Here is a 143,569-nt window from a genome sequence, read left to right on the forward strand (position 1 = left end):
GCACCTTCTGTACATTTTCTCATTTAGTCCTCCCAACAACCCACGAGATAGGTACTAGTAGAAGGCTTGTTTTACCGATAAAAGAACCGAGGCTCACAAGGGGTAACTGACTTGCCCAAGGTCACACAGACAATAAATATGATAGCCACAATTGAACTTCTGGGGCCTCAAAGCCTGTATGCCTCCCCAAAGAGAAAGCATTTGCTTGGGCTATCAATGGTTGGAATGTCAGTTTGTACCTGGGACTTTCACAGACACAGCGGGGGTAGTCATCTCAGGGCAAGAGAAATGAAATTCTCTGGAATAAGATATAGGGAGATGCCATCACCAGGCTAGAGGAGCTCTCCTGGCCTTGTGTGGGGAACAGATGCCCCTGAGCAGAGAGGGACAGATACACAGCCCTGCCTCAGAAGAAAGCTCAGAGCTGGGGAGAGGAAGATAGCAGGAAGAGTAGAGGTGGGGGGGGGGGTGAATGAAGCAGAGCAAGGAGATGGGAAATGCCATGGTTAAGTATTCAACTTAATACTGGTTCAAGTATTAGACCCAGGTTCAAGTCCTGCTGTCCCACATCTCAGCCGTAAGACCCTGGGCATGTCCCTTCCCTTCCCCCAGGGAGCCACCCAAACCTGTGCCTGGCCCACAGCAGGTGGACGATGCACGGTGACTGTTAGGGTCATTACCCTGGGCTTTCAAGGACAGCTTGAAGTCACCAGGTCTGCGTATGAATCCCCGGCCACCCTTTCCAACTGTGTCCTTGAGCTGAGTCGCCCACACCTCTCTGAGCCTCAGGGTCCTCCCTTATAAAACAGGAGGTCATAGCACCCACCCTCCTCTGCTGCTGTGCAGCCCAGCAGACCCCTGGGCCACAAATGGACTCTCCTCCAGTCAACAAAGATGAGCCCACTCTGGCCCTCTAGTCTTGTGGCTGGGGCGTCACGTAGCGTATGAGTTATGCGATTAGTGTGAATTGCCTGGCCCATAAGAGTATGTGGACAGCAGTGGCTGTCATTATTAGACACTCCTCCAGCTCACTCACCCAAACTGACTTCCTGGGTCAGTCTGGGGGAGTCTGTTACCCTCTCTGGGCCTCTACTTTCCCATCTGTAAAGTGGGAGGAGACAGAACAAAGTCTAATGTTTGGGCATGCGGGCCCCTGGGCACCTTCCGGCACAGAGGGAGAGAATGTAGAAAGAAAGGAGGTGGGATTTCTCACTCAGAGGAAACAGAGACATGCCATCGCAGGCAGCGAGGTGTTCCAAAGTGTGCACCCACAAAATTCTCACGTAAGACCGTGCACACGGGTGTTCCCGGCACAGCTGCCGGGGGCAGAGGGCTAGCGCTGGTGAAATGCAAAGGGAATAATACCACGCCACAGGTGGAGGCGACGGGGTGGTAGGTCCGGCCGGGCTCGGCTCACTCTCCCTCGGCATCGCGGGGTCTCCGCACGGCAGTGGGTTTCCACCTGTACTGCATTTCATTGCCCGTACAGTGTCGGTCCCGTTGCAGCCTATTTGGTCACCCGCACGTTGCCGCCACCCACTGCTGGGGGCAGCCCTCAACCCATGGCCGGCGAGAATTGGTTGTGTAAAAACCACGCCTCCCTCAGCCCCCGGGAAGGGTAACTCTGGGGTGCCGGTTGCCATCTCCCGGAGTCACACTGGGGCCAGCCGGCTTCATAACACACTCTTAACTGGCTGTGTTCTCTTCTCATCCCACTTCTTCCTCCACGGGGCCGGCTCCAAAGTACACTACTTGCACCCAAACCCTTGTTTCAGGATCTGCCCCTGGGAAACTCACACCGAGTTAAATGGAATAGGGATACACAGTTACACGGATCAACCCTAAAAACGTTATGCTTAGTGCCCAAAGTAGGAAACAAAATGCAACATACAAAATAATGTCATTTACATAAGCGAAAAATACACACATGCTGAGCGATACCAATTTTGCAAACATACCTCCAAACAAAAAGACGCATTAAGTAATTACAACGGTCCGGGATTAGAAGGCATGAGCTAATGGGCAGGGTAGTTGCTGGAAACATAGTGTCTGTGTGTGATTTAGAAAAAGGTACCCACTCTGGGGAAAAAGAGGCCCCTTGGGACAGTACAAGACTTGATGGGTGGAGAGAATGAATGAATGACCAAATGAATGAACGAGAGAAACACAGGAGGGGCCTTGCCTGGACCAGTGATGATGACGTCCCATGCAGAATGTGTGTGTTCAAAGTTCTGTTTAAGCGCTATTATTTATTCTAAGATTTGGGGCTATTCTACCTCCAGAACCTGTTAGCGCGAAGCCCCGTCCCCGCTCCCCAGATATTAACACCTCCCATTGCATCACGAGGCCAAAGGGAGGCTGATGACCTGCCTGGGGTCTGAACACAGGACCAGGTCCCTGACTTGGGGGGCGGGAGACCCTCCCCAGCCCATTTCTCTCCTTCCTGGCAGTCTCCATCACTAACCTTGCCTGTTGCCTGCTAGGTCCTCGCCACCCCCTGATGGCGGGCAGTGTGTGGGCATCCCTGGGACTCTCCCTTGCCTGCATCTCAGCCCTCAGCCTCTGCTCTCCCGTCTGGTTCCAGACCCCCACCTTCTCCTTTGGCGTCCTCACCTACTGCTCCTGGCCTCAGGGTAACGGCTGGAACCAGAGCTGTGGAGCCTTCAGGTCCCTGGATGACATTCCTGACTTTGCCTGGAAGGTGAGACCTGGGCTCACCAATTCACCATCCAATCCACCAGAGCAACAACAACAAAAGCCAAGTTCTGGTTCCCACCGCCTACCCTACCCCACACTGAGCCTCTGACTCTGTAGGTGTGGGGTAGAGTCTGGCTATCTGCATTTTAGCAAACATCCAGGATGATTCTGAAAGCAGCCCCATGTCCATTTAGTACCTTAGCACAAATTAGGAAAAGGTTCCCCTTCTTTGGGACACTATACTGCCATCTGCTGGAAAACAACTGTAATCAATATGCAAATGTATGATGATCCCACTGCGTCTCCAGGAGTTGTGCAGTGTACAACCTGCGCACACCTACGTGGCTACCCTCCAAGTGCTAAATTTAAAAACCGCAGCTAAGGTGTTGAAAGTCTCAGTTATGATGCATGTTACCAAATGGGTCAGGACTCCCAGTCCGGCACCTCTAAGGAACTTTTAATTACACTGGTGCCTCTCCTGGTGATCCTGTCATATAGCAGGTACTCAGTAAAGTGGGGCATGGTGGTTGTAAGTCTGGATTTTAATTCTGGCTCTACCACTTAATTCGCTATGTGCCCCGAGGCAAATGACTCCACCTCCTTGGACCTCGGTTTGTTTATATGTAAAATGGGGGGTGATAATAGCACAGACCTCTTGGGGTTTTGAGGATTCAGTAGCTGCCCAATAAGCAGAGACACCTGCACCTGCCCCTACCTGTCCCAGTCAACACTCTCCTTGCTCTTTCTTCCTGACAGGTCTCAGCTGCAATTCTCCTTGGAGGATGGCTCTTGTCGGCCTTCAATGCAGTTCTCCTCCTGTCCTGGGCCCTGGCCCCCAAAGGGCTGTGTCTCAGAAGGGGCAGTGGCCCAATGCCAGGGGTGCAGGCAGCTGCAGGTAAATCCACTGGCACATCATAAGCATTCCAGACATGTTTGTGGAATGAATGAATCAGTGAATGAATGAACGAACCTGTGAGCAGAGTCTGGCCTCCTGTGTTGATTCTCAGAGATAAATCCTAAGATTATAGACTTCCTGGTCTGTTGGCAAGCCAGAAACGGTGGGGAGGGAACGGCATACTTAACATCACCCTCTCCTGCCTTTAGCTAAACCCAGTCCTAATAGTCTGCCCCGCCCTTTGTTTCTCTCACATCCATCCACTTTGTATCATCTTTACCAGGACCACCATACACAGTTGAGCAGGTTGTGCACTGCACAGCGGTGCCCAGCTGAGGGCTGAGAGATGCAGAAATCTAGCCTATGTGCCACTTGCTACGCTGTGGAATTGCAGGGCTGCAGCTCCCCAGAAGGGTTGCTTTTCTCTAATTCATACATAGGCTTTGGATGGTCTAGCCCAGGCCTTCACTGCAACCCTCATTCAATTAATTCTCCACCATCTCTCACCTGGATTAGAGAGATAACCACCTCACATGTCTGTCTGCTGCCACCTTTGACCCCTAGAATCTGTCTGCTATGCTGGCCAAACAGGTCCTATTAAGACTGAAATCAGATCGGGCCCCTCAGACTGGCTTGTCTACCCTCCAGTGACTTCCTGTTACACTCAGAGTAAAATCCACACTCCTCGTCATGGCCGGAGAGGCTCCGCCTGATTAAACCCTCATTCCCTTGCCAATCTCACCTCTTGCCCCTTCTGCCAGGCTCAACATGATCCAACCACATGGCTTGCTTTCTGTTGCTCAGATACACCATGCTTGTTCCCTCTGTCTGGAATTCTCGTTTCTCAGATCTTACAGGTCTTGCTCCTAGTCTGCTCAAATATCACGGCCTCAGTGAGGTCTTCTGTGACCCTAGGTACAGGAGCTCCCCTCTCCTGAGATTCTCCTACCTCATTCTTTGTTCTCTATGCTTCACAGCACTTACCGTATCTGCCTGCTTGATTATTGTTCATCTCCGTCCATTAGAACGTCAGCTACTTGAGGGCGAGGACATGTCTGCTTTGACATCGCCAGCACCTGGGACAGTGCTTTGCACACAATAGACGTCCGCTAAATATTTGTTGAATCAATGGACGGAGCTATAGTCCTTGTCCTAGGCTTGCACAGGGTCTAGTGCGTGTGGGGCACACCAAGTGGTTACAACTCAAGGGGTGTTTGACATAATAGGGATGAGCGCAAGACACAAGGAAAAACTCCAGGAGGGTGGGGGGGGGGGTGTACAGAAGTCTTCCCAGAAGAGGAATCAGTTGAGCTGAGTCTGGAAGTACGAATGGGAGTTGGTCACATATAGAAGGGGATTCCAGGTAATGGGAACATCAGAGGCAAAAGCATGGAGACAAGCAAGGCACGTTCACAGAACTGTAAGTAGACCAATGTGGCTGAAGAACAGCAAAGGAAGCTGGGGTCATGTGATTCTCCTGCTTTGGAAGGGCCTTGAAAGTGAGGAGGTGTCCAGCTCGTTTCCTTAGTATCATTAGTGCCCACTATAGCACCTGCAACAGTTTCGATGCATGAATGCATGCATGGATAGGTGGGTTGGTGAATTAACAAATGAGTGAGTGGGTAGGTGAAATTATGGGTGTATCCATGGATATATCAGTGGATGGATGGATGGATGGATGGATGGATGATTGGGTGGGTGGATGGATGGATGGATGGATAAATGGATGGATGGTTGGGTAGATGAATGGATGGATGGTTGGGTGGATAGATGGACAGATGATTAGGTGGGTGGATGGATGGGTGGGGTGCAGGTGGCTAAGTGGGCAGATGGGTAGATGGATGGATGAGCGAATGGATAGAGGGATGGAGAGATGAGTGGACGGGTGAGTAGTAGATGGACAGTTGGGTGGAAGGCTAGTTGAGTAATGGGTGGATAAAAGGAAAGGTGATGAATCAATATATAAGTGAATAGACTGATGGATGAGTGGGTGGATCAGTGAGTCAAGGGATGGAGATTGGCCCAGAACCCCTTGACTGACACCCTGGTGTTCTTTCCTGCCATTTTAGCCACTGCCACCATTGCGGGCCTGCTGGTTTTCCCCATCAGCCTGGACTCCCCATTTGCCAAGGAAGCCTGTGGAACCTCCTCCGTGTACTGCAGTGGCCAGTGCCAGCTGGGCTGGGGCTATGTGACTGCCATCTTCAGCGCAGTCCTGGCTAGCTTTCTGCCTATGATTGGGTGGCCCCGCATGACTCAGGTCCAGGGGAGGACCATCCTCTTCTCCAGTGACACTGAGAAAAGCATCCTCATGCCAGAAATGAACAAATAAAAATTTCCCGAGAGGAGAAAAAGAAAAGAGGACCCAGGACAATTCTGAGTCCAAGCTGTCCCTCAAATACCACATCTTTCAGGGGCACCTGGCTGGCTCAGTCGGTGGAGCATGCGACTCTCGATCTGGGGGTTGTGAGTTTGAGCCCTACGTTGCGTGTAGAGATTACTTAAAATTAAAAAAAAACAAAAACCCAACTTTAAAAAATGCTGCATCTTTCAATAGACAGGCCTATTCTCCTTCTCTACCCTCCATCTTTATAACTCCCTTTTTCTTGGAGAATTTGAGAATTATTTCTTTTCTAATCAAATATTTAGTAAGTGCCCATATGTATAAGAGTTTGTGCAAAAGTGTGTCCAGTGTTGGGGTGGGGATGAGGGGACGTGTCTCATCCCTCCCTGCAGACAGTCCCGCTGATAGCGAGACTTTGCTCTTACTCGGGGCACATGAAGTCCTTCAGATCCTACTCCAACCTCTCTGTTGTCAAACACCCGACACCCCCGGGCCTCTCCCTCCACCATACTGAATTCTGGGCCCGTGGAAGGCCATTCAGTCTTCCATCCTTTGCACACGCTCTGTCAGGGATGCTGGAGTCGGCCTGTTGCTTCTGCCTACCATGACCCACTGCCCTTCTTTGGGAGTGGCACCCTAATCTTTCCTTGAGAGTTGACCCCCAGCAGCTCTCTGACTAGCCCATGTTTTTTGTTTGTTTGTTTTGAAGTTTATTTTTATTTATTTTGGGAGAGTGTGTAAGCAGGGGAGGGGCAGAGAGAGAGAGGGAGAGAGAGAATCCCAAACAGGCTCCACACTCAGCACAGAGCCCAACTCAGGGCCCCATCCCACGACCGTGAGATCATGACCTGAGCCCATATCAAGACCCAGATGCTCAATCGACTGAGCCATCCAGGCACCCAGCTCATGTTTTAAGGCGGATAAATGAGCCCTTCTAGCCAATAAAGCCTGGCTGGAGAAACTGGTTCACAGATGGGCATGGAACCCGTGCCAGCCTGGAGGAGAGTGGAACCATGACATGGACAAAGGTGGAGCTCTAAGGACTTCATCTGAACACCTAGATCCAGCCATGCCTGCTCCCCTACCTGCAGGAGACATGGCCACTGGAAGCTCCAGGCTGGCATCTTCCTAGCTTGGCTGCCACAGAAGGGAAGCATGAACTTCTCTCTTCTCAGGGAAGGAATCTGATTGGCCAGAAGAGGGTCATGTACCCCCTGGGGGGAGAGGCACATCAGCAGTCTCACTAGAAGGCCATGGTTGTAATCTAAGAGATACAGCTCCCCAGAGGATGGGACAAGGTGCTTGTACTGGGACAGGGGACAGGGAGGCTAGGCGGCCAAAAACATTCAGCACCCAACTCCCTTTTTTTTCTAAATTTTCTTTTTTTTTAGTGTTTATTTATTTTTGAGAGACAGAGAGAGACAGCATAAGCTGGAGAGGGTAGAGAGAGAGAGAGGGAGACCCAGAATATGAAGCAGGCTCCAGGCTCTGAGCTGTCAGCCCAGAGCCCGACGCGGGGCTCAAACTCACAGACCGCGAGATCACGACCTGAGCCGAAGTCGGATGCTCAACTGACTGAGCCACCCCGGCGCCCCGCCCAACTCCCTTTTGAAGGGTATCTTTATTATCCCCAGTTCACAGAAGTGAAAACTAAGGCTCAGAGAGGTACAGTCACATGTCTAAGTCTGCACAGATGTCTGGGATTTGAACCTAGGAGGCAAAAGAACACCTGGATTTGCTCCCTTTGCCCAACCCAGCACATCTTTTTCCTTTTTTAATGTTTATTTACTTTTGAGAGACAGAGCACAAGCGGGGAAGGGCCAGAGAGAGAAAGGGAGACACAGAATCCGAAACGGGCTCCGCGCTCTGAGCTGTCAGCACAGAGCCCGACATGGGGCTCGAACTCACGACCCGAGAGATCATGACCTGAGCCGAAGTCGGACACAACCGACTGAGCCCCCCAGAGGCCACATTTTGATATTAGCAGAAACACTTCCATGCAAGTGGCTCTTGCGTGGGAAGATGCCTTCAGACCCAAGCAGCATCCCGGTGCAAAAAGCAGCAAGAAGATGCCATCAAGTAGAATCTCAAACTCAGTCCCCGTCCCTGTCACCCACATCCCCTCTGTAACAACCTCACAATGGCCCCAAGTTCCTTAACGTTCCCTTTGAACTGTTTCAGCAAGGCCAAAGGGAGCAATTCTCCAGCCCCTCACGCAGAACCATTTACAGAGATTCCGTCTTTACTCGAGGCACAGGGATCTTATTTTCTCTTGATCACAGCAAGGGACAGCCGCTATTTCAAGGAGCCCTGCATCTACAAAGGCTTGAAATCACTGTGCCCACAAGTCTGAATAAAGAAAGCCAGGAAGATACTGGAGAATTCCAGCACAATACCCTGGTGTAATGGAAAATCCCCAGGGAACTAACTGCATGGTCCCGTGGGTCATTCGAATTCCGCTAGGCAGTTTGATTCAGCAACAGGTCGGCAAGCTGGCACTTCCGAAAGATCAAATTGTGCTCCTCTGGAGTCTATACCTGTCCTGGGCTCACGCTCTCAATGTGCCAGGCAGGGGACTTGAAAGCCAGAAAAGAGAGACCTGTGAACCTTTTCCTGATGCAGCAAAGTCAGATGCTAACTGCAGAGTCAGCTCCTGTTTTGTTCCTGCTGAGAACTGATGGCCCCACCACACCTAAGTGCTGTGTTCCTGTCACAGCCCGAGGGTGCTGGGAGCTCACCCTGTCCCGTGCTGTCTTCCAGGAGCCATATTCTCTTAGGCTTCAAAGATTCACCTGAGAACCTGAGCTAGGTAGATGCTGGGAACCCAGGGCCGCTGAGGTCTCAACCAGGAAATCATCCTCAGACATGCTAAGGAACAGAGGGCCCCAGTGAAAGAATGGGGCTGGGGCTGGATCCGCAATAATGGGAGACTATTGCCCCCAGTTGGCAGAAATGGAAACTAAAGCTCAGAGAGGTCCAGTCACTTGCCCAAGGCCACACAGCCAGGAAATGGCACAGCAGGGATCCGAAATCCTCACTTCCCCAAACACACGACAGAGATGTGGGACATGATTATAGTCGGCACAATGAGAGAGTCGTTCCCACTTCTATCGTTCTCTATGTCCCTTCGAGAAGAGAGGCCCCTCAAGTGAGTTGGTTTAAAAAGAACCAGTAAAGGGGCACCTGGGTGGCTCAGTCGGTTAAGCGCCCAACTTCAGCTCAGATCATGATCTCACAGTTCGTGAGTTCGAGCCCCATGTCAGGCTCTGTGCTGACAGCTCGGAGCAGGGAACCTGCTTCGGATTCTGCGTCTCCCCCTCTCTCCGCTCCTCCCCTGCTCATGCTCTGTCTCTCTCTTTTAATAACAAATAAATGTTTTTAAAAATTAAAAAAAAAAACAGAGAACCAGTAAAGGTACAAGTGTGCAGGTGGGGCACAGACATGGTCAGAATCATGAAGGTGGGCTGCAGGTGACCTGAGTTGGAAATGCTATTAGGAAACGTGGGAGAAGATTCATTGGTCGATGGGTCTGATGTCTCTCAGACTTCAGAGCATCTGCTGGGAAGGAAGGTAATCGGAAGGGCTTCTTCCCACTGTCTTGACTGCACCCCCTCCTCTCCGGGACTCCAGGGACCTGGGGCCTGGGAGGGGCATGGGGAGGGCAAGAAGGAAGGAGAAACCAGATGCAGGAATGCCTGCCAGGCACTCCAAAATGGGATGGTTAGGACCTTCCAAACCCTGTGCATGAGAAGTGCCCACGGCCTCTCCCACAAGCCGAAGGGAGAAAGCTCTAGGTAAACAGCAAATGAAGCACGGCTTTAAAAGAACGTAACAGCCAGAAGGGCCTTCACGCTGCGGGTTTGTCAGGCTTATTCTGAGGAACGGCATCATCCGGGTAGAAACTGGACGAGACACCATCCAAATGTTCTTGGCTACAAGGAAAGGAGGCAGAGGGAGGAGAGGGGGGAAAGAGAAGAGAAGGAAGGGAGGATGGCGGGAGGAGGAGGAAAAGGATGACCGGAGTCCAGCCACCCCATGTTCCATAAACACAGAAACCAAGGCCACTTCCCCATCCCGCCACGGAGTCGTTAAAATATGCCTGGTGATCCACGACTCCTCTTTTCCCATCCATGCAACGCTCAAACGCACACACTTAGGAAGGCCTCTGCAACGACAAAAAAATATTCTCGTGAGATTTCTTTTCCCGTAACATACATCGTCAGTGACCGTAAGTCGACGGTGCCCGTAACCAGACATTCGTGCGCACAGAACTGGGGCGCTGTGCTGCCTGACTCCGGTGCGGCCAGGCAGTAGCTGTGAGCCCTGGTGGGGCCCTATGGGAGGACAGCCACATGTACCAAACTATGGCTGGAATTGGAGAAATGATACTGGGGAAGCTCTGCAGCACTGTCGGGACATCGGAACCGGTCTTTGCCCTCAAAAGCTTCTCCCACCCGGGGTCGCCTGGGTGGCTCAGTCGGCTGAGTGTCTGACTTTGGCTCAGGTCATGGTCTGGCAGTCCGGGGGTTTGAGCCCCGCATCGGGCTCTGGGCTGACAGCTGGGAGCCTGGAGCCTGCTTCGGATTCTGTGTCTTCCTCTCTCTCTGCCCCACCCCCTCAAAAATAAATAAACATTAAAAAAAAAAAAAAAAAAAAAAAAAGAAGCTTCCCCCAGGAAGGAGCAGACCTTCCTGCTAAGAAAGCCCCCATCCGAGCTGGCAAAGGACAAATCCCCACCCGCCCACTGCTGTGTGCCTTCAGACTTACCTCTGCTGGCAATCTTCTGAGAATGTGAAGACCAGACTCACCCAGGCTGCCAATGCCACCTGCCAACTCTGTCTCTATTTTGCGGGCTTCTTTGGAAATCTAACTTTTTCTACATAAAACCTGGAATTCTCACAGGTGCTCATTAGGTTAAATCGAGTTTTGCTTCTGCAGCCGAAAGCTAGTTGTTTCCCTCTGACCCATGTTTAGAGGCTGCTGGGGGTGGACATCCATGAGAGGTCGCCATTGCCTGATGACTAAGGTTCTGAATGGTAGCCACTAGTTGGGACCGTGGAGGTCACGGGAGAGTAGTTGGGCATCTGTGGACACATTGGGGGTGAGAGCTGAGCAAGCTCAGTGGGTGTCAACTTACAGGTATGACCTCGAGTCAAATGGCTGACCATCTGGGGACCTTTCTTGTGTTGTGCCCTGGATCTGGGGGGATCAGGCAGGCCATTTGCAAAAGTGGCCTCAATTATTTCTGTGACGGTATCCATTCTCCTTTTCCATGTCCCTCTGCAAAGCCACCCACCAAATGGTGGAGTCTATTTTCCCTTCCTTTGAATCTGAGCTCAGCCATGTGACTTACCCTGAGCAACAGAACAGAGCAGAAATGACTTTATGCCAATTGCAAGCCTAGGTCTCAAAAGGCCTTGCATACTTCTGCTTGCTCTCTTGAAAAACTGCCACCATGGCCACATAAACAAGCCTGAGCTGGCCTGCCAGGGGATGAGAGACACATGGCCCGGTTTCCCCTACTCTCCTGGCCAACAGTCAGCCAACTGTCGGAAGCAGAATTGCCTCACTGGCCTTTGGCTGACCACAAACACATGAAGAAGTCCATCTCAGACCAGAAGAACCTCCCAGATGAATACGGCCCATAATGTCAACCCACAGAATTGCGAGCTAATAAATAAATGGCAGTGTGAGGCCACTAAGTGTTGGGGTGGTTTGTTACGTGGCATTATTCATGGTGACAGCTAACTGATACAAGGGGGTGAGAAGTGCTTCACCTGCCTTGCACCTCCTGGGGCAAGACCAGGCAGCTATCATGAGGCTCTGTCCCCATCTGGGTATGGGCCACTGGGGTGCGGTTGGGAGGACACAGTCTCCTAAAGGAAACCACTCTTCCCTACGCATTAAAAAATTCCCGAAACACAGAAATGAAAAAATAACCCATAGTCACACATTTCTCTGTTTATATATATTTTCTCTCTCTATAGACACAACTCTTCAGTAAACAGTTACAAGATATGTTGGCAACACTGAGAGAAGGAGGAGGGCACTCCACGGACAGAATGACTCCCACGCACTCGATTCCCGGACACAAGGACGCACGATGTACAGAGACCAAAATAAACACTGTAAGCTGAACAAATAGGAGTTGTTCCAAATCACAACCACGGACACTTCTCTGGAACACCACGAGAGAAGGCGGAGAAGAGATTGTGTGCTATACTTTGGGACTAGTCTGTCGAGAAAAATAAATCAGAATCGGAAGGTCTGGGACCCGGGTCTTGCTAAAATAATGTCCTCTGTAACGAAGAGCTGAGTGGCTAGGAAAACTTTGATCTGGATGTGTTTTCCTCATCTTGGGAAGGTGAGGGACCAGAGCCAGGAGGTGCAATTTTCACGGAGCACATTCTTCAGAGGCAAGGGACACTTAGGTCTCGTCTGTCCTGCTCAGGAGGCCCCATGTGGGGGGCTGGGGGGTTGGGATGCAGTTGAAGGCACTGGGGCCCAAGGGCGAGCCTTCACAAGCACGCAGGGTAGGGGTTCCTCCCCCTCCTGGTTTGCTCAGGACAGAGGACTAATGTACCCTCTCTGTGAATGCTTCCTTGTGCTTATGAGTCTCCTCCCCTCTCCAAAATCCTACCTTCCATTCTGGGGAGAAGCCTTCCAACCTGACTCTGTTTCTCCCATGTGTGTTCTCAGAAAAGAGCTGGCAGGACTGCTCTATCAAAGGACAGGTAGGCAGGGTGAACCAGCTGACTCGGGGTCTGTTTGTGACTGGCGACCCTTTGTGTGAAGACCCGGAGGGGACCGCTTCCAGACTTAGCCATCCATGTTCCGGGGGCCAGTTCAGCAGCATATTTTCCAAGGAAAACACCCATCACAGTCTACTCTGGTGGACCTCTGCCTTCCTGTTCTTCCTTTGTCCTGAGTGATCAAAGGCACCTAGGGAAAAGCCAGCTTCCCCCACCTCCCTTGAAGTGGCGGCCACTCACACACACCTTCCAAACTTCTGGAGCATCAGACCCAAAGTGCAGAAGGAGAGGCGAGATCTTCCCTAGGAGGTGAAGAAAGGGATGTGGACTCCACCCTGTCTGGAGGGCTTTGGGCGGGACCTCGGGCTAACTCACACCTACCACACTTCTCACTGTTCCGCCCTTCCGCCCTTCCCTCCCTCTCCGGGGAGCCTCTCAGGGAGAGGTTTTCTTGAAAAGAAGGAAAGAAGTCTCTCCTGGGGTCAGGTGGAGGAGAAAAAAAATGAGAGACCACAACAAACAGAATCCAAGTCCCGAGAGAGATGTGGACTCCTGTGTGCCTTTTCTAAGTGGGAGAAAGCCTCAGGAGCAGGTGGTTAAACAAAAGGGGGGGAAAGAGATACACTTGCAGCCCCTCCTCTATGCCACTGGTTCTCAAGTGGGGACATGTGGCAAGATCTGCAAACCCTTCGGGTTGTCACAGCTGGGTTGGGGAGGGGGCGCTACTGGCATCTTGCAGGCAGAGGCCAGCGATGCTGCTTACCTTTCAACAATGCACAGGACGACCCCTCTCAGAAGACGGTTCACCCAGCACCACGTCAACAGCGCCGAGGGAGGTGCAGAAACTCTGCTCCAAGCCTGCCTGCCGGCCATGTTCTGGAACATCTCCAGAGGCCCCTTTCAGAGTATAGAGGTAGCCCCACAGACCTCTCCTACACTAGTTCCCCAAGAAAAACTCCTTCCCCAAGTCTCCCCTGACTGAACAGTTTGGAGGGGTTGGGACAGAATAAGAGAGAGGCAACCATTCTGGAGACCACAAACGAAACTGTTCCCTCCATCCACTGACGTACCCCAACTCCCACAAGGGAGAAATCCCAGACTTGGACAATCTTTGGTCAAACAGGAAAACGTAAGGCTGAACTCAAGGGGCAAACCCTCGACCCCACCTGCCTGGCGGCCAAAGTTGGGGCAGTTTCTCTCTGCACAGAAGTCCATGCTCATGAACAGACACCAGGACCTCGCTCCCGGGGCAGCCGGGAGGAAAAGCGGGCTGGACAGGTGGGTGGCGGCACGGCTGACAGGGCCGGGGTGAGGTGGCCCTCACTTGTTCTCAATCAGAGTCTGCACCTTGTACACGAGGTCCCGGGCCAGCTTCAGGACGTGTTTGGTGTTGTGCCGCTCAGCCATTTCTGTAAGAGCAGAAGGCAAAAATCTCATCAGCCTCCTTCTGTGTCCATCCTTAGGTCACTTGCAGCTTCTAGAAGGGAGGAGGGGGGGTTGTCCCTGGGGCATCCTCCTCCTCCTCATCTGGCATCATCTCCAGAGGAGTTCCAGAAGCAGACACTTTGGAGAAGGCCTGCACCTCTGGGCCTTCGTTTCCTCATCTGTAAAATGGGGATTGCAATAGCATCTACTTCACAAGGCTGCCGTGAGATCAAACGACATGATGTTGGCTCACAGTGCTTGAAAAGAGTTACATCTTCCCACTCGCCTTGCCTCGTATAAACACGATGACTGGGAACCTTTTGAGAAAACCATGCTGGGCACATTGCAGGTGTTAAAAGATACAAAAGAAGGAAGCAACAGGAGAGGGGGGAGCAAAAAAAAATTTTTTTATTAAGTGCCACATAAATACCTAGGAATAAACCTAACCAAAGATGTCAAAGATCTGTATGCTGAAAACTATAGAAAGGAAACTGAAGAAGATACAAAGAAATGGAAAAACATTCCATGCTCATGGGTTGGAAGAATAAGTTATTGTTAAAATGTCAATACTACCCAAAGCAATCTACACATTGAATGCAATCCCAATCAAAATTGCACCAGCATTCTTCTCGAAGCTAGAACAAGCAATCCTAAAATTTGTATGGAACCACGAAAGACCCCAAATAGCCAAAGTAATATTTAAAAAAAAAAATTTTTTTTTAGTCTTTATTATTCATTTTTGAGAGAGAGAGACAGTATGAGCAGGGGAGGGGCAGAGAGAGAGGGAGACACAGAATCCGAAGCAGGATCCAGGCTCCAAGCTGGTAGCACAGAGCCCAACGCGGGGCTCGAACCCATGAACCGTGACATCATGACCTGAGCCGAAGTCGGACGCTTAACCGACTGAACCACCCAGACACCCCTAAAGTAATATTGAAGAAGAAGACCAAAGCGGGAGGCATCACAATCCCAGACTTTAGCCTCTACTACAAAGCTGTAATCATCAAGACAGTATGGTATTGGCACGAAAACAGACACATAGACCAATGGAATAGAACAGAGACTCCAGAATTGGACCCACAAATGTATGGCCAACTCATCTTTGACAAAGCAGGAAAGAATATCCAATGGAAAAAAGACAGTCTCTTTAACAAATGGTGCTGGGAGAACTGGACAGCAACATGCAGAAGGTTGAAACTAGACCACTTTCTCACACCATTCACAAAAATAAACTCAACATGGATGAAGGACCTGACTGTGAGACAGGAAACCATCAAAACCCTAGAGGAGAAAGCAGGAAAAGACCTCTTTGACCTCAGCCGCAGCAATTTCGTACTTGACACATCTCCAAAGGCAAGGGAATTAAAAGCAAAAATGAACTACTGGGACCTCATCAAGATAAAAAGCTTCTGCACTGTAAAGGAAACAATCAACAAAACTAAAAGGCAACCGATGGAATGGGAAAAGATATTTGCAAGTGACATATCAGATAAAGGGCTAGTATCCAAAATCTATAAAGAACTCACCAAACTCCACACCTGAAAAACAAATAATCCCATGAAGAAAATGGGCAGAAGTCATGAATAGACACTTTTCTAAAGAAGACATCCAGATGGCTAACAGGCACATGAAAAGATGCTCAACGCCACTCCTCATCAGGGAAATACAAATCAAACCACACTGAGATACCACTTCACACCAATCAGAGTGGCTAAAATAAACAAATCAGGAGACTATAGATGCTGGAGAGGATGTGGGGAAATGGGAATCCTCTTGCACTGTTGGTGGGAATGCAAACTGGTGCAGCCGCTCTGGAAAACAGTGTGGAGGTTCCTCAAAAAATTAAAAATAGAATTACCCTATGACCCAGCAGTAGCACTGCTAGGAATTTCCCCAAGGGATACAGGAGTGCTGATGCATAGGGGCACTTGCACCCCAATGTTTATAGCAGCACTCTCAACAATAGCCAAATTATGGAAAGAGCCTAAATGTCCATCAACTGACGACTGGATTTATATATACAACGGAATACTACTTGGCAATGAGAAAGAATGAAATCTGGCCATTTGTAGCAACATGGATGGAACTGGAGAGGGTTATTCTAAGTGAAATAAGTCATACAGAGAAAGACAGATACCATATGTTTTCACTCATATGCGGATCCTGAGAAACTTAATAGAAGACCAGGGGGAAGGAGAAGGGGGAAAAAAAGTTACAAAGAGAGAGGGAGGCAAACCATAAGAAACTTAAATACTGAGAACAAACTGAGGGTTGATGGGGGGTGTGGGAGAGGGGAGGGTGGGTGATGGGCATTGAAGAGGGCACCTGTTGTGATGAGCACTGGGTGTTTTATGGAAACCAGTTTGACAATAAATTATATATATATATATATATATATATATATATACACACACATATTTATAAAAGTGGAAATGCCTAGTGACTTTGACAATACTATACTTATACTATATTAAATATTATATATTGTATGCTAAATGCTAAATAAAAATGTAGCCAATACTAAATAAATAAATAAATAAATAAATAAATAAATAGCGAGCCACATAAAATGATTGGATCTTGAAAGCGGAATAATCCTAAACCTAGACGTTTATCATAAAGAAATCATTTATTGGATTGGGGCGCCTGGGTGGCTCAGTCAGTTGAGCGTCCAACTCTCGGTTTTGGTTCAGATCATGATCTCACAGTTCATGAGTTCAAGCTCTGCATCAGGCTCTGTGCTCACAGTGCGGACCCTGCTTGGGCTTCTCTCTCTCTTCCTCTCTCTACCCCTCCCTGTGTGCACACACACACACACACACACACTCTCTCTCTCTCTCTTTCTCTCTCAAAATAAGCAAATAAAACTTAAAAAAAAAAATCATTTACTGGATGAAAAAAAAAAGGGCCTTAAGACCATGGTTCCCAAACTGGCTACCAAGGTACCCCAGGGTGCCACTTCTATAAGTTGTGAGGGAAACATAATGATATTCCGTATCTGCTCAACACCACATAAACTGGTAGCATCAGGGAGGTCACACATTGCCCTACATGCCTATCAATGACTTCATATCTTTGTAACGCTAGGTTTTCTGCAAGCAGTTAAGCAAGTTTGAGAAAAAGCAAAAACCATGAGAAAATCACTGTGAAACAGGAAATACATGAAGGTGAGGGTGTCTAATCTGGTTTCAATGTTTGAGAAGCTGTGCAATGCCAAACAGGTGCACATATCCCATTAACTGTTGTGCTTATTTAAGAATGACATAAAGAGGCGCCTGGGTGGCTCAGTCGGTTGAGCATCTGACTCTTGGGTTTCTTTCGGCTCAGGTCATGATACCAGTTTCGTGAGTTTGAGCCCTGCGTCTGGCTCTGCACTGACAGCACGGAGCCTGCTTTGGAATCTCCCTCTCTCCCTGCCCCTCTCACACTCGTGGTGTCTCTGTCTCCCTCAAAAATAAATAAATAAACTTACAAAAAAAGAGAATGACATAAAGATATTATTTTCTTTGGACCAACAGGTATCATTTTTGCAAACAGCTGCTAAGTTGTTGGGATATAAATAGTTATCAAGTGGTTTGGATCTAACTACTTACTAAATGGAACTTTTGGCCTGGGGTGCTGTGAAAATTTTACACAGGCAAAAAGGGCACTTTGTTTTCTCAATCACACCCTCAAATTGAAAACAATCTAGCTACCCAGCAATAGGGACGGTTCCTTATGTTGCAGACAGTCGCTATAGGTACACTCTACAGCCTTAAAAAAATGATTAAATGAAAGACACTTGTTAAAGTATTAAACGAGGGGCCCCTGGGTGGCTCAGTTGGTTAAGTGCCCGACTTCTGCTCAGGTCATGATCTTGTGGTTCGTGAATTCGAGCCCCGCGTCGGGCTCTGTGCTGACAGCTTGGAGCCTGGAACCTGCTTCTGATTCTGTCTCCCTCTCTCTCTGGCCCTTCCCCTCTTGAGCTCTGTCTCTCTCTCTCTCTCAAAAATAAGTAAACATTAAAAAAACTTAGAAATTTAAAGTATTAAGTGGAAAAAATGGGATACAATTGGATTCTGTGATGGTAACAAATACATGACTGGAAAAGATGAGAGGGGAAAAAAAGGTTTTCTATTGAATCCACTAAATGCCATGTGGTTTCTTGGGTTGGAAAATGTTGCAGCAGAAAAAGGGCATTAGGTGAAATCAAAGTCTGTAGTTTCGTTAATAGTAATGTACCGATGTTAATTTCTTAGTTGTGAGAAAAGTTCTAGGGCCAGGCAACGCAGAGACCCGAGGGGTGGCTGAGTGAAGGAGGGCAGGAATTCTTTGTACTATATCTGCAACTTCTCTGTAAATCTACAGTTATTCCAAAATAAAAAGCTTATTAAAGAAAAATCATGTTTCTGGGGTAAGGTCAAAGGTGGCTTTTTTTTCCTTCCTTCTTTTGCTTTAGGTTTTAAAAAATTAAAAATTTTTTTAATCTTTAAGAAGCCTCCACGTCCAATGTGGAGCTGGGACTCATGACCCTGAGATCAAGAGTCTCATGCTCTACCGACTGAGCCAGCCAGGCGCCCTCCCTCTTTAAAAAATTTTTTTTTGTCTTAAAACATTAAAAAAATATTTTTTAATGTTTGGTTTTGAGAGAGAGAGAGAGAGAGAGAGAGAGAGAGAGAGAGAGAGAGAGAGATCGACCAAGCGGGGAAAGGGCAGAGAGAGAGAGAGACTCAGAATCTGAAGCAGGCTCCAAGCTGTCAGCACAGAGCCTGATGTGGGGCTCGAACTCACAGACCCCAAGATCATGACCTGAGCTGAAGTCAAATACTTAACTGACTAAGCCACCCAGGCACCCCTTATTCTTAAAAAAAAATTTTAAATAGTGATAACAGTAGCAATAGCTTCCAGCTATGGGGCCCCTCATATGAGCTGGGTATCACGTGATAGGCTTTATCCATGTTGTCATTTAATTGTCCAAACATCTCTGTGAGGGAGGTGTTAGTAGCATTCTACCTCAAGGAATCTGAAGCCCAGAGACATATAAAGTCAGTGGCCCAAAGTCACACAGCACCCGAGTGGCTGGGATCAGAATCCATTATCTGTCTGATTTCAATGACTGTGCCCTTCTCATGCCACTTCAAATGCCTTCCCATGCCTGCTTTTGTGCATCAACCCTCCGAAGAAGACGCTCTTATTCCATTTTACAGATGAAGAAGCAGATGGGAAACGGCTTATCTGTGGGCATAGCTGGCTGGTGGGAGAGCCAGGGTTTGCCCCTGAGCGTTATTTCAACTTCATGCTCCTTCTGCTAGATTCTTGAGAAAAATGCATTCTCAGTGTTACAAGATGTCAACCCTCCATTTGGAAATAGACATAAGAAGTGGGCGGAACCCCCCTATATCCCCTCCGAGGCCCCACGAAGGGGCCTGTCAGAAGCCCGCACCCCTCAGATGACACCGTAGTCATGTGGGTACCGTTAAAGAATTTGATGATGTCTGTGAAATCCATATTGTTCTCCAAGATGATGTCACGGTAGACCTCCACCAGAGCCAGCGCGATGAACAGGACGTAGTGGGCGGACGAGACGTGCTTGGCTGCCCAGATGGTCTCCCAGACAGAGAAGACGTCATCGTAGACAAGTTCTGCGTGAGACACCAGTACGCACATGCGTGGGGAGAGGGTCAGCCACAGAGCTCACGGTGCTGCCCTCCCTCTGGGAAAATCCCAGGCCAGCTGTGTCCTTCCTTCACTTCTGTCCTAGCACCGCAGAGAGCAGGCAGAACTCAGGTCAGGAGGTAGGAGACCCAGACTCTGTCATTTGACTGTCGGAAGCCTCCGTTTTCCCCATCTGTAGAGGAGGTTGTGCAGACTAGGGGGGATGTAAGTTTCCAGCTTCTGGAAGGGGAGGAACCCGGCATAATCAGGTCTGATTTACACCGACCTGTCCCTGCCCTTTGACTAGCATCCCCTTTTTCTCCCTGCACCTTGTATCTCCTTAGCACCCAGGAGGGTATTCTCTTGCCCCTGTACAAATGCGGAGCTGGCTGTTGTCTCTGGGGCTAGTCAAGAAACTGGAGAGAGCAATGGTTGAGAGCAAGGCTTCCTATGTCCACTAAACTCAGTCTGAATCCAGCCCCACCACTTGCTGGCAAGGTGACCTTGGGCTACCCCAAGGCTCTACCAAGAGCCTCTCTCTCTCCTCCTCTGTACGTGGGGGGAGGCTTGCAAAGATAATACACACAAATGGCTCAGCACACACTGCCTGGCGCGTTAAAAACGCCTTCCCGCAGGGTAGATACTCTTATGAGCATCACTCTGACTCTGCACAATAGCAGTGTGCTGTGCTCCACGTCATTTCCAAGTCACATGTGCACCATGCTGCGTGAGCTTCGGGGCACCTTGTCTCTGAAAGGCGGCAGAATAGAATGGAAGGGAACTAACTGGGCTTGGGGGCTAGACAGAGGCGGCCTAAGATCCTGGCTCTGCCGGTCCTACCTCTGAATTCGATTTTCAGCCTTGGCTTCCCCATTTGTAAAATGGGGACTGTCATGTGGCGGGGTCCCCTCCCTAAGGAAGGACAAAAAAACCTCAAGGTAATCTGGCTAATGTGTGTACATGACAACATCACTCACGACCTTGTGACATGAGACCCCTTAATCGGACCGCATGTTTGTGTGTTCCCACGTATGGGAGACACAGAGGTGAAACATATATAAAAAAAACTACGCCACGTGGCGTTCGAGGCTCGGTTCTTCGGGTACGAACCCAACTGAGCGGTGCCGGCGGGAATAAAGCTGCTTCCTGGAAAGAAAAGCCTGGGTGTCATGACTCTCTGTGCGAGAATTCTGCTCCAGTAACAACACCTACTGTGCGGTGTCACTGCGAAAGAAGGCAGGCGAGCCAACAGTCACAGCGCGGTAAGTGGGTGTTACTCTCTTCCTCTGGCTCTGCTGCAACACCCCTGCCCTCGCCTCCTCGGTACCTGTTCCCTGAGGGTCTGCTGCCGAGACTCTGGGAACAAGACCCCAGTTTGAAGTCCGTACCTCGCTTGAAATCCAGCAGGAACCAGCGGTAGCAGAAGTAGAAGTGAGTGTAGTCCCCGTTCTGATGCATCAACTCAAAGAGCTCGGAGTCCAGAATCTGCCAGCGGGAGAAAAGGTTGGCATCAGCCTCCCGGCAAGAGGCTGGGCCAGAGGGGACAGAATGAGGGCACAACCTCATACCGGACCCCACTACAGCCCCTACAACCAGGTGGAGCTAAAAAACAGGCAGAAGATTTGAAGTGAAAATCAACCCAGCTCAAGTCAACCCCAGTGACTTCTCTAAAGACCTGCAAGTAAAGATCCACAAAGCACATGACAGATGCTCAGTGGGATGAGTCAGGAAAATGCGAATCTAAACCGTAATGAGACAGCACTGCACACGTGCTAGGATGGCAAGAACCAAAATGATGGACAACCAAGTGTCAGTGAGGAAGGAGAGAAGCTGGGACTCCGGCACGTGGCCGGTGGGAACGTAACACGGCACAGGTGTCACCTCACTCCTGAGTGTATTACCAAGAGAAATGAAAACATCTGTCCACATAAAAACCTGTAAGCGAATCTTCCCAGCAGCACAATCCACGAGAGCCAAAAAGTGGAAACCACCCAAATGTCCACGAATGAACGACGGGATGAACAAAATGGAATGAACTGGCTTGTGCTGCATTACACGAAGTGTGGCTCTGAAGTTGATTTGGGGTCCATCAGGCTGAGCTGGAATAAGTTATACTGTTGAACGGGACTGGGTCAAACCTGGATCAGCGACCTCATGTTGGCAAAGTGCGTGTCCATGGCGCCCCCATGGGGAAAGTTCTGGTTCATCCTCTTCATGAGCTCCGTGAAGCAGCTGAAGGCCAGGGCCTCTGGGGAAAGAGCACAGCAGAAACGGCCAATGCTGCCACTGCCCAAGGAACCCCAAGCTCCCAAGGTGATCCCAAGGTCGAAGGCTCCAAGCTGGTTCTTGAAACCCACAGCTGAAGGAGAAACACAGAGACGATGGAGTGTTGGCGTACTGCACTTCAGGGGATGTTCTGCAATCTAAATACATACTTCCCTCCGTGGAGGGGTTGAAATGCCTTTCTTTTAGGAAATAGTGGTGATACCAGTTGCCAACTGGTACCATCTGCGATCTCTTTCCTTCAACTCTGCATCCTATTCCTTCTTCTAGAACTTTATGAAGGGAATAATCAAGTATGTATTTTTTATCTGTAGTGTCTTCCACTCAGTATATATACTTAAAAATTTTTTTTTAATGTTTATTTATTTTTAACAGAGAGAGAGAGCATGAGCAGAGGAGGGGCAGAGAGGGAGGGAGAAACAGAATCGGAAGCAGGCTCCAGGCTCTGAGCTGTCAGCACAGAGCCCGACGCGGGGCTCGAACTCACAGACCGCGAGATCACGACCTGAGCCGAAGTCGGACGCTCAACTGACTGAGCCACCCAGGCGCCCCAGTATATATACTTTTAGATGCTTTAGTGTATTAGTTCATGCATGTGTATTGCTGACTGGTATTCCATTGTATGACTAGAGCACAATTTATCTATTCTTTTCTTGTTGGACATTTACATTATTTAGTTTGGGGGTTTTATGGATGTTAAGCTCAATGAACATTTAATGTATAAAAAAATAAAAGAAAATAATTAAAGATCCCTAATTTGCTCTAATAAAAAGTTGATGATGTTTTCTTGGTCCCCAAACTTTTTTTTTTCTTTTTCAAAATTCTACCAGTTCATGAAATTCTCAAGTCTGGGAATCACTGGATTAAGACAGCAATTGTCAATACTGGAAAGGCGCTGACAGGCATTATGCAGAGAAAGAGTCCAATAACTCTGGGAAATGCTAGAGAGTGACTACATATATTGAAAAGTAAAGGCTCTGAGAAGTCCTGCAATAAAGAAACCTGTTTCTTATCGTTTATGAGCCAGCGTTTAGAAAACTTTATTTGAAAATGATACCTTTTTTTTTATTTTAATACCTGGTAACTCTGGAGAAAGTTACACTAGACTGGAAGGTTTCCCAAGGCACAGTAAGACCTCATTCATTTTTAAAAACACTCTATTTTTCACGGGTGCCTGGGTGGCTCAATTGGTTAGGTGTCCGAATTCGGCTCAGGTCATGATCTCATGGTTCATGGGTTTGAGCCCTGTGTCGGGCTCTATGCTGACAGCTCAGAGCCTGGAGCCTGCTTTGGATTCTGTGTCTCCCTCTCTCTCTTCCCCTCCCCTGCTCGTGCTCTCTCTCTTAAAAATAAATAAACATTAAAAAAAAATTTTTTTAATAAAAAGACTTGATTTTTTTAGAACAGTTTTAGACTTCTAGAAAAGTTGAGAAAGGAGTAGGGAAAATTTTTGTATACTACATTTGTTACAATTAACAACCCGCTGATGATACGTTATTAACTAAACTCCATAATTTTATTTGTTTATTTTCTGTTCCAAGAACCCAACCAGGATAACACATTACACACAGGTGTTATCTCTCCTGGGGCTCCTTTCGGGTATAGAAGTTTCTCAGGCTTTCCTTGTTTGTGATGACCTTGGCAGTTGTGAGAGTGGTTGTCACATATTCTAAGGGATGCTTCTCTACTGGAATTTGTTGGATGTTGTTCTCACGATGATACTGGCTTTTGGGGTTATTGAGCGAAAGACCACGTGGGTAACGTGCCATTTTAAACACATCATGTCAAGGGCACCTGCTATCCACATGATTTATGACTGTTAATGGTGATTTCGGTCACCTGGCTGATGCAGTGTTAGGTCTCTCCACCACAGTTTCCCTCCTGCCCGCACTCCCTTCTATGCTGAACTTTTTGGAAGGAAGTCACTGTGCACAACCCACATCTAAGGACTAGGGAGTTATGCTGCCCATTTATTTAACAGTCTTATTGAGATGTACATCGCATAAAATCCACCATTTCAAATGTACAGCTCAGGTTTTTAGCATGTTCACAGAATTGTGCAACCATCATCTGTAAGGTGGGAACGCTTCCATCACCCCCAAAAGACACCTGCACACATCAGCAGTCATGGCCCATCTCCCCCCCCCCCCCCCCGCCCCGCCCGCTCCCTGCCCCTGTCAACCATTAGTCTATTTTGCCTCTACAGATTTGCCTCTTCTGGACATTTCAAATAAATGGAACCATATGCTATGTGGCCTTTTGTGTCTGGCTTTTTTCACTTAGCAGAGCCTCTTTGAGGTTTCGCACTATAGCAAGTGTCAAATCGTTCTTTTTTTTGCCAAATCGTTCTTTTTTTTTTTTTTTTTATCATTGCAGGGCTATACCATATTTTGGTTACGCATGCATCCACTGATGAACACTTGGGTTGTTTCCACTTTGGGGCGATTGTGAGTAACGCTGAAACACTGCATTTTCATTTCTCTTGGGGATACACTTAGGAACCAAACTGTTGGGTCATCCAGTAACTCCACCTTTAACATTATGCAGAACTGCCAGTCTGCTTTGAAAATCTCAGAGACAATGTCTTCATATTGTTACTAACACTTGGTATTTTCCATTGTTTTCATTCGAGCCATTTAGTGGGCGTGAAGTGGAATCTCATTGTGGTTCTAATCTGCATTTCCCTACCGAGTAAAGATGTTGAGCATCTTTTAATATGCTTACTGGCTACATGTATGTCTTTCATTCTGTTGAGAAATATCTAGTCAAACCTTTTGCTCATTTTTAATTGGGTTATTTATCTTTTCATTATTGAATTGTAAAAGCGCTTTACATATTTTTATTAACTGATTGATTGATTGATTGACTGATTTATATAGCATGAGTGGGGGAGGGAGAGGGAGGCTCCACACCCAGCCCGGAGCCCAACACAGGGCTCCATTTCACGACCATGAGAGCATGACTTGAGCCAAAATCGAGACTCAGGCTTAACCGACTGAGCCACCCGGGTGCCCCCCTTTACATATTTTGGATATAAGTCCCCTGTATGATGTATGTGATTTGCAAGTATTTTCTTCCATTCTTTGGGCTCTCTTCATTTTCCTGACGGTGCCCTTTGAAGCACAACAGTTTTAAATTCTGTTCAAGTCCAATTCCGTTTTAATTTTGTCACTTTATTCTTTTGGTGTCATATCTAAGAAACCATTGCTTAAAACCCAAGGACACAAACCCAAGGTCACAAAGATGTACGCCTATGTTTTCTTATAATTTTGTAGTTTTCATTCTTATATTTAGGTCTATGATCTATTTTTTAATGTTTATTTATTTTTATGAGAGAGAGGGACGGAGTGTGAGTTGGGGAAGGGCAGAGAGAGAGGGAGACACAGAATCGGAAGCAGGCTCCAGGCTCCGAGCTGTCAGCACAGAGCCCGACGAGGGGCTTGAACTCACGAGCCATGAGATCACGACCTAAGCCAAAGTCGGTGCTCAACCGACTGAGCCACCCAGGCACTCCAGAAATGCTTATTTCTGGACTGCCAATTCTATTCTACTGGTCCACATGTCTATCCCTGTGGGACTACCACACTCTCTTTATTACTGTAACTTTGTAATAGGGTTTGAAATTGGGAACTGTGTGTCCCCTAATACCTTCTCCTTTTTCAAAATTGGTTTTGCTACTCCTGGTCCCTTGCATTTTCAAATGAGTTTTAGGGTCAGCTTGCCCATTTGTGCAAAAACTGCAACTGGGATGCTGATAGGGATCACACCGAATCCAGATCAATTTGGAAAGCACTCTGCCACCTTAATAGTACTAAGTCTCCCGACTCACCAACATGAGGTGTGTTTCCATTTATTTAGATCTTCAATTTTTTTTTAAACAATGTTCTACAGTTTTGGTATACAGGCATACCTCATTTTATTGCACTTTCCAGATACTGCATTTTTTACAAATTGACGGTTTGTGGCAACCCTGCATTGAGAAAGTCCATCGGCGTCATTTTCCAAACAGTATTTGCTCACTTTGGGTCTCTGTTTCACATTTTGATAATTCTTGCAACGTTTCAAGCTTTTTCATTATTGTATTTGTTATGATGATCTGTAACCAGTGATTATGACTTGCTGAAAGCTCAGATGACGGCTACCATTTTTGAGCAATAAAGGATTTTTAAATTAAGGCATGAACATTATTTTTCTAGGCATAATGCTATTGCATACTTAACGGACTACAGGGTAGTGTAGTCGTGACTTGTACATGCACTCAGAAACCAAAAACTTCATTTGACTTGCTTTATTGCAATATTCGGTGTATTACACCAGTCTGGAATTGAACCTGCAAAGCTTCCACTTCTTCTGTTCAATTTATTCGTAAGGGTCTTCCTTTAGATAGTATTACAAATGTAAATGCCTTCCTAATTTTGTTTTTGCATTGTTCAATGCAAATGTATAGACATACAAATGACTTTTGTATACATATCTTGTATCTTGCAACCTTGCTGAACTTGTTTATTAGCTCTAAGATTATTTTTTATACCTTAGGATTATCTGTATATAAAAATCAGATCTTCTGCAAGTAGAGATAGTTTTACTTCCTTTCCAGTATGGCTACCTTTTATTTCTTTTGCTTCCCTAATTGTCCTCTCTACAACCTTTTGTGGCAAAAGTGGACATCTGTGTCTTATCTGTGACCTTGGGGGAAAGCATTCAGTTTCTCACCATTGAGTATGAACAAGCTGTAGGATTTCCTTGGGTGCCTTTTATCGTGCTCAGGAAATTTCCTTCGATTCCTAGTTTGTGGAGAGTTTTTAACGTGAAAGGGTGTCGGATTTGGTCAAATGCCATTTCTTTGTCAACTAAGATGATTGTGTCATTTTCGTCCTTTATTAATTTGGTGAATTATACTGATTGATTTTCATTCATTGAACCAGTCTTGTTTTCCTGGGATAAATCCCATTTGGTTATGGTATATAGTCTTTTCTAGATCTTGCTGGATTCAGTTTGCTAGTGTTTCGTTGAGGGTTTTTGTCTTTATATTCATCAAGGACATCACTCAGTAATTTTCTTTTCTTGTGATATCTTTGTCTGATATTAGTATCAAGGTACCAATGGGTCTTCATGTAAGGACTGGCCTTATAGAATGAGTTCCCTCCTATTCTGTTTTTTTGGAAGAGCTTGTGGAGAACTGGTATTAATTCTTCTTTAAGTGTCTGGTAGAATTCACCAGTGAAGACATCTGGGCGTGGGTTTTTCTTTGCTCCCCTTCATGTCTGTGCAATCAGTGGCTAGCAAAGGCCTGGCTGGCTGTCGGGCACCTGGTGATAAGTGTGGACTAACATGGAACAACAAGCCTTTCTATTTCCCTAGGACCTTGATGCATTCACCAGAGTCACAAAGTAAGGTTAAACCCCTCCTCCGCAGTGGGAAGGAAAGTGCACCCCTGGCCTTGGGGTGGCGGGGGGGGGGGGAGGGGGACATACTCACCGTCATCCAGGATGACCAGCAGTGGAGCCAGGAGGTCACACATGCCCTGGACATAGCCGATCTCAATGTGCTGCCAGATGTAGCTACAAGAGAGAGACGATGGGCCTGAGGATGGCACTTACGACCTCTCTCTCTCCAACCCCCCTGTCCTCTTCCTCCTTCCTGCCACAGCCCCCCATTACTACCTGGACCGCTCACTCCCCCGGCTCCTGCCTCCACCCCTTCCCCAGTCCCACTCTCTTCAAACATCCTATTCTCAGCCACCAGGATGGCCTTCCTAAAGCCCAGCTCCAAGAGGCCACCACATCCTCACAGGCTGCCCACTGCGAGACAACGTGCAAACGCCTTCCCTGGGCATGTAAGGCACTCACTGTCTTCACCGCATCTTCACAGCCCCACCATCGCCTCCCAGTACTTCTTCCTTTCTGGCACACACTCACACCCCGGTGCCTGGCCCTAGCACTTCTGTGCCTGGAGTTCCCAACTGCCCTCGAATAACAGTAACTACTGTTTACTGGGCATGTACTGTATGCTCAGCCACTAAACATATACTGCGCCATGAAATTCTCAAAATAATCACACGCAGAAGGTCCTGGCATATCCCATTTCACAGATGAGGAGACTGAGGTACAGAGAGAGAAGCGACATGCGTAGTGTCACACACCCAAGAATACATGGCAAGGGCAGGATCTGAGCCCAGGTGGCCTTACCACAGGGTACGTGTATGCCGGGTGGTTTGTTCAGTCTCTCCTAATTTTGCCAAGGGCCATCTTGCATGTCCCCGCCTCCGTGTGGGCTTCCACACTTTCTCCCAAGGCCATAACCCAGCAAAAGTCGGTCTATCCTTCCTTCTCCCCCAGCACCTTCTCATTTTAATGTAACATATATTAGAGTTAATTATATTTGTGTCTTGTGCTCGCTTCGGCAGCACATACACTGAAACTATATTTGTGTCTCCTCAACTCAATCTTGAGAGGCAGTGATTGCTTGGGAGACTGTAAGACAGAATAGTTATGAGGTAGTACTTATTAATAAAAATGAGTTAGAGCAGGGGTTGGCAAACCTTTCCTGGGAGGTCCAGATGATAATTAGTTTCATCTTTGCAGGCCTAGGTTCTGTCTCAACTACTCAACTCTGCAGAAGCAATCATAGATACTATGCAAACAAACAGGCATGGCTGAGTTCTAAGAAAACTGTATTTGCAAAAACAGGTGGTGGGGCTGGATTTGGCCTGTGGGCTGTGCTAGCAGGTCTTTTTTTTTTAATGTTTATTTATTTTTGATAGAGAGAGAGAGAGAGAGAGAGAGAGAAGAGCGAGTGAGAGCCAGAGAGGCAGAGGGGAGGGGCAGAGAGAGAGGGGAACAGAGGATCTGAAGTAGGCTCTGTGCTGACAGCACAGAGCCTGACATGGGGCTCAAACCCACAAAATGTGAGATCATGACCTGAGCCAAAGTTGGACACTTAACCGACTGAGCCCCCGAGGTGCCCCCGTCCTAGTAGTTTCTGAACCCCTGAGTTAGAGTAGTATGGAAAGACACCCAGGATGCATTTTTTTTTCATTTTACTTGAGAGAGAGAGAGAGAGAGAGAGAGAGAGAGAGAGAGAGAGAATCTTAAGCAGGCTCCATGCTTAGTGCAGAGCTTGATGTGGGGCTCGATCCTGCAACCCTGGGATCATGACCTGAGCTGAAAGCACAGTTGGATGCTCAACCGACTGAGCCCCCCAGGATGTATTAAGTGTAAGAAGCAAGTGGTAGAAAAATATAATATTAATCCTACATAGGTAAAATTAAGAAGACATTAAAACACGTATGCACTCATGTTATATAATACACTACCTATGATGTTATTTTACATCTATATGCGGCTCGGGAAGACACTCACTAAATCCTTAGCGGTAGTTTCTTTTAGGCGAGGGACATTGATAACTGGACAGGGAAAGCAGTCTCTCTTTATACCTTATGAACTTCTGGTTTCCTTGGTTGATCTAGGTATTTTAGAGTTACTTTCATATTTTAAGAAATAAAATATTTAGTATGTAATGAGAATAAGAAGCTCCAGATCTTGGCTGAAAGAAAAAGAAAAAAAAGCACAGATGTTTTTAGAGCCCGAGAGATGTGGGCAAGGGTTCCCGTCCAGCCACTGCCCAGCTGGGCGACTCCGAGCAGTATGGTACCCCTCGGCCTCCACTTCCTCACCTGTTAAATGGGATAATATTTACCCCATAGGCTTGTTGTGAGGACTAAGTGAAATGACGTTAGTAAAGGGCTCGGGGTGGCGCCTGGTATACAGTAAGTGCTTAACGGATGCTCTCTATTATTATCATTACTGTGATGGTCACCTCATCGTCAGGTGGGCAAGGTGCCAATGGCAGAGGCTGCGGTCTGGCTGGGCTCTCTGCAGCCCCCGCCTCTGCCACCCCCTCCTGCTCCCCTGCAGCCCACCCCCCACCTCACCGCCCCTCCCTGCCCCCCAGCCACCTGCACATGACGTTCCGCAGCTTTTCCAGGTTGGGGGGCGTGAAGTACCAGTAGCTGCGGTCACAGCGCTGCACGTCCTTCTCGATGCGGTGCAGGTTGACGGTGTACAGGTCCAGGAGCTCCGGCTGCAGGCCCCCAGGAGGGGACGGAGAGAACAATTACACGCCAGCTCCTCACAGAGAGGTCGTGCTCCAGACGGTCTCCCGCCTCCTACCCCCCTCCTGCTGCCACTGAAAAGAACATCCTCTCCCCGGACCAGGTGGGCGTTTGATTTCATTTTTGTGGTTTTCCGAGAAAGCCTCTTTTCACTTTGTACGATGACAGTCCCTTTTTCTTTCTTTCCCTTTTATGAAACAAAACAATGCTCTAAGCTGCAAAGACGAATTCTCCTCACTGTGCACGAGGGTTGGAACTAGCTGGAGATGCACCCACCGCCCCCGCGGGACACTGGACAGGAAGACAGAGAAAGCGGACAGGAGTCCAGTTCTGGCACATGCCGGGCTTGCTGCCTTGATCCCCATCTGAGGAAAAGGTTCAGTGATATGGCAAGAAAAATGAGGAACGATTAAAGGCCACAAATTCACCACAAAGGCAAGAAATACCAAATCTGGCTTTTGCCTTGAGGAAAGCTTCCAGACTGGGAAAACTGAAGCTTGGATTTAATGGTTTGGGGATCCTTCTCCCTGAAGGTAAGGAATCTAATAAGAGATTTTCACGCATTAAGGCAGGACCCCCAAGAGCCCCATCCCCAGTAAGGGAATGGTAGAAAAAGCTACTTACATCTAGGGCCTTAAAGACAACTACCTGTCTTGAACATAGGTGTCAAATGAAGTATAAAATATACCTCCCTGGATAATTAACAGCCTCACACCAGGTTTATATCTTATGCAGGTGGATAGCCTAAGAGCAGAAGTAACTTCTAGATGAAGGTGGAGAAAAAAAAAAAATCTAAGACGACAGCTATTTACCAGGAGCAGAAGACTGGGGAAGGTCTGAGGCTCTCAGAGAGCATTCTTGAGGCATACAAAATGAACAGAAAACCTTGAGGTTTCTGAATGTTCTAGAAGAGATTTAGAAAACTGGCAGAGTTTGGGGGGCTGGGGGGAGCGAATTAATGATTCATATGTAGCAAACGCAGGACAAGAAAACAGAGATGAGGAAATGAAAACACATCCAGGGAAAACAAAATTTTCTGGCAGGAAAGAAAAAATAAATAGTTTACTGCATGGTGTATATACATTGTTTCGTTACACTAGCGTGAACAACAGATAGTCATTGAACTAAAATTATTGTAACCCTAGCGGATGGATGGGGCTGGGAAGGGGTCCCTTGTGTTGGGGAGGCTGTGGGGGTGAAACGTTCATGTCTGGAACTAAAGAAAAAGGAAGAAGATCAGGAAGTAGCAATACAAGTATGTTATTTAGAGACACGGGGATAAACACCAGGTAATTTGGGCAGAACAAGTAACTGCTATTGCCTCTGGGGAGGGCTACATGGGGGCAGATGGGGGGCACTTCTGGGTTTTGTATTCAGCCTGGTCTGTTTCACTCTTTACACTATGGGCATGTATATCTTACACAGAAATAACATGCTCTTCAAAGGAAAATGGATATACACAGTGCCTGGCTCAAAAAGCCTCCCATTCAGTTGACATCCTTTGGCTTGGACTTTTTGGCAACAAAGTAAACTGGAGTACTTAAAAGATGTTGGACCTGAGTGTACCCCAAGATGCTCATCATCGAGGCTGCTATTGATGGAAAGCTCACCGCACATCAGGCACAGAGGACTGGACTCCCTACTTCTGAGAACAGCTCAGGCAGGAAGGTACTCGACTGATAGAAGACTGAGACTCAGAAAGAAAAAGTGAGGTGCCTCAGCTGGGACTGAACCCGGGACGATTTGACTGCAAAGCCTGTGTTCTTTAACTACTATACTGTCTGCCCAGAAGGGCTTCTCCAGTGCAGCCTCTGTGATGGGGAAAATGTAACAGATCAGAGGTCATTCTGGGAAACTGAGGCTCGTGGGACACACCCACCGTCCCACGGCTGTTAGGTACGAAAATTAAGTGCAGGAGAATCCTGGTGACTTACAGAGTAAGTGACGCCACTGGAAGACACGGGGGACGCCTCGTTGTTGGCAGAAGTGGCCACGGCCAGAGAGGCCAGGGCGGGGAAGAGACTTTCCATCTCGGGCTCCTCTGAGAGGTTGTCCTCACTGTCCACACGGCCGTGCTTCCCCACCTCACTGTCTCCCCAGCCCTCCATCGCGGCCCCCTCCTTTCCGGGCAGGGCCACATCCATGCTGCCAGTGAGGGACATGAACTCGTCCATGCTCTCGTTGGCGAGGAGGTCGCTCTCCAGGCTGTCCTGCACGGCCAGGTCCTCGCGGGGGGCCTCATCCCGGGAGGTGGTGGCCTCACTGCTCTGCCCGTCATCCACGCTGCTGTCCCCAGGTCGAAGCACCAGAGGGGCATTCCGCTGGGCGTCCATGACACTGTCCTCCGTGCTCAGGCTGGGTTCCGAGGGCTCCGAGAGGCCCGAGGAGAAGTTGTGGGATGACGGATGGCCGGAGTCCGGGGAACAGGTGCCATTCACCAGGTTCCCGTTGGGGATCTTGGGCTGTCTCTCCTCCAACCTGCCTTCTGCCTCCACCTGCTCCACTTCGTCCACAGACTCAAACACCTGAAGATGAGGTATGCACACACGGAGAGATTAGGATGCCCACTGCTTCCAGCACCAATCTAAACATCCATCAGCAGGGGGCCGGTTCAAATATGGAACATGCACGTGGAATACTATACAGTCGGGGAAAGGAGTGGGACGGACCAGGTGTAACGTACGCTCCCGCCGTGGGAAATAAAAGAGTGACCCGCTGCACGGAAATGCCTAGAATAATCCAGAAAGAAGAAAGCACTGAAATTGGGGAGTATTAGGGAACCGAAGTAGCAGGAAGTGTACCTTTCATCACAAAAAATTTTTTGCATATAACTTTTTAAAGTAAGAAATGAATTTACAACATAGGAAACAGGCTAAAAACAGCATATTATATCCATGTGGTTGATTATTACAGATCAATTTTCCAAAGTAGTTAGATGTAGATGAGACACTATGGAAAAGTCTCTGGGACAAGGGCAAGGGTTTGTTTGTGGTTCTTTACGTCCTCAGGCCATATCCCATCAAGGATAGATAGTATAAGACCATGTTCCAAGGTCACATGAAACATTTCTTCTCTGTGTTTATGTCACCAATATGATCTGTTAATTTCATGTGTTTCTGGTTTAAAAATTTTCTTGGTTCAATTGTTTTAAATTATGTCAATACAAAATTTGCCTAACTCCAAAGTCGGAACTAGGAAACAAGGGATATTCAGGGAAATGTGGCTTCTTTCCCTGTGTCCTCCCCTGCCTCCTGTAGGTAATAATTCTGTTTCATTTCTGGCTTTTTTATCCGTTGTTTTTGAAAACAGATATATTAACATTTCCTGTTTTAATGCCAAAGGTGTCGCAGTGTGCATGTTTTTTTGTGCTTTGCTTTTTATTTAATGTTGAGTGGGATGAGTTAACATTTCATGGAATAAAATGGAAAGCTGTGCAACAACATGTATAATAGAATTTATGTAGGAATTTCCAAAAATTACCAAACAGTGCAATGTATTGTCTTCATACTGTGTACATACTTGTGTGTATGTAAAGGCAAACAGACGGTCTGGAAGGATACACAGCAAAATGATGACATTTCTAGGGAGGGCAAGTGGGGGTTAGGAAGGGTCAAAGCCAAATTTAGCTCTCTCTGCAATATTTTAATTTTTTACAGGAGGAAGAGATTCACATATTACCTGTGTAACTAAAAACTCCTTTTTTTTAATTTAAAAATTTTTATTTTTTTAATGTTTGTTTATTTTTGAGAGAGAGAGAGAGAGAGAGAGAGAGAGAGAGTGCGAGGAGGGGAGGGACAGACAGAGGGAGACGCAGAATCTGAAGCAGGCTCCAGGCTCTGAGCTGTCAGCACAGAGCGTGACGCGAGGCTCAAACTCACAGACCGCGAGATCGTGACCTGAGGCCGAAGTCGGACGATCAACCGACTGAGCCCCCAAAACTCCATTTTTAATGCTAGCATAAAACAAGTGACCTGTAGATGATGGACATCCGATCCCTTTACTCCAAGTTGAAGGGGGGGGAAGGGGGGGGCACCTCCCCGAGGGTCACCTGTGTGCTGCTGCTGGAGTCGCTCTGCAGGCGGACGTGCTGGCGGCCTGAACTGCAGCTCTGGGAGGACTGACAGAAAAAGGGGCCAAGAGAGACAGAGACAGAGAGATTGAAAGTGTGCGTGAGGCTGCATCCCGGCTCTGGGGCCCTACACTCAGCTCAGGCAGGGATTCTGTAAGTGTGGCCTCATCTCTGTTCCTGACTTGGGCAAGTCCCCTGTCAGGGCCTCAGCTTCCTATCTGTACCACAAGAATAGGGAGGGGGGCGCCCTCTGCTCCCTGGCATCTCCTCAGGGGCCACAGCAGCCACTGGACCCCCCTCCCCCCTACTCTTGCAATCAGAAAAACCCACCTTTAACTGCCCTGTCCTCTAGACCTCTGGACAAATATTTAAGATCAACTCAGAGCTCGTGGTACTAATGGCCTGATTTTTTTGGTTTTTTTGTTTGTTTTTTTATTCCCCTCTCTGTATACATGCTTTTGTCCTATAGCTTCTAGTTCCCATCTACTCGGATGCTAGGCTTGGCCATGGGCCCTGCTTCGGCCACTGGGATGTTAGTTAGCAACCTCACCAGAGCAGAGGTTTAACAAGTACTGTGTATTTCCGCTTCATCTCTTTATGATCTACGTTCACTATGTGAACGTGCCCAGGTCAGCCTCCTGGAGGATGGGACGTGTGGAGCAGAGCCCGGTCGCCTCAGACACGTGAGAGAACCCAGCAAAGATGAACGAGGCTTTTAGCAGACCAGGCACGGACAGCAGGCTGAAGAGTGAGCCCAGCCAGCCCCGCTCAGGGCAGAACTGCTCAGCTGAGCCAGACTCAGGAGTACACACGAAGGGCGTTAATGTTAGGAGTCACTGACTTTTGGTGGTTGCTTGCTATCCTAGGCAGTATTATTGTTGGCAATGGATGAGTATACAAGCACTGGGGAAGAGAATTAATTTTCTTCTCGGCTGCTCCTTTGGGCTGCTAAACTGGAGGTTCTGAGAGGGCAGGTATGTCTGACCTGGTCGCTGGAGTGCTCCTGGCATTCCAGGACATTCCTGACTGTTGTTGGCACGTAGTAGGTACTCAGTGAGCACTGGCTGAAAAAACGGGAGCCTAGCACTGTGCTAGGCGCTTCATATGCACTACCTCATTTGAGCTGCACACAAACCTCCCCTATCCAAATGGTCGCGCCCTTTTTATAGATGAAGAAACTGAGGCCCAGAAATAAGGGTGCTTACCTGAGGCCCCAGAGCTAGGAAATGGTGAGGCTAGATTCAAATGCAGGTCTCTCAAACTCCACAGTAACCTTCCACCCAAGCGCTAGGGGTGAGACTCAGTCCAAAGCTCCAGATACCCAGCCTTCACCATTCCTACAACAGCTAAATGGAGCAGATCCTGGCCTTTATTGCCCCCCCCCCCCCCCGTGCTCCCAGATAGGTCCCGCCTGTCACCTCATTGCTGATGGTGGAGTCCCGGTGCATCATCCGGTGCAGGTGGCTGTCCAGGCTGGCCCCTGATGAGCATTTAGCCAAGGCAGCCGCGTGGGATTCCCGCTCCCTCTGCCGCACGATGGCCTCGCAGCCCAGCCATTCAGCCATGGTCTGTGCGTAGCACGCGTGAATCTGCTCATCCACCTGCCAGGGCAGATGCAAGGTCACCCCTGGGGAGAGCCGGCCCAACCCAGAAGAGACTGCCAGCTCTGACCTGGGACCTTGAGCACTGGAGACACCCATTCATCATTCACGGACGTCCAACAGACATTGACCGGACACCTACTATGTGCAGGGCCCTGGCTAGGCCCTGGGGATACACAAACGTGCAAAGCTACTTCTTTCAATGTTCTCTTCCTCTTCTCCCTCCATCCCTCCTTCTTTCTTACCTTCCTCCCCTCCCTTCCTTCCTTCCCTCTTCCTCCCTCCCCCTTCCTTCCTTCTTATCTTCCTCCCTCCCTCCCTCCCTTCTCTCCTTCCTTCCCTTCCTCCTGCCTGCCTACCTTCCTTCCTTCTTTCCTCCCTCCCTTCCTATACACATTCAAATACTTGCTGAGCTTCTCCTCTGCCAAGCAGTGTACTAAACCCTGGAGACAGCTGAAGTGAGAAGACGGTTTCTTTCTTATTACCTTCCTTCCCTTCTTCATTCACTCATTCCCTTATCCTTTCAATTTGGGAAGCACCTACTCTGTGCTGGGTACCAAGCCAGGTATATGGGATACAAGAAGAGCAAGACGCTTCATGCCATCCATCTATCCACACACCCGACACATTTACTGAGTGCCTGCCATGTGCCCAACACAGGGCCAGGTGCAGAGGATACAAAGACGAAGAGAACTGACCTCTCCCTTGACTCTAGCAATGGCCTTAGAAAAGGGCTACAGGTTTCAAGCATTTTCCTTGTGGAATTTCAGCAGACAGAAGGGCAACTTGCGTTGTTTCTGTTACACAGTCCGGGTAACTGAGGTTCTGAAAGCACCAGAACTCTGGGCACAAATGGGCGTGGACAAGATGATCTGAGTAAGGGTGTGGAGAGGCAGGAAGGGGAAGAGAGAGGGCAGGGAGCCTGCCTCCTGGCTAGGGGGGACAGGGAATCCTTAAGCTTTCCAGGGCTTCCGGAGAGAGGCTCAGGGTCCACCCTGCCCAAATTCCTGCCCTTCCTCCCACTGACCTACCTCCAGAAGACTCATCCAAGCATAACTTCCTATTTCCACTGCCTTCCTAGGCGAGGTTCCCATGACCCTGAACCAGGAGGACCCCAGTGGGCTCCTTCCAGGTGCCTGTTTGTCCCAGCCTGGCCCCTCCTTTGCATTTACCCCTCAGCAGACTCCTCTTTGTTTCCTCCCTGGCCCCAACTCTCACTGTTGCCCCCACCTCACTATCCTGTTCCAGCCACCACGTCCACCATGTACTTGCCACCCTTCTCCCCACAAACACTCACAGACCCCCCCCCACACACACACACACTGCATCATACACATGTGTCCTCTACCTCTAGGGCTTTGCTTTTGCTGGCCCCTCTTCTGAGAGGCCCTTCCTCACCGCCCTTGCCTGGAAAGCAAGCAGGTAGCCTTCTGCATGGCATAGGTGGCCCTGGTATGCTCTTACAACCCTGGGGTTTGCCTACATCTGACTCTGCACAAACCCCCACTACACTGGCAAGGAACTCATCTAATGCACCTCTGGGTCCCCGGTCCCAAGCACAGGACCTGGCACCCGGAACTCTGTTCCTGTTTGCCAGGAGCCCATGAGACAGGGGTTGAAGCATGGGAGGGCCTCGTGCTGGTCCTGAGATGATTTTAGACAGTTCACTGGCACAGGGTCTTATCATCTGGAATCACAGTGTGATTTCCATTTTCAGTTCCCCTTCTACTTTTCGGATTACGAGGAAGGCCAGTCTGGTGCTACCGTGCCTTGAACACCTCCAATAACACTTCATAATCCCCTCTTTTAACAAAGAGAGCAGGCCTCAGGCAGGCTACAGTATCTACATGGAACTGAGTTATATCATTTGGTCGTATTCTATTTATTTTTATAGCTTTCCTTCTGTTATGCCAAGTCATGTCAGTCTTCCATTAATGGCAGGGATATGAAATACCTTTTTAAATAAGTTACATACATTTTGCAGTGAGTCAATTTACTGACAAATATTTAGTAAATAATAGCACAGGTGGGAAATGGATAAGGAACGTAAAATGCCACTAGGTATTGAAAACGGAGTATGAATAAAAGAAGTAGAATGTCGCAATACTTTTTATATTGATTACACAATGAAATGGTAACGTACTGGATATGTTGGGTTAAATAAAATATATCATTGAAATTAATTTCATCTTAAGGAAGTGATGTAGACCCACACGCACACACACCCACATCCACACACACCCACACCCCCCCCACCCCCCCCCACACACACACGTGTATGCATGTGCGCGAGCCAATGCAGAAGTGACGAAAATCCTAAAGAGGTCTGTGGTGTAGCTAGTGATATTGTGCCGATGCTAACGTCCTGGTTTCGATAATGTGCTACTGCTCTAGGAGGTGTTTCCATTGCAGAAAACTGAGCAATGGGTACAACAGGACCTCTTTATTACAGTTTTTGCAACTTCTTGTGAACTGGGAATGATGTTTAAAAACAATTCAAGGCATCTGTTTCCTTCTACTTTTTAAAATGGGACTATTAAAACACTAACTAAACATTTGTTTATATTTACTTGTTTAATGTGTATTTATTTTTGAGAGAGAGAGCACAAGTAGGGGAGGGTCAGAGAGAGGGAGACAGAATCGGAAGCAGGCTCTAGGCTCTGAGCTGTCAGCAAAGAGCCCAACGCGGGGCTCAAAGCGGGGCTCAAACCCACGAACTGCGAGATCATGACCCCGGCCAAAGTCAGACCCTCAACCGACTGAGCCACCCAGGTGTCCCATAACATTAACTAAACGCTTAAAATTAACACACGGGCTCCAGTCATCAAGACAGTGTGGTATCAGCTAAAGATTTCTCATTACAGGGTGGTATTAGATGAACGGAATGGAATGGAGAATCCACGCTAATATGCCCACCTGAGTGCTGACAAGGGCGCAAAAGCCAGTCAAGAGAGGAAGGCCAGCCTTTCCACCAAACCGTGCTGGAGCAACCAGACATCATAGGCCAAAAAATGAATCTTGACCTAAACCACTCACTGGATACAAAGATGAGCTCAACACGGATCACAGACCTAAATTTAAAATGTACAACTACAGAACTTGATAAAACTTTGAGAAAAGAAACATAGGAGAAAATCTCTGGGATCTAGGGCTAAACATAAAGTTCTTCAACCTGACACCAAAAGCACAATGTATATGAGGAAAAACTGATAAACTGAACCTCATCAAAAATTTCAACATTTGTTCTGTACAAGATCCCATTAGGAGGATGAAAGACAAGGGGCACCTGGGTGGCTCAGTCAGTTAAGCGTATGACTTCGGCTCAGGGCATGATCTCACGTTTCGTGGGTTCGAGCCCCATGCTGGGCTCTGTGCTGATGGCGTGAGGCCTGCTTGGGATTCTCTCTCTCCCTCTCTCTGCCCCTTGCTCGCTTGCTCTCTCTTTCTCTCTCCCAAAAATAAATAAATAAACTTAAAAAAATTACTAAAATCAAAAGAGGGTGAAAAGACAAGACAGACTGGGGAGAAAATATTTGCAAACCATTCACCCAGCAAGGAATAAGTATCAAGAACATATGAAGAGCTCCCAAGTGCAACAGTAAAAACCCAAACGATTCACTTAGAAAAAAGACACGAATGGACATTTCATCAAAGATACACAGATGGCGATAAGCATACAATGCAAAGACGTGCAGTATCACCAGTCATTTGGGAGATGCAAACTAAAATCACAAGGACGCATCATTTACCCCTTGCCTGAGTGGCCGACATAAAAAATAGTGACAGGACCAAACCTCGGTGAGGATGCAGGTGTGGGTCGCTCATATACTGCTGGTGGGAATATAAAATGGTGCAGCCACTGCAGAAGCTTGGCAGTCTCTTACAAAACTGAACAAGCACGCCATGTGCCCCAGCAACTGTCATCTTGAACGTTTAATGACACCTTATGCTCAAGGGAAAACACAAACGCTCACAGCAGCTTTATTTGTAAAGCTCAAACCAGGAAACGACCCACCTATCCATCAACAGGTGGATCGTCAAACATCCATACCATGGAACACCATAGAACACTTGGCCATGAAAAGGATAGATTGCCAGAGGATTGTGCTGAGTGAAAAAGTTCATCCCAAAACGTTATACACCATATACTATAGGATTCCATGTATACATGTTCTGGATATGACAAAACTACAGGAATGAAGAACGTTCTGGTAATGTTGTCAGGTGTTATTAGGCGGGCAGTGAGAGCGGAGAGGCTGTGGCCACAAAAGGGCAACAGGAGGACCCTGGTAGCATCAGAAATGTTCAGTTTGTTGACCATGAGAGTGATACACAAACTTACTCATGTGATAAAATGTGGAGAGCTACACACACACACACACACACACACACACACACACACAGACAAATGTCAATGCCCCGGTTGTGATATTATAGTTCTGTAAGATGCTACCGTTGGGAGAAATCAGATAAATCCTTCTGTATTATTTCTTATAGCCGTACGTGAATCTATAATTCTCTCAAAATCAAGTTTATTTTACACAATGGCATCTGTGGCTTGTGTTGTATTTCTACCAGGCAGCATTGCCCTGGAGCTTCCTGGCTCCCTCATGTTCCCCTGTGCCATCTTGGTCCAACGTGGAACCAGAGCACCTCCATCCCCACAGTACCCAGCTCCTTTTGTTGCCAAAGACCCCACTGCCCATCAGGCGTAACCAACCTCCTTCCTTTCTGTTTCTGTCATCCCGAACTGGTAGTGGCCCAGGAGGAAGGGCCACACGGCCTTGCGGATCTCCGGCTGGATGCCTCCATAGTAGATGAGGCGTAGAAGCTCCTGTTCCTCGTAACTCTGTGGTAGGTGGGAGGAAGGAAAGGGTTTGGTCAACAGGAAAGATGGGCTCTGTGACCTGACAGTCCCACTTCTCAGACCTGGTCCTTAGAGATCATGGTGTGAATAAACAAAGCTGTATGTTCTGGGATATCCATCATGGCATCATATGAGAAAGCAAAACCCTGGAAACCCCCCAATTGCCTGCCGACGGGGGGGTGGTGGGGAACGGGGCATCCCTACACAGGAATACCAACAGAGAGTAAAAAGGGCGGAAGATGCATCCATGAGAACTTCAACAAAAAGATGTTCGATGTATATTGTTAAGTGGAAAAAAACAAGGTGGAGAATATAATATGTCTAGTGTGAGCCCATTTTTACAAAAAAAAAAAAAAAGGCCAGTATACAATGAATTAACATTTGTACTTAGCTTTTAGTCAATTTCGTGCATTGTGTTTATTTGGCCATACCATCTCAAAGTTATTAACCTTGACTCAGCTCAGAGAAAACTGTTTAAAAGCAAATCAATCCAAAATGAACATTTCCAGCTGGTTCTTCATGCACTAGTAACTTCTGTGCACACGAGGATAACTTTAACAACTGTTTGCTGTGTTGTCAAATAGGTTTGCCCTCTTTTTAAAAGTCATATTCAGGCAAAGGCTTTGCAGTTATAATTAGTCACACTGAGGGGACCAGCAGGTCCCATCTGTGTGTGTGTGTGTGTGTGTGTGTGTGTGTGTGTGTAAAACGCCAATGACTGCTTTTTGAAAAGCCACTCTGAAGGGCAGTAAGGTCCAGTTTCCTCCCATCTCTTTACTGTACATTCTAAAATTACAAGCATATTTCACATTTTTAAGTAGGCTCTACACCCAGCATGGGGCTTAAGCTCACGACCTTGAGATCAAGAGCCCCATGCTCTACCAACCGAGCCAGACAAGTGCCCCACAGATTTCCCATCTTAATGCTAGTCTTAGATGTACCTCACCACAATGGCAAAACCAGCCACTCTTTTGTCTCTGTTGGAAATTTTAATTCACGTTCTGCCGACAGCCTTGTCAAAGCAGTTTAAAGATCAGACAACTATTTGTGGCTGAGGCTGTAAATGCTTCATTGAAAATCCACCTGCTCGGGTCCTGGGGCCCACAGCTGGACTCCATTTCCCAGCCTCCTATGCAGTTGGATGTGGCCATGTGACTAGGTTCTGGCCAATGGGATGTGATAGGATGTGATACAAGCCATTCCCAGGCCAGAGCTTTGAAGAAGCAGGTGTATTCCCTTCAGACTATGTATTTCTGCTCCGCTGCCTGGAGGCGATGACTATGAGGCCCCTGGGAGGATGGTGGGGCCACAAGAATGAAAGACTCTTGAGCCCCTGGAGGGAGGACAGATGCCCACCCACCAGGAATGCCCACTGAGGACTGAAGAGTGAGCAAGAAATACACCGCATGATGTCAAGCAACTGAAGTAGTTACTGTATTGGTTACTGCACCTCAGTCCACCCTAATGCAATAATGCAACCAAGAAGGGTAAAAACATGGCCAGTTTGCGAAACTGTTCCAAAAGTGTTAGACAAAAAATACTCACTTTTGACTAATCTATCTTTTCAACCAACTTGTCCTTAGACTAGCACCTCCCAAACTGGGGGGATCACTAGAAGCATTTGGGGAACTTTCAAAAACCGAAATTCTTGGGCTCCACTCCCAGGGATGCTAAATCAGTAAAGCTGGAGTGGAGCCCAGAAGTCTACAAATCTTTTGAATTCCTCAGGAAATGTGCACTCTCCCAGGCCAGCTGGGATTATGAGCACTAGGACTTTTTGGGAAAGTACACTGGCACATCTATTTAAATTTTAAATGCATATCAATCAATTTTATTTCTAGGAATCTACTCTCGAAATAAAAGCACTAGTCAGAATTATATGTGCTTATAAAGATGTCGACTGAAGCCCTATTTGAAATAATTTTTAAGAAGAGAAAGAGCCCAGGGGCGCCTGAGTGGCTCAGTCAGTTAAACGTCCGACTTTAGCTCAGGTCATGATCTCGCGGTTTGTGGGTTTGAGCCCCGCATCGGGCTCTGTGCTGACAGCTCAGAGCGTGCTTCAGATTCTGTGTTTCCCTCTCTCTCTCTGCCCTTCCCCTGCTCACACTCTGTCTCTCAAGAATGAATAAACGTTTAAAAAAAAATTTTTAAAAATTAAAAGAGAAAGAGCCCAGCTGTCTATCATTAGGGGAAGATCTGAATAAAGTATGGTCTACTCATCAACGAAGTGCGAAGGTTCTAACGTTCAACATTTCGCCTAGAGATCTGAAAGACATCTTTGCTATAAAATGAAGCTGTTGCTTAAAATACAAACTCAATGTCACCTCATTTTTTTTGTTACCTCATTTTTAAAAAAAATAAGAATTACAGGGGCACCAGGGTGGCTCAGTCAGTGAAGTGTCTGACTCTTGGTTTTGGCTCAGGTCATGATCTCACAGTTCATTTAGGAACATTTAGAAACTGTTCCATATGCTCTCCCCCCTCCCCCTCCCCCCCACCCAGTTTCTTGAGAGCCATAAGCCTATTAGCCTAGCCAAGGTTCTGGGAAGTTCTGCAGGATACAGAAAAGCTGACCCCTCTCGCTTCCCAAGCTATTTGACTGTGAAACTTTTTTCACACATAAACATCTTCCTTGCAGGGATGTTTGCCTTCTAGTAAGAAAACCTTAGAGATGCGTTTCCAGGTGAAATATCTGACGGGAGGATTCTCAGGTCGTGAGGCCAAGTGGAAGGGTTCTGCACGTTGGGGGGCGGTTTTCTGAGCCCAGCTGCCTCCTCTGACTTAGCTACCATCCTCCTAAGTAGCTAAGTAGTTTCAACCTTCCTGAGGAAGAGACTTACTGCACCTTGTGCAGCACTGTGCATACGCGTGATGCTTAATAAATCCTTGGTGACAGATTCTTTACTCCTTCCAGGAGAGGACGCGCACGCTCCAGCCTCCTGGATCCTCACACCCATGGGCAGAAGGGGGCCGTGGGTTTTAGAACTCTCAAGAAGGGCGGGGCCTTCAGGTGGGGTATGAAGACCACCCCTAAGGTGTCACAGCCGCCTTGAATCCCCACAAGCAGGTGGGTTCATTGCTCAGATGACAAGATGGTCCCCCCAAGGGCTCTGCCCCACTGCAGGCAGAGCCAGGCCAAGCCTTACTGTGCTGTCCTGAAGGTACTGCTCCCAGATCCTGGCCGTCAGCCCATGTCCGGCATCACAGGGCAAGTCTGGAGACACAATCATGTGATTGACCAGGGCTGACAGGTGAGTCCTCACAGTGGACAGGTGTCTGCAGTAGGCAAGCCCTGGCGAGGGAAGGAAGGAGGGAAAGTGCCATCATTCACCATCCAGCCTGCCTTGCCTTGTCTCATGGATCTCGAAGCGCTGCCCCACCCTGCAATCCTAGTGAACCCTCATGACGCAGAAAGTCCCATCATCCTTCTCTTCCAGATGAGGGAGGCGAGGCTCGGAGGGGTGAAGTCACTTGCTGGCTTGACTGCTTAATAGTTCTGTGAGCCTAGGGAAGTCGGTCACCTTTCTCAGCCCAGGCCAGGGTGCCATTACCGCCTCTGCCCGGAAGCCAAGGCATTTAATCCATGGGCAGGAGGCAGACAAGGGGCAGGCAGGAAGGAGGCAGGGACTCCACATGCTCTCCAGACCTCTGGGTGCCTCCGATCCGTAGCAAGAGAGAAAGAGAATGGCAGAGGTGGGCAGCTCTTGTTCACAGTGCAGCTAGATAAAGAAGGCCCTGGGAGATGCACCTGGTTTGCTTTCAAAGACGGCCCCGCACTCTCACAGAATGCCTGCCAACCTGCCACCCTTCGTCCGCTCCACCCTGGGCACCTGGAGGGCACAGTGCCTGGTACACAGGAGGCACTCAGCCAATGACAGCTTGTGTTTGCTCTGACCATGTCCCCTCCCTTTGGCTGTCCCCTATCAACTCCTGGAGAGGACCCTGGGCTTTCTGGAGCCTGAGGACTCGCCCCTCCCAGCAATGAGGAGGAGGAGGAGGAGGAGGAGGAGGAGGAGGAGGAGGAGGAGAAGGATTAGAAAGAGGGGAAGGAGGGGGAGGAGGGTGAAGAGAGGCAGGAGGAGGGGGAGGAGAGGGAGGAGGAGGGGGAGGAGAGGGAGGAGGAAGGGGAGGAGGAGAGGGAGGGGAGGAAGGAGGAGGAGGGGGAGGAGGAGAGGGAGGGGAGAAAGGAGGAGAAAGAGGGGGAGGAGAAGAGGGAGGGGAGGGAGGAGGAGGAGGGGGGGAGGAGGAGGAGGAGGAAGGGAGGGAGGGAGAGGAGGAAGGAAGAGGAGGGGAGGAAGGAGGAGGAGGGGAGGGAGGGGAGAAATGAGGGGAGAAGGTAGGGGAAGGGGAGGAGGGGGAGGGGAAGGAGGGGCAGGGGGGAGGGGGAGGAAGGGGAGGAGATGGCTAACACTGACACACGCATACACTACGTGCCAGGGAGCTGCCAGAGCTCCCATAATGCAACTCATTAAATTCTCACAACAACAGTATGAGGCAGGTACTCCTATCTTCTCCATCTTACAGATGAAGAAACTGAGGCACAGACTGCTCGTGTCACCTGCCTAGGTCACATCACCGGGAAGTGCAGAGATGGAATCTGAACCCCAGCTGCCCAGCGCCAGAACTTGGGCTCTCAACCACCATCAGGGATGAGCCATGGCATGCGACAACATTGTTCAAGATCCATCTTGACCCTTGACCCCTTCTCCAGGAAGCTTTTCCATTTGGGTTCCATAAACATGTGTCCATGCTCCCCTGGCTCCCAGCCAGGCCCTGCATCAGGCACTGGGGATGGGTGATAACAGAACAGGCAAAAACCTTGATCCTGAGAGCTCACGTTCTCCCTGCCTCTCCAGGCGTGGGGGGACATGGCCTGAGCTGCTATTCTGCAGGCCATGCAGGACATAGTAACACTTTTCTGGAATCCCTGAAAATACGTGTTTTATCTCCCCCATCTAGGCTGGGAGGCTGGGGAAATAAAATGTGCTAAGAATCACAGCAGAATGAAAAACAAAAAAAATCAGGCTTTGTGGTCAGTGGGTTAGGCTTGAGCTCTGGCTGTGTCATGTATTAGCAGTGTGACCTTGGACAAGTTACCTTGCCTCCCTGTGCCTTAGTTTCCTCATTTGTTAAACAGACACCATCAGAATGCCTGTATTTAAATTTTCATTTTTAACTCCATGAAAAGGGATCAGACCACCTGACTCTTCTGCCCACAGGTGAGGGGAATCGACTTTTATTGAGCACCTAGGACGTGTCCTGCTAGGTGTTAGGGGCTCTATACATGCTTCTCATTTAATCCTGAAAACAAGCCCTCTAAGGTGGGCACTGGGGATGCGATGGTGACTAACCAGACCCCTGCCACTGAGAAGCCCCGTTGTTTGCTGTCCCCCCTCAGCACCTACAAACACAATTTATCCTCAATCTATAGATGAGGCTCAGAGAAGTGCATGTAACTACGCTAAAAAGACACATTCGGGAAATAGGGGAGCAGAGGTTCACGTGCCAGAGCCAGGCACCTTCCCTTCACACTGCTGACATACAACAGGCATTTGATAAATGCCCCCAGAGACCACAATGGCAAGTAAGGCCAATACGCACATCCATAGAAGGCTCTGGAAAGGATCTGGTACTTCATATTGTCACAGAGGAGCTTCAGGGGAGCCCTGCAGGTGGAGGAAAAGACGACACTTAGGAAAGACCACACAGAGCCCAGGTTCCCTGGGGAAGCACAGCTTTTTGCCTGTAGGGAGCAGATTAAAACCAGTCAGTTAAGGGGACTGGGGGCGGGGGAACTATTATTTCTACCCATACAGCATCACTGCCACTTCCCCTAGTCTTTGGGGTCACTGCCTCCCCAACACTCTGGACTGCAGTTTGGATGAGGCTGATTCTACCCAGTACCTGACTCAGGTTGGAATCACAGTCCTTGAATAAGAGGTGGTCACGTGATCCAACCTGAGCCAATGAGAATGAGCCCTGAGACTTTTGTTGGAACTACAGGCAAACAGACCCATTTTTCTCTGTTCAAGCTCCTAAGCCAGAGGGATATAGGACAGTGGCTGCTGGGATCCATTTTTGCCACTCCATAGGAAAGGCCTGCCTGAGAATGAAACCACCACAGAGGCAACCAGAGGCAAGAGTTGAAGAAACAGAGAGATTTCTGTTTTGAGCATCTGGAGCCAACCATGCCTGAAGTCACCATGCCTCTGGTCTTCTCCATCCTGTTGTGATTTCCTTTCGTATTTGAACTAGTCTGAAGTGGTTTTTCAGTGACTTGCACCAAGAGTTCTGACTTCTCAAGTGGCCCAGCTGAACCAAACTGAGCCAAACTGCGATTCAGAGTCTGGCTGATTGCAGAGGTGATGCCTCAGAGCTCCTCCTTGCGTGGGGGTGGGTTTGGGGGCTGTTTTGGCTGAAAGAGGAGAGGGGAGTAAGGGCCAGCAGTGTTGGGGAAATCGAGGACTGCTGAAGGGAGTATTGTGCATGCTTGCAGAGAACAGGATGGAGGAATAGTTGCATATTTTTCTCAGGACCTCCTGGGGGCCACCCAGCAAAACCCAGGGAGACAGGAAGGAGGCATGGTTAATGTCCTCCAGTTACACGCAGGGAGGCATTAAACACGAAAATCACCCTCACTGTCCCCTCAGGTTGGTCGGGTGCAGACTTGCTCAGGTTACCAAAGAACAGCATCACACTGACCGTCCCACAGTGGACTTGGCTATTGAGAAAGGTAGTGAGTGCCCCATCACTACAGGTGTGCACACAGATGCCATGAGAGGGGATACTAGGCTGGAGCTGCGTTTTTCAATGGCCCGCGGACCACCACCCCAGGAATTGCTTGGAATTTCTCCAACATGTGGATTCCTGGGCCCCACAGAGACCTCCTCAATCAGGACCCCAAAGGAAACTGTCTTGGGATCAGTAGGCTTCCCTATCTCCCCCCGGTGATGCTGATGCACATAAACAGGTGAGACTCTTGTTATATTAGTGCTTCTCAAACTTAAAAGCACACACGTGATCTCAGGACCTTGTTAAATGCAGATTCTGCTTCCCTAGGTCTGGCGAGAATCTGGCCCAGCGATGCTGCGGCAGGTCCGTGGACCATGCACTGAAAGGCAGGCCTCACATGACTTCAAAGATTTGATGCCAGCTCCCATGCCAGCCCCTATGGCTTCAGACTAGACCACTCACTGGGACAGAGGCCCAGCAAGGAAAAAGGGATTCCATTGTCCCCGGCCAGGCCAGGCAAGGTCAGTGGGAAGCAAGACCAGTCACGTGAATGCACTGAGTAGCCCTGAAGACACACAAGCTCTATGGGCGAGGAAAGAGATGATCTGGGGATTTAACTTTATCCAATAAAATAAGTGTCATTTTCTCAACATTCCCATGTACTGGGTACCAGATGCTGGCCACTTTAGACCAGGGTGTGATTTGTCTTACGACAGCTATATACACCAGGCATTTGTATCCCCATTCTGTGGAGGAACAAACTGAGGCATGTGTGCTTGGCATTAAGTAATATTTGGTGTCACCGGGCCCTTTAATGGGCAGCAAGCAGAGCCCCGAGCTGACCCAGGACAGACACATAGTACACATGATAAATAAGTCTTTGCTGTAAGAAGCCACTGAGATAGCAGGACTGTTTGTTACTGCAACATAACCTTGTTTATCCTGACCGATACATGTAAGGAAGCTCCGCTAGCTAGGACTTCACAAGGCTAGCCTTTGACCCAGACCTGAGTGATTCCGTAGCCTACATCCCTCCTCTGAATTCAGTGCTGGGCAACAAACAGGTGCCTACAAATCTTCTGCAAATCTTTCCATTCCCTCGACCCATGGCGTAAGCCCCTCATACCTCTCATGGTTGCAGCCATTGGTTGAGCCACCATCGGCGGAGCCACTCTGTGAACAGGATGAGCAGGAGGATTTCCGGGGGCTGGGTTGCCATAAGGGTGGTAGGTTGCTCACGGAGACATCCATCAGGTCCTGGGGGGCTGTGGTGGATAGAAGGGATGGGGCAAGAGCCCCAGTTAAATCTATGTGGGTCACGGAAACCTTACCCCGAAGCAAGCAGCTCGCCCCTAGGCCAGCACAGGGATAGGGAAAGACTCTGAATGTGACAGCCAGAAACAGCAACCCCAATCATTATCTGACCCAGATAATGGCCTTTGAGCCCACCTGATCCAATGAAAGCCACCAGCAAGATTTGGGGCCCTTACCAGATGGGAAGTAAAGAAAGGAAGAAAAAGGAAGAAGGTGGGGTGGGGGGGAGAGTGAGGACAGAGAGACAGAGAGAGAGAGAGCACACGCCAAGAGCCAAGAAAATAGACCCAGTGCCACAGCAGGAGGCCAAGCCTCACCATGTTGTCATTCAGCTGTCCTTATAGGAGACTGACAAGAAGGAAGAGGGGCCTGCTGGGGGTTTCTGGGCAAGGCTGATGATCCTGAGTCCCCCGGGGTAGACTCTCTGGGAGAGAGAATCTCTAGCAGGGAGGCAGAAGGGAGCCTAACTCAACAGATGAGGCAGGGCACCCAAGGGTAAGGGACCCAGAGGAGGCCCCGCTGATGAGGTTGTCTGCACTGTCCATCAGCCTGAGCCATACAGCTGTTCCATCAACGGGTCTCAAGCAGGCTGGCGACCGCCACCCAGCATCATGCTTGCTGAAAAGCCACATGCCAGTGTCCCACCCCGATCTACTGATTTAAAACCTGCTAGAGAGAGAGCCCTTAAGTCTGTATATCAAAAACAATTTTGATAACAGCAGCCACATTCGAGAACCAAGAGAGCACAACTGATCTCCTAACACTTGGATACTGGGGTGTCCTGATCAAGTGCTCCCAGGATACAGCACTTAGATTTTCCCTCGCTGCCTTCTTTCCCAGCTCCATGGAAACCGTGGCATCTGCGGGGCTGCAGGACCAACACGACAGTGACACATGCGTTACAATTTCTGTCGTTAATTTCCTGGCTTCGTGACAGCTCCAGACAGGTGCAAAAATTTTATTTTCTCAAGGACAGGGCTCGGTAAACATTTTCCGTCAAGGACCAGGCAGTCAACATTTTAGGGCTTATGAACCATTTGGCTGCGATCGCAGCCACTCAACTCTGCCTTCAGAATGCAAAAATAGCCATGCTCAAGATGCAGAGACATGAGCCCGGGTGTGTTCCAACAAAACTTTATTTATGGACGTTGAAACCTGAATTTCAGATCATTTTCACATGTCACAAATATTACTCTTTTGATTTTTATCGATTAATAAAAATATGTGGAAGCCATTCTTGGCTCATGGGCTGCACAGAATGAGGCTGGCTCCGGCCTGTGGGCCCTAGTTTGCCTAGGAGATTAAGAAGGGTTCACATCGACCCCACCAGCCACGCCTCCTCAAGGATGACCGGTAATCCCTGGCCTCTTCCCTTGGGCTGCAAGGTCGGGGGGAGGGGAATGGTTGCCGAGCCCATGCCACTTGTCATCAGCACTCAGTAGCCGACAGGGCCCAGCCCTACCCACTGACAGTGTAGACAGCTGTCTTCACAATGTCACATAGAAAGCTCTTCCCCAAGGTGACTCACAGATGAGCTGGCCAAGAAAGCATAGTGAGCCCCTGTAAAATGTTCTAGAAAAGTATCCCCAGTTCTCTGCTTCCCTGATCGATTTCAGCAAGCTGTGGCAAGGCTGCCTGCACCCCAGCCCCTCGCACTCCACAGGCATCGCCAATGGATCCCTTCACCACGGAACCCCTGACATCCCGCACCGGGGAGGCTGGACAGCGTGAGGGCATCGGTCTGTCTCCCGCTTCCCTCGTTGGGACCAAGACTCAAATGACAACATGGCAGAGGTGGCCGGCACCCAGCCCCAGGGTGGGAGTAGCCCACACGTTACTGGGGGGCTGCTGCTTCGGACCCGGCACGGGGAAGGTGGCGTCCCATCTGGCTCGTGCCCACTGACTGCCCCTGGCCACCACTAGCACCGACCGGCCAGCAGGAAACACCGTCCAGGCAGGGCTCACGGAGACCGGGGGAGTGCTGCCCAAGCGGTCGGGAGCAACTTGAGACACAAAACAGAAAGCACCAGTGAAACGGAATGTCCGCGGCGGGCAGAACACTGACACAGGCGAAGAGCCAATTCCTCAGGGCTGAACCTCTCCCCTGCCCTGCTCCACACGGCTCCGTGTTTATATAGTGCCTACTATGTGCTGGCTGCTGTGCGGGCACAGGATTGCCCTATCGTCCTCAATTGCCCCGTGAGGGAGGCCTCTCTTCTCCCATTCTGCAGAAGGGGAAACTGAGGTTCAGAATGAGCCCCAGCCCCAGCGGGTGGTAACTGGCATAACATTCCTTTCTGACTGAGGTCCCCCTCTCTTTCCGCCAACAACAGCTATCACCTACTGAGTGCAAGTACTACCACTATCCCCTTTTGCAGATTCGGGAACTGAGGCACGGAGCATGGGAGCAGCATGCCCAAGACCGTCCAGCTAACAAACGGTGGGGCTGGGATTCCAACCCAGGTCGTCAGACCCCGAGATCCTATTCAATACTCTCTCAACCGACATTCCCCCGACACCACCCTTGCTCTAGACCAGCAGCTGTCCACTGGGGCACTTTTGGCACCTTGAGGACATCTGGCGATGTCTGGAGACATTTTTGGTTGTCACGACCTGGGAATTTGCTAGATGCTGCTGGCATCTATCTAGTGGGTAGACGACAGGGATAATGCACCAGACCCCCCACCCCCACCCCACCAAATACACAATTACTCAGCCCAAAATATCAACAGTGCCGAGGCTGAGAAACCCTGCCCTAGACCAGCTCTGTTCAACAGGAATCCAACCTGAGCCACATGCTTACTTCAGAAGTTTCTAGAAGCTGCACTAAAGGGGGGGGGGGGCCAGATGAAATCAATTTCAACAATAACTTCTGTTTAACTCAGTATATCTGTAATGTTACCATTTTAACGTGTAATCGATATAAAATTACTGAGGAGGTATTTTATATTTCTGTTGGTTTTTCTAAGTCTTCAGAATGCAGTGTGTATTTTTTATTTATTTATTTATTTTTTAACGTTTATCATTTTTGAGACAGAGAGAGACAGAGCATGAACGGGGGAGGGTCACAGAGAGAGGGAGACACAGAATCTGAAACAGGCTCCAGGCTCCGAGCTGTCAGCACAGAGCCCGACGCGGGGCTCGAACCCACGGACCGTGAGATCATGACCTGAGCCGAAGTCGGACGCTTAACCGACTGAGCCACCCAGGCGCCCCTGCAGTGTGTATTTGACACTTAAGGCACAGCTCCATCCGAACTAGATGCATTTCAAGCGCTCGGGAGGCGTGCGTGGCTCACACCTGCCATCACAGACAGCATAGACAATCTCAGCAACACAGGAGAATGGAAAGGCCCTCTTCTGACTCCGAAACGGGCTCCATGTTTCAGAACTGGTCTCTGCCTCCTCTGTGCACAAGGACCATGAGACAGAGGCAAGAAGACACTGAAAGGGGGTTTAGAACCATCTATGGCCACATCATCCTGCCCACAGGGCAAAACTCTTCTCCCTTATTATCGAAGGCAGGCATCTGCAAACTTTTTCTATAAAGGCTCAGACATGTAAATATTTTTGGCATTGTGGGCCTACAGTCTTGGTTACAATGATCTCACTCTGCTGCTGTGGTGTGAAAGCAGCCATGGACATGCTGTCTGTGAATGCGTGCGACCGTGTTCCAATAAAACTTTATTTACAAAAACAGGCAGTGGGCCGAATTTGGACCACAGGAAGGAGTCTGCCCATTTCTGATTTAGGCACTTCTTCAGAAAGGACTTCATTGTCCTCAAAGGTGAAAACCATAGCTCTGGGGTTCAGGGCCCTGAGAAAATCAACCAAGCAGGGGGCACCATTTCCACGTGGGCTGAATCTGACTGAGCTTGGGCATGAAGGGGGTGAAACCACAGTGTCAACCGATCCTGGTCAAAAACAATCTGCATGGAGTGGTTGTGAGAGGTACAAGCTCTGGAGCCAGGACACCTGGGTTCAAATCCCAACCACGCCGAGGATTAGCTGCGTGGCTCTGGACCAGTTTCTTAACCTTTCTGTGCTTTAGCTTCCTCTTCTGAAAAGTAGGCGATGGTGAAGACAGTGGCACATGCCTAGGAGGGCCATGGTGAGGATTAGCATTGCATTAGGTGCCTGATACATCATCACACTGACTCCTCAGAATATGACCCTGGGTGGGGAGGGTCTGTAGAATGTCTCCCCATTCTACAGACAAGGAAATGAGGCCTGGAGAGGGCAAGTCACTTGGCCATGCTGCAGTGGCGGAGAGGTGAATGCAGTGATGTGTGCTTTACTCAGCCAAGGGCCCTTTTGCTCCCAGATGACACTCAGCAACGTCTGGGGACATTTCCGGTTGTCACAGCTTGGCGGTGGGGGAGGGGGCAGATTTGCTGCTTGGCCATTAGTAGCGGGAGACCAGGGATGGCACTCAACATCCTACAAGGCACATGACACCCCCCCCCCCAAGAATTATTCCATCTACAACATCGGCAGTGCTATGAGTGAGAAGCTTTGTTCTAAATAAACTGAGTTCACTGGGGTTTCCTCACAGGCAGATGAGAATTCAAGTGCCGGGAGTCTATCTGGGAGATGTTTCCAAGAAGCATGGGTAGGCGAAGTGACACGAGAAGGCAGAGCAAAGGGCTGGTTACCGCTCAGGTTACCACTATGGGCAACTGGTGCTTGATCTCCTGGAGGGGAGGGGGCGCTCTGGGAGACATGCAGACACGCATGTCAGAGCTTTCTTACCGGGGTGGGGGGTGAGGGAGTCGGGGCGTTTATACACTAATTCCTGCCAGTCGTTGGCTGAAGGCTGCTCCAGGGAGGATCCTGGTTCCTGGACACCTCTACCCCACCCCCACCCACAGGCAGAAGGGACCCTCAGGCAGAGAGACACTAAGGATGGGAGTCAACAGGAGAGCCCGCAAGGAGGGGTGTGGGTGGGCACTGCCAGCGTCTGTTCTGCTGGCACACGGAGAGCCCCAACACACTAACATGGACACTTCCCAAACAAGTAAGACCTCTGGCATCCAGCCTGGCTCCCAGCAGAGCCTACAAACTATATGTTGGATGAGCCTCTCTGGGGAGCAGAGACAGGGCTTCCCGGGAAGGCAGACAGGGGGCATCTGGCCCCTCTGATCATTCGGCTCTTGGGGGTGCTGTATGAACCTGGTACCGCTGACAGGCTGGAACGGCTCCAGACCCCGAACCGGGGTAGGAACGGATGTAGTAATGAACACTTCAGGACACTCTCAGGCTCCTAGTGATGCAGAAACACGAGGCTTTGGTCCTAACTGACCATGAAGGAATGAATATATGGGTGAAGATGAGAAACCAACCTGAGCAATGTAAGACCTTACCACCAAGCCTGCCCCACATCCCCAGATCCCATTGAGCGGTGAACAAAAGCCAGAGCGTGAAGCAACCCGGCACGATAGCAAAGGTAGGTTCAGAGCCATTACCCATCAAATGGAACAACAGGACTACCAAGGGTAAAATAAAACGGGGTTGACAGAAAGCACCTACAGCTTAATACTGAGTTGTTGAAACAAGACATCCACATGGTGCTTAATAAATGCTGGGACTCTGGGGCACCTCGGTGGCTCAGCTGGTTGAATCCGACTCTTGGTTTCAGCTCAGGTGGTGATTTCATGGTTCTTGAGTTCGAGCCCTGCATCAGGCTCTGCACTGAGAGCTCAGAGCCTGGTTGGGATTCTCTCTCTCCCTCTCTGCCCCTCCCCAGCTCCCTCTCTCTCCTTCTCTCTCTCTCTCTCTCTCTCTCTCTCTCTCTGTCAATAAATAAATAAACATTAAAATTTTAATAAAATAAAATAAAATAAAATAAAATAAAATAAAATAAAAGCCAGGCCTCTGAGAACTTTCCAAATATCAGTTCATTTGATCCAAATAACACCTCCGTGGTAAAGACGACCTTAATGGTAACAGTCTCCATGAACCAAGCATCTATGTCATGGCAGTCACTGTCCCAAGTGGCAGACATATATTAGCGTCTCGTGTGCCAGGGCCTGGTGCTTTGCTTCCTGCCTTTGCTGTTTTTGACCATCATGTATTGAAGCCCTACTGTGTGTGAGACTTGATTCCAGGGACTTTACATTGATCACCTCATTATCTCACTGAATCCTGACAACAGTAGAGTGAAATAAAATACCAACAACCACATAACAGCAGCTAGCATGGACGTGTTCTGTGCCAAGGGCCTTCTCTAATTTAGTCCCCACAAGGGCCCGACGATGCAGGTGCTATGTTAACGTCCCCATCTTACAGAAAAGGAGACCAAGGCACAGAAGGGTGAAGTGACTTGCCCCAATTCAACCAGGATTCCAGAGCCCACTCACTACCCCATGGTAATTCCTGCTCCAGGTTCACCTTTGTTAAGCTCAGTAGTGCGTGGTTCTCACTGGGGGAAACCGAGATACTAACATCCTGGTTTCAAGTCCCCACCCCCCACCCCCCCCCCACCCCCCGCTGGCCCCAGAACCCAGACCACCTGTCCACAAGCCCCAAACACCTGGAGTTATTTTCATGTTCAACTAACAGGTTAGATTTCGGGGGCCCAGAGACTGGGAAGCTTACCGAATTCAGACTGCATGCCGGGATAGATGATCCTGAACACGTAATCTGTGGCCTCGTCATCTTCCTTGTCCGAAGACGTGGACTCGGCAGAACCCTGAGGGCTTCGCTTACGCAGTTTGGGAAATACTTTGCCCTGAAAGCACAATCCGAATGCATAGCTCTTGGGATACATCTGTCCCCACAGTCTGTGTACGGCCTGAGGGTCTCAGTGGGGTGTGCATGAGCCCACAAAGCCAGGTAAGGAGTCATGGGCAAGAACGACCACCCTGGGGCGCCTGGGTGGCTCAGTCAGTTGACCATCTGACTTTGGCTCAGGTCATGATCTTGCAGTTGGTGAGTTTGAGCCCCACATCAGGCTTGCTACTGTCCGCGCAGGGCCCGCTTTGGATCTTCTGTCCCCCTCTCTCTCTCTGTCCCTCCCTTGCTCACACTCTCTCTCCAAAATAAATAAAACGTTAAAAAAATTAAAATAAAAAAAAGAATGACCACTCCCCACGGCTGACCCCGCCCCCATCCCAGCCTCCCTGGGGCCCCCACGGTCACTCACCTTCCCCCGCTGAGACCAGAGTGGAGGGTCCAGCTGCCCATGGGGGAGCAGCCCATTTTCCAGGCACGAGAGGAACTGCAGGAGGTGCCCCCCCTTGGGGAAGCGGAACGGCGGCCTCTGGATCCCGTCCTGGCTGACCAACACCACTGTGCCACCGCTGTCCACTGCCACCGCGACCCAGCCAGAGGAGACCCGGCAGAAAGTCACTATGGGGCATGGGATGGGGGTCCTCCCGGCAAACACATCGCCCTGGGCATGCCAAGCCAGACCCGTGGACCTGCTCCAAGGCTCTGGGAAAGGCCTGGGCAGAAGGTCAGGGGAAGTTTTTACCTCCCCAGAGCCCCTCCCATCCCACCGGCCACTGCTGCAGACTGGGAACTATGGGATATGGTCCAGAAGAATGTGGTCGCCTCCCCTGAAATCACCCACCAAGGGGAAACACCCCATGTCTCTCAAGTACCCTCTATGCATCAACCTGACCTATTTTTGTATGGAGGCTTTCAGACCTACCCCTTCTCAGGGCAGTAGTGACTTGCTAGCATGTATTGAGCACTTACTGTATATAAGCACAGCACATGAAAGGCAGTGTGTTATTGGAATACCCAAAATAGCCCTATGAGGTCTATCTATTATTGCCTGTTTTACAAATAATGAAACTAAGGCTCAGAGAGGGTACATGACTTGCTCTGGGTCGCACAGTAGAGTCTGGACCTGAACTCAGGTCTGTCTCATTGAATAAGCTTAATGTGGGGCAGCTGGGTGACTCAGGTGGTTAAGTGTCCGACTTTGGCTCAGGGCATGATCTCATGGTTCATGACTTTGAGCCCTGCATCAGGCTCTGTGCTGACAGCTCAGAGCCTGGAGCCTGCTTCGGATTCTGTGTCTCCTTCTCTCTCTCTGCACCCACCCCTCAAAAAATAAATAAACATTAAAAAGGTTTTAAATAAGATTAATGTGTCATGCCTTGGCAGAGTCCAGATCCCTTGCTTTCTACAACAGAATAGCCCTCTGCTTGTTCTGAGTGTACCTTCTTTGAGCTCCGGGTTTGAGTCGAAACTCTGGAGCTTACAGGCTGTGTGACTTTGTGCCAACCTGCTTAGAGCCCTGCTTGGCACATCATAAGCGCTCCATTAAGTGTCAGCATCAAACACCGTGGGTTTGATGCTAAGTCCTGAACCTAGAACAATGCCATGAGTAGGTGCTGTTGTGATTCCATTTTACAGATGGGGAAACCAAGTCTCAGAGAGGTGAAATCACTTGTTTGAGGTTGCACAGGTAATGAGGAGGTGGGAGAAGGCAGGGGAGCCAGAAGGAACACCCCCACCCCGTGCTCCCCCAACAGTCCCTACCTTGCTGGTGGCAGTGCAGGTATACAATCTCCTCCAGGCGGATGGTCATGGCATAGTCCCAGTAGACGCTGGAAGGGGAGGGATGGTTAGTTCCGCAGGATGCCTGCTCACTTCATCATGGGGAAGGGCCCATGAGGCCAGAAGACCACACCCATGGGCTCCTGAACCCTTTTCACTAGGACCCATCTGTCCCCAACATCTGTATTCAAGACTTCCCAGAATCTACCTTGCCTTCTTCTGGTCCCAGTACCCCAATTTTCTGAGGAACACACTTCCCTTGCTTCCATCCATGTGGCTGAGGCTGACTCCACCCACCCTCTATGCCAGGATTCCAGGAATAGCCATCTGATCCAGGCCTGGCCGATCAGCACATTCTACTGTTCCAGCCACAGTGATTGGTTCAGGGATGGCCCCATGACCCAAGCAGAATGAATGAGACTCAGTTGTTGGATTTATGTTAGAATAAACTGGGAAAAGGATGCTCCTTTCTGCTAGGAGAGTAGGGGCAGAGATGATAAAAGTCTGGAAACATAGGGAACCATGGCAAGAAAAAGCCTGCCTGACGATGGAGTCGACAGTCAGGAAAGCAGAACCAAGAGATGGGAGAGTTCAGGCCCCCATCATTTGAGTCCCTGGATCCAGCCATGCCTGAAGCCACTGTCCAGAATTTTTCGGCTCAATGCCTAAGTCCACTTGAGTTTAGTTTTCTGTCACAGGTATCTAAGTATCTTGACTCAAACCCCAATGCCAAACCACCATGCATCCGAGGGGTTAGAAGAGCCACTCAACAGCTTTGACCCCATAGGTCCCAGCAGTGTGATGTGAAGGCTTCTATGGGCCTCAGTTTCCTCCTCTGTAAAATGGGGGATGATAATTACCACCACACAGTGCGGCTGTGACAGTTAAATGGAATCACATATTTGAAGGGCTCAACACAATGCTGATACAGAAAAAAGTACTTGGCTCATGGTCTCTGTGCTTACATACTTTATGCTTTCCCTTTTCAGATCAAAGCCTACTGCTGTATTAAAACAGATCACTTTTCCCCTCAGAACACCATGGAGGTGGGGCTCACAGGAACTGGGGCTTTGTGGCACTCAGGGGAATGCACTGCTTGGGTGTCCTTCAGATCTTGCTGTGGGGACCAGAGCTGACCAACAGCTTCAGAGGCCACCTCTCCAGATCCACCGTCATGTTTGTGCCAAGACCATGCTTCTCTTGGGCGGCTCTCAAGCAGGCCTGGGCACATGGGGGCACCAGCGTAGGCCTATTCCTGCGGGATGGGGGGCTCCTCTGATGGTCAACTTTAGCCCAGGGGCTCCCAACTGAGCTGGCTGAACATGCTAAGAACTGCATCATATAAGACTCTCTCTTCCTTCTTTCCCCTCCCCATTCACAGGGGTCAACCAGCTTCTGAATATTCTGCCTGCCTCTTCCTGCTCTTCCCTTTCATCCTTCACAGGTTCCGCTCACGTTAAGTCTCTGCTGCATGTCTAATTCTGTTTGGGTCTGCTTCTTGGAGGACCTGAACCAACACAGGCTTCAAGGTCAAACTTCAAATCCCACTTTGCCAATTATACTGACTCAGTCCTTTCTCCTCTCTGGGCCTCAGTTTCCTTAGCTGCAACATGAGGAAGTTGGAACAGAAGCTTTCTAAGGGACCTTCCTGCACTGGTCTATCTGTACCAGAGTCAGCCTCGCCAGGGTCCTTGGAGCGAACATCCTTGGAGGGCAGCTGAGTGCACAAACATTTTCAGAGCCTCTGAGCAGCCTCTGCTGAGTCCCTCACGGGCGAGTCTTGGCCAAGGTCCTTCCCTGGGCTTCCACATTGTACCCATCATACAGGTTGCGGTTGCCTGTTTTCTCCTGTCTCCCTCAAGAGGTGCTGAACTGGACAGCGCCTGGGTTTTCTTTACTTCTGCAAGATGCTCCGAGAATATTCAGAGTGAAGGGTGAATACCCTAGGGTGCCCAGTAGACAAAGCAACTTTCCAGCTACCACCACACACCAGCAAAGAGGATCTCTGTGGCCACAGTCCCTTTGGATCTGTGTAAACTTAACACCAACAGTCCCATGACTGAGAGGCCTTTCTGGGTTCCAGTCTCCCTGCTAAGGGCATTACGTGCATTTTCTCATTGACTCCTTCCTGTACACCTATTTGGAGGTTCCATGACCACATCCCCATTTTACACCGGATGAACAAACTGAGGTTCAGGAAGGCGAAGTTGCCCAAGATCGCTCAACTGGGAAGGAGCAAGAGCTGAGCTTTTGATTTCATTTGACAGGTTTTAACAACTTCCTAGACCAGAACTGCTGTGTCACGTGGTAAGGGTAGGTCAGAAAACACTTCTAAACTAGATTGTCAAGTGGTTGGGCCATCAGCAGGGTATGGGAGTTTCAGCTGTTCCACACGGCAGGGCTGAGATCTGAGCCAAGTCCAGCCTGACTCCAGAGCCCAAATAGCCACTCTTTGGTGATATTTCCTCATGGACACGAGGAAACCTAGCAGGGGAGTTATGACCCTGGTTGTACACGAGGGGGGCACTGGCTGGGACAAGAGAAGAGGTACTGAAGCTCCTCAGACAAGGACCATACCCCTTATCTTTGTTGTCTCTTGGTCCCCAAAGAGATGCCAGAGTCCCTGGGCACCTCCACATCCTATAGGCTAACCACCATGTTTCTGACCCTTGGCTTTTTGTCTCTCACTGGATAGATGGGGGTTGAGAACCCAAGGCTGGGGAAGTTTCTAGCCCCCTCAGTAGTGACCTGGGAAGTACAGGCTCAGCTGGAAGTAAATATTGATGCGCCTATGCTATGCCTGTTCTCAGAGGAAAAGATAATGATGAAAGATGGAGTCCCACTGATCTGAGCTGGAGGGGGTGGGAGGTACTTGGCAATCATTTGGCTCCATGCCTCTCCAAAATATCAACATTAAAAGTTTTCTGCCCGGGGGCACCTGGGTGGCTCAGTAGGTTAAGCGTCCGACTTCAGCTCAAGTCATGATCTCGCGGTTTGTGAGTTTGAGCCCTGCGTCGGGCTCTGTGCTGACAGCTCGGAGCCTGGAGCCTGCTTCAGATTCTGTGTCTCCTTCTCTCTCTGCCCCTCCCCCACTTGTGCTCTGTCTCTCTCTATCAAAAATAAATAAATGTAAAAACAAATTTTTTTTAAATTAAAGAAAAAATAGTTTTCTGCCCAGGGGTGCCTGGGTGGCTCAGTAGGTTAAGCGTCCAACTTCGGCTCAGGTCATGATCTCACTGTTCGTGGGTTCGAGCCCTGCATTGGCTTGGAGCCTGGAGCCTGCTTCAGATTCTGTGTCTCCCTCTCTCTCGGCCCCTCCCCTGTTCACACTCTGTTTCTCAGAAATGAATAAACATTAAAAAACAAGTTAAAAACAAAGTTGGGGCACCTTGGTGGCTCAGTCAGTTAAACCTCCAACTTCGGCTCAGGTCACGATCTCATGGTTCATGGGTATGAGCCCTGCATCGGGCTCTGGGCTGACAGCTCAGAGCCTGGAGCCTGCTTTAGATTCTGTGTCTCCCTCACTCTGCCCCTCCCCTTCACACTCTGTCTCTCTCTGTATCTTAAAAATGAATAAAAGTTAAAAAAAAAATTAAAAACAAAAAGGTTTCTGCCCACACAATCCTGGGTGTAAGTCCAAATAGCAAACAGGGCCTTTGGGTTGTGCTATTTGACAGAAGACACTTCTGTGTATGGAGAGCCCCTGCAAACCCTTTGAGTTCTGGGAAGATCATGTTGTCCAGGCCTCTCATTTGATAGAAGGGGAGACTGAAGCCCAGAGACAGGGAGAGACAGACACACCCCAAATCTTCCAGCAGGATGAGAACCAAGCAAGCACTTGGGCCTAAAACGTACACTTATCCATACACCTGTTTTATTGTGGTCTCCTTCAGTGTAAGGTAAATACAGTGGAAGCTCCGAGAGGGTAAAGATTTTCCTCTCCTTCTGTTCATCTGCTATGTTTCTTGTATCTAGTACAGTGCCTGGAATGTAGCGGGTGCTCTGTTCAGATCTGATGACTGAATCCGGTAACTTCCCTGCTTTGCTTCACAGAGATTATCTAAGCACCTACTTTGTGCTAGGATCTGTGGCAGCTGCCAAAGAGAAGACATGAGTAAGACAGGTGCCTTGCCTTCACGGAACTGAGGTCTAGAAGCAACAGCTAATATACAAATAGGCACAGATTTATTACATGTCCGCGATTCTATAAATGCTACGAAGGAGGTTCAGGGTTCCGTGTGATCCAGATTCAGCTGGGAGGGGTTGCAGAAGGCCTGAGGTTTAAGATGAGTCCGTGGAAATAATGCCCCAGGCCAAGGGCATCTCCTGGGTCCCACGTTGTTCCTCGGTGAGGGCTTCTTGATCAAAAACTCTGGAGTCTAGCTAGAGCTGAATTATATGGCTCAGCCTAGAACCAACTCTACCTCCCACTGACCGTCTCTGAAGACAGATGGCCGCCTCTGCACAGGAAGTGGCTTAGAGAATGGTATTAATCACACCCAGGCCTCGTGTCACTCACACTGAAGCTTAACATGAAACAGAACACAAGAACAGTGTTCTGGTTATGTTCCTTGAAAGGAGCCCTTATTTTATATAAAGCTGCCAAGACTCCTCAAGCTGAAATAATCAGGTTGAGCCTTCCCTGTGTTTGGGCTCCTCCTAGGGCCATCCCTAATTGTGCGGGAACACACAGGATTGTAGCAGGGGACCCTTGGTTTCCGTGTGTCTTCGGCGTGTGACTCCAAAGCCTTTGCTGAGTCTTGAAAATCCCAGGGTCACAGGAGACACAACCCTGGACCAGATGCCCACCAACCAACACCTCCAGCTTTCCTCCCTTACGGAGTGATGGGAAGGACGGCAGCAGATGGGGAATATTTGCCATTTGCAGGCTCCCAAGCTCTTAATTAAGATTTTTCCCTTTGGGTGGTGTTTGACCAGGGCCTGCCTAATTCCCGTATTAGATTCTAAGATTCTTCTAGTTGGTCTCCAGATCCTCCTAATGAGTTACCCATAAGGCCATAGCTGCAGGGGGGCTGGCCCCAGTGGCCGCAACAACCAGACAGAGCAGCGGGCTGGGGCAGGACACAAAGGACAGAGCACACACTTCCCTGTGCCAAAGGGGGAGAAGGACCCGGCGCCCTACCTCTTCTCATAGTCCAGGTCCCCCATCGACCCGTTCATCAGCTGGTTAGGCGTCCATTTCAAGGTCATGACGTCAGCTGTCTGGTGTAGAGACAGGTACCCTGGCACGGCCTCCATATCATCCCTCTGCAGAGAGAGGAGGGCATAGGCTTGGTCAAAGTGCCAGAGTCACAGTGGTCATAGGCCTTGGGCCGTCTGACTCAAGGAGGCATAACCAGATCCAAGGGGTTGGGTCATGCCCTCCAAGGCTACGACCATTTGGAAGATCCTGTACCTCCTTCCAGGGGGCCATGCTAAGCAAAGCAGTCTGCAGCCAACCACCCAGGATGGGTTCTAGAGATGCAGCTCTGAGAGCTGCCCCCTGCACTTTCACACTCCCACCCACCCCCCAACCAAGGTCCAGGAAGCCCTGCTGCAAGGGCAGAGCCGGGGACTCTTTAGAGTCAGGAAGGGGCTCTATCCCTCTTTAATACCACGCTCTCCTTTTTAAAACAATGTTTTAGGGGTGCTTGGGTGGCTCAGTCGGTTGGGCGTTGGACTTCGGTTCAGTTCATGATCTCACAGTCCATGAGTTCGAGCCCCGCGTCAGGCTCTGTGCTGACAGCTCGGAGCCTGGAGCCTGCTTCAGATTCAGTGTCTCCCTCTCTCTCTCTGCCCCTGCCCCCGCTTGCACTCTGCCTCTCAAGATAAAATAAAGACATAAAAAATTAAAATAAGTAAATAAATGTCTTATTTATTTATTGTGTGTGTGAGAGAGAGAGGGAAGAAGGGTAGAAGAAGAGGGAGAGAGAGAATCCCTGGCAGGCTCCGTGCTGCCAGCGCAGAGCCCAACGCAGGGCTTGAGCTCACAAACCATGAGATCATGACCTGAGCTGGAATCAAGTCAGACGCTCACCTGACGGAGCCACCCAGGCGCCCCAACACCACCCTCTCCTTGACAGGAGTCATTTACCTGGCATCATTTTGGCCAGTCTTAAGGGAGAACAAGAGGGCAGCCGAGTTCTATGCCCCAACCACAGACGTTATCCTGAATCTCCTCCTCCAAACACCCACACCATACTCACTGCCCAGCAGCCTGACCCTCTGTGTTCCCCATGAGCCTGCAGAACTTCTCAGCGGCTCCCTCTGCTTTATCCCAGGTGGGGTGTGGGGGCGGGGGGGGTCTCTCCAAGCCTCACAAATAAAGGACGCAAATTCACCTCAACGACATGTGGAAATGGACAGCCAACATTTACCGAGCACCTAGCATGTCTCAGCTTTACCCACACTGTCTCAAGTTAGCCACTCGTGCCTGCAGCCCCATGACGGAGCACTGCTGCCCTGGGTCATGAACGTTTTCCATGTTTTCCTGTACCTGAAATGTGGATGTATCTTACAGCAGGTGGCATCTCACCATCGTGGCACAGTGGTCATTGCCTGACCTCCTGCAAACTCGGTCCTAGTTGTTCCTATGTTGTTACTTCACATGCGGAGAACAGGTGCTATTTTAAACGTCTTCAGAAAGATTAGACGGTGAGTCATCTTCGACTTCAAAAGTTTTTGTGTATGCAGAAACACGGGCAGCAGAGCAGTAGAGCACTGATTTGATATTGGCAGAGGAGACACATTATTCACCACTACAGCCATGCCCACAATTCCAGATGGCCTTGCAGAGCAACAACCAAGGACATGCACTTGTGAGAAACGCTGGGCCTCCTACACTCCTGATCAGAGGTCAGCAAGCTTTTTGTATAAAGGGTCAGACGGGGAGTAATTTTGGTTCTGTGAGACATACAGACTCAGGTGCGACCACTCAACTCTGCTGTTACAGTGTGAAAGCAGCCATACACGATAGGTAATGGGCACGGCTCTGTTACAATAAAACTTTATTTGCAAAAACAGGTGGAGCGCTGCATTGGGCCCATGGGTTATAGTGTGTTGACCCCTTCTTTGGATGGAACAGTAAACAGTATTTGGGGGTGCTTGGGTGGCTCAGTTCAGTTAAGTGTCTGACTCTTGATTTCGGCTCAGGTCACGATCCCAGGGTCATGGGATCAAGCCGCACATCGGGCTCTGTGCTGGGCACGGAGCCTCCTTGGGATTCTCTCTCTCTCTCTCTCTCTCTCTCTCTCTCTCTCTCTTTCTCTCTCTCTGTCTCTGTGTGCAAGTGCACATGCTCTCTCTCTCTCTCTCACAAAGAAAAAAAAAGAAAACAGTATTTACTAGAAAAATACAAGCAGTGATGACTCTAAGTCAAAAACTGATATAGAACATTAAACCCTGAAATGTGAAGAAATTTTAGGACTGTCTTAACTAATGAATGTCAGTTATAAGTTCCCTTATGCATAGTTAAAAAAGCAATGTATGATTTAAAAAAAACCCTTTTACTTTTTTTTTTAAGTTTATTTATTTACTTCGAGAGAGAGAGAGTGAGCTGGGAGGGGGCAGAGAGAGAGAGGGAGAGACAGAATCCCAAGCAGGCTCCACATTGCCAGCCTAGAGCCTGATGCAGGGCTCGATCCCACAGACCACAAGACCATGACCTGAGCCAAAATCCAAGTCGGACACTTCAACCACCTGAGTCACCCAGGCACCCCTAAAAAAAAAAACAAAACTCCTTTTATCCAAATCAAAGAGCTCAAAGAACTCTTTCAAAAAGTGTCAAAATTTCCAAGTAATGAGAAAACATCTTCTAGAACTTAGTATCGTTTTTTTACTTCCTGATGGTTATGTTTAAAAATGGAGCATCTTAAATTCATAGCTTCTTAGATGTGAGGAGGTAGGATCGTGTACCCATTGTGATGTGGACATTAAGGCTCACAGGGAGAAGTGACTCGCTCAGGGTCACCCCGTGATCACAACTGCGACCACAGAGCTAGAGCAACTGGCAGCTTCCTCTGCTTCCTCCCAGCTGAGCCCAAACACCACACTGATCCACACAGTCTCAGGAAGGGAAAGGCAGAGGGGTATGTACTCCTTGAGGGTAGGGGTTTCGTGTGCCTGGCTCACCACCCATCTCTGGGGCTTGCACCAGCCAGGCCTAGAGGTGATTGATAAATGATTCAACTCCCACATCGGGCAGCCTGAATTCAAAGCATGACTCTGCCACTTACTCCCCCCTGTGCACATCTCAGCGTTATCATCTTGGATGACACTACTTGCATCAAATAGTTGCTGGGAGCTTTAAATGAGTTAATATAGTTAAAAGCACTTATGGTGCTTGACACAAAGAAAGCACTCCATAAATATCAACTGTGAAGGGGGCGCCGGGGTGGTTCAGTTGGTTGAGCGTCTGACTTCAGCTCAGGTTGAGATCTCACAACTCGTGAATTCAACTCTGCATTGGGCTCTCTGCTGTCAGGGTGAAGCTCACTTTGGATCCTTCGTCCCCCTCTTTCTGCCCCTCCCCCATGCATGTTCTCTCTCAAAAACAAACATTTTAAAAAATATCTCAACCATGAAGATATTTATCCTGATATCCCAAGCATCCAGCACAAGGAAAGCTCAGTATAAATACTTGCTGAATGAGTGAGTGATAACAAAAGAGAATGGATGGATGGACAGCTAGGTGGACAGGTGGGTGGAGAGATGGACTGGAAAATAAATGGATAATTAAATAGATGGATGGACAAATGGATGGATGCAGGTGAAGATGGGTGGATGGATGGATGGATGGATGGGTAGGTGGAAGTAAACATGGGTAGGAAGATGGATGGATGGATGCGTGGATGGATGTAAAGATGAGTGGATGGATGGATGGATGATGTAAAAAAGGATGGATGAATGGATGGGTGGGTGGATGGAAGTAAACATGGGTAGGAAGATGGATGGATGGGTGGATGGATGCCTGGATGGATGTAAAGATGAGTGGATGGATGGATGGATGATGTAAAAAAGGATGGATGAATGGATGGGTGAGTGGATGGAAGTAAACATGGGTAGGAAGATGGATGGATGGATGGATGGATGGATGGATGGATGGATGGGTGGATGGATAAATGGATGGATGGGTAGATGGATGGACGGAAGTAAACATGGGTAGGAAGATGGATGGATGGGTAGATGGATGGATGGAAGTAAACATGGGTAGGAAGATAGATGGATGGCTGGGTGGATGGATATAAAGATGGATGGATGGATGGATGGATGGATGGATGGATGAAAACATGGGTAGGAAGATGGATGGATGGATGGATGGGTGGATGGGTGGATGGGTGGATGGATGGATGGATGAAAACCTGGGTAGGAAGATGGATGAATAGGTGGGTGGATGGATGGATGGATGGGTAGAAGTAAAGATAGGTAGGTAGGTGAATGGATGGATGGATGGATAGAAGCAAATATTGTCATATGGATGAATGGATGGAGAGATGGAGATGTGGATAGATGGATGGATGAATGGATCAGCAGCCTGGAACAAGAGGGAACTCCTCCTGTACAACCGGAAGCCAGACCCCCTGTGGAAGATCTGGGTCCCAGATATCTCTCACCGGCTGAACCAGAACGTTGTTCTTGCCATAGAGGAGCGTGGCCCGGGAGTTCTGGTGCAGGGACTCAACATAGTCACGGGCAGAAAGGGATGGTCGGTCGTCCATGCTGCCACTTGAATGTCTCTTCTGGATCTGGCAGGGTGAGGGGAGGTGGAGGGTGAGGCCTGCGGTGACCCTCAATGTCCCACTGCATTCTCCACCTCCACACCAAATCTGGCACTGAGCCCAACTCCCTCCCAAGGCCCCAGAGTCCACCCCTACTCACACAGAGGGCTGGACGCTTGGTGGGTGAGTCCTGCCGCAGGTGCGAGCTGTGGATGCGGTGCCTCTGGACAAGCTCGTCGGCTGAGGGGTCAGTCCAGAAGTGATCTGCAGTCTTCATCTTGGTGTACTCCAGGGCACAGGGCCCCACTGTGGAGCATACAGGGGCTGGGAATCCATAGCCCTGAAAGTCCACCCTCCTGTCTACCCCCAGATGGGCCACCACCTTCACTGCCTCTCCCCTCCAGCCAGTGAGTATGCCCCAGGGTCCTGCTAAGGAGAGTCCAGCACAAGACCCTGAGAGCAAGAGCCAGGGAACAGGTAAGTTTTGATGGAGAAGGCTAGAGGGAAACGAGAGAGGCCCTTCGGAGATGCACCAGTGAGCCAACATCAGAGATCCAGATGAAGCTCAGAGCCCTGGACCACTTACCCAACAAAGACGCAAGGATGGGGCCATCCACCGGGTCCATCAGGAGGGCTTCCTTCTCATAGTATTTACTAGTAAGAGAAAAGGACAGGCAGGTCTGGATGGTAACCAGCAGAGGGCGCACAATTGACACTGACCTGATGCTTAAGAGCAGACTGAGTTCAGCCTCCCTCTTGTTACCCAGTTAACGCTGTAAGCCTCAAATGTCCCATCTGTAAAATGGGGGTAATAAAAACATATATCCTAGGGCCGTCAGAAGGACTTTAGAGGGGCACCTGCATGGTTCAGTTAAGTGTCTGACTCTTGATCTCAGCTCAGGTCTTGATCTCAGGGTCGTGAGTTCACACCTCACGTTGAGCTCCATGCTGGGTGTGAAGCTTACTTAAATTTAAAAAAAAGAAAAAGGGACTTTTGAAAGAGACAACAGATGTGGGCACTTAGTACCATGCTTGGCACTAACTGCTTAATACATGGCTGTGATACAGCCTTAATGAGAGTAACGGGAATAGTAATTAGAAGGCTGCTTCTGGCTGCTTCTATCAGCTTCTATCACATCTTCCATTTCAGGCGCCAAGTGGCTTGGGAGCTCAGATGATGTAAGCTCTTCTAATATTATTGAGGCAATAAAAGGCTTTTTAGCTGTGGCGTGTACGGAAAAGCTATATTAACAGGACTTCCTGAGCGGATAACTATGTGGATGACGCTGGCCTGACGTGCTCGCAAGCGCCCCCTGGCTTCTGGCTCTTCAAAATAACTTGTCATATGGGCAAGACAATGTTTGTGCCGAGTGTTTTTGGGTTTTGCTTCTTTGTTTGAGTTGTTGTGTAGTGCCTCCTAATTCTCTGCAAACTCCTACAAGCTAGGAACCGAATTTTAGAGTTGGAAAGGACCTTGTTCTACCTTCCCAAGGGATGTCAGGCTCAGAGAGGGTAAGTGACTTCTTGGAGGCCACAGAGCAGGTGGATGCAAGCTATACCCAGCCAGCTTGGGTGTTCCCATCCTACAGCAGGGGTCGAAGAACACAGGATCTGCAGCGAGGCAGACTGAGTGGGAGGCCAGGTCGGCCACTCCCACTCTCACTGTGTGTCCCTGGGCATGTGACGACTACCCTCTCTGAGCTTTAGTGTCCTCAGCTATAAAATGACAAGAATGACAGAACTCACCTGCCCAGGTTGTTGGGAGGATTAAATATTGACCTGCTTTTACAGCAACAGCACAGACTCTGACACCAGGGAGTTCTTGCTAAGGGGTGGCAACATCACTGTAATTTGACCCCAGAGGAATCTTCTATCCACCAGGATATTGGCTGAAGCCGAACGGACATGCTCTGTGCATCCTCAGCAGCAAGTTTATCCATTTTGGTGTCAGATCTGAAGGTAAAACTTCAAGGCACTTTCCACTCTGCCACTCAGTCTCTATGCTGAAAACCAGCACCGTTGCATGATCATAAACCCTGGAAATAGTACCTTAAAAACTAGCAGGGGGGACTGGGGGCAAGATGTGACCATCGAGGGTAGCTCGAGGGAGCTTCTTTGGGGTGGTAGGTTTCACTGGAACAGTTCTATGTTGTGACTGTGGTGTTGGTTATACAGAATTACAGACTGTATTTATACTATGAGTATAATACATATACATATGTAATTTTTATTAAATAGTTAAATAATATATATTTAATTAAATAATACATATATGTATTTATACTGAATTTAACTATGCTAAAATTCCATAGAACTAGACAGAAAAAAATGAGTGTACATAAAGACTAGTGAAATCCAAATAAAGCATGTAGTTTAGTTAACAGTATTGTACCAATGTCAATTTCCTGTTTTGGTATTTGTACTATGGTTATGTAGGATGTGATCACTGAGGGCAGGCGAGAACTCTTTGCGCTAATGTTACAACTTCTATGTGAATCAAAAAAATAAAAAGTTTAGACAAAAAAAAAATAAAGAGATAGTTTGGCATTGCTGCTCAAATAAATTACTCATTCCTTCTACCGACTCATTCAGCAGAAAACACAAGGTCATATGCCAAAGGCAAGAGCTCCGAGGCCCGCACCCTGAGGGCACGGGGCAGAGACGTATCACATTTTACTAGAAGGTGAAGAGATTAATTGGACTCCAGAGCCTGGATTTCTTCCAATTTGTCTCCTGCCTCCTGGCTTTGCACCTGCTATTCCCTTGGCTGGGAACACTCTTTTCCCTACCCACTTCACCGGGTTAATGCCTACGTGCCCTTCAAACTGATGATTAACTGCCATGTCTTCTAGGATTCTTTTCCTGACCACCCAGAGGAAGTTAAACACCACCCACCTGACTTGGAATACTCACCACATATTACCACAATTACTATTTTCCTGTTTTCCCTGCAACTATGTGAGGTTTGTGAGAGGAAGGACTCTGCTCTCTCCTTTCATATGTATTTTCCTAGCAAACAGGCAAAGAATAAAAGGTAATCATAATACCTACTGCATGTGAAGATGTGGTTAAACAGGCACTTTCATATACCGGGAGATGAGGAGATTCTCAGATATTTCCCTCATCGTGTTTTCTCCTTCCCACTCCCCCTGTCTATCTCTCTCTCCCCATCTGTCTATGGCTGGAAGGAGTGTTAGCCATGAAGAGTCTCAGGTTATACAAAAGCCCACATTCTTCACTGGCTCCTCTGTGCTCTTAGCATAATATCCAAGCTCTTAACATGACAGTTAAGACCAACGTATCTCCAACATCTCAGTTACTGCCTGGCACATGGTAGGTGCCCATTAAATATTTACTGGATGAATGAATGCATGGATGAATGCTTGCCAAGAGTACTCACAGTCTAAAACCTTTACGCCAGGTTAATCTGAGCTAGAATAGAAAATGTAAAAAAAGTATCATACATTCCAAAAACACTGTGTACTCACTAACTCCCCTTCTCACCTCTTCTCCAGAATGGCAACAATCCCTGTCCCATTTATTAAAAGAGCAGCAGAGACACAGAGAAGCTACATGACTCTTCTAGGACCACAGTTAGCAAGTAGACTGTAGGCTTAATGCATGGGAGGAAAAAGATCCCTAAGATTGCAAGATCCTTGTTCCTCAGTCCAAATTTGAAGATCCTATATTATCAGGAAGTACCTGAATAGTCCCAGGTTCTAAGCTGAGCTCATTTAGAGGCAAACATCCAGAAGGCCTTTATCTAACTGCTTTCAAATCAAGTGCACGTCAACAGGAGAGAAAAGAAAGTTGCTTTGTGCCATAGGGTGCAGTTCCCAAAATGGCCAGAAGGTGGCGCCAGAGCACGCCACGGCGGCTGCTCTTTCTCACTCACCTGCTGTTTTCCACCAGGTAATGCACAATTTTGTCCAGGACCTTCTCAAACAAAGCAGTGCGGATCCACAGGTGCTTGATGGCAAGTGGGGACAGGCTGGGCAGCTTCGGCAGCTTCCGCACATTCTCCTGGAGGCCCTGAATCTGGTTTCGCCTTCAAGACCAGTACAGAAGGAGGAGGAATATTTGCAAAAAAGGAGATCCAACAGGACCAATGTGCAAACAGCAAAATGCCCAACCTCTCCAGGGAATGAAGGAACGGCAACTAAAACAACAACAAAAGCCCACATTGCTCCTGGCAAGTGGGTGACATGTTGAAAAAATGAGAACACCCAGTGAGTGTGAAGATGCGATAAAACAGACACCTTCATATACTGTTGATGGGCAAGCCAGATTCTCATAGCGGTACTTCTCTTCATCTCTCTCTCATTCCCTCTATCCCCTTCCCTCTCTCATGAATGAGCGATTGCATGAATGAAATGAATGGCTCTCCCTTACCACCTGGCATGGGTATCTCTAATTCCTCCATGAGAAAGTCATTCCCGATATTACGGAAGGCCCATGGAAATCGCTCCCTTTCGGAAGTTATCAGCAAACACTTGGGAATTTAGCATACGGACTGGAAGGCACCTTGAAGACCAAGTGGCTGAGGAGTCTGATTCCGAAAGGGAGCCGGTGACGCTAAGTCCACAGCCTTGCCCGTCCCACAGTTCTGGCCAGCAGCTCTGGGCCGGCACAGCCTGCAAGGGAGGGAAAGGACCATCTCCCACCCGCTGAGGTGGAGTGATCACCCACGGCACACACAGCCATGTGCGCCTCTCTCTCCCTTCTCTTGCCCGTTACACACACGGCGAATCAATCCACACATTCTTTCCCGGGAAGCCCAATCACGGCTCCGGGATCTTTCACAACAAGGTCCTGTGGGCGGCTGCTAGCACCAACGGAAGCTGAAACCTCTTTGCCAGCCCTGACCAGGCTCCAGACCGCGGCTCTGGCGTAGAGTCAAACTGTGCGGTCGGGACTCTGGTGGGAGGTTCTCGCGTACATGCCCTCAGGCCCTGAGCCCTCCCCCCAGGAAATCAGCCCTCCAGGCGTGTGAGTGAAGTCACCGTCCCCCTTGTTGTCTCAGTGTCAGTATCTGGTCCATGCAGATGGAGACCACAGTAGTTTCATTAAACTTGGTCTTCCTGCATGTGGAATGGGTTTGGCTAACAGCAGACACTCATTCAACAATCATTTCTTGAGCATTTTACCAGGTGCTGGGCACTGTCCAGACACTGGGGACAAAATGGGGAATAACAGATTTTAGTGGCCTGTTTTCGTGGAGTTCAGAGCCAAGGAGGAGAGATAGACAACAATCAAGTAAAAAGTACACAAAGGAATGAATAATTAGAGGTGATGATAACCACAGGAGAGAAATACACAGAGTGATATGTAAGAGAAATGGGGTGAGGGTTGGAGTTTATCCTTAACTGGGGGAAAGCCTGAATGATGACAAGGCACCAGCCCTGGAAGATGAGGCGTGTGAACCGGGTGGTAGGTAGAGCATGTGCAAAGGCCCCGGGGTAGGAGAGTCTGGCGGGTTTGAGGAGCGAAAGCAGAGTGCAGACAGTGCCAGGAGGTGCGGGTTCTGGCAGAGCTCAGGGAGGAGCCTGGACTGTCCCCTGCGGGAACGCTCCAGCCCATACCCCATGCTCCGCACTCACGCGCTCTCCATCAGCTGTTCCAGGTCCTGCACCTTGCGGCTCAGCTCTTCGGCCGGTGGGAAGTTCTTGCCCACTTTCATGAAGAGAGCTGCAATCTTGTTGCTGCGCAGAAAGCCAGCCGCCCGCCGCCGCAGCCCATGCAGGACGCAGGCCTCTACAGCCGCTGCAGGGACACAATGGTCAGCAGGCCCTGCCCTACCCGTGCTCCCCAGCACCCAGCCCAGCTCAGGTCTTCAGCCACACAGAGGCGCCTTGGAGAGCGGGGTGCCCCAGAATCGCGAAATCCACGAAAGCATCAAAGGAAAATCACGTACGTCTCTCTGCCTTCCACTCCCTCAAAAGGGAGCAGGAGAGCTTAGCAGTTAACCTGTGTTTGCTGCCCGAGGTCAGACTGTGTTCATATCCTCTCCCAGACACTAACCAGCTGCGTGACCTTGGGCAATGACTTCCTCTCTCTGTGTCTCAGTATCCTCATCTGTGAAATGGGGATAGTACGAACAGGCATCTGACATGGTTGCAGCAAGCGAGGTGGGGAAAATGCATGGCAAGCGCTTCACATAGTTGGGCACAGAGTGAGCGCTTTAGGGATGTTAGCTATTACTCCTGTCAGTGAGGGAGGGGAGGCTGACCACAGGACTGGTGGGCTTTATCTGGGCTGAAGAATCACATGATCATCACCACTATTGTGATTCCAGGAACAGCTAACATTATGGATGCCATTCCATCTCTGCCACAGCCAAGGAAGAAAGGAACGCCATCTCCATTTCTCAGATGTGGAAACTGAGGCCCTAAGAGGGGAACTGAAATGCCCAGGGCCACCCAGACGAGCTGGGATCCAAACCCAGGTCTGAGCCCAAAGTGTGCTCACAACACTTGTGCCGCCACAACGGATCTGAAGAGAGAGGACTGTCATCATCTTCCCATGTCTGTGTTTCCCCTGGACACCCCGCCCAGCCCTGCTCAGAGCAGGAGACCTGGGCAGTAGCCTGGGCTCTATCACTAACTTGCTATGTGACCTCAGGCAAATCGCTTTCCCTCTCTGGGCCTTAGTGTCTTCCCCCCACCCCCCTCCCCCCGGGAAACAGTCCCTGTGCAGGCCATTCTGATGGCCCCAGTCTTATTTCTGGTACTTTCAGCAGCACTTTATTGAGTATTTTCTTATCTTCTGTCTTACACAGCAGACTGGGAGGGAGCTCACTCTGGTGTATCATAGGAGCATAATCGATGTTGATGGAAAAACTGAGCATATTATAAGAGCTACTCCTTATTGGGTATCTGCTGGGTGTGAGACCAGTGTTAAGGTTTACCTTACCTAATCCTTGTGGAAAAAACCCAAGAAGTGAGCGTTCTAGTTACTGTGACTCCACAGAAGGAATACTCCAGCAGTCTGAGGGTTAAGAGCCTGGCCAAGGTTATGTTGCACACAAGGAGAAATACTGAGAGGTTTGGTGCAATTGCTTGTCTTGGTTTATTTTTGTTGGCAATTATTTGACTTTTTTCAAAACGTTATGATTACAGTTTTTCTTTTAAGGACGGTCCACGCCCAACGTGGGGCTTGAACTCACAACGTTGAGCTCCAGAGTCACGTGCTCTACTGAATGAGCCAGCCAGGTGCCCCAGCGATTACTTGGCTTTGAACGGATGCCCACCCTACTGCCTAATCTAATCTGCCCATGGGTTTAATATATTCTGGGTGAGCCTCTCTGAAATATCTTCATTTTTGCTTGCACACACTACACTTTTGTTTAGACTGCAATAAGTTAATTAACTGTTCAAGCACTGGAGACATGCCTCGAGTCTTTCTGACAATGGCTCGTAAGGCACAATGGAGCAGAGACACCACAGGGAGCCCCTGCAGGCCTCACCCTGCAGTAACATCACCCTTCCTCCCTCATCCAAACACTGGGGTTGGAGTTAGAGAATCATGATTTTTATCCCGTTCTATTCCTCTAAATCTTCAACAGGTGAGCATGGTCGCACACTCTGAAGTATGCCTACTATTTTCTTTGCAAATAAAGATGCCCAGGATAAAAAAAAAATTAGCATATATACATTCTCATGTTAACATTTATGCGTATATACACATGTACATATGCAGACTTATATATATATATATATATGTACACCTATATATACACATACAAGTATATAAACACACACACACACACACACACACACATATATATGTAATTTAAATAAACATATCTCACTTTAAAAAGAAATTTGGGGGCGCCTGGGTGGCTCAGTCGGTTAAGCGTCCGACTTCGGCTTCGGCTCAGGTCATGATCTCATGGTTCATGGGTTCGGGGCCCGCATCAGACTCTGTGCTCACAGCGTAGAGCCTGCTTGAGATTCTCTCTGTCTCTCTTCCTCTCTCTCTGCCCTCTCTCTGCCCACACATTCTCTCTCCAAATAAACTTAATTTTCTTTCTTTTTTTTTTTTTTTTTTTTGCCAAGGTCACCCAACAAACAAATGGCAGAGGAGGGATTTGAACCCAGGTCTGCCTGGCTGCAAAGGGGCTAAACTGATAGCAGTGGGCTCCCAGGTCACAGCATGTGCTCCCATGGGTAGTGCCTCCAGCCATCTGGATGAAGCTGAGGGCCGACCAGGTCTCCTCGCTCTGGCCTCTCCTCGGAGCCAAGAGCGCGAGAGGGGAGATACAGCACGTCCTCCATTGCGAGACACTCCAGTCATGGAATGAAAAGGTTTTCAGGCAGAAAGAAACATTCCTGCTTATACATACACATGGATTAGAAGCTGAACCCTGACTGTGGGGACACGTAAAACATGTGTCTGTAGCCATTGTGGAAGGACAGTTAAGAACCTGGCAGCACGGTTATTTATTTCTGGAATCTTGTGAGCACAGCTGGTTCAAGGATACAAGTTAAGCTCCGAGCCCTAGGCCTGCCTCCTCTGCTGAGCCAGCTGGACATGATCCCTTAGGATGGATCAATGGCTCCCGATTCCCTATGTCTTTAAGGCCCATCCATCCTCCCCCTTCATTTGGCAACAGCCACAGGCAGGGTGAGGAAAGGGTGCAGAGTCTGTCGTCAGATGCGAGACCAACGTCACTAGGGGGATGGGTAGCCGTGAACTGAGCCCACACGAGGGGAAGGCAGTCCCTCCAGCGTCAGCAGTGACTAACTCTTGCTGGGTACACAGGCCATTCTTCCTTTCTTCTCTCGACTTCTCCGTGGTTCCAAATTCCCTCACAGAGACCCCCGGGAATCCAAAAGTAACTTCAGAGTCACAAAGTCAAAACACAGTGTGAGAATCCTTGCACGAAGACACCACTCCCCCAAGGCAGCCCACAGAGAAAAAGCCCCTTTCCAGGTCAGGGTCCACGGACTCACCACAGAAGGAGATGATGTGGCTGCTGTCCTCGTGGACGAACTTCCGTGTGACTGCCTCCTCCATGATCTGCTTCACCTGGAAGGGCAGAGGCAGTTGGACGGGGAGACCCAGACGCGACCCAGGGTGCGGTCATCCCCAAGGGCCGTGTCGTCCTTCCTGGCCCTCTGAGGCCATCTGGGGTGCTTTGATAACTTCTCTCCTTCCATGCCCTCCTCATGGCGCCTTCTGTAAGTCTGAGGCCTGGGGCCTGTGAGAGCATCACGTTTTACTGAATCATTTCTTCAGGCCCTCTGCCTGGCTGGTTCTTCTCAGGTGTCACACGAAATGTCATCTTCCTTGAGCCCCTTATCTGACACAGCCCTCCCCTGACACCACTCACACCTCGTTACAGTCCCTTCTGGGTACATATGCTATTCCTGTCCTGTTTACTTGCTTACTATTACCTTCTTCTAAGATATAAATTCCCTGAGGCCAGGGCCTCACCTATCTTGTTCACTTCGGTATCCATGGAGACCAAAACAGTGCCTGGCACATAGCAGGTGCTCAATAAATATTTTTGGAAGCAGGGAAAGAAAGAAAGAAAGAAAGAAAGAAAGAAAGAAAGAAAGAAAGAAAGAGAGGGAGGGAGGAAGGAAGAAAGAAAAAAAGAAAGAAAGAAAGAAAGAAAGAAAGAAAGAAAGAAAGAAAAAGAGAAAGAAAGAAAAAGGAAGGAAGGAAGGAAGGAAGGAAGGAAGGAAGGAAGGAAGGAAGGGGAAACAAGTATATAAAAGAATCAGGAAGGTATAGTGACAAATCAGGCCTGGAATCTAGCAGCTCTGGGTTCCAATCCCTGCTCAGGCACCTACCAGTTGGGTCTGTGACCTCAATTTGGGAAACCGAGGCTCAGCAAAGTGAAGCAAACTTGCCCAGAGAAGTAAAGCTGGCCCAGAGCAGACACCAAATTCCAGGCTGTCTGACTCCCTGGGGGTGTGTTTTCCTACTATCCTCACACGCTCAACAAATCTTTTTTGAGCGCCCCTGATGCACCAGGAGTGAGGGACACAGTGCTGAAAGGGCAGCTGTGCCTCTGCTCACAGAGATGACTCTCCAGTGGCCTGAACACCCTTCTGCTTTGCTGGATTCTGGCCCCCAGTCTGCCCAGCGTCACCATGGGGCTTTAGCCATGCATTTCTCCTCTCTAGAGGCTCAGTTTCCCCACCTTGAGGTTGAGGAGGCCAAGAGAGATGACCTCAAAGGCCGGTCCCAGCTCTGCATCGCCAGGGCTGCGACATGGGGTAACAGGAGCAGTTCTGGATCCAACCCCCTCCATGAGCAGCCGCTCCCTTCCTGGCTGCCCCGTGGCCTACTCGGCCTCAGCCAGGCCAGCTCAGCAGTGCACCCACCGGAGAGCGATCGCAGGCTCTCCATGCCCCTCTCCCCTTCCTTGCAGTTGCGTCCTGGAGGGGAAAACAGAACTCAGAGCATCCTGGCCATGCCCTGCAGTGTCTGCCCCACACAACCGAGTCAGCACTCACCCCATGAACAGCGCTGACCTCTGAGCTAAGCGAGCTCTAAGCTGGGCTTCGCCAGCAGCATTTCCAAGTCTGAAAACTACCTACTACCCCTGGAATCAGCCCTGTTTACAGGTGTGGAAACTTGAGGGTCGGGAGGCAAACTGGCCTACTGAAGGCCACAAAGCTAGGAAGCCATGGCTGGACTTTTGGCTTAGGACTTTTTTTTCCCCCCATCTCAGCTCCAGCTGCCATATCCCGGCCACTGTGGCTACTGATTGTGTTTCCACAGTCAAATCACATCACCTATCTGAACCTTAGTTTTCTCACTGGGTGAAGGGCGTATAGGAACAGCACCTGCCTCATGGGGCTGCGGGAAGACTGAACAAGGTAACGCACACCATGTGCTGAGCACAGAGCCTGGCACACAGGGTGCCTGCAGTGTTACTTGCCTAAAACCTCACCTGGTCTCTCTATTCTGGCTGAAACAGTAACCTGTTCAGGAGAATAAAATTCCCCTGCTTCCAGCGTCCCCACAGTGGCTGCTCTCGAACCCACGACTGTGAGATCATGACCTGAACCTTAAGACACTCTTTTTTTTTTTTTTTTAAACGCTTATATATTTTTGGAGAGACAGAGCATGAGTGGGGGAGGGACAGGGAAAGAGGGAGGCACAGAATCTGAAGCAGGTTCCAGGCTCCAAGCTGTCAGCACAAAGCCCAATGTGGGGCTCGAACTCACGAACCGTGAAATCATGACGTGAGCCGAAGTCAGTCCCTCGACTGACTGAGCCACCCAGGTGCCCCCATAAGAGACTCTTATATTCAGAGAACAAACTGAAGGTTGCTGGAGGGGAGGTGGGTGGGGGGATGGGCTAAATGGGTGATGGGCATTAAGGAGGGCGCTTGTTGGGATGAGCACTGGGTGTTGTATGTGAGCCAATTTGGCAATAAATTATATTTAAAAAAAAAAAGAGAGAGACACTCAACTGACTGAGCCACCCAGGTGCCCCAAACCATACACAGCCTCCAACAACCAACGGGTCAAAGAAGAAATCACAAGAGAAATCAGCAAGTATCTTGAGACAAATGGAAAGGAAAAGGCAACGTATCAAAATCCAGGGGATGTAAAGAAAGCAGGGTACAAGGGGCATTTACAGCTGGAAGTGCTTATGTTCAAACAACAAGGAAGGTCTCCAATCAACAGTCTAACTTGACACCTCGAGGAACTACAGAGGAACAAACAAAACCCAAAGCTAGCAGAAGGAAGGTCATCGCAATGTCACAGCAGAGATAAACAAAAGAAAGAGAAGAAATACAAGGGTAGGTTTTAACAAAACCAAGAGTTGAGTCTTCCAAAAGATCAGCAGAATTGACAAACCTTTAAGCCAGACTGACTAAGAGCAAAAAATAAAAGAGAGAGAGAGAGAAAGACTCGACAAAAATCAGAATTAACACCAATCCTCCTCAAATTCTTCTAAAATAATAATAATAATGGAAGAGGAGGGAATACTTGCGTTGCGTGAGGCTGACATTACCTTGGAAAGCAAAGCCAAGCAAGTCATGACACGAACACTGGAGACCAATGTCTCCCAAGAGTGACTCCGTCAGAAGGCTCAACAAAACACTGGCAAACAGAATTCGGCAGGATCCGGAGAGCTCCACAAGCGCCATGACCAAGTAGGATTTACTGCTAAGATGCAGCGAGGGTTCAAGGCACAAAAACCGACCAACGCCAAGACACCAGCATTAACATAACGAAGAGAAAAGTACCACATGGACATCGCGGCTGATACAGAAAAAGAATGTGGCAAAATTCAACACCCATTCATCATAAAAACTCTCACCAGACTAGGAACAGGAAGAAACTACCGGTCACGTATGAAAGTCATGTATGAAAAACCCAGAGTTACCATCCCATGCGATGGTGGAAGACTGAAAGTTTTTCCTTCAAAGTCAAGAGCAAGACAAAGACACCTCTGCTCGCCTCTTTTACTTCACGTAGCATTGGAAGCTCTAGCCAGATGAATTAGGACAAGGAAAAGAAGCCAAAGGTATGCAAATCAGAAAGAAAGAAGTAAAATGATCTCGGTTGATCTTATGCCCGGAAAACCCCAGAAACTCCACAAGAAAACTGTTAGCAGCCATAAATAAATTCAGCAATGTTGCAGGATACAAAACCCAAACGTGAAAATTAGCTGTATTTCTAAATACTACCGATGAACAATCCTAAAACAAAATGTTAAATATTCTGTTTACAATAGCATCAAAAACAGGGGTGCCTGGGTGGCTCAGTCAGTTAAGCGTCCAACTTCAGTGGAGGTCGTGAGCTCGCGGTTTCTGAGTTCGAGCCCCATGTCGGGCTCTGTGCTGATAGTACGGAGCCTGCTTCGGATTCTCTCTCTCTGCCCCTCCCCTGCTCATGCTCTCTCTCTCTGTCTCAAAAATAAAGAAACACTAAAAAAAAAAAAAAAAAAAAAAAAAGTAGCATCCAAAAGAATAAAATACTTAGGGATAAACTTAACCAAGGAGGTGAAAGACCTGTATATTGAAAGCTACAGTAAACCTGCTGAGAGAACTTTATTATTATTATTATTGTTGTTGTTATTTTTAATGTTTATTCACTTTTGAAGGAGAAAGAGACAAAGCATGAGCAGGGGAGGGGCACAGAGAGAGAGGCAGGCTCCAGGCTCTGGACTGTCAGCACAGAGCCCGATGCAGGGCTCGAACCCACAAGCTGTGAGATCACGACCTGAGCCGAAGTTGGATGCACAACCGACTAAGCCACCCAGGAACCCCGAGAGAACTTTTTAAAGATGCAAATAAATGGAAAGGCTTCCCATGTGTTCAGAGATTGAAAGACTTAATATTGTTGTCAATAAAACCCAAAGCAATCTACGTGTAATCGCCATCAAAATCCCAATGGCATTTTGTTGATGTTGTTTTGGCGTGGTGTTTTTGTTTTTTGTTTTTGGTTTTGGGTTTTTTTTGCAGAAAAAGGAAAATCTATCCTAAAAGTCATAAGGACTCCCATGAATAGGCAAAGCAATCTTGAAAAGGAAGAACAAAGCTAGAAGTTTGGCATTTCCTGACTTCAAACTTCATTATAAAACTATGGTAATAAAAATACTAGCATAGTTTGAGGTACCAGCATAAATACAAGTGGTGAAGAACAGAGAGCCCAGAAATAAACCCTCACGTCTATCAGTACGTATGAAACGATTTTGACAAAGATGCCAAGACCATTCAGTGTTGGGGGGGGAGCAGTCTCCTACAAATGCTCTTGAGAAAACTGGATGTCCCCATGGAAAAGAATGAAGTGAGACCCTCACCTGTACCATACACAAAAATCAACTCAATTTGGATCAAAGGCCTAAATACCAGAGCGAACACTACAGAATTCCTCAAAGAAAGCATAGCAGAGAAGCGCCATGATTTGGCAACGATTTCTTGGCTGTGACACCAAAAGCAGAGCAGGCAAAAGTAACAAGAAATAAACTGGACCACGTCAAAGTAAACAAACAAACTTCCGTACATCAAAGGACACAATAAACAGAGTGAAAAGGCAACACCCATGGAATGGGTGAAAATACCTGCAAATCGTGTATCTGATAAGGAGCTAATGTCTAGACTGTATGATGCGTTCCTACAACTCAACAACAAAAAACAACCTGATTCCCAAATGGGCAAAGGACCTGGACAGACACGTCTCCAGAGAAGATAAACAGACGGTCAAGAAGCACACGCAAAGATGCTCAACATCATTCATCTTCAGGGAAGTGCAAATCAAAACCGTGATGAGATACTGACTGCCTCACACCTATTAGGATGGCTCCTATTGAAAAATGGAAAATAACAAGTGTGAGTGCACATATGGAGAAATCGGAACTCTCGTGCATTGCTGATGGGCACGTAGAATTGTGCGGTTCCTAAGGAAAAGAGGATGGCAGGTCCTCAAAAAATTAAACAGAAAATCAGCATCTGATCCAGCAGTTCTCTTCTGGGTATATACCCCAAAGGACTGAAAGCAGAGTGTTGAAGAGAGATTTGCACACCCGTGTTCACGGCAGCACTATCCACAACAGCCAAGGGCAGAAACAACCCAAGTGTCCATTGATGGACAAATGGATAAACAAAATGTAGCAGACACATTCAAGGGAATATAACTCAGCCTTAAAAGGGAGGAAGTTCTGGGGCACCTGGGTGGCTCAGTTGGTTGAGTGTCCGACCCTGGATCTTGGCTTGGGGCGTGGTCTCATGGTTTGTGGGATAGAGGCCTGTGTCGGGCTCTGCACTGATGGTGTGGAGCCTGCTTAGGATTCTCTCTCTCTCTCTCTCTCTCTCTCTCTCTTTCTCTCTCTCTCTCTCCCTCTGCCTGTCCATCCCTCTCTCTCTCTCAAAATATACACATAAAGTTAAAAAAGAAAAAAAAAAAGGAAGGGAATTCTGACACCTGCCACTACATGCGTGAACCTTGAACATGTCACGCTAAGTGAAATAAGCCAGTCACAAAGAGACAAAATACTTATAAGCAGTGCCTAGAGGAGGCAAGTTCATAGAGACAGAAAACAGAATGGTGGTTGCCAGGGGCTGGGGGGAGGAGAGAAAGGGAAATTATTACTTAGCGGGTACAGAGCTGTAGTTTTGTGAGACGAAGAGAGACTGACCACACAACAATGTGAATTACTCAGCACTACCAAACTTAAAAATGATGAAGGCAAAATTTTATGTTGTGTATTTTACCACAATTTTTACAAGTGTGGATACTATGTGTTAATATAATGTAAATAAATATTTTGCAGTTGATTTTTTTTTAAATTTTGTTTATTTTTGAGAGAGAGAGAGAGAGAGAGAGAGAGAGAGAGAGAGAGAGAAAGAAAGGGTCAGAGAGGGGGAAGCAGGCTCCAGGCTCCATGCTGCCCGCACAGCAAGGTGGAGGCTATCAGCAGGTAGAATGGAGAGAATAAGTCCCGAGAGTGTGGCACTTTGTGAAGTTCTCTCCTGCCTGCCTTGCCCCATGGGATCATCCCAACAATTCAGGGTAATAGTCTCCCCATTTACAGAGGGGGAAAACTGAGGCTCTGAGGAGGACACTCCTTGCAATGGACTGAATGTTTCAGTTCCCCCCAAATTCCTATGTTGAAATTCTAATCCCCAGTGTGATGGGGGTATTACGAGGCGGGGCCTGTGGGAGGTGATGAGGTCATGGGTAGGATTGGTGACCTCATGAAAGAGACCCTGGAGAGCTCCCTTCCCTCTTCTGTCATGTGAGGACATAGAAGACAGCTGTCTGTGAACCAGGAAGCGGGTTCTCAGCAGACACTGTTGTTCTCAGCACAACAAGGAAGTTCCAGGGGTGAACCTGGTACCTAGAACTACAGACAGAGAAGCACAAAAACAAGGGTCTGCAAACCGTTTCTGTAGAGATCTACGGAGTAAGCATTCTTGGCTTTGCTGGCCATCTGGTCTCTGTCTCAAGTATTTAACTTCACCCTTGGATCCGGAGAGCAGCCATATGCCAATGAATGAGCGTGGCTGTGTTCCAATAAAACTTTATTTACAAAACCAAGTGGAGAGCCGGGTTTGTCCTTTGGGCAACAGTTTGCTGACCGCGAAATAATAAAAAAACATATACCTGTTGGTCTTGGCCCCCAGTTCCCCGCACAGAGCTCCTAAAACCCTGGTAACTTCCTAAGTGATCACAGCGCTAGGGGCATCTTCTAGTCTACCATTTGACCTTTGACCTCAGTTCCTGACACACAATTTCTAAATCCCTTGGACTCTCCTGGGTGAGAGGAATGTGCTTTGTTCTAATGAGGTGATGCCTGGCGGGCGCCTGGATCGCTTCGGGATGGGGACTGGTCACCAGACAGACCAAGCTATGATGAGAAGCTTGGAACTTTCAGCGCCATGCCTCCTTCTCGCGGACGGGGACAGGGAGGCAGACTGAGTTCACTCTTCACCATGTCTGTGTTAATGAAGCCTCCATAAAAATCCCCAAGTATGAGGCTTGGAGAGCAGGCTGCCGAACATGGAGGTGACGGAAGGGCGCCACAAGAGGACACGGAGGCTCTGCGCCCCTCCCCCAGACCTTGCCCCACGCACCTCTTCCATCTGGATGTTCATCTGCGTCCTGTATCGTACCTTTTGGTCATGAACTGGTGAACCTAAGTGTTTCCCTGACTCCTATGAGCAAATGATCAAACCTAAGGAGGGGGCTAGGGGAACCCCAGTATGTGGCTATCAAGAAGTACAGGGGGTGGGGCGCCTGGGTGGCTCAGTCGGTTAAGCGTCCGACTTTAGCTCAGGTCATGATCTTGCAGTTCGTGAGCCACGTTGGGTTCTGTGCTGACAGCTGAGCGCCTGGAGCCTGCTCTGGATTCTGTGTCTCCCTCTCTCTCTGCCCCTCCCCATATTTGTGCACACGCGCTCTCTGTCTCTCTCAAAAATAAATAGATAAACAAAACCAACAAAGAAGTACAGGTGACAATCTGAGACTTGCACCTCAAGTGGGAGACAGTCTTGCAGGACTGGGGCCCCTAACCTGTGGGACCTGACACTGACTCCAGGCAGCTAGCGTCAGAATTCGGTTAAGGGGAGGCCACCCGGCTGGCGTCAGAGAACTGCCTGAGGTGTAGCAAACCCACACACCTCTGGTGTCTGTGGTATCGTCCAGGAAGAGTGTGGGATCAAGGAGAAACACACAGGAGTGTGTTTCTCCAACTCATTGATCCTGCGTGAGAATGTCTGGTACCACTGGGCTGGCCCAGGCTGCCCGCCCTGGTGTCACACAAGGGGACAGCACGGGGGGGAGCGCTAACGCAGCTGACCACCCCACACACAGGGCCAGCCCCAGCTCTTCGAAGGGGCCAGCCCTCTCTCAGGCAGCTTGTAGCCCTCCTGCCAAGGTCCGCCTGCCCCTCGGAGGGGGCCATCTGCCTGTCGCCTGCCAGAGTGACTGTGACGCAGGGGCCCTGCTGTCTGCCCGCGTCCCCCCCCCCCCCCCCCCCGTGGCTAGTGCAGTCACCGCCAGGACCCACCTGCTCCGTCCACAAAAGGTTGCCGGGATGGAAAATCCCTAAGTTCTGGCTGTGCTACCAACCAGTAGGTGTGCTCAGGTTGGCACTGCCCTGAGGGGCCTCAGTTTACCCCTCTGGCCTCAAAGACCTACCCAACTCCCACTTTCCAGGATGCCTTCACCTCCCCAACTGTGATGGGCTGAACCGTGTCCCTGCCCTCCAATCACATGCTTAACCCCTAGGACCTCAGGATGTGATCTATTTGGAGCCAAGATCTTTACAGAGGTAATTATGTTACAATGAGGTCATGAGGGTGGGGCCTCATCTGGTGTGACTGGTGTCCTTATAAGAGGAAATTGGGACGCAGACCACTACAGAGGGAAGGCCACATGAAGACACGGGGAGAAGAGGGCCATCCACAAGGAACGCCGGGAACAGAGCCTTCCCTCGTGGCCCGCAGAAGCCAACCCTGCTGACATCATGACCTTGGACTTCCAGCCTCCAGCACTGTGAGAAAATACATTTCTGTTGTTTAAGCCACTCAGCGTGTGGTACCTTGTTATGGCGGCCAGGGCAGACTGATACTCCCACCATCCGTATCCTCACTATCCGTATCCCTCTGAATGAGCTCTTCTGTGCCAGCGAATGAATGAATGAATGAATGAATGAGTGATGAATTAGTTCTAGGGTTACCTATGTTATTAACTCACTATACCCTCTCCACAGCTCTGTGAGGCTTGGTTCTATTTTTATTTAAAAAAAAATTTTTTTAAGTTTGTTTACTTTTGAGAGAGATACAGAGAGAAAACACAAGCAGGGGAGGGGCAGAGACAGAGGGGGACAGAGGATCTGAAACGGGCTCCATGCTGAGAGTAGTGGAGAGCCCGACGCAGGGCTTGAACCCACGAACCATGAGATCACGACCTGAACCGAGGTTGGACGCTTAACTCATTGAGCCGCCCAGGCACCCCATGGTTCTACTTTTATACCGATTTCTCACACCATGAGAATTAAGATCAGAGAGATTAAGCCACAAACCCGAGGTCACACAGTGAATAGGAGGCCGAAGCAGAGTGTCAACCCAGACTCTTGATGCTATTCTAGAAGCTTCAGCCAATGGCTTGTCTTTGAAAATAATAATAATGCTCCAACTTGCTAAATGCACAGCACTGGGCTAAGCATACACGGTGTCATGGACTGGATGCTTGTGTCCCCAAAGATTCACATGCTGAAGCCCTACCCCAGCCCCCGTGTGATGGTATTTGCAGGTGGGGCCTTTGGGGGGAAATTAGGGTTGGATGAGGTCATGAAGGTAAGGCCCTCAGGATGGGATTGGGGTCCTTAAAAAAAGAGGAAGAGGAGAAGAGCACAGGGAAAAGGTCATCTACACGCCAGGAAGACAGCCCTCGCCAGGAACTGAATGGGCTAGCACCTTGGCCTTGGACTTCTCAGCCTCCAAACTGCAAGAAATCAATGTCTGTTTAGGCCACTCCATCTGTGGTGTTCTGCTTTGGCTGCCTGAGCTGAGACATGGGGCCGGCCCCCCATAATCCTCACAACACAGTTCCCAGGTGGCCACCGCCACCCCACTTGACAGACAAGTTCAGAGGTATTGGTTAATACCTAGCCAAGGGCATCAGAAAATCCAAGGTCACCTTGCTGAGGTTTATATGCTGGTCAATCTGACTCCAAAGGGAGCCTCTACCCATCACACTCTGCCCCAGAAACAGGAGTCAGATGTACTCCCTGGGACTGCCGGCCTCAGGGACATGACAGAAGACACAATCCCTTCCTTTTCCTCTCCCTCTCTCCAGAAGGCCTGGAGGACCCCATAATCACCACAAGTGGTGGATAACAGCACTGATGCGTTTATTCCACATCTCAGCATGAGCCAGGATAGGGTCTGGGGGACTTCTGCTTCTCCGTGTCACAGGATGGCTGGGCCCAACAAAACTAAGATTCGGAACTCAGCTGTAGGCAAAACCATGGGCAGGGGTCTTCGCTGGGGGTTCTGTGTACTTGAGGGATCCAAGAGGGTTTCTTGGCCGGGGGTCGAGGGGTCACAGGACTCAGGGATAGGGAAGGAAGGGCAGTGGCGGCCACGAGAAAGCCTCTGTCCCCTCCCTGGCTCCGTGGGCAGGTTCTGATGATGTGGCAGGTGCCACAATGTGCCACACAGACCGCTTCAGGACTGGAGGCTGCTAGGAGGGCTCCTGGAGAGCCCTCAGCTGCCAGTCCCATAAAGGACAGGGATCCCTTCAGCCCCAGGGAGAGCCTCCTCCAAGGTCTCACTGCTTCCCCGGAGGCCACCATCCGGTGATGGGAACGTGTAGGCTGTGAAGGTCTGGCATCCTTGCCCCCAACTTGGGACAGTGTGAAGGGCAATCCCAGCAAGCTGGCAACTCCCCACGGGGCTTCCATGAAAGCCTCGTGACCCATCTTCTCCCTTGGCCCACCGCCACTCGCTTCACTTGGCTCCGCTGGGTGTTAATCCCAAAGGCACACCCTAATAAACCTGCATGCTGACCTCCATCTCGGCGACAGCTGCCACTTAGGGACCGCCAAGATACAGCATGGGTGCATCTGGGCGATAGTCAACAGGGACAAGTTGCAAACCATTCAAACACCGGTGAATTCAGCGGGACAAAGGCCCAGATACACGGGGTGCACAGAGCAGCAGGGATGGAGTCTGACAGTCCTGCCCTGGAAGACCTTTCGGTCCAAAGAGCCAAAAGGTAGGACAAGCTAGGACAGGTACAGGGCAAGAGTGGTGCTGACGCAGGGCCCAGCAGCCCCAGCACCAGCACCAGAACCAGCTGAGAACCGGCTGGAGATACAGATGCTCAGAAGCCACAGAGGCAGCAACTCTGGGGTGTTGATCAAGCTTTCCAAGCTACTCTCACGCATGCTCACATTGCAGGGGGGGATTTCAGAGGAGACAGAAAACTAGCAGCCAAAATCCTTAGGAAGAGACTCAGCAGTCACGGCTCCTGTCTGGGGACCTTCCTCACACAGCCAGTCCCTTCTGGCCACCTCTCCTTGCTTCCCATATCAGACTGGGGCAGGCAACAGTTCCCGGCTCCCCACTATTACAACCGCGGGGTGCTGCACCCTTCTCCCCACCCACCCATACCCTGCCTTGGTCAATAGCACCCTTATTAAATTCATCTTCATGTGCTCAGTTTGGAGGAATCATCTGTTTCCTATTGTTACCCGGACTGTATACACATGTTGTCTCAAGTCCAAACCCCACAGAATGAAGGTTGTCTGTTTGTAACTATGGACCCTGAAACCCAGACAGCGTAATCCCCAGGGAAGGCAGGCTCCTGGGGATGGATCTGGGGCGGGGTGGGTAGTGGAGGTGGGGACACAGCACCAAGGGCGTAGTTCTCAGCCTGAGGGAGGGGTTCTCATAAGGGTTCTGTCTGCTGGCTCCCGACTTCCCCGGAACTTAATAATGCGCTGACAGCCTGAGGCCAGAAGAGGAAATTAAAAAGGCAGGGGGGGAAAGCCTCCCCCGGAAGATCAGTCCCTACAGCCTCACGGGAGAGGGCACTGTCTCACTGCAGGAAGAGGCTATGGCCCAAACTGGCCAGGGGAGGACCCATCCCCGGGGGAACCGACCGCACCTGTGGGCACGGGGTAGAGGGCCACAGAAGGCCTTTGAAATGCAGCTCAACCACCTTTCCCCTCTCAGGCTTCCAGGCATGAGCTTGGAATTGATCTGCTGTGGAGGTCAACAGCTTTAAGGAACCTCGGGGTGGTCTGGGGATGGTGGTGGCAGTGTGGCATCCTGGCTCCTTGCAAAAGCCCATGTGATTTTCTAAGCTTTGGCCCCAGAATCATGCCTGACTGAGGCAGCACAGAGGCAGTGGCTATGGGTGGTGCGACTGCAGCCACAGAGACCTGTGTTTGCATCCAGCTCAGCCCTTCATGTCCAGGGGTGAGGATTCAATGGGGTGTTATTTGCAAAAGAGGAGGCCTGGCTAGCACATAGTAGGAGTTTTATGATGCTAAAAGCTCACTGTTTTTCTTTTCTTTCGTTTTTTTTGAGCACTCATGGTGTTCCTGGGACTGTTTATGGCATGACAACCCAAGACAGATTACCGACATAGTCCCATTTTACAGATGGAAGAAACTGAGGCAGAGAGCTATTAGATAACCCACCCAAGGTCATGCAGAGGAGGCAGGATTCAGACCCAGGGTCTTTATTCTAACAAAGGCCTCAAAGCAGAAGCTGGAGACCATTTGAAATAGTTTTGTTACTGCCCAGCTTAAGAGTAAGAGAGTATGTTTACTGAGCACCTACTATGTGCCATGTACTTTGTACAGAATATCTTATTTAATCCTCGCAAAAATATTATCATCCCCATTTTATTTATCTATTTAAAAATTTTTTTTAACGTTTATTTATTTTTGAGACAGAGAGAGATAGAGCATGAACGGGAGAGGGTCAGAGAGAGAGGGAGACACAGAATCTGAAACAGGCTCCAGGCTCTGAGCGGTCAGCACAGAGCCCGACGTGGGGCTCAAACTCACGGACCGCGAGATCATGACCTGAGCTGAAGTCGGATGCTTAACCGACTAAGCCACCCAGGCGCCCCTCATCCGCATTTTAAAGTTTTTTTTTCGAGAGAGAGAGAGAGAGAGAGAGCGCGCGCGCGCGCACACATGTGTGCATGTGAGTGGGGGAGGGGCAGAAAGGCAGGAGAGAGAGAGAGAATTCCAAGCAGGCTCTGTGCTGTGAGCACGGAGCCCGATGCAAGGCTTGAACTCACAAACCATGAGACCAAGACCTGAGCTGAAATCAAGAGTCAGATGCCTAACTGACTGAGCCATCCAGGTGTCCCTCTCCTCCCCGTTTTAAAGACGGGTAAACTGAATTGATGCGATTTGCCCTAAGGCACACAACCAGGAAAGTCCGAAGCCAGGACTTGAACTCAAGGTCTGACAGTCAGCTCTGCCTCCAACCTGCCCAGAAATGGGTCAGGCCCTGTGAAATCCCAAAGTGCTAAGAAACCTATGAGAAGGGGTTCCTCAGTCTTGCCCAACGTGGGGACCAAAACAGCACTGAACTGGGAGTCAGGAGACCTGGGTCACCCGGATATGACTGTTACAACCATGTCCTGTGGGGGTCCTTTGGGCAGGGGGAGCCAACTTCAAAGGTCAAAGTGGTCAGAAAGATTTTGTCTCTGCCCAGCATCCATTCGGAGTCCTCCAACATCTGCCTGCATTCCTCCAAATGATGGGGAGCTCACTTCTTTCGAAACCAGCTTATTAGCTCTAACGACAGGATGTTAGGAGGCAGTTGAGAGGCTAGGAGCCAGAACGTGGGGTCACTGAACTGGTGTTGAATCCTTGACCCCTCATGATGCTGGACAAGTCTCCCCACCTGTACCATGGGGTGTTGGATAATAGTACCCCACGTCATCGGCAAATGAGACAGCACCTGGCACGTAGTAGGAATTGTACAGGCAGGAGCCACTCTTAGAGGGCAGTGACCGTAGGGTTCACGGCCTGGCCCACAGTGGATGCTTATGAGTGTGAGTTAGGTGAACAGGCAATTGCGAAGGGGCTCTTAGGCTCTGTTCACCCACCCCAGCTTCTCATCCACAGGTTATTTAGGACCTAGGTGGCCTCTGGGGCTGTGACCCCACCCCTCCACGTGCCACCAGTGAGCACAGGCCCCAGCACACTTCCAGCCCCACCCTGCAACCATTCAGAAACCAGCCCCACCCTCCCACCCTCCACCTGCAAATATTGAAACAACATATAGGAGGTGTAATCTCAGGAGGGAATCAGGCAGGGAAATCCGGACCAACCCGCAAAGCCAGAAGAGAGGGCTCCCGGGCCTCTGGGGCCTGCCTTGTCTTCTCTCCTCACTCCCACCACCTGCCCACCCACACCAAGGTACCCTCGTGCTGCCCACCTTGAACCCTGCCAGGTTTCAGATCAGCCGCTACTCCCCCCTGCCTCTCGGCAGGGTTCTGTGCTCACCCCTCCTGTGCCTGGAGAGGAATAATACAGCCCAGGGTGCAGGGCTGTCATAAGGATTATGGAAAATCTGGGCAGAGGGCCTCACAGCACGCAGCTGGCACCATGTAAAGGAAGGCGCCTGAGGGAAGTCAGCAAAAACTTGAGTTTAGGGAGCCACTAGGCCCAGGTCAAACTCCAATTCTGCCATTAGCGAGGTGACCTCAGGCCTCAGTTTCCTCATTCGTGAAATGGAGATGACACTCACACCAGCCATCTGGGCTGCCATGTGCGGACTTCATAAAAACACACGCACAGCGCTCAGAATGGGGGCAGGGGCTCAGACCCACCCTGTGTAAAAGAGAGCTCCACTCCCGACCCCCTTCTGCTGCTGGAGACCTTTCCTTAGAATTTATCACGGCCCGACTTCCACTATACATCTGAGGGCGTTTAGTGTCCATCTCTAGGACGCTGACTAGGCAAACAAACAGCATGTGCTCAGTATATGTTTGGTGATCACTCTGATTATATTAGTAGCACTAACACCAGCAGCTAAAGCTCACTGAGTTTTGATCCAGGCAGTGTCTTTAAGTCCCTTGGATGTCTGATCTCATCTGCTGTGTGTTTAAGGCCAGGGTGGGCAGTATCTTCTGGAGAGGGTCAGACAGCAAACACTTCAGGTTCTGGAATAGGACTGCCAGATAAAATACAGGCTGCCCAGCGATACCTAAACTTCAGATACACAAGGAATTTCTTTTTCGTGCAAGTATGTACAAAATATTGCATGGACCATACCTATGCTAAAAGATTACTTGTTTTCCTGAAATTCAGATTCAACCAGGCAATCTGAACTTTAAAAAAAAAATTAAGTTTATTTATTTATTTAGAGAGCGGAGGCAGAGAGGGAGAGAGAATCCCAAGCATGCTCCGCCATGTTAGTACAGAGCCCTATGCAGGGCTCAATCTCACGATCCCCAAGACCGTGACCTGAGCTGAAATCAAGAGCCTGAAGCTTAAATGACTGAGCCAGCCAGGTGCCCCGCACCACCACCACCACCCCCCGACCCCAGCAATCTGAATTTTCACTTACTCCATCTGTCAAACCTATTTTCAGGCCACACAGAGTCTCTGTCCCACTGTCTCTTGTTTTTATAACCCTCTTTTAGGATGTAAAAACCATTCTTCTCTGCTCAAGAGCAGTTTCACAAAAAGGCTGGACTTAAAGCCCCCAGCACTGTGCCTGGGGCGCATATGAGGCCAAAATAAAAACCAGCCCGGTTGCCATCTGCTCCTCCGAGGCCTGCTGCCTCAGTCCTGACTCAGGGAGTACCTCACCCCAGCTGGGGTCTCAGGTGGTCGGCGCCTGGCAGTGCAGGTGGGCGAGTACCACTGAGCCAGCAGTACCTAAAGAGACGGAGGCCCCTTGACTCTGGTCTGCCAGAAACTCCCAGCAGAGAGGCTGGTTAATGCAGGGTATCTGGAGGGTGTCAGGGTGGCTTTAAAAATCGTTCTCGGCATTCGGGCAAAGTGAAGAGGAGAGGGGAAGAGCAGAGGGCAGGTTTTGCGGCTCTGCCTCCCCTGCGAGCGCCCTGGGTGCTGAGGACCTAGCAGGCAGCGTCTCCTGCTGTGCCTTGGACCACGGACCCTCAGACGCTGTTCCCCAAAGGCGGCGCCATGGGCTCCGCTCTGTGCCCTCGCTCACCTGTGCCTCCGGCCAGGTGCCCCTCCCTACATGCTCCAGCCAGCTAAGAGCAATTCAGGCTTCAGCCCAGATGTCCCCTCCTCCCGGGAGCCTTCCTGGACTCTCCCTACCCGAGCAGGGATCAGTGTACCTCTTCCGTGTTCTGTGAATGCTTGCCTTGCCAGCATTTATCACAGGAGCCAAAACTGTCACCTATTCACTCAACATTTATGGAGCATCTCCTATGAGTTTGGTACTGGGAGCCAAGCAGACAGAATTCCTGTCCTTGTGCAGGCACCAGTCCATCAAGATAGACATTAGCCAAGTCCCACGAATGGGTACGTTAGGACCAAGTGAGGCCAGTTCTCTGCAGCAAAAGAATCTGGTTCTATGAGGACAAGTAACAAAGAAACTTGACCTGAGGAGGTAGGTCAGGAGGTCAGGGAGGGCTTCCTGGAGGAGGTGATACCATCCCCTACAACTGCCTCTACAGAGCCACCCTGGAGCTCAAAGGAAGGAACAGATGTAAGGACAAAGTGGCAGGGAAGAGCCCTACATGGAAATAGCTGGTAGCTTTTACTTTTTAATTTGTTATAGGTGGGGTGCACAGGAGGTGGGTTGGCAAGGGCTGGGGCAGGGCTGCAAGCTGTGACCGTTTCCACCGTGTGGCCCGACCTTCCTGTGTGGTCCTGCCAAGTCTTGTTCCCCCTCCCCGTTTCCCGCACGCACCCAGCTCCGGTCACACGTGCTGTTCCTTCTGTGTGACTCACATGATTGCCACTCCCTGCCTTTGCTTAGTGCGGTTGCCTCCACTGATGTCCCCACCCACTCCTCCCTCCATCTCCCACTCTGGGGAAACCACCCCATCATCCAGGACTCACTAACAGGCCCTTCTCTTCACTCCCTCCGGAGAGCCCCCTCCTCCCCCCCCCCAAAGCTGATATGACTCCCCTCTCTTCCAAGTTCCCTATGGTCGGCTATGAGCACCGGGCTGTCGAGTCAAACTTCCAGAATTCAAACCCCAGCTCTTGCACAGATGATCTTGGGCAAATCATGTCCCTTCTCTGAACCTCAACATTCCCATCAGTAGAATGGGTAATATTTGTATTAGCCTCACAGGCATAATACATCAAAAGCATTTAACACAGTAGCCGGCACACAATCAGTGCTTTATACATTTATTTATAAAGTGTTCCCTAGCCTGGCGGCTTGGTTAGGGGCATGATTCCATCTCATCCACAGGGTAATTAGGAGAGATGGGTATTGGCACTCATTTTACAGATGAGGAAGTTGAGTCTTGGTGAGGTTAATGCTTGCCCAAGGGCACACAGCTTTTGAATGGCAGAGTGGGAACTTAAACCCATGACTATCTGCCCTGCACCGAGGCGGGCACACAGTGTGTTCATTCATTCATTCAACAGACACCTACTGGTGCTTCCCACCAAAGATTCATAACAAGGGCGCCTGGGTGGCTGAGTCGGTTGAGCGTCCGACTTTGGCTCAGGTCATGATCTCGCGGTCTGTGAGTTCAAGCCCCGTCAGGCTCTGTGCTGACGGCTCGGAGCCTGGAGCCTGCTTCAGATTCTGTGTCTCCCTCTCTCTCTGCCCCTCCCCTGCTCATGCTCTGTCTCAAAAATAAATAAACGTTAAAAAAAATTTAAAAAACACATATATTAAAAAAGACTCACAACAAGTGTGCGATGTGGGTGTCACTGCTATTATTCTGTTCTCCCAATGATGCAGCTGACCTAGGAGGGACAGAGACCATCTGGTCCGTGAAGAGGCTGGGATGTGAATCCAGGTCTCCTGCTCCGGAGTCCCGGTGGCCAACGCACCTGCTCCCTGAGCCTAGGGCACAGTCACAGTCACAGCCACGGCCAACTGCCTGCTCCCGGAGCCTGGGTCCCACAGCACCAGCCGGCTGCCCCACCTGTGCCCCGCTATCACTTTTCACCCCTCACCTCCCCGCTCCACACTGCTTCCGGCTCCCGATGCTGCACGTCGGTCTCCGAAGGACAATCACCGCGACAAAAGGAAAATGTCTGACCTGAAATGCTATTACTGGATGAAGAGGCCAAAAAGGCCACGTGCTGTACCATTCCAGCTGTAGGATGTTCTGGAAAAAGCAACACTATGGAGACGGTAAAAAGATCACTGGTTGCCAGGGATTGCGGGGGGAGGGAGGGATGAACAGGCAGAGCACAGAGGAGTTTTAGGGCAGATAAAGAGACGTATGAGAAAGGTCTGTACTCTGCACTCAATCTTCACTGTGAGCCTCACATTGCTGTAAAAACATAAACAAAGTCTATTAAAAAGAAAGGAAAATGGAAATATCCTTTCTGTGCTCTGCTGCTGATGTAGGATGTCAGTAGGGATCCCAACGTTCCAGCACATGGGCGAAGCCCTCCTTCCAGAGGGGTTCCTCTGCATCCTCAGCCCATTGGGGCCTGCAATGCGCTGCAAAGAAGGGGCCTGAAGGCGTCTGGCACACAGTAGGAGCTCAGCAGACACTGCTCAACGGATCAAAGCTCTCCTTCCTACACTCTCTCTCACACGCAGTTCCAGAACAGACCTGCCCCACCCTCCCGCCCACACACATCCACCCTGCCCTCCACATTCACAGATGGATGCTGAAAGCAGAGACACAGGAGGGTCATTCCACAGTCCCATCTGTGTGGGGGAGAGCGCGGGGGGGGGGGGAAGGGGAGACAGAAGTGATAAAGCCGTGGCACATGGATCTTCCGAGTGCTAGAAAAGTCCTCCCTCTAGCATGACCTTCTTAACCTGCCCTAAATGTGGCTGTTGGCCTTGCAAGGGAAGCAAAAGCCTCTCTCATTCGGCTGCTGCTAGCCTGGCCCCGGTTAATCGTTCACTGGGATGCTATAAATAGGCACCAGGCATCGTTCCGGCACAGGATAGTGCTTGCCAACCCGCCCTGACCTGGAAGGGGGGGTATTGTGGGGTTCGAGAATGGGTTTCCCACACACAGGACTCCCGTCGCTGCCCTGCACAGGTGTTCACATGGCCCCTGACAAGGAGGTCCCCCCAGTGCCTGGTTCTGGAGCATTCGCCTGGGGGCACCTTGGCAAAAAGGTCCTTCCAGCAACACTCCCGCACACAGCCACCCCTGGAGATGATGCAGTTGTGAAGACAGTCCCCACCGCCGCCCCTCCGTTCCCAAAGAAAATGGCCTGCGTGTCTCACGTTCTCAGCCCACACCCTGGAGACCGGCCAGCTTTCTTCTGGGTGCTTCTGCCTGCTGCATGAGGCGGCTCCCCGGCAATGCGCCCCACTTCCACAGACCCACATGGGCCTCACAGATGAGGAAGGCACGCACGGGGTCTGGAGCGTGCCTACGTTCTCTCTGGGGGTCTGGGCCGCTGTAGGAGGTAAGAAACAAAATTCCCTGACGGTTGCTTCAAACACACCCAGGGCGAACCAGAGAACATACTAACCACCTTTAGCCTACGTTAGGGGGAAACGCAGTCAAGTGTTGCATCTGAGGGCTGGGTTAGAATCCTGGCTCTCCCCCTCGGCAGCTGTGTGACCTTGGGCAAGTCACTTTACTTCCTCTATGCTTCAATTTACTCAGCGATAAAATGGGGTAAAATAGGACCTACCCTTTGGGGTTTTTTTTAAAGGTTAAATATGTTAAAGGATGTAAAGCACTTTGCACCAATGTCTAGAACACAACAGAATTTTTGGAAATGCTCTATTCCTGTACATTTGTCCAAAACAGGATCTCTAGCCACACGCTCTTGTGCCCTTGAAATCTGGCTAATGTGACTCAGGAACAGTATCTTTTATTCAATTTAGTTTTGCTTAATTTAAACGTAAATCAGCACATGTGACTAGTGGCTCCCATTGGACAGCGAGGGTCTGAGGCACAGTGGGTGCCCAATAAACACAAATTATGATTATTATCAGGGGTTGTTGTTATTATAGGGCTCACCAGGTTAGAAGTTAGGGTGCATTTAATCTCTGAGCACGCCGAGGTCAGAGAAACCGTATTTATCTTGGTATCCCAGCATCTTCAGGGTGGTTCTGAACCATATTAGGGTTTTGGGGTTGTGGACCCTTCACGGTACTGAGGATATGCTCTCCCTACAGCAAGTACAAAGCGTCTGCACAATTTCAGGGTTCTGCACACCCCTAGAGTCGAATCTGTGGCCCGGCAGAGACACCTGGCACACAGCAGGTCCCCAGGCAGCACTTGGGACAGCAGCCAAGCACTTCCACACTTAGGGGCTGGGTTCCAGATGCTGGCGGCCTCACCCTGTCACACTGGACATCTGTGGCTTGTCTGCCTAGTTCCCATGTCCCTGTCTGGTCATTTCACCTTGACTCTCCGCTGGGTCCCCTCCCTCACTCTCACTGGGCTGAAGCCATACTGCCCTTTCAGGCTTGATCAATCTGAGCAACGAGTCCCACAGTGAAAGGGGCAAAAGCTGCATGTGACCGGGGCTGGTCTGATGAAATCTACTCCTACATCTTCCCCCAAAACCAAGGGGGAGGGGAAACTCTCTGTCTGCTGATGCCAAGCTGGCAGGCTGGACCCCAAGAGCGGCCGGGCAACTCTCCCCCCCGCCCCCGCAGAGACAGGCGAAGCATAAAGCCAACGCACAGGAAATCCGCACAGAGATAAGAAAGCAGAGAAGGTCCTGATGACATCATTGGGACCCCTGGACAGAACTGCACCTGAAGCTGGCAGTCTGCACACCAACTTCCCATACCCTTGAACCAATAAAATCAGTTTTTTGAGCCTCTTTCCCTTTTGGCTTTGTGTTTCTAGATTTCTTTATTGTTCTAGCTAGCTCTGCAAGGGATTCCCCACAGTGAAATGGGTGAAGCTGGCTACAGCACCCTGCTGTGCTGCTTCTCAAGTTGTGTGACCTCAGTCCAGCCTCTTAACCTCTCTGAGCTTCGGTTTCCTTCATCAGTAAAGAGGAGTTGCTACTTGTACCTACTCGACAGGAAGCCTGCTTTGTGGATTGGTGATTTAGAGCAGTGGTTAATACGTGGGGGTTGTAAAATGTCTTTATTTCTCAAAAAAGGGAGAAGAAAACAAAAGAAGGAAAAAATGAATGATAGTTGCTATAATCTGAATTTACTAATGAAACATAACTTACTAAATAATACAAACTAAAGGACCATTCATTCAAGGTCCCAGGCATCACTCAAAGCCCTTGAACTCTTGGGGTTTCAGCTATCTGACTGTTTTTAATTTAAGGTTTTATTTATTTTGAGGGAGGGGGAGGGGGAGAGAGAGGAAGAGAGAGAGGGAGAGAGAGAACAAGCCAGGAAGGGGCAGAGAGAGAGAGAGAGAGAGTGAGAAAGAGAGAATCCCAAGCAGGCTCCCTGCTGTCAGCACAGGCCTGACCCCAGGACTGAGAAATCATGACCCAAACTGAAATCAAGAGCCAGACGCTTAACTGACTGAGCCACCAGGCGCCTCTCAGCTACCTGATTTTTAAAGGGAGGCTCACTGCAAAGGGAGCTGTTCCCATCCTTTATAAACCTGAGTTCCTTCCAGATTCTGTGAGAAAAAAAAGTGTAAGAATCTATTCACTTGTCTTCCTGTACCTACTAGAAGAAAAACACACCGCCTCCCACTGGAGTTCAGCACTCTTAGCTGCTGACCCCCGGGCGCACAGAGTGCTTAAGTGGCAGGGCCAGGAGGCTCACGAGGGTGTTGGACCTTCTTTGGCTGAGGGATTACTTCCATGGGGCCAGTGACCCACCAGACCCAGAGGGGAGATCCAGCTGCCCACCTCAGGATGGCGAGGCAGTCAGGCGAGACTCAGCCTTCCTGACCTCCATTTGAGGGCTCATTCCTTTGGACCCCAAGAAATACCCCCTTCCAGGTCTACAACACCCCGCCCCCCACCCCAGGGCTTACCCAGGGAGAGCAAGATCCTGTGCTAAAACATCTGCAAGTTCGGATGTGACCAGACAGGGCAGCAAAACATCCTTCTGCAACTGAGTTCTTTTTATTTTATTTATTTTAGAGAGCAAGAGAGAGCGTGCAAGTGGGGGAGAGGGGTGGGCGGGGGTGAGAGAGGAGGAGAGAGAGAGAGAATCGTAAGCAGCCTCCATGCTCAGTGTGGAGCCCAATGCAGGGCTCGATCTCACGACTGTGAGATCATGACCTGAGCTGAAATTAGGAGTTGGACACTTAACCAACTGAGCCACCCAGGTGCCCCTCAACTCTCAAAGGGTAAGCCAAACACAGTGCCTGGTCCCTTCATAAATACTGGTGAATCTTCGGCAGCGATAGCACAATGCAGTGCCGTGTTGGTACGTGACCCCCCCCCCCCCCCGCCATCCCATACATGAGGAAACGGAAGCCAGAAAGTTTCGTGAATCTGCCAATTGGCAGGGCTGGAACTTGAACTCAAGGCTGTCCAGCTGCAAAGGCGGGACCTTTCCCCAACTCCACATTCTCAGAGTAGCTCATAACCATATGCAGGTCACTGGCTTTGGCTCCAGGGTAATGCAGAGCAGGGTTCTAGAGCCAGAACCCCAAGCCGTACCACTGACAATGTCCATGACCTTTGGCAAGGCATTTGCCATCTGTGTGTATCGATTTCATTAGCTATAAGGGATAGTGGTTTATCCGTGTCGTGGCAAGGGGACAATTAAACGAGCTCATCTGTATGAAGTGCTCAATAAGCGCTGTTTAAAAAGTAAAAGATGGGGTGCCTGGGTGGCTCAGTCGGTTGGGCGTCCGACTTCGGCTCAGGTCACGATCTTGTGGTCCGCGAGTTCGAGCCCCGCGTCGGGCTCTGGGCTGATGGCTCAGAGCCTGGATCCTGCTTCCGATTCTGTGTCTTCCTCTCTCTCTGCCCCTCCCCCGTTCATGCTCTGTCTCTCTCTGTCTCAAAAATAAAAAATAAAACGTTAAAAAAATAAAATAAAATAAAAATAAAAAGTAAAAGACTCTTTATCCTCAAGAAAGCCTTCAGTTGAGCCCTTGTTTTTCCTGAGTGGAATGGACACTCCAAAATAGTCTTAGCAGCTACTGAGTTTTAATGGGTCTTAAGTATGGGCTTGGCAAATGTGGAGCTGAGAAAACGTGGAAGACTTGGCTCTCAGAGAGTGATGCTGGCCAAATCTGATGGCTTGAGGCTCTTAGAACACTAGAGCTGTCCACCCTCATCCATGTAGAAAGCAGAATGACACAGGGAGGAGGGGCGTGGTTAGGGGCAGAACTGGGACACGGTCTCTGGGGTCCTCAGTTCCCATCCTGGGACCTGCGGCCAGGAACTGCAGGCCCACTGGGGTGACAAAAATGTCCTTTTCTACCTGCCAACCGGCAACAAACGCTACCGCCATTTCCCGGAGCCCCTCATGCGGTGACCTCAGGGGAGACGCAGCCACACTGCACAGGAGACATCACCCACACGGAAAGCCAGGGCCCCTCCTGCCACTCTCTTCGCATCGAACCAAGGTGCTGAAGCCCAAGCGCTGCACTAGCCAAAGCTCCCGGAAGCCGCACTGCCAGAGACCTGAGAAAAGCATCAAAACGCAGTGCGCACGGATGTGGCTGCATTATTCACGAAGAGCATTTCTGCCGTCTTAAGCCTGAAAACACGACACATGTGAACTGATCTGAGTCAACCCTAGAACCATCAGAGAGCCCCAAAATATCTGCACCCAGTATTCCTGCATTCAACTGGCAAGCATTTTTGGAACCCCTACTTGGCCAGGCCAGTGGGGAAGTGGGAAGAGTGGGGGGGCTGTGCTTTCTAGCCCAAGAATTGAAAGCTCAGAAAACAAGTTTCCTCTCTTGCCTTGGTGTCCCCCACAGTTTTTGCCAGTCCTGCAGCCTGAGAAGTCCACAACATGGATGAGTCCATGTTTCTTCCCTTGTGCCAAGTCCTCCCATGGCTCCCATCTCACTTCTGAGGGTCACAAGACCCTGTGACCTTGTCTCTCCTCCTCCTCCATTCTTGTTCACTCCACTCCAGGCTCCTTAGCCTCTTCCCTCCTCACTGTTCCCCACTCAGGGCCTTTGCACATGCTGTTCCCTCTGTCAGGAACACCCTTCTTGCAGATGTCAGTATGGTCCCCTCCTTCCCTTTAGGTCTCAGTCCAAATGTCACCCAACCCTGACCACCGCCTCTGGAGAGCCCTTCTCACACCTCTCTACCCACTTTCCAGCTTTATTTTCCTCACAGTACTTGGGACTTCTAATAGTAGACACTGCCTTTTTTTAAAAAATAAATTGAAGGTTTGTGGCACTCCTGCATCGAACAAGTCTAGATCAGCACATTTTCCCAACAGTAATTGCTCACTTTGTGTCCCTGGGTCACATTTTGGTAATTCTCACAATATTTCAAACCTTTTCATTATTATTATATTTGTTGTGGTGATCTGTGATCAATGATTATGACTCACTGAAAACTCAGATGATGGTTAGCGTTTTTAACAGTAAGGTGTTTTTTAGGGAAGCTTCCACTTCTCACTCCCTTTTAAAAAACTTATATAATAGGAGTGCCTGGGTGGCTCAGTCGGTTAAGCATCTGACTCTTGATTTTGGCTCAGGTTATGATCTCATGGCTTGTAAGTTCGAGCCCCACATCGGGCTCTGCGCTGACAGAGCTGAGCCTGCTTGGGATTCTCATTCTCTCTCTCTCTCTCTCAGCCCTTCCCCTGCTCATGCTGTCTCTCTCAAAATAAATAAGTAAACTTAAGAAAATTATGAAAAAACTTGAAAAATTTACACATCATATACAATAAAATAAAAATAAAGTTAATATAATTATACGACATAACATAGTAGTAAAATTTTTTTTTAATGTTTATTTTTGAGAGAGAGAGACACAGAATCTGAAACAGGTGCCAGGCTCTGAGCTGTCAGCACAGAACCTGATGTGGGGCTCGAACCCACCAACTGTGAGATCATGACCTGAGCCAAGTCAGACGCTTAACCGACAGAGCCAACCAGGTGCCCCTTAAGATGCATACATTGTTGGGGCGCCTGGGTGGCGCAGTCGGTTAAGCGTCCGACTTCAGCCAGGTCACGATCTCGCGGTCTGTGAGTTTGAGCCCCGCGTCAGGCTCTGGGCTGATGGCTCAGAGCCTGGAGCCTGTTTCCGATTCTGTGTCTCCCTCTCTCTCTGCCCCTCCCCCGTTCATGCTCTGTCTCTCTCTGTCCCAAAAATAAATAAAAAACGTTGAAAAAAAATTAAAAAAAAAAAAAGATGCATACATTGTTTTTTAGACAAAATGCTACAGCATAGTGTAAACATAACTTTTTTAAAAAAGTGTTTATTTACTTATTTTGAAAGAGACAGAGAGAGAGGGAAAGCACAAGGGAGGGGCAGAGAGAGACAATCCCGAGTAGGCTCCACACCATCAGCGCAGAGCCCGACCACAGGCTCGATCCCATGAACCACAAGATTATGACCTGAGCCGAAATCAAGAGTCGTATGCTCAACCAACTGAACCACCCAGGCGCCCCTAAACATAACTCTTATATGCACTGGAAAACCAAAAAATTCCTTTTGACTTGATTTATCACAATATTTGCTCTCTTGCAGTGGCCTGGAACCAAACCTACAATGTCTCCGAGATGTGCCTGCGCATATTTAAAATGTGTTTATCTATCTGTCCCCCAACTACATTCTATGCTTGAGAGCATGTGAACAGGATGCTGCTTTGTTCCTTCTTTACAGTTCCTAAGCTATACCTGGTACATAGTAGATGTTCAGTAAATATTTGTGGAAGAAAGGAAGGAAGGAATAGAGGGAGGGAGATAGAGAGGGAGTAGAGAAGAAGGTAGGAAGAAGGAAAGGAAGAAGTTTTCTTCTAAGAAATGGCAGAAAGGGTCAATCCTGGCCCCTACTATCAGCTGAAACTTTCTGAAGTTCAAGTCTAAGCAAGACCCTCCTTGCTCTGAAGTCTTCCATAGCTCCCCACTACCTGACAGAGCAAAGGCTGCAGCCTGGCATTCACAGCCCCAAAGTAAGCTGTAACTAATGACTTTCCTGCCTCATCTATCTGCCCCCACCCCCACACCTGACCCCGACCCATGTTTCCAGGGTCTCTGATGAACCTCCATGAGGCCACTCTTCAGAGCCTGAGAAAGCAGGATTTGAATCCTAGCTTCTCCACGGACAGGCTGTGTGAACTTAACGTGAGCTGCTTAACATCTCTGTACCTCCAGCTCCTCCTCTATCGAGTCAAGGAAATAATTATCCTCCCTCTCAGGGCCGTCATGAAGAGCGAAAGAAGGAACGCTTGGCATGCACTCAGCACAGTGCCTAGCACAGAGGTTTCTTAACCTCCACAGCAGTGCCATTCCAGGCTGCACACTTCTCCGTGGTGGGAGCTGTCCTCGGCATTACAGGAAGTTGAACAGCATCCCTGGACTCTACCCACTCAATGCCAGCAGCACTCTCATTTCTCACCATGAGAAATATCCTCAGACGTTGCCAAACGTCCCCCTGGAGTAGGGCTCCCAGATTTAGCAATGCATACTGACACTCCAAAAGTACTTGCTGTTTATCTGGAATTCGCACTTAACTCTGTGACCTCTATGTTACCTGGCAACCCTACCCGGGGGGCAACATTGCCACCCCTCGTTCATGAAGTACCACTGGGTTAGACTGGAAGCACCATGGGGTTGACTCTCTTTCCTCCTATCTTCTTAGGAGGTAGAAACACTGGTTGACTCTCTTTCCTCCTGTCTTCTTAGCATGGGATGCCCTCCTTCCCCCATCCCATCACCCCACACCCAGGGGCTGGGAGGTGCAGCTCCCCAAACACACCCAGCTCAGTGGCAGTGACAAAGGCTCCAGTTTGCAGAGGTACACGTGGCCTGCCCTCTAGCACTCCCCTAATCCCCACTCCCCCTCCAGGGGGTCGGCCCTCAAGCACCTGCCTTCCTTCCAATTAAGAGGCCTGCCAGGCCCAGCTCAAGGCAAGAAAACAAGGCGGTTAGTCACTTGGCTTCCCTGATCAATTTGTGTCATGGGCAGGCTCCTTTAATGGCAGTCGTCATGGCAACGAGAAGCCAGTCCCTGCTGCTCTGGGAACCAAAACAAAATTAAGGGGTGGAGGCGGGGAGAGGAAAGGAGGGGAGGGCAAAGCGGGCCTGGCAGGAGCCAGGATGAGAGTGGGCTGGATCTCAACTGGAAGAAATCATGCTGCGGCCACCCTGTCTCCAGCTTTCCCTGGGCGACACTGAGGAGACAGACAAAATTAGATACCTGCTCAGAAGCAGCTCAGGCTAATGCGGTGGCTGTTTGCCCGTGGCTCATCCTGATAGGTGAATAATTTTCCTCCTGATCATGGATAAACCGAAACCCAGACCCTCATGAACAGAAAGACAGATGCTTGCCTGAGACTGCGCAATTTACAAGCAATCAATTTTAGCTCCACTCTCTCCTTCCGCATAGCTCATGTCCTCCCCATTCCTTTCCTCGTGCTTTTAGGATAGGACCACATGTTCTGCCCCTCTGTGTTTGGCACCATTCTCCTTTTCTCTGTACTCCAGCCACTTCCGAGCCCTCTCTCTTCCTCAAGTTCATTGTGCTCCCTCCAGCCACAAAGTCCTTGTAGACGCAGCTCCCTCTGCCAGGAACGGTGTTCCTCTCTTTCCACCTCCTCCCTTTACCTTATCTTCTCAAACATCACTACCTCCAGGAAACCTTCCTGGGCCACCTGCATGAGGTTACTTCACCCTGTTACACATTCTTGTGGGGCCAAGTGCCTCTCCTTCACACTGTGGTGCAAAAAGCCTGTAATGATCCTTTTAATCACACTCAGAAGGTCTATCAGGGTGTGCCTACCATACTGGGATGTCAGCCTCAAGGGGGCAGGACTATCTTGTTCACTGCTGTGTCCGCAGAGCCCAGCCTAATGTCTGGCACACAGACGCCCCTCAGTAAATACACACACCAGAATTTGAACCACCAGAATTTCGAACCTCACCCAGAGCTCCTTCTTCACCTGTTTCACGGTGCTAGGTCATACTGGCTCCCCAAATCAGCACTGGACAGAGCTTCCAGCCCCACAGCCTCTGCTGACCTTTGTGGCTTCAGTGGCTTATCCCAAGCTTGCACACCTTGCCTAAAGAAACTGATTGTTGGGGCACCTGGGGGCCTCAGTCAGTTGAGCATCCGGCTTCAGCTCAGGTCATGATCTCACAGTTTCTGGGTTTGAGCCCCGCATCGGGCTCTGTGCTGACAGCTTAGAGCCTGGAGCCTGCTTTGAATTCTGGGTCTCCCTCTCTCTCTGCTCCTCCCCCACTCATGCTCTGTCTCTCTCCTTCAAAAATAAAGAAAAACATTAAAAAAATTTTTTTAAATAGAAAAAATAAAAAAGCAACTGACTGTTCAGCCAACAGTTCCAGAAAAAAGGGTGGAAGGTGTCTCTGGGCAAGGCTGTGACAGGCAAGGATGTGGCTCCTCTGAACCCAGAAAATGGGGAGAAGGAAGAGTTGACTTGACTCCTGGATTTCTAGGCAAAGAGCTTCCCTATGCCACTCCACTGGAGCCTGGCTCTCTGATACTGGGGGGAGATGCTCCCCAAAGAGGTGGGCAGAGAAAGGGAAGGAGAGAGGAAGTCGGCTTTGGTGGGACGGGGGCTTGTCGCCATGCCCTCAGGGGGCACCTGTGCTGAACAAAGGGCTCACAGACAGAAGACCTGAACTTGTCCTTTACTGGTTCTGTGCCCTTGGGACATCACTTATTCTCTCTGGGCCGGTTTTCACATCCGTGCGATGGAAATCATGGCACCACACGTGCTGACATTGCAGTGCTGTGTAGATGTGGATGGACACATTTGGGTTATGACAGGTAAAAGCCTGGCTCTGATGTCAGACAGACCTGGGGGTGAAGACCCTGGCTCCACACCCGTTGGCTGTGTGCTCTTGAGCAACTCACGCCTCCCCTCCAAGCTCGGGTTCTCTGTCTGTAAAGTGGGGACAATCGCACTCACCTCAGAAAGTTACCTGTACACACAAGGTACGGCACAGAGTAGCCCCCAGGAAATGGAAGTTCTGATTCCTGAAACGATGTACCCCAAGAAATACAGAATTCAGAATCAGCCACCAACTCACTACTGTAAGCCGTGCCTTCTGACTGCAGATCCGGAGTCAATGGGCGCTAGAGGCCATTTGCCCAAATTTGCAAGGTTCTGTCCCTGCCCCCCTGAGGCACCAAGGGGGATGCCACACAGGTTCCTCTGATCAGGCAATGGCCTTGGCCTCATGTCAGGCAGAAAGCTCATTCCATGCCCCAAACTCAGCTGCTCCCAGGAGAGAGGATGCAGGCCCACACCTCTGGTCACCAGGGGCAAAGTATACCCACCCCACCACCCCAGTCCCCCACCCCGTGGCCAATAATCCAAATTAGACTGACATGGGTGGGACCTCCAAGGACGCTCCTTCTCCACATGTGGAAACTGAGTCCTCGAGAGGGGAAAGGACTTGTCCAGGGTATCGAGGGAGCTGCTGGCAGAGCTGGGACCAGGGTCCCAGCTGGAGCCCTGCCCAGAGGCAGATGCCTTGTTCACACATTCTTCTGCCTGTGGCCCCCACTCCCAGTTGAACAGCCAACCATTTCCTTGAAAACACAGCCATTCCAGTTGCAAACATCTGCAGAGCACATATTACAGCTAGGTTGGTTAAACAATGAACAAAGAGTCTGCAGGTTTTTAACCTGAAGGCATTTGGGGGAGGTGCTAGAGACACCCTCCCCTAACACAGTCATCAGAATACTGTAGGTCTGTATGTTTTGTTGGAAGGTGGTCTATCTACATAGACCTTTCTTCAGTTCCCCACAGGGCCTCTGAGAGCTAAACTGAAAACATCTGGGCCTTTCTGAGGAATTCCACACATCCCACCTTATTCAGAAATGCTAGAATGAGGGGTGCCTGGGTAGCTCAGTTGGTTAAGCGTCTGACTGTGGCTCAGGTCATGATCTCACGGTCTGTGAGTTCCAGCCTCGCGTTGGGCTCTGTGCTGACGTCTCAGTGCCTGGACCCTGCTTCAGATTCTATGTCTCCCTCTCTCTCCGACCCTCCCCCATTCGTGCTCTGTCCCTCTCTGTCTCAAAACTAAATAAACGTTAAAAAAAAAAAAAGAAATGCTAGAATGTACAGCCAGCCCTGGAGCTGATTCTTTCAACAATGCGGGACATGCCACACATAGACACCTATACGCAGACATATGCCTGAGCTTTCTGAGCAGGGAGGGACAGCAACAGGTCTAGGCTTCAAGCCTGTCCTTTGGTGGCTGTCTGCCACCAGGCGGGGAGGGGCTTCTTGGTGCTCAGTGCTGACACCACATGCGGACACCCTCAACACACATACACAGGCACAGATATGAGGCCAGCCCCCAAGGTCTGAGGGCATTTGTGGTCTCAGGCTGAGGACTCAAGATACAGGGGTGAGGCAGCTCAGCAGTGACGGGGTCCCAGGATGTGAAGTGACATAAGGAAGGCGACAGACACATATACAATCACACATACATGGTCACAGCCTCACCAATGTACACAGAGACTCATGCATCACACAGATACACCTCATACTCACGAAAACACATAAACACACATACCCATGTACACGCAATAAGAAGATATACTTGGATATCTCCAGACCGATGCACAGACATGCTCAGAGGCACTCACAGCCACATGTCCTCGCCCACATAGGCGTGTGCATGCTTTACACACATGCACACACACATTCCAAGCATCTAAACGCTCCCCGGGAACCAACCACTATGGATTCTCCCCTCTGCGGGCAGTCCAGGGCTACAAACTAAAGGCTGGACTGGGTTCCCAGTTGGCCCCAAGGAGAGGGAAGGGGCAGAGGGACAGTTGAACCTTGCTTGCTTCTCACTCTACTGCATGTGGGGGTGGGGTACCGGGTAAGGGAAACCCACCTGCCAAAACAGCAGGGGACAAGCCCACAAATGGAGTCACCCACTTGCCAGGGGCTTTCAGGGATGGGGGGCGGGGGGAGTCTCTTGGCTCCTGGGGGTGGCTCCAAGCACTGAGAATTTGCGGGAAAGGGGAGATCTGGGACGAGGGGCATTTTTCCACAGTGAACCTTTCCCCCCTTCCGAAGTCTGGTCTTCCTTCTGCAGCTCCATTCAGCCCCCCACCACCCAATACGCCCAGTCAGCACCCCCAGGCGCTTGCCTCACCTTCCTGAGATGCAACCACCGGCTCCTCCACAAGAGGAGGTCCTACCCAGACATATCCAGGGGTGCCCCACACCCGGGGGGGGGGGGAAGGGGGGAGGGCCCTCCCGCTGCACCCGCCGCTGCACACAGCATAAAAACATCCAGAGTCCCCCTATACTCCAACCCCCAAACTCACCGCCTCCAGTTCCGCGGGAGGTAAATACCCAGCCAGGTGAGCCCCAAACCGGAAATGGCCGTCCCCGCAGCCGCCGCGGGCCACCGGCCACCTCTTCGTCGGGGACCCTTCCCCGGGTGCTTGAAAGCCCCCTCCCCCAGGATCGCGCCCCCCGCCCCCCCCCCAGGATCGCGCCCCCCGCCCCCCTCCCGCACCCACCTCCTTCTTGACGGTGCGCAGCAGCCTCTGTCGAGTGTCCGCCTCTGTGGGACCAGATGGGGGGCAGCCGGTCAGCCGAGCGCTGGGGGCGGGGGCCTGGGGTTGCCCTCCCGCCGCCCCCGCGCCCTGCGCCCGCTTACCCACGGCGACGGAGGCCATGGCCGCGCGCGCTGCGTTCCCAGCCCAGGCGGCGACGGTGCCGGCTCTCTGGCTCTGCAGCTGCAGCCGCGGGGGGGCGGGGCCGAGCGCCTGGTGACGTCACGCCCCGCCGCGCAGCCGCCCGCGTGCCACCGCCCCCCCCCCCACGCGCGAGCCGCCGCCGCGGCGCAGCCTGGCCCCTGGCTGGAAGGTCCTCGGGCAGACGCACGCTCTGGGCCCCTACCACCAGCAGCCCCGCCTCCACGGGAAGCCCCACCTCCCATGCCCGGAGACCCTGGTCCCACTTCCCCTCTATTGGGCAGGGCGGAAATGCATCGTTCATTCCCAGATCCGCTCCTTGCCAGGCTGCAGGGAAGTGGCCTTAGGCGGTGGGGCCTGTTACTGACACGCTGCAAGCTTCAGGGTTCTCATCTTTAAAATGGATGTAATAGGGGCGCCTGGGTGGCTCAGTCGGGTGAGTGAGTGTCGGACTTTGGCTCAGGTCATGATCTCCTGGTTCATGGATTCGAGCCCCGCATCGGGCCCTGTGCTGACTGCTCAGAGCCTGGAACCTGTTTCCGATTCTGTCTCCCTCTGTCTCTGCCCCGACTCTGCTTGTGCTCTGTCTCTAAAATAAATAAACATTAAAATATATGTATATGTATAAAATGGGTGTAATAGGACCACCTCATCGGAACGATACCAGACGTAAAAGAGATAGTGAAGGTAAAGCACTTAACAGAGACCTAAGAAAAAAGACCAGCAACCATAAAAGCTGCCATTTTTATTATTATTATTATTATTATTGAGTCTTCCAAGATACAGTGGCTCTCCACCCAGATTGGCCAGGCCTTACGTGACTCCCTCCCCCACATGCAGGTCACTGGGAGAGTGGCAGAGTGGGATCCTTCCAGGACCCCAATAGGGCACTTGTCAGCCAGGATCTCCAACACTCTTTGGGACCAACGCTTATTCCACCAAGTTCCTGACCGCGACCACCCAGACTGCAACACCGGTTTACAAACGTTTATCGAGCACCTACTACATGCCAGGTTACTGTGGATACAGAAGTGAGCAAGATGGGCAAAAGCCTGCCCTCACGGGGCGTAGGATGTAGACAGAAAAATAAATAAGCAGATGACGTGGTATGTTGGAAGTTTCTGGAGAAAAATGAAGTAGGCAAAGGAGACAGGTGGGGTTTGTATTTTTGAAGTAGGCTCCTCACGGAGGCCCCATGAGGAGACGCCATTTGAGCAAAGAAGAGAAGAGTACATTGGGGGATTTCTAGAGGAAGAGCAGTCCAGGCAAAGGGAACAGCAAGTGCAAAGGCCCTGAGGTAGGAGTGTGCCACTGGGTGTGACAAATAGCTAGGAGGCCAGTAGGGCTGGAGTGGCATGAACAAGAAGGGTTGGCAGTCTTCCAAGGCCTGTTAAGGCCTTGAAGTCCACTTAAAGGACTTGCATCCTGCCCTCAAGCGCCCCCTGGGTTTCAGCCCTCCTGTCACAGCTCAGAGCACACCCTCTTGCTGAGGGGATTCAGAGTCCCCTTTTCTCCATTTGTCAGTGCCATAAGCCAGAGAAGATGATTTTGACTAGCTTAGGGAAAAGAAAATAAGCTGGAAGGATAATGGGCATTCCCAGAGTCCAAGGGGGGCCTGGAGGACTGGGTTGAAAGCAAGGTAGCTCCAGAAAGAGAACCCATGGGAATAGTCGCCTGGCAAGGACAGAGTGGTTAGGGTGCCACCATTCAGGTGGAAGGAGCTCCAGCTGTTGGAGGTTCCCGTTCCAAGGAGGGAGCATCCTATTGGCCTGGCCTGAGACCTATGCCTGCTTCTTGCTGGGCAAGAGGAGTCTCAATCACAACCCACCGCCCCACTATTTCCAGTGAGAGTCCCCGGGGAGCCCAGAGAATATGAAATGGTTGCTTGGTAGCCACCCCCCCCCTCCTATATATTAGAACCATATATTGAGGACCTGCTGTGTGCCAGCCACTGCATTAAGGGCTTTAGGGTTTGGATTGCCTGCTTTCAACACAACATGGACATAAGCCCAAGCTTCATTTTTGGCCTCTTAATATTATCTTCTTCAATATATTACATTGTGAAAGGTGAAATGAAATAGTCACTTATGTCAACAGGTTTTCAAATGGAGCCAGAGGCCAGTAAGGAGATGGGCCTTATGCACATCCTCACCGGTAGGAGAACCACGAATGTTGGAACCGGACCAAACTGCAACCCTTCCCAGGACTCGGCCCAAACACCTGCAGCTTGCTATAGTAAGAGACCCCGCTTAGTGATAGCCTTAGAAACCAGTTACGGTCACCAAGTTTAGTTTCCTGCCACCAACAGCAATCTTGGTCATCAGAATTCTTGGTAAATGACATATACAAGCATTCCCTTTTGTCTTCAAAAACGTTTTCCTTTTATTCCCTGGATGGGGGTGGGGAGGGTAGAGGCACTACTTTGGTTGCTGCCCAAATGTGTCTTTCCCAAACTGCAATTCTGAGACCCCAAATAAATAACTTTGTTTTTATTTCAGCTCTGCCTCTTCTCTCAGTTGACAGAGTTACATTGTGCATCGCTTGGTAGGATTGCACAAATGCTTTCTTCACAGCTTCTAGGCCTCTTCACTTTGATACAATTTGAAACCTGTGGGGGTGGTGGGTGGAGGAATTCAAGCACAGCACAAAGCATCTTGATATATTGATCAACTGAATTCATCAGTTGTTAACTGAGATTCATCAACTGTTAACATTTGCTGCATTACCTTTATGTTCTCTGTCTCCCTCTTTTTTACAACAAATTGCACACATTGATTGTATACATCTTGATGAATTTTCTCCTATGCACTCACCTGTAACACCATCACTATAACGAAGGTACTAAACATATTCATTACCTCCAGAAATGGATGTGTGTTCTTTCGTGGTTGTTTATTTCTTTGGGTAGGAACGTGTAGCATGTGATCTATCTCCTGGAAGCAGAGGCGTGGGAACAAGGTGTGGGAGGGAAACATGAAGGAAGCAGAGAGGGAGCAATTGATGTGATTTTATGCAAGGTGGTGTAGACAACCATCCCTTTTACCCAGGTTTCTCCATTACTTTGCAGAGGCCTGCTAATTATTCCTCTTCTCATCCTTTCCCTCTCTGTGATCATTTCTTCATTATCTTTGCAAAGATTCTCGGCGCTTTCTTTTTGTCTTCATTAGGCTTCTTGGTGGTTTAGCCGCTTAGCTGCTATCTTGATTTCTTAAAGAACCACCTTAGTTTTTTCACCTTCCATTTTGTCAGACAGCCTCTTCCATTAGGTTTATTTTGGTGTGTGATTGTGTCTTCTCATTTCAGGTGTGTAAATAAATACATACATACGTAAGTTCATGCAAGAATGTGTGTGTAGGTCCAGTATATGTACAAACTGTATATCCAAATTGCATTTAGTTGTCTACCGCTTTTTGACTGTGTATCCCGTTTTCCAACTTAAATACCACCTTCTTTCCCACTGCCTTCCACTCTTTTTTTTTTTTTTTTTTTTTGGCCCAGAAAGAACCTGGCAGATTCCTGCATGTCATCAGGAAGGTAATAACAATCAGATCAACTCTGGCAATTGGGGTTGTCTATAAGAGTTATAAGTCAGGGGCGCCTGGGTGGCTCAGTCAGTTGAGCGTCCGACCACCAGCTCTTAGATGAACACTGGCAAGACCATCCTCTGCCCAGTTGATTTGCCCATAATAAATGGGAGCCCGTTGCTTTGCCTCAGCCCACCTATGCAGTAAAGATTCAAGAGTTATGGGGGTGCCTGGGTGGCTCAGTTGGTTGAGCGTCCGACTTCAGCTCAGGTCATGATCTCGTGGTTCCTGCGTTCAAGCTCCACATGGAGCTCACTGCTGTTAGCGAGGAGCCTGCCTCAGATCCTCTAAGGATGGCTCTCTGCCCCTCCCCCACTTGCACTCTCCCAAAACTAAATATAAGGAAAAAAGAGTTTTGTATTCCAAGAGGACAGTGGAAAATCTCCCCTCTGATTCAAATGCTAGTGTAAGCAAATAAGCCCCCACACCAGGTTCGAGTTTCTTTCTTTTTTTTTAAGTTTATTTATTTATTTAGAGAGAGAGAGGGAGCTCTCCAAACTGTCATCACAGAGCCTGATGCGGGGCTCGAACCCACAAACCATGAGATCATGACCTGAGCTGCAGTCAGAAGTTTAACTGACTGAGCCACCCAGACACCACCAGGCTGGAGTTTCTGAGAGAATTCTATGCAGCTCTCTCAGATGACAGCTGCATTTTTGGATTAGAATACTTCCTGATTCCAAGGATGGAGGCAACCCCTTAAGCATGGATGCTACTGGCATAAAGGACCTCACATTATACTGAGGCATAAAGACATTCTTAGGTCTCAAGTGGTATTGAAAGGTCATCCTAGAAATATCTGTGAGACAGAACACATCCATAAAATGACATATGCTAAGAGTGGGGGGTATTTCTGCGAGGATGCAAGCAGATCAAGTCTCTGCCTCGAGGACTGGTAGTAGGGCAACCTGAGCACCTGCCCCCATTGTAGAGCCGAATGTTCTGGACTTTGTATCCCCCCACTCCGCTGAACTAAAGCAAGAGGCTTAGCTCTCTGAGGGAGTTCTCACATGGCAGGACTTTCATGACGTGGCTCCAGAAGCTACACCATGGCTCGTGAAACACAACCAGATTGTAATGTACTTGTCAAGGCCACCCCTCCTCACTGGCAATGACTTTCACCCACAGCCTCAGACTCTGAATCTGTCTCATGCTGGGAGGAAGGAAGTGTGTGTTCTGGGGGGTATCCTTCATCTCAAACCAGCTGCACTGTACATAAACACTGGGAAAGGCAGCACAGTGGGATCCTCCTTCCCATGAGATCATGTGACCACAGACCTCGGATCTGTAGGCATCTTGATTGGTGATGTTCAAAATCAAATTCATGGGAGCACTGTGTGATGTACGGGATTGCTGAATCATTATGTCGTATACCTGAAACACAACATTGTATGCCGACTCTACCTCAATTTAAAAAAAAATAACAACAAAACAAAATCCGGAGTACATTTGGAGATCTAATTCACTATATTAAGCAGTCCACAAATCCGGCAGCATTGCAGCTAGCAAGCAGAGAGATGCTCCAAGGAGTTGTACCAAATGGGAAGTTTTCATAAGGATAGGAGGAGGGTGAGGTCGCAGGCTAGGACATCTTCTTTGGTGGGGGTGGGGGGACAGGAATGGCAGCGTTTTCATCATGCATATGACCTCACTAGTAATGATCAGGAAATTTCAGAATGACTTTTTAGGAGGTCACATTATAGAACTGTAAACATTTGCCCATCACTCACGTACTTGACTGTGGTCTCTGGGCAGCTGTATCGCCCATGCCGGATGGGCTCTGCAGAACAGTTCAGAGGAATAAATCGATATAGACGCAGAAGAGAAAAGACAGGAAGAAGCTGAGGATGGTCCTGAAGAAAATACTATCCGGTTCACAATTGGTTTTCATGGTGGGACTCTGTGCCTGGCTTGGGATGTGTCTTTCAATGTCACTAAATTCAGCCTCTGAGAAAAACGATTAAATTTTGTTTAATGTTTGTTTATTTTTGAGAGAGAGAGAGAGACAGGGCACGAGTGGGGTAGGGGTAGAGAGAGGGAGACACAGAATCTGAAGCAGGCAGTAGGCTCCGAGCTGTCACTACAGAGCTCAATGCGGGGCTTGAACCCACAAACTGTGAGATCATGACCCGAGCCAAAGTCTGAAACTTAACCTACTGAGCCACCCAGGTGCTCCCAAAATCTGTTAGATTTATGGCTAAGTGACCTTCATAATTTTACTTTCCCAACAAGTTGTCAAAGATGAAATCCATCCCCTCATCTGTGTGTCTATGAGTCTGTCTGTCCATCCATCATCGATCCCATGGATCTGTGTGTCAGCTGTTGGGCTGACAGGTCCAAACACTCCTTCCATAGCCACCGACTGTGTTCAACAAATCAATTTTTTTGTTTGATTGTGATTAAACAATCATAGCTTGTCCTCCTATCTTTTTTTTTAAGTAGGCTCAACATGGGACTTGAACTCACAACCCTGAGTTCAAGACCTGAGGCAAGATCAAGAGTGGGACGCTTAACCGCATGAGCCACCCAGGCACCCCATCTTCTCCTCCTATCTTATTTCTATATGCCCCTAATACATCCTCTGTTCCAGCCAGGCAGGTTTCTTCACTTTTACCCACATATACCAAGCTCCCCACACATGCAATACCATATTTCTCCTTCCTTGTGGAGAGAAAACAAAGACTGCTTTTTAAAGACATTTCTAAAGCAGTTATTTCTTTTATTTTTTATTTTTATTTTTTTCAGTTTTTAGAGAGCAAGAGAGAGAGACAGAGGGAGAGAGAATCTCAAGCAGTTTCCATGCTCAGCACAGAGCCTGACACAGATCTCTATCCCACACCCTGTGATCAGGACCTGAGCTAAAATCACGAGCGAGATGCTCAATGGACGCTCAACTGACTGAGCCACCCAGGTGCCCCTGAAACGGTTCTTTCTTTTTTTTCCAGATTTTAATTTTTTTATTTTTTTAACTTACATCCAAGTTAGTTAGCATATAGTGCAATAATGATCACGAGTAGATTCCTTAATGCCCCTTACCCATTTAGCCCATCCCCCTACAAGCCCTCCAGTAACCCTCTGTTTGTTCTCCATATTTAAGAGTCTCTTATGTTTTGTCCCCCTGCCTGTTTTTATATTATTTTTGCATTCCTTCCTTTGTGTTCATTGTTCTGTGTCGTAAAGTCCTCGTATGAGTGAAGTCGTATGATATTTGTCTTTCTCTGACTAATGTCATTTAGCATAATACCCTCCAGTTCCATCCACATAGTTGCAAATGGCAAGATTTCATTCTTTTTGATTGCCGAGTAATGCTCCGTTGTGTGTGTGTGTGTGTGTGTGTGTGTGTGTATACACACACACCACATTTTCTTTATCCATTCATCCATCAATGGACATTTGGGCTCTTCCCATACTTTGGCTATTGTTGATAGCACTGCTACAAACATCGGGGTGCATGTGCCCCTTCGAAACAGCGTACCTGTATCCCTTGGATAAATACCTAGTAGTGCAATTGCTGGGTCGTAAGGTAGTTCTATTTTTAACTTTTTGAGGCACCTCCATACTGTTTTGTAGAGTGGCTGCACCAGTTTACATTCCCACCAGCAGTGCAAAAGAGATCCTCCTTTTCTGCATCCTCACCAACATCCGTTGTTGCCTGCGTTGTTAATTGAAATGGTTATTTCCTATCCTACTTCCTTCATGAGAATTTCTCCAGCAGCCGTCCCCCACCGCAGTCTTTGTTTAATATTTTTAAAGGCATTAACAGTTTTTAGCACTTCAGGGTATGTTTTCTTCAACCATACACTAAATTGGTTTGGTTTGGGTTGCGTTAGGTTCTTTGACTTGAAGACTGGGTCAATGTCTTCTCCTCCTGTTTCTTTTGTCTATCAGTGATCCACAGGAAGACTGGCCTATAGTTACTCTTTCTTCTACTTAGTTTTTGTCTGATTTTGGTATTAAGATCACAGTGTTCTCATCGAATGGTTTGGAAAGTAGCCCTTTTTCACCATTTCATGGAACTATTACAATAAGATTAGAATGACATCTCCAATGAAATTTTGGTATTTAGCCAATAATACCAATAAGGACTGGTGTGTGTGTGTGTGAGAGAGAGAGAGAGAGAGAGAGAGAGAGAGAGAAACAGACAGAAAAAAAAAGCTTTTAAACTATGATTACATTTATTCAATGGCTATAAGACTATTTAGAGGTCACATTTCTCTAAGTATCAGTTTTGGGGGCGCCTGGGTGGCACAGTGGGTTAAGCCTCTGACTTCGGGTCAGGTCATGATCTCACAGTCTGTGAGTTCGAGCCCCGTGTCAGGCTCTGTGCTGACAGCTCAGAACCTGGAGCCTGCTTCAGATTCTGGGTCTCCCTCTCTCTCTGCCCCTCCCCCCTCTCTCTCTGTCAAAAATAAACGTTATAAAAAAAGAATCCATTTGGGAATTTGTGTTTTTCAAAGACTTTGTACATTTGGTACACATTTTTCAAATGTATTGGCATAAATGTGTTCATAAGATCCATTTGTTGTCTTTTCTATCTCTGCTGTACCTATAATGATGTCTTCTTTTTAATTCTTAATTTTTTAACGTTTATTTATTATTGAGAGACACATTGGTATCAGTTATGTACTATTATCAATAATACTGAATGGAACATAAGCTATATATTCATTGGTTGTTACATAAGCTATATTTTTTTCTTCAATGATTGATCTTAGAATACGAAGGAAAAGATGTGGATATTTAATATTTTGGTAAAAATGAAAGATTGGCGTTCCAAAAAGAAATCACCAATTTAGGGTACCACCATCAGTATATGAGAATTCCTATTTACCCATAGCCTTGATTGCAGAGAATATGATCAATCATAATTAGTCAATTTGGTGATTGAGAAATAATTTTTCCTCTTAACTTCTTTTTCTCAAATTATTAGTGAGATTGCATATATTTGCATATATTTAATAGCCATTTGTATTTTATTCTTCTGTCACTTGATCTTTAATCATTTCCTATTTATAGAGAAATGTTATTTATATAGTCTGTAGGCTTATTTGCATATGAGTCACAAATGTTTTTTCTTAAAGTCTGTGTCTTAACTTTTAACTTTGTGTTGTCTTTTGTGGTACTGCTGCGTTCATTTTTTAAATTGTGCTAAAATACGCATAATATGAAATTTACCGTCTTAATCCTTTTTAAAATTTATTTATTTATTTTAATGGGGGGAGCTGCCAGTGGGGGGGCGGGGCAGAGAGACGGGGGGGGGGGAGAGAGAGAGAGAGAGAGAGAGAGAGAGAGAGAATATCCCAAGCAGGCTCCATGCTGTGTGGGGCTGATGACCTGAGCCAAAATCAAGAGTCGGATGTTTAATCCACTGAGCCACCCAGGCACCCCTGAAGTAACTTCTGCCTTGAGTGTGAGTGTGAGGTCCAACTTCATTCCGGATTCTGTGAACATTTATGGCCTTTCCCTCTGCTTGGGCCTCAGCCTTGGCGGATGCACAAGGTTCCCACTCATTTTTGCTGCGCAGGAGCGGCCTGTCTGAAGCCTGAACGAAAGGACACTGAGTGGCACTGTTGGCCCGTAAATGACAACAAAGGCAACTACCAGCTGCAGTAGTTTAAGCTTGTGGCTGATTAGATTGCTTCATCCTCCCAAGGACCTGGAGCAGGCAGTGAGGCACAGAGAGGCCAGGTTACTTACCCAAGGTCACACAGCTAGGAGGTAATGGAACAAGACTGAAATCCATAAACCAGTGTTACAAGTTACCAACTGTCCCTGCCTGGAAAGGACTGTGGTTCGTTTTTTCTAAAGTTATGTCCTTCTTACTCTGTGTATTAGGATAGCCTCCCTTTTAGGAAATGATGGAGAAAATGGATATGTAGTGTGTGTGTGTGTGTGTGTGTGTGTGTGTGTGTCCTTAATCACCAAGGGAAAACATTTCCTATCCAATACCCTTTTTGCCACAGTTTTCAGGCCCCAAATACTCAGGATTGAACTTTTTCCTTAATGAACAAGTTGAGTGCTCAGTTAGGACATACTGAGCCAACAGAATTATGCTGGTATCCATTCCTACTGGAGTAAACTCAATAGTGCAGCATATATCGTTATAAATGCACCAAGCAATGAGGATTCTAACACAAAGTTTTCATATCAAAAGTCACCATTCATGAAGAGGAAGAGATAAATTTCAAACAGAATCAAAGATTAGGCTCTTGGATTATTTGATAATCAACTTAAGAAAGTGGAGTAAATCTTAACCTATTGAAGGAATAGAAAAAGTTCTGACTGACTGGTTTCACACAAAATCAAGATAATAGAAAACTCTTTACAAATTTACATGGATGACCAATTAGTTATTGAATGTGATTACCTCAAAGAGTATTAACAGTTAATCAGTTCACAAAGAACACTCAAAATGCTCAGATCATGGACATTATCACATAATGATAGAAGTTCAGGAAAGTCCTTCCCAAATTTGGCAACAATCTCAAAATTTTAGATGGTGTTACAAATGATGATATGCGACACTGACATGGTTTGTTTTTCAGTTTATTTATTTTCAGAGAGCCAGAGCACTAGCAGGGGAGGGAGAGAGGGAGAGAGGGAGAGAGGGAGAGGGGGAGAGGGGGAGAGGGGGAGAGGGGGAGGGGGAGGGGGAGGGGGAGGGGGAGGGGGAGGGGGAGAGGGAGAGAGAGAGAGAGAATCCCAAGCAGTCTCCGCAGGGTCAGCACAGAGCCCAACATGGGGCTCGATCTGACAAAACTGTGAGATCATGACCTGAGCCAAAATCAGGAGTCAAATGCTTAACTGACTGAGCCACCCAGGCACCCCAACACTGACATTGCCTTTTAAACTAAGAAAGAACAAGTTGGTATCTTCTATGTTAGAAGAAAGACTGCAATCCTAGCTTACTTGTTCTTTTGAACATATTAGAAACAGCATTGCCCTATGGAGAAGCGATCAAAGACCATGACATCAAAGTAAATTTTTTTTAATTTAAAAAAAAATGAGAAGAAGTGTTATACGTTTGGCAGGAAAGCATTGTTTTCTGGGTTTTGTAATGTCGCCAATATTTTGACTTTTTCTTAACTCCGCAGTTTGCCACTTTTGAACCGAAATTTGTTTTTGCAGTTTTAATTTTTTCCTCAAAGCCGTCTTCAAAATTCTGGCAGTTTCAGACCCTACGATATGTAGATTGGCACTTGTGGCCAGGCATCAACTCATCCTGTCCCCACCCCTACCCCTCAGCCACCTGGGCACCTGGGATCTTGTTCACCCCATAGTCCCAGGTGCCCCCAAAGGGGCAATACACATGTGCCCAATGAATGGCTAAATCTTTTGTTATTATTGGTGGTTGTCATGATTATTGTTAGCAACAAAAAGGAGAGGAAGAGGTTCCTGACATTTTGTTGAGGAAGTTAGGACGAGGGTGGCTTTGAACTTGTAACACTAAGTTGGCAGCTGAACTTACACACCTGTGGGATATACTCTGGATCAGAAGCACTAAAGACAGTGCCTACATTCAGAATCGTCCACCTTCATCTTTGGATAAGCTAATGGAGAGGGACCAGGAGGGAGAAAAGTCACAGGCGCCTCAGGGATGTGGGAATCTACGGAAGCCACTGGAGGCCACTCTGTAGGCGTGGCCTGGGAGCCCAGAGGCTGGTGACTGGATTCCTGCTTCCCAGGAGCTGCCTCCTGACTCCCCTGGATGCTGCAGCTGTCCCCTGAGGTCCCCAGAACCCATCATGATATACAGCGCATGGCAGGAATTTGATACGAATTTGCTGATTGAATCCATGGCACCCTTTGAGGTGCGGTTCTGTTGGTTTTGAGTGTCTGTGGTCTTCAAGATCCTCTACAACCGAGATTCTTAACTTAGGGTCTAGGAAGCCCCTGAAACTGGATGTAAACTACAGGCTCATGTGTGCTTTTCAGGGGGAGGCATCTACAGAACTCACCATATTTTCTATACTGTTTAAGGCCCCCAAGAAATCGAGAAACACTGGGAAAAACGAAGAAGCATGTGCCACTGGAAAAGTCATCCTAAACCTCTGTTTTACAGAGAGCGGCACTCCAGGAGCGGGAGGAGCCTTTGGGATGGTCCAGTGGGACTAAGCCGACAGACCCGAACAGATGCCTGAGGACCCAGACAGATGCCTGGATGGGAAAAACGTGAGGTCCCAGGACATCGTCTGTCCTGCACTTTCCCTCGGATGGACCACAAAAAGTCTTCAGACTTGAGTGCTTATTGTATAACCAATACCTGTTCATTTATCCGTCACTGACTGAGGCCTCAGTCTGTGCCTAGCTCTGTGCTAGATGCTGGGGACATGTGGGGGCTAGGTTCCCAGGAGAGGGGACACAGTGAGTCTGTCTTATTTATCTCCGTTCTCTAAGCTTTGGCTGCTGTCCAGCACATAGAAGGCACTCAATCATTAGCCACTGCCTTAGACAATGGGACAGAAAAGTGGTTCAGTCTCTGGTGTTTGGAACCTAGGAACCTCGGTGCGAATCACAGCCTGTCCACTCACGTGCCGTGTGACTCTGGGCAGGTCGTGTCACCTCTCTGAGGTTCAGTTTCCTGGAAATGTAGGGCAGGAACTAACTTCAAGGGGCCTGGGGGTGGTTAAGAAGCTGACAGGTGAAAAAAGCCTGACTCAGGCTGAGTGCCTTTCCAGCTCTAGCTCTGGGAGTTAATATTGTCACCATAATATCAAGGAGCCCAGGTAAACACTCGGATCTCCACTCACCTTCCAGGGAATGGGGAGGACTCCCCAGATCACCTCCGTGCCTCGTCCACACGAGGATGTAGGAATCAGAAATGGGGGTGTTGTGAGGGACGGTAGAGCAGCATCTAGTGGAAGGGAAGGACATTTGGAAGAGAAAGTTTCAGAGGCTGGGACAGAGGTTGGCACAGAAGCCAGGAATGTGACCCGCATGAGCTGGTGGCCTCAGCATAGGAGGTTAGACAAGGTCCCCTTAACAGGACCCAAGACTCAGGGCCATTGCCGAAACAGCCTTCTCCCTGCCTCCCGCCCTCCTGGCCTCCCCAGGTGCTAGGTCTCCGGGTCCGCGGGCTCAGAGGCCCATCTGCCCTGTTCTGCTCTATCTGTACTGTGTCCAGTTAAGGGAACTGCCTCCGCTGCCCCCAAGTCCCCAGCGCTCAGGATGCCCGGGCAGGAGAGGGCTCTGTGCAGGGCACAGCTGGGCATCTCCATGGCTCTGGGCCGCCCATCAGCAGCTGGGCCTGCGTCCCTCTGGACACCAGGTCCTTCCTTGGGTTTCTGGCTCTGCTGGTCTCTGCAGGAATGTTCAAGGATGCTGTCCCTTCCCCTTTCCCCACCACCCCCCTGCCCTCCCTCACACCCCTGCCCACAGCCCTTCCCCTCTGCCTTCTGCCAAAAGAATCCAGAACAAAGCAGCGTTCTCTCCTGGCCTTGTCTGCCTGGGAGAGTGGTGAGAAGGGACAGTGCTTTCAGGTTCATGAAATAAACATTTGGTAGCAGAGGTCGTGAGGTTCTGGGGATCCTTCCGAAAATCCTGGAGTGGGGTCACAGGCTGTGGGAAAGGAGTGGACCGTCTAAGAGGAGATGGGACTCTGTCCCCTGTCCCTGAAGGGTCTAGGGATGGATGAGGAGTCCTACAGCCTGGATTTTGGAGAGAAAGGAAGGAGCAGGGAAGGTGCCCTCTCAGAGCCAGTACAACCCCTCCCTGCTGTCAGGCGGGCCTTAGCCCAGACTGCTTGGACGGTTACTCAGACCAACAGTCAGTGAAACACTGAGAGTCCCAGACTTCATTCAATAAACCACCAAAGCACCAGCCCAACAGGCCACGTTCCCAGTTGGTTCACATTAGCTGCTCAGCCAGGGTTGGCCAGTTGAAGGGAACCTAATTCTTGGTAGAGCCGTCGTGTGACGGTTGGTTTGGGACGTCCTGGCTTCTGAGTCAGCTTGGGAGCCGAGCAGACGCCTGGCCACTGACGGTGCTCAACTGGCCATTGGGGAAGGCGCCACACGAGGCGGCTGATGGTGTGAAGGTGTGGGGGCAGGATGTGCACGGCTGGGCTTCCCCTGCTCCTTCAGTGGGGCTTGGTTTGGGGAAAACAGTGTCATGTTTTGGGTCAGGGATTGGTAGACACAGAGAAGAGGCTGAGCTGTGATTCAGGCCGCTTTTTTGGCTCAGACGCCTCCTCCAGGAGGAACGTTGGGGCAGGAGGAGTTGAGGATTGAAGGGAGGGAAGCCCTTGGTTCAGGAGTCAAGGGCATGATCCAAAGGACTTGCTTGGGGGTTCAGGGATCTCTGTCCCCGGGAACCCGTTGCATTCCTGTCCCAGATCCATCACTCATCGGTGTTGAGAATCTCTGAAGGTCTCTAAGGTTCCATGCCGGCAACTATAAGATAGGGGTCCCTGGGCCCTGCTCTGAAGCAGGCTGCAGGCTCTGAGCTGTCAGCCCAGGGCCTGACACGGGGCTCAAACCTAGGCATTGTGAGATCACGACCTGAGCTGAAGTCAGGGCACTTAACCGACTGAGCCACCCAGGCACCCATATCTGCTGTTTTTTTTTTTTTTTTTTTTTTTTTTTTTTTTTTTTTTGAGACAGAGAGAGACAGAGCATGAACGGGGGAGGGGCAGAGAGAGAGGGAGACACAGAATCGGAAGCAGGCTCCAGGCTCTGAGCCATCAGCCCAGAGCCCGATGCGGGGCTCGAACTCACGGACCATGAGATCGTGACCTGAGCTGAAGTCGGCCGCTTAACTGACTGAGCCACCCAGGCGCCCCTCTGCTGGGTTTTTTAAGTGCACACAGCAAGATCCTGGAGTGCAGGATCAGCTCGTACACAGGAGATCAAAAGTTTGAACTGCGAATAAGTCATTACTACTTTCGCTGTGATCTTCTGCCGGCCAGGTGCCCACTAGCTCTCATTGTGTGAATGCATTCCCCAGAATGGTATGAGATGGATATGGAAAGACAATGTGTTCCTCATTTAAGAAGACACACACCTCACCCCCAGCAGCGGGTAACAAAAACAGCATCCTGCCGCACCCCAGGGTGCACCCCGCAAACAAACCAATGGAAGGTACTGTGGAAATTCAATCATTAAGCAAATTCAATACTGATGGAAGTTTATTCAGTGTACCCGTATAATGAAAAAGTGTAAGATGCTACGCCATACGCTCTTTTATTCCACGTGTGAAAAGTTCTCATGGACGGCGTCAGACAGACAGTAACGCTATGACCACGGAAGTAAACATGGGTTAACAACGCAGCCTTGTTGACATTGCATGGGAAACAATGTCTCAAGCTAATGTTTGCATATTAACTGGTTGCTGAACATCTAGCGGAGCTAGATCTCTCCCTGAAACAGGGCTGCCAGATTATTTTCAAATTAATAAACCAGGTGTTTTAAAAGTAATTTTTGCTCTTCAGATTAACATAAAAATGGAGCAGATAACAGAGAAAGTTCTCCTATGCCCTATCCTCTCCCCCCATCCTATTTCTTTTATTACTCACCCCTAATCGTTTTGTGCTATACCTGTCACTATTAGGGAACCAATATTGATGGATACTTGACATTGACGTTCACTCCTTGTGTTGTATGTTTCTATGTTGTTGAAAGATTTATTTTGGAAAGAGAGCGTGCACACGTGCAAGTGGGGGAGGGGCAGAGAGAGAGGGGGAGAGAGAGTCCCAAGCTGTCAGTGCAGAGCCTGACGCAGGGCTCCAAGCCATGCACTGTGAGGTCATGACCTGAGCCGAAATCAAGAGTCGGATGCTTCATAATCAACTAAGCCACCCAGGTGCCCCAATTTCTATGTCCTTTTTTTGGAAAAATATTGAACATTTGCTATCAACCAACCAGAAGAGTCTCACTGCTCTAATGATCCCCTGGTTTCACCTGTTCACCCCTTCCTCTTTCCTTGAAACCCTTGGTCTTTTTAGTGTCTCTCCAGATCTGCCCTTTCCAAAATGTCATAGTTGTAATCATGAACATTTCACGGTGACTTAAATAGCCTTTACTGGAAAGTCAAAAGGCTCTGTTTCTCATTTCTCTTCTGCTTCTTCCCATTGCCTTCCTTTTCCACCAAGGAAAACCTTGGTCATGGTTATTAACTAACCGGCTCCATAAGCCCCCTTCCGTGCCCAGTCGACCAAAGCTGCCTAAATGCCAAGTAGCACCACTCATGACTGGCACGTCGTTCTAGATCCAACCCCCCCCCCGGGCCTATAGAAGAAATTCCTCCTGACACAGCAGACGAAGAGGCTCCATCTAATGCCAAGGTAAAGTCTCCTGTCTTTGTCTGAGATCGATACGTTGCTTTGGCGGTTTATTTCAGGTTTGATGGATTTCACGCAGGATGATCTGACAATGTATATTACAGATGGCATATGCAGTTTCCATGGTGGGGAGAGTGTCAGTTGGGGGTTTCTTACCAACAGATACCTGAGTCAAGAGGGCACTCAAAAATGACAGCATCCATTCCAAACTGGACAGCAGTGAACATCTTGGCATTTCTCTTCCTTGGAAAAGAATTTTATAATTGCCAATCAAAATGGACCTGAGACCTACTATCCAGGAAAAGTTGGTGCCTTTTGGCATAAGTACACTTGCTCTGCTCTTGCTTTTGGGTTCCCTTGAGTCAACTGCTTTTTCCCATCTGGTTTTCTAGACTCACCAAGAGAACAAAAGCCCCATGCAAGCAGAATACAGTATGACCTGACTCTCACTGTGTTTTCATTTCTGTGATTGCAGGGGGACTCAAGGCCCCGTGAAAATGGTATGTGTTTTAGAATCATTTACCTATGGAGGAAAAATCCTTAAGAAAGGAAAGGTGGGCTTTCTTGCTGGTTTTAGTCTGGAAGGTTACCCTATTTCCAGCTTCCTGTTGGGAAAGGGAACATTTCTGTAAGGACCGATTTTCCAGATAAGAACCATGGCCACTGCTACAGTCCCTGGAATAGCCACGCTCCCTTACACGGTGTGGGTCTGTGTGTATGGGCCTCAGGGGCAGGGTCTCTGTGTGCGTCTGCTTGGTGTGAACGTGTGGTGCGGGCAGTGCCTGTGGGTAAGAGCATGTGTTTCCCCAGTAGATATATGCCCCATGTAGACGTCACAACGCTGGTCCTTTTTCTCAGAAAGAACCCCATCACCCCGCACGCTTTGCATACATTGTCTTGTTCACCCCTCGCCACAGCTGTGCTGGCGTTGGCTTTCTCTCCCCACCCCTCGGAGAGAGGGGCTGAGGTGCAGAGATGAAGGGCCCAAGCTCAGGAGCTACCATGTGGCCCCCAGGCACGTGGCTGCGGCTCTGGACTCTGACCTGCACTCCTCATGCGCACTCGACGTGGGGCGAGGGAGTTACGGCATCTGGGAACATGCCTGGAGTGCCAGAGTCCACCCAGGTCCCAGATCCTGCCAGCCTTACAAGGTGGCCTCATCGGTCACGCAGCCCCGCCGCATTCAGCTGACTTCGGCACGGTCATGAGTGTGAAATGCGCGTAGCAAGCCCTGTGCTCCCGGTCGCCCCACAGTTTCTGAGAAGTGTGAGGCCACCTCGGACAATGTAGGTCAACACCTGTCAGTGCTGGGCTCACTCCTCAGCCTCTGGCCCAAAGCAGATAAGACTCAGGGAGATACTTTAGGGCATTTAATAAGAGGATCACCACAAGCCCTGGAAGCGTCGGGTTGTGTGAGCCTAATGGCCGGGGACAGTGACAAACAGGAACTCAACATGTGCTTTGTTATCAGCCCGGACTCTGCCTCTCTCTCCCTTCCCACCCCTCTCTTTTGCCTCCTTCCTTCACCAAGACAGGTGGCCCGGAACAGCTCAGTTCTTGCTTGTTAACCCGTTGCTGCCAGGCAGGCTGGGCCGTGTCATGTCAAGCAGAACCCCCTACGTGAGCACAGCAGCACCACCATTGAGTGATAGTTACCCTGTGTCCTCCTGGCTGCCCCCCGAGGGCCTGGCGGAGCAGCATCCTGGGACAGGGCCGAGGCAAAGGCCCGGTCCAATGCCACGGTGAGCTGACCTGCCTTTGTCTGAGACACAAACCCTGCTTTCTAGGTTTCTTTCTTTCAGTTGGATTCATGTGTGAAAATGTGGGCATGCTCATCAGAGTCGATATTTATCAGTTTCTTGTTGGGGATGGGTGCCGAGTCCTACCAGTGACATCTAGTTCATGCGGCTGTTTGTGAAGGGTTGCACCGGCTCCTAGACTGTGTGTGTGTGTGGGGGGGGGGGGAGTTGAGGGGGGCAGGGCTTTCCTTAGCAGAAATCCCCCCTCATCGGATTAAGAATTTCATGATTGGCAACCGACACGGACTTGACAGGACGTGATCCAGGAATTTTCAGCACCGTTCTCTACTCTGGCCATTGGGGCTTCTACTGGATGGTCTCCCGGCTAGGTCTCTAAAGTCACCCAGAGGACACATGGGAGCGATCTGATCCTCATGCTTTTCTGCCATTGCAGGTGGTCTCGGGATTAAGTGAAAATAGTAAGTTCTGCGGAGTCCCACACTTGCTGGGGAAAGATCTAGGTGGTGAGAGACGCGGGCCTTTCCTGCTGGCTTTCATTGGGAGCGCCACCCCGATTCTGGGTGCCTGCTGGGAACGGGGGCTGGGGATGTGGGGAACGAGGCTGACACTATAGGGAAAGAACCATGGCCATTTCTTCACAAGCACTTTTGCTCCCTTTGGGTGGTGAGGGTTTGTGTGTATGGTGGTGGGCTCTTCCCTGTGTGAATCTAGGTGGTGTGGCTCTGAGTGTGTGTGTGTGTGTGTGTGTGTGTGTGTGTGTGTATCTCCCTAGACTGGTGTCCCCTCCAAAAACACAGTTGACAACATCAGCTTCTAAGTGAAAATTCCCATCACCATTGTTTCCTGCAATTCATGTACTTCAAACATGATCAAATTCTGCACTTTGAGTGTGCACAGTTCGTTGTATGCTAATAAACTTGGGGGAAAATCCCATTGCCAGCTAGGAAGGGTTCCCAGCATTCTAAGTGGACAAAACTGTTTCAGAATCACCATTATTGGGTCAATAACCACTTCATTTAATGATAGATCTCACCTCTGAGCAGGCTGTTTCCTTAACCCCATGGCAGGTGGATCAATCCTAATTTAAGAGAAGGAGCCCTAATGGTATCTAATTGGCTTCTGAGAAAAGGGAGGCCAGAGAGGGTGATGGATTATGGGGACTAGCACAGCCTGTGGATGGGGAGCCAGGCACTGCGACGAGACCCTCGGCCCTAAGCCCCATGGACTGTCTCTCACCCATCCCCTGCCTGGGTACCACTTATGAGCAGGGATGAGGCAGGACGAGCCGGGGTGCCGGGTGAGAGCACCGCATGGACATCGTCCTAAAAGCCCGGGGAGAGGGCCTTCCTTCCTGCCCCAGCCTCTTCTCCATCTACCAGACTCTTTCCTTCATTGACACTGGGGAGGGGCAGACAGTGGAGTCGGGTCTCCTGTTCTCCCACCCAGGACACATCACAGAGATGGAACCAGAGCCAGGCCAGACACAAGGAGGTTCCCAGGCCTGATCTACTGGGGGCCGGGGGGGACCAGTTTGTACTTTTCACCTGCTTCTGGAGGTCACCTGACAACCAGTCCTTGTCTACACACTGTTGGCCAAGAGATGTTTGGCTGGAAACACATTCATACACAAGGGATCTCACCCCACGTGACCAGGGCAGCTGTAGAACATTCTAGTTGCAGAGGAGGTGAGAGGGGCACAGGCTCCAGTGCACAGGGAGTTCAGCAAAGTGGTGGGGGCTGATCCCAGGGTTAAGGTAGTCCTGGCTGTACCTTTCCCTGGCTCCGAGGACATCAGTTGGAGAGTTTGTCTGACAGGTATTGGAATTCTCGGTTCCAAACCCCATCCGTTCTAACCCTTCCTTCCACTCGTGGACACAGGAGCCCTAGCCCTGGTGGTCACTACAAGGGCACTGACAGCATCTCCCTCACTTTTGTCTCACACGGTGCTCAGCACTGGGAAGCGCCTCTTGTAAAACCTCTGGGCTGGGATCTAGTTCAGGAGTGGAAAGGTCCCTCCTCAGCTTGTCCCAGCCTGTTGGGCCCCACGCTAAGTTGGGGATCTGCCCCGGCTCTAGTCCAGATCCGAGAGAGGGGGGTGGTTTCCTGAGGACAGTGAGGTGCCCCCCTACCCTGCTGTTCTGATTACACCCAGCACAGGTGTGGGGGGTCATGCTCTTCACTCTGCTTACAAGTGGGCCCCTGCTGGGATTCCTCTAGGGCTTGGGTGGTGGCCATCCTCTCTGAGCATCCCCAGGGACCCATGGAGTGCCTGGCACATGTGTATGAGCCCTGAGAACCTATTAATGAAAGATCGTGTCAGGCCAGCAAATCCTCTGCAGGCACCCCCAGGGCAGGCACGTCACGTCTTCTGCATCTTTGGATCCGACAGCTGCACTATCCAGGGGGGAAGCCACTAGCCAGATGTGCCGGCCCATGTTTACATTAATTAAAGTAAATGAAGTTAAACATTCCATCCCTCATCACACTAGCCACAGTTCAGGTACCCAGCAGGTGCATGTTTACAACACAGAGCATTTCCATCCTGACAGACGGCTCTCCTGGGCAGCTGCTCTGAGCCTGGCCCAGGGTGTGCTCATGGAACCCACCTAACCCAACATGTGTCCGTCACAGTGGGAAGGTCAGGTTGGTTCGTGCCCAGGTGAGAGCTATCACGATCCAGTGCAGCTGGGGAAGTGCCAGGTGAAGGTGGATCCTTTCTCTCATTTGAAGGTTTGCAAGTGTGGTCAATGTCTCATTGAAGGACTCTGACTCCACCGAGCCCAGGGAAGGACATGATGCCGGGTGGGCCAGCATGGCCTCAGCTGGAGCAGCAGGAACAGGGGAGACCCTGTCTCTAGTACCCTGCTTGCTCATGCTTGTGTCTGTAAAGATTGGATTGTCCACTGATGCTACGATTCGAGCAGCGAGGATGAAGAAGCCCTAGGTAGGGAACAGCCCTCAGGTGTATCAGGAAATGGTTTCTGGGAGCTGTCATGTTCTACCTGCAGCTTTGGAGACTGAGGGAGTTGGGTATGAAATCAGAGAGAAAAGGAAATGTGCATCCTTCTCATATTTTAATGCTGTAGGAATAAGAGCTGTTATGTCTGTTGGCTTAGGGTGTACTGTTCGCAATCTTTTCTTGCTTTGTTATTTAAAGTCTCTCTTTCCGCTAAGACCTGCTCTCTTCTGCTCTGCCTCTGCCAAGCATCAAAGCCTTGGTTACGGTAGGTTCCCACGTCTTGGGACTTGAGCAGGGGCAGTTTACTGGGTCGGATTTGGTGTGATCTGTGACAGAGGTGGTCTGATGAGGCATATTCTGGCATGCACACTTGAAACGGAGACAAAGTGCTTCCATGTGAGCTGGGTGCTGGGGACCCGGGGACCCTCTCCCTCTGCACCTCCAGGTCACGGAGCAGCACCTGTATGGGCTACCTTCAGCTTTGCCCCTGGGTGAAAGGGTGCTCCCTGGGTGGGCATCACAGAGAATGTTTCCTCTCCAGCTCCTGCAAGTGCTCCTGGGACTGTCTGAAGAAGTGAGGTGGGAGGTGCTCCCTGGAGCAAGTTCTCTCCTCCTCTCCTCACCCAAATCCTGGGTCCCTGGAGCCGAATAAATCTTGTACTTGCCTCCACGTGGGAGGGACCTCTGTGCAGCTCCCCCCCCCCAACACCCGCTGATACACTCCCTGGTGGCAGGATTTCTAGAGGCCTGTGTGAATGCTGCTGGGCCCTCGCACACACTGGGTCTCCAGGCCCCACCGAGCTGTCTCCTGGGAGTGAACAGCCCCAGGAAAGAGGCTCTTGGCAGTGGGGCTGGGGTTCCTGCCCCTGTCAGATCCCACTCCTCCAGCCACACAGCAATGGGCCTGCGCCCCACACCACGGTTACAGCCCTCCGTGTGATCTTTCTTGTGCCTGCCTGGGTCCTCCCCCACTCCTTCCAGTGCTCAGGGCAGAGGCTGGCAGGCACAGGTGTTTCTATGGCTGCACCTGTTGATGTTTTCCCCTCGCTTCACCTATAGACTGGGGGACTTTGGGCAAGTTATGTTACCTCTAATGTCATGGTCACTGTCCCTAAGGGGCTGGGACTTATGTGGAGGAAAGGGCTGTGGGAACGTCCAGTGTCCCCCAGGTACCTAAGGTCAGAGCAGGCACAGGCCAGCCACACGGTATGGGGAATGGATTGTCGTCTTCAACGGCCCAGCACAACCATGAAGGTGCCCCTGGATTTGGCTGGATTGATTAATGGATGGATCGATTGGTTAGGGAAGTGGCAGGACAGCCATGGCATGCACACTTGGGTTACACTGTCCCCATATTGGAGAAAAATACAAAGGTGGAGGCTGACCAGGAGACGGGAAATGGACAGGAATTGAGGCAGGAAGGAGTCCAGGTGGTCATTGGGGAGGGAACTTGGGAGGCGGGCAGTGTATTGCACACAAAGTCCTAGGGACAGTGACTGCCTCTTGGAGCGACGGGGTGGCTCAGGTGCTGCTTCCTGGTCCCAGCTATGGAATCTGAGGACTAGGAAGGGCCTGGAGTCCCTGGACCTGCTCCTCATCACATTGGAGAAAGGTGGGAAGAGGGCCCCAGGGGGATTGTAGTGTGAGGCCACAGTTGCCATCTGGGGTCAGGGATGTAATCCCAGAAGCAGCAGCCTGAGTTCTCACCTCCCCTGACCTCATCCTCTCTTTTCCACGGCCACCCCATCACTGTCGCTGCCCTTGTGCAAGCAGAAGTCTGTTTTACAGATCCTGAGGATTAGGATTCAGACACTAGCCATCTGCATATAATTTACTTCCTACTTCTGGTTCTTTTCTATTTATTTCCGGCGCTTAAGTCTCCTGTGTGACCCTTCCCTGCTCCCTCTTTGGTTGATTCCCATCCTGAAGGACCCAGTCCCATCCAGGCCCAGGAGGGCCTAGCATCTCCAGTATCTATATAATCTCCCCAGCATCCCGTCACCAGCTTTCCCAGCAGCACCCTTTTTCCAGGGCTGAGCAGCCCTGTGTGGTGGGTTGGGCACCAGGCTGGAATGAGGAGGGCTGGGATCGCTCTGCTGGAGGGCCCCCCTGGGAGCCTGTGTCTGCCCTGGCCGAACCCGTCTTGGTGCTCTCCTGCCCCAGAGACGGGGATGGGGGCCTCTGCAATCACATGACTGTCTTCTGCCTTTCAGCTACCAAGATTACACAATTTTAAAACAAGAATTATTCCATCAGGAATCTGATTCCAGAAATCCTCCTGTCGTGGATGAAAGAGAATGCGTCAAGAACGAAGGGGCATGGAGTGGAACAGGAGGAGGAAATGGAGTGCAGAGAGGCAGGAGGAAGTGCAGAATTCTGGCAAACAAGTGCCCTTCAGGGAACCTTAACACCCAGGAGCTAGCTGGGGCAGCCCACAATGCACGTGACCTTGCAGGAGGACATGAAGGTTATGGCCACGTGCCACAAGTGAAGGGTGTACTGACAACATATCCCAGGGAGCAGATAGCCATGCCCTGCCCAGCCCTAACTTTGTTGGGCCACTGACTCCTGACTCCACTGACTCCTGCGTTTGGGCGATGGGGCTGGAGGCCCCTGCAGGGCCACATGGAGCAGGTCACATTGTGTTCTTTGGGAAAGGTGTCCCTGGAGGGTTCAGCATCTCAGTCCTGCAGGACCCTATGCTGCCCAGCCCTCTCAAGGTAAACAGGGAGCACATCAGCCACTCAACAAGGTGAGATAGTGCAGGGTGGGCTGGGTTTTTCCCAGTTCAGGCTCCCGGGGAAAGAGGGAGGAGGACAGAGGCCGGGGGTCTCCCTGTGAATCAAGTAAGGTGGTTCCCTTGGCTCAGCTCCGCATCCTCATGGGCATAGAGCAGCCTGTCTTTAAGTAGGGGCCACAGCAGCCTCCAGTGCGGGCTGGGAGTTGCCGAAGGCCAGTCGTCCCCTCAAACCCTTCAGAGTCCTCTGGACGCCCTGGGTCACCTTGTGGCACCATTTCTCAGGCTGGGATTCCACAGATTTGTCATATATACAGAAAAACCAAAGAGAGCAGACAATTTTGAAGCAAATTCAATGCGGTGCTAACTTTGAATATGTTAAGGAGTAAGGTTCTCCAGTTACTTACATTTCTCTTTCCAATTTTGTAAATAAATATAAGAAATAGAACTTGTATTATATTTTAAAAATCAGTGTCTTCTGTGACCTTACCTTCCTGGAATATGCTAAAGACATATAATTCATGATTTCAATAGGACGCGTACGGATTGTGTTTTAATTGAAAGCTGTAGGCAAAGTTTGACGGGTGTTAGGAAGAAGGATTATGAGTGAGGAAAAGAGGGGAGAGTTTCACAGTCCATTGTGACTGTGCAGGTGTCATGATAGGCTGTATTGCATGTGGGGTGGGGAGCAGGGTCACCACTATCACCACCCTGTATCATTAGACCTCTTGTTCCTCACAGGGCCCAGAGGGTGGGACTTGGGCTTTTCCTCTTGTGACTGTTTCCGTTAGCTTCCCCAATTGCAGCTTTGTGTAGAGAGGAGCTTGTCTGCTTCCCCCTGGGAGAGTGGTAAAGCTTTCCTTGCCCATAGGAAAGGATCCGGTCTATAAGGGCTACCTATGTTTGCTTGGACCTTGTGTTTCAACATCTAACTTAGCCAAGGCTGATTCCTACCTCCTGTCCCCGGACGTGAGTCAGAGGACCTGGGACAGGACAGATGCCTCACCTTGGTATTTCAGCATCCTTCTGTGAAAAGGATGAGGATAGTTCTCCAAGGCCACTCCAGGTCCTCAATCTCGGACACCAGCTTCCCCAGCTGACCACCTGTCTTGATCTTATCTTTCTGAGTGACCACAGACAAAATGGGCACAACAAAACATCCTCACAGGGCTCCTTCTGGCATGAATTGACACACTGGAGGCAGTGGACATCACCACATTTTAGGAACATGGGTTTTTCAAGATAACTGAAGCAGACGAGACATCTCCTTCCTTCTCTAAAATGTTCAGCCATACCCACTCTCTGTAGAAAAATGAGTGTGATATTAGAGTTTCCTAAGGACCTACAGGAACAGGACTGCGTGGGGTTTTATCCTCTTTGCTTACGTAACCCGAAAACTAGTTCCGGGTGCAGACGGGAGTCCCACCACCAACCAGGCTCAGATAGATGCCTCCTTCCCCTTAACTCGGCCCCAGTGGGATTTCAACACGGCAGAAGGTAAGGAGAGGCTCCGGGTCTACCGCCAGACTCTAATGGTGGGGTCTCCGAATGGCTGCTAGAAAGCCAACCAATTTGGCCAAGGTAGGAAATATACAACAGGGAAAAGATGAATCTCCGGCTGCCTTTTTAGAACGGATCATGGAGGCATTCCGTACCTATACCCCCATGGATCCAGAGGCTCCGGAAAGCAAGGCAGCTGTTATCATGGCCTTTGTAAACCAATCGGCCATAGACATTAGGAGAAAATTACAGAAAATAGATAGACTAGGAGAAAAAAGTCTGCAGGACTTACTGGTGGTAGCCGAAGAGGTATATAATAACTGGGAGCCTCCTGAGGACAAGCAGGCTCGCGCCATGGCAGCTGCCAGCAGTAAGCAGACTCGAGACCTGGCCAGAATACTACTAGCTACCACTGCTGACTTCCCTGAGGAACGAGACCGCCATCTCCGGCAGCTGGCAGACGACGCAAGAAAAGGTAAAGGAACCACCAAGGGGTGGGGGTGGGGAGGGGGGGGAAGCAGAGGCTGCAGAAGGATCAGTGCGCACACTGCAAGGAGATAGGGCATTGGGCCCGAGATTGTCCAAAAAGGGCTGGCGGGAAGGGAAGCGAGACCGATCGAGTAAAAGTCCTAGAGCTAGATGAACTAAGTGATTAGGGGAGTCGGGGTTCGGACCCTCTCCCCAGACCCAGGGTAACTCTTAAGGTGGAGGGGACCCCTGTTGCCTTCCTTGTCGACACCGGAGCACAACATTCGGTCCTCCGCACCCCACAAGGAAAACTAGCCAGCAAGAAGTCCTGGGTACAAGGGGCAACTGGTATGAGCCAGTATTCACGGACTACCCGAAGAACAGTAGATTTGGGAACGGGCCGGGTATCCCACTCCTTTATGGTAATACCAGAATGCCCCTACCCGCTGTTAGGACGGGACTTACTGACCAAGATTGGAGCTCAGATAACTTTCAGACAAGGGGGGCCTCAGGTCACCGATGGCAAGGGCCACCCCATCCAGGTACTGACCATGAAACTGGAGGATGAATACCGCCTCCACCAGGAGGCGCTCCCGAGAGAGGATAATATAGACAGATGGCTACAAGAATTCCCCTCGGTTTGGGCAGCGACGGGGGCGGGGGTGGGGGGGTGGGGGGGTGGGGGGTGGGGGGGATGGGACTAGCCGCTCACAGGACCCCAGTCCTGGTAGAGCTCAAGCCAGGAGAGAGTCCGGTAAGGATCAAACAATACCCCATGTCTCAGGAGGCCCGGAAGGGGATCCAGCCACACATCCGGAGACTACGAAGCCTAGGGGTACTAGTTCCTTGCCAGTCTGCCTGGAACACCCCCCTACTGCCGGTCAAAAAGCCTCACACAAATGACTACCGACCGGTACAAGACCTCCGGGAAGTAAATAAGAGGGTCGCGGACATACACCCAACTGTTCCCAACCCATATACTCTCTTGAGCTCCTTGGCGCCCTCCAGGGTCTGGTATACTGTACTAGATTTAAAGGACGCCTTCTTCAGTCTGCCGCTGGCACCCCAGAGCCAACCCTTGTTCGCCTTCGAGTGGCATGATCCGGAGGAGGGCTACAGTGGGCAACTCACCTGGACACGGCTACCTCAGGGATTCAAAAATTCACCCACCATCTTCGACGAGGCACTACACGAGGACCTGGGTGAGTACAGAAGGGAGCACCCTGGCCTCACCCTTCTACAGTACGTAGATGACATCCTGATTGCTGCTGACACGGCCAAAGACTGTGAGCGAGGGACCCAGGACCTGCTGGCTACCCTGGGGGCCTTAGGCTACCGGGCATCCGTGAAGAAGGCTCAGATATGCAGGGAGAGGGTAAGTTACCTGGGATATATCCTGGAGGGCAGACAGCGGCGGTTATCAGATGCCAGAAAAGAAACTGTCCTAAAGGTCCCTACTCCCACCTCCCGAAGAGAAGTGAGGGAATTCCTAGGATCAGCCGGCTACTGCCGCCTCTGGGTTCCAGGTTTTGCTGAGATTGCCAGGCCCCTATATGAAGCTACCAAAGAGGGGAAAACATTTAAATGGGCTGAAAAAGAAGAAACTGCCTTTAGTCAGTTAAAAAAGGCCCTCCTAAGTGCCCCAGCCCTGGGCCTACCAGACATTACGAAGCCCTTCCACCTCTTTGTAGACGAACATAAGGGAATAGCACAAGGGGTTCTAACTCAAGCCTTAGGGCCCTGGAACCGCCCGGTGGCTTACCTGTCTAAGAAACTAGACCCAGTGGCTGCCGGCTGGCCGCCATGCCTAAGAATTATTGTGGCGACAGCACTCCTAGTCAAGGATGCAGACAAGCTGACCCTAGGACAGGAGATCTGGATCACGACCCCACACGCCATTGAAGGGGTCCTGAAACAGCCTCCTGATAGATGGATGAGCAACACACGTGTGACTCATTACCAGAGCCTCCTACTCAACCCTCCACGAGTGCGGTTCCACCCCAGTGCAGCCCTCAATCCTGCAACCCTGCTGCCCGACCCTGACCTAGGTGCTCCATTACATGACTGTGCGGGAATCCTGGAACAAGTACATGGATTCCAGACGGACCTGACCGACCGGCCCCTCCCCGATGTCGAGGCTACTTGGTTCACTGATGGCAGCAGCTTTGTGCGAGACGGACACAGGTATGCGGGTGCAGCGGTGGTCACCGAAACGGACACCGTATGGGCAGAGGCTCTACCCTCCGGAATGTCAGCCCAGCGAGCAGAGCTCAGAGCCCTCACCAAGGCGCTGATGCTGGGAGCTAGAAAACGGCTTAACATCTACACAGACAGCCGTTATGCATTTGCCACAGCTCATATTCATGGGGCAATTTATCAGGAGAGGGGGTTACCGACGGCAGAAGGATGGACTATAAAAAATAAGCAGGAGATACTTAACCTGCTTACGGCCTTATGGCTTCCTGCCAAGCTAACCATTATCCACTGCCAAGGGCACCAAAAAGCTGGTGACCCAGTAGCTAGAGGTAATCGAAAGGCTGACCAGGCAGCCAAGGCAGTACCCCTTACTTCAGTCCCCACCATGACCATACAACTACCGGACCCGGGAGACCCAGTTTTACCAGACCAGCCCAAATACTCCCAGGAGGAGTTACAGTGGATCAAGAAACTCCCCATGGCCCAGGAGATAAAGGGATGGTGGTATGCACCTAACAAGGAGCTCGTGCTGCCAGACCGGCTCGGAGTCTCAATATTAGAGCACATGCATCGGTCTACTCACACGGGGGCCCGAAAATTAAAAGACTTAATCCGACATGCCGGAATCAAGATTCACCAACAGGACACCAAAATAGAGCAAGTTGTATCTGCCTGCAAGACCTGCCAACTCACCAACGCGAGAGCCACATCAAATAAAAAAGAAACCAGGCTCAGAGGCACCAGACGGGGAGCCCAATGGGAAGTCGACTTCACTGAAGTCAAACCAGGAAAGTATTTACAGACACCTTCTCTGGCTGGGTGGAGGCATACCCAACCAAGCATAAAACGGCTCAGACGGTGGCTAAGAAGCTACTAGAAGACATCTTACCCAGGTATGGTTTTCCTGCCATGGTAGGATCAGACAATGGACCAGCTTTTATCTCACAGGTAACACAGGAATTAGCCAAGGCGGTGGGGGCCAACTGGAAATTACATTGTGCTTATAGGCCCCAGAGCTCAGGACAGGTAGAAAGAATGAATAGAACCCTAAAAGAGACCCTTACCAAATTAACCATGGAGACTGGCGGGGACTGGGTGACTCTCCTACCGTACGCCCTTTACCAGGTTGGAAACACTCCTTACACTCTGGGTTTTACTCCCTACGAGATCATGTTTGGCAGGCCACCCCCTATTATTCCCAGCCTTCGAGCTGAACTTATTGCTGAGTTTAAAGATCAAGAACTTTTTCTTTCCTTGAGAGGGCTCCAGAGGGCACACGAGGACATTTGGCCGCGCCTCCGTGCCATCTACGAGGCTGGCCCGACCCCGACGCCTCATCAGTACAGGCTGGGAGACTGGGTCTACGTCAAGAGGCACGACCGAGAGACCCTCGAGCCGTGCTGGAAGGGATCCTACATCGTGGTGCTGACAACCCCCACCGCTCTCAAAGTAGACGGCATCGCGACCTGGGTCCATCACACCCACGTTCGGCCAGCGGACCCCTCCTCGATCCGGAAGGACTTCGTCACGCGATGGGCCATCAGTCGGGACCGACACAACCCGCTCAAGCTCAAGCTCCAGCGCATTTGACCCACCTAATATTGGTAACTTTGTTAACTTTGCTTGTCATTGCTCATGCTGCCGGGAGTTCCCACGCCCCCCAAAACATGACCTGGCAGATCATAGACACCAGCTCGGGGACAATACTTAATCAGACCTCCCAGAGCCACCCCAGGGACACTTGCTTCCCAGAACTTTGCGTAAACCTCCAAACTCCGTTCTCCTTGTCATCATAAATGCAGCCGGTCCCAAGATTGGGCCCCTAAGCTATATGACAAGGGGGGAATGAAAGGGCGGGCCTACGCCGGCCGACTCCATCTTGTTCTGTGTCCTCCACGTTGAGTGACTATGTCCCCGACATGACCCCTTTTCCCGGGAAAATCGCAGAAACCTCAGACCGTGCCTCCTCCCCTTGAGTAACCTCCCGCCCACCCATTCAAACTTCCGGATCAAAACACGACCGGCGACCCGCCTAACAGGACTCCGACCCTTCCCCAGCCAATCGGCCGAGGCCACGACCCTTCCCCAGCCAATCGGCTGAGGCCACAGCCGTTACCTCACCAACTGCCCCTAGGCCCCTATAAAACCTTTGTGCTTTTGAAACTCCCTCTCTCTCCCTGGTATCTCACCGCTGCATGGGTGCAGGTAGGGGACTGAGCTCGGGCTAGCTCGAATAAAGGCTCTTTTGCTTTTACGTCGGACTCGGCTCCCTGGCAGTATTTGGGGATCACAAATTCTGGGCATAACACATGTAATTTATTTTCAACACAGAGAATGACAATGTGTGAGACCAGGGTTCAACTTTTGAAACAAAAGCACTTAATCTCCAATGGTGCCCCTGTCTCTGTAGAGACGCACCTGTCCACACAGCAGAAGTTGGACGGTGTGCAACTGCATTCCCCATGAAAGCTCTGTTGCCATGGCGACGAAATGAGGTAAGATGCCCTTTTTTCCAACTGCCAGCCTCTGAGCTGAGCAGTTCAAATCTGATAGCGAGTGGGTTCTCAGATCTGTACCTAGAGTCTTCGAAGATGGGCAATCTGAATTGTTGCTGCGGTGGTATGTTCATAAAGATCTTAACACTGTCTGCTACTAACTGGACAGTTAGCTGTTGCTCAAAATATTTCTCCCTGGTTTAAAATGTCCTCTCCCTATCTGGTCGTACAGAGTTATGAATGTTTTACAGTTTTGTTTTATCTCTTGATTTTCGGTTATTCTATCAAGATAGCTCCCTTGGTATTTTTTCTCCATTGAGAAAAATGGACTACATCCTGCACCCCTTTCTTGTCACCACTAGGTATTCCTAGGGGAAGACATACGGCAATGTCTGTTGTAATGTAAGATCTTTTAAAACTCCAAAAGTATGTATTCAAATTATTCATTACAGAAATGTAGAGTGAATCCAGAATGGTTGATATGGAAGGTATCCATCATTGTTTTTAATACGCTTTCCCTATACTCCTTATACCAAAAAGGGGTATTGGGTTCAGTATTTGGGGAGATGTGCTCCTTCATTCACATAAAGAGTTGTCCAAAAGAGACCCTAACAATATGAGAGTTTCAACAATTTGTGGCCCCCAAACACACATTTACTTTTATCCTTTGGGTGTTACCCAGAATTACACTGTATACAATGAGTGATCCAATGATCACTCTGGAGAACAATCATGAATATTTCTGGTCAAGGGCCACAGAGAGTAGGATCCAGGGGTCACCAACAGCTTTTTCTTTTTTCTTTTCTTTTGTGTTCCTTTATTTATTTATTTTTTGATTCCTCTGATTCTGTCAAAACTAAACTGTGTTGAGGTAAAATGATAGTTTTTCGGCAAAGCAAAGCAGCTGTGTGTCATAGAACAACGGTTTGGGAACTCAGACTCCCAGGTTTGAAGCCACCTCCGGAACTTGCAAAATTGTAAGGTCTCATTTAATATCTATACCCTCTAATGAGTCTTTCTGACCACTTGTCATACACCGCACACTTTACATGCAATAATTCATTCAATGCTATCACAAACATATGTGATGGTTTGTTACTCTTCCTACTTCTAAGGAGGAGAAACTGAGGCACAGAGATTCTTGTGTCCAGGAGCACGAACTCCTAAGAGTCAGGATGTGAACCCAGGCCTGTAGTCCCAATGCTCATGCTTCTTGGTAGCAGTACTATAAATCAGACATTTGAGACCATGAGTCACTCAAACTAAATGAACAAAAGTTAAAAATATTCATGCCTAGAACTAACTGAGCATAGTATGAAGGTATATTACATCAAAATGACCAACACATAAGTGAAGAAAGATATTCTCACATTAGAAGAAATAGATATAAATATCCTTGTAATATAACAATGACTTTGTCACAACACTGACACAAAAGATCAACTCCCTAGCGTGCTTCTAGGTTCTCTTTCCTTTGAGAAACCAGACTTGTCAATGCTAATCCAGGGCCAAAACTAGTTGTTCTATATGGAGCTAATAGCCCATTCCAAGTGCATGGCTCCCAACCTCTTGGGAGGACTCTCTCTCCTTACAAAGGATGTAAAGGGACAAAATCTTCCCTGGAGGTATAGGCAATAAAAGGAAAAACAGACTCCTGAGCACACTGATTCCATCCATGTGGCTGGGCAACTGGAGAAGTCATCAAGTATTTGTCCTTGACGTCAGCAGACCTAATAGACAATGCAGCTCATGCTCAGGGGCACACCGAATCCGGCTGTTGTCTTTCGCTAAAGATATTATAGATCTTAGTATCAGCTTTAGCGTTCTTTTAAACTGGAAGGTGTCTTTGCCATTGCCAGCACACTTTATTGTACCTGGGTTAACACCGCCAGCAAGATGGAACAAGCCACATTTTAAGAAAAAAGAAATAAAAAGGCAACTTGATACTAAGATAGCCTCAGGTAGGTGTGGGATTTGTTTTATTGGCCATTGCTGGAAAATACTGGGTCATGGTTCTGGAGTATCTTTCAGGTACTTTTTTTTAATACCTTTTTTTTTTTTTAAATAAAGGAGGCTCCAAGCCCCGCCCGGAGCCCAACATTGGGCTTGAACTCAGATCAAGAACTGAGCTGAGATCAAGAGTTGGACACTTCACCTACTGAGCCACCCAGGTGCCCCAATACTTTTTTTCTTTAATAACACTTTCATATGTCTCATAATCAGTATCTGCTGTCCAGAATCTTAAATGTTCATGCACAGACACTATTCTGCCAATGGATCAACAGATGATACGAAGACAAAACAGGATAAAATCATGCTGATTGATTCTCGAACTGAGAACCAGCCCTCTACAAACAAAACCTCACTTCAAGGGGAATCAACAATAGTGATGCAATGTGGACAATTCCTGCAGCTTTGGCTTAGAGGATTTGGATAAGGGATACTAAGGATGAGTGGTTCCTATTCTTTGTTTTCGGCTACGGCAGGAACTAACCACCAGAACTGGTTTGAAACCTGTCTCACTCGATTAATGACAACGTTACATCAATAAGCACATATCTGAGAACTAGCCAATCAGTGGCAGCCCCAGGCTTCTGGAAGCCAGTAAACCCAAACAGATGCACTCCAGTAACTACACTATCACAGATAAAGACCAGCCAATCTCTAAATGCTCTCTCTACAGTCAGTAGATCTTTACACGTCCAAAATCCCATTGAAGATCAGCTTTCTGCTTTGCTAAAAGAGACCATTCCTAACTAGGACAGCTCTTTCCCTTGCTTTGCAAGGGATAAATTCAGTTTTTTGTTTATTCCTTTGACAGAGTGTTGGATGCAATGGGAGTGAACCTCTAGCCAAAGTATCTTCAACCTTAATGCTTCTGCCTTGAAGAGTTGATGCCTATTATAGGAGATGAAAATACAATGATTAACAGCCTTCTTTGTTTTCCTCCTTTGTTCTCCTTTTCTTCCTTTAAAATTTTCTTCATAAGTTTTTTATGTTGATTTATTTTTGAGAGAGAGAGAGAGAGAGAGAGCGAGCGAGCACGAGGGGGGGAAAGGAAGAGAGAGAGAGAGAGAGAGAGAGAGGGAGACACAGAATCTGAAACAGGCCCCAGGCTATGAGCTGTCAGCACAGAGCCCGACGTGGGGTTAGAACCCATGAACCACACGATCATGACCTGAGCCAAAGTCAGATGCTTAACTGACCGAGCCACCCCAAACACCCCTAAAATTTTCTTGTGTGTAAAAATTATACCTGCTATTACAAAAAATAAGTTGAGGAATGGAAAGAAGGAAACGAAGGTCAATAATTGCAAATCACACGCTCATAAAGAACTACTGTCAGTGTTTTGACATCCTTTTACTCTTTTGTATGCAACTGTCTTTATATATATATATTATATATATATATAATATATATATATAATTTATATTTATATAATGTATAAATATTGTATGTATATGAGATATATTTTTCTAGCTTTATTGAGGTATAACAGACCAATTATCTGTTTAGATTTTTATTGTGAACGTATTTTTTATTATAAATAAAAAGTGATGTTTTATGGATGTGTATTAATTTCATTTAACAAATATGTATTGACAATTGGCTTTGTGACTTGTTATGTGAGGTATTGGGAACAGAGGCATGAAGAAGATCAACACGATAAAGGACCTCATGGGTAGAGAGTCTGGCAGGGTTTATATAAAATACGTGAGGCACAGGCAACAGGATGACTGCGGATTGTAATATCCACTGTGACAAATAAGAAAACAATGTAATGCAACAGAGTAATTAAGGTATGTATCATGCTACTTTCACTAGGATGAGATGAGAAGAAGAGATGAGAAGAAGACAGCCAGCCTGAGAAAGGGCCAAAGAACCTGAGAAGTAGTTTTTGAAGTAAATGGAGAAAGTGCAGAGATCTGAGGTAAGAAAGAAGCAGGAAAAAAAAAAAAATCAGGGGCGGAGCCCAATGTGGGGTTCGAAATCAGGAATCATGAGATCATGACCTGAGTCGAAACCAAGAGTTGGATGCTTAACCTACTGAACCACCCAGGTGCCCACTTTTTTTTCTTTTTAACCCATACATTGAGAATCACTGCCAAGTGTTGGTTCCAGGGATGGTGACTGTGTACTTATACACAGGCATGTTTTTCATCACTCTAGCAGTTGATTTAGTTTGGCCATGTGTTCTTTTTACTTTAAAATGTATCTTTACAGACTTTACCATTGCAGCTGTTTAATGCCTGCTTCAGATTTCTTCTCCTTGTACCACTAATGTTTTACATTGAAATCATCACAACCCTACCTTGTGGACTTGTTTAGCTAGAGAAGGTGCAACCAGGGCGTGTTCTCTATTCTCTTAAGACTGTCTCTGGAAGACAGTCAAGGCTTTCCTGAACTTCCTGCCTATCTGGTACTTGGAGATAAAAACCAAATAATTGGCCACTTTGCTTTACTTTTGTTTTGCTTATAATTTCAGGGATTCTATGTTAAACTCCATAATTTTGTGGGACAAATAGAAGCTGCTAGGCTAGCAGTGATACAACTGTGAGATCCAGACTCATTCCAATATCTGGAGGCTGCATTTTCTAGACACTTTCTAGAACATGTCAGAATTATAAACATCTCTTTGCTTCTGGAGGTGAGAGCAGGAAGTGTGTCTCTCCCTTGACTTTATAAAGGTAGTCTGTTTTCTGATTGTGTAAATAATTATAATTTTTATAGAAAAGTTTTGGAGGTTAAAAAGAGAAAATAGGGGCGCCTGGGTGGCTCAGTTGGTTAAGCGTCCGACTTCAGCTCAGGTCAGGATCTCGCAGTCCGTGAGTTCGAGCCCCGCGTCGGGCTCTGGGCTGGTGGCTCTGAGCCTGGAGCCTGCTTCCGATTCTGTGTCTCCCTCTCTCTCTGCCCCTCCCCCATTCATGCTCTGTCTCTCTCTGTCTCAAAAATAAATAAAGGTTAAAAAAATTAAAAACAAAAAGAGAGAAAATAAAAACCATTCATCACGCAATCACTTAAAGACAGTTGTTATTACCATTTTTGTATATTGCGTTTTGGAGTGTAGGGTTTTGATGCATATTTTTAAAGCCATTGGGATCATTGTATATAGACAGCTTTGTATTTAGTTAAGGTTTGACGGCTTTGGGTTACATAGGAAGTTACAGATATTTCATCCATTTGTTTGTGTATCAGGAAGAAAATAATATTCAGACTTGGCTTTTGTAGAGCCAGGCATGAGGATTCATGTCTTTAGAAGTTTGCAGTGGCCTATTGTGTGCGATGTGATTGTGATAGTTTTTTTTTCTTCTAACTTCTCATGACCCCTGGCAAACACTTAAAGTCTTGGGCAATGTGAGATTTTGACGTTGGGGAGTCACTGTAGTTATGGCCACTTTGACCACAGGGAAGTGGCTATATAGCCCGTGTTACAGATGTTGGCCTTAAGCTAATAGTGGTTGGTCCTGGTACCTAGCAGAGATTGGCTTTAGAATTTGGATTACTACAGTTTTATTCTGAATGACACTGGTGTTTAATAGCCTTACAGGGTCTCTGCAGACAGTGGGCCGTTGGCGTCTCAATAACAAGTGCTTCTGAAGCAAGGGATTCATTCAAAAGGACAAGAGCATCTTGACTGGGGATAATTATTTACTGTTTTTACAAGTTGACTTTCAACCAGGTCTCAAGGCCAAGAATTTAGTGCAACTAAATTATGTGTGTGAGCCTAAGAACTAACATGTAAGTAAACATTTTTTATTTTTGAGAGAGAGAGAGAGAGAGAGAGAGAGATGGGTAGGGGCAGAGAGAGAGGGA

The 143,569-nt window shown here is 49.4% G+C and overlaps 2 protein-coding genes across 6 annotated transcripts; one reads left to right on the forward strand and one right to left on the reverse strand.

Moving 5' to 3' along the window:
- Positions 1-2,384: 2,384 nt before the first annotated feature.
- Positions 2,385-5,924, forward strand: TMEM211 (transmembrane protein 211). The gene is made up of 3 exons (XM_007082585.2): positions 2,385-2,701; positions 3,454-3,592; positions 5,662-5,924. Exons 1-3 carry the CDS (start codon positions 2,501-2,503, stop codon positions 5,922-5,924), a joined length of 603 nt encoding a protein of 200 aa, XP_007082647.1. The 5' UTR covers positions 2,385-2,500.
- A 5,972-nt stretch (positions 5,925-11,896) lies between these two features.
- Positions 11,897-107,826, reverse strand: SGSM1 (small G protein signaling modulator 1). 5 transcript variants are annotated; one of them, XM_042962223.1, is made up of 26 exons: positions 107,743-107,826; positions 107,603-107,646; positions 75,907-75,982; positions 72,553-72,715; positions 70,848-71,000; positions 67,539-67,606; positions 67,113-67,258; positions 66,848-66,979; positions 62,380-62,504; positions 57,219-57,286; positions 55,870-56,033; positions 55,323-55,455; positions 50,565-50,729; positions 48,539-48,677; positions 46,282-46,346; positions 43,827-43,972; positions 40,534-40,662; positions 35,631-35,813; positions 34,192-34,260; positions 32,078-32,668; positions 29,988-30,112; positions 27,509-27,591; positions 21,886-21,995; positions 21,136-21,232; positions 19,567-19,734; positions 11,897-14,097 (listed from the first exon to the last, which is right to left on the reverse strand). In XM_042962223.1, the coding sequence occupies exons 1-26, from the start codon at positions 107,759-107,761 to the stop codon at positions 14,009-14,011; spliced, it is 3,450 nt and encodes a 1,149-aa protein (XP_042818157.1). In that variant the 5' UTR covers positions 107,762-107,826; the 3' UTR covers positions 11,897-14,008. The 5 variants fall into 5 exon arrangements, with proteins under 5 accessions (XP_042818157.1, XP_042818153.1, XP_042818154.1 ...); XM_042962219.1 differs by lacking the exon at positions 50,565-50,729; XM_042962220.1 differs by lacking the exons at positions 50,565-50,729; positions 107,603-107,646; positions 107,743-107,826 and adding an exon at positions 105,018-105,067.
- Positions 107,827-143,569: the final 35,743 nt, after the last annotated feature.

This window comes from Panthera tigris, chromosome D3 (genome assembly GCF_018350195.1).
Source record: "Panthera tigris isolate Pti1 chromosome D3, P.tigris_Pti1_mat1.1, whole genome shotgun sequence".
Taxonomy (NCBI): Eukaryota; Metazoa; Chordata; class Mammalia; order Carnivora; family Felidae; genus Panthera; species Panthera tigris.

What these genes read in the sequence shown, in the direction of transcription:
- SGSM1 (XM_042962223.1), bottom strand. An exon ending in GACCTGGACTATGAGAAGAG is followed by an intron (nt 57,287 to 62,379) that starts GTAGGGCGCCGG and finishes CTCCCCTTCCAG; the next exon opens with CGTCTACTGGGACTATGCCA. An exon ending in CCTGCACTGCCACCAGCAAG is followed by an intron (nt 56,034 to 57,218) that starts GTAGGGACTGTT and finishes TCGCGGTGGCAG; the next exon opens with TGGACAGCGGTGGCACAGTG.
- TMEM211 (XM_007082585.2), top strand. Translation starts at nt 2,501, where the DNA reads ATGGCGGGCAGTGTGTGGGCATCCCTGGGACTCTCCCTTGCCTGCATC. An exon ending in TTCCTGACTTTGCCTGGAAG is followed by an intron (nt 2,702 to 3,453) that starts GTGAGACCTGGG and finishes TCTTCCTGACAG; the next exon opens with GTCTCAGCTGCAATTCTCCT. An exon ending in AGGGGTGCAGGCAGCTGCAG is followed by an intron (nt 3,593 to 5,661) that starts GTAAATCCACTG and finishes CTGCCATTTTAG; the next exon opens with CCACTGCCACCATTGCGGGC.